Raw genomic sequence first — 144179 nt, forward strand, 5'->3', positions numbered from 1 at the left:
GTAAAAAAAAAAAGTTATGAACATTCAAATGAGCGAGTTGATGCCATGCCCTCACAAATTTTCATACAAGTTGCAATGGATATACAAAATCCAGATTTTTTTTTCTTTAATACAATACGTACAGGTAAAACTTTCCATATTCCCACCCCAATAAACTACAAATTGTATACCCGGTATCATATTTAATACATGTACAATGTACTCCTTTTTCTTTTCTTTTTTGTAATTTGGGTAGTTCTTATACTTCTACAGCTGAAATTTCAGATTTTTGTCATTTCTGTATTTGAAATGAATAAGCAATAATTGTGAAGCATGGCATCAACTTGCTGAATGAATATTCATGACTGAGCAAGAACCATTTTCAAAAATAAAAAATCAAACTGTCACAACTTCTTTGTTCATGTGCGATTTTGATCCTTGTTGCACTGTTCGCAGGCAATTTTTTCTAATTGATAAAATTTGGGGTGGATTCTTCACGATCAAATGAATGATCATAACGTCGCGTGCTAATCCGAGTGAAGTTCTAACCAACATGGCCTATTAACAGGGAACAAGCTTGCCATTTTAAAGTGCCTCGTCACTGCATATCTCCTACACGTACTTCAAGAAGATTACATGTAGCTGGAAATGTCGCATCAAAATCTGCACAAAATAAGACACAGTTCAGTGTATATTACAACTGCTAAATAAAGAGTCCATAAGAACTTAACTGTGATGCAAATTGACTACTTGCATTTGGACAAATTAAGAATTCTAAAACATGCATTTACAGTAGTTAACAAGAATACCAAAGGTCTTCAGTAAAGAGACAATTTTGAGCTTTACCTCATGAATGGTCAAAACATTAATAAGAGTATGGGAACAAATATATGAATTCATGTACAGTGTACTGCCTTTCAAGGTTGACAGGGTGAAATTTATTGTATCGAGCATGTTTCCACAATGATGTATAGTCGCACAAGTTGAGAGAATTGTCATTGATATGCACCAGATGAGAACCAACACTTGAATAGAAAGAATTAGAATCGAGTATGGTCACAACAAAAATTTGTGCTTACCTATACACGAAACACGAATTCAGCAGTAAAAATTGCATGTGCTCGAACAGCAACACCAGTAACGGTATCCTTTGTTGCCAGACATACTCGCGCAATTTCACCTTGGGCTAGGTACAATGTATATGCACACTGTTACACTGTGCGTGAACTTGGCCCTGGAACCTGGCCTTGATATACAGTGACTGTATATCGAGGAGAGATATGACTGCAGGGCTGTCAAAAATCTCTACAGAGGCTTATATCAACCAGGCTTATATCAACCAAGCTTGAAGTATCGGAATGAACACTGAACTGATTTTTGCTATTTTCACAACTCCTTGGGAAGGCTTGGCTTTTTTTATGCCCTAATATACGTTTTCTTTGGATCTCAAACTCTATGGTTAACATGAATGAAAATTCAATTGTGGCTTTGATAAGTGAAAGGAATGCACTTCAGGAAGGGTCACTCAATTACATGTGAGCAGAAGATGGAAGCCAATTTATCTGACCAAGCATAATTGTTAGAAATTCTGCCTCAATCTCCACCCCTTCCCCCCCCCCCCCCTCTCCAAATTGATTGTGTGTGTGTGTGTGGGGGGGGGGGGGGGGGTGAAAGCATAGGGAAGGGATTTTGAGGAGTGCAAGCAATACAAGGGTTGTAGATTAGGTTTACATGCAACTAAGCGTGGAAGATTGTCATTCAAGATGTATCAGAGACTTCCAAGTTGGTTTATTCCATTACCGCCAAATCAGAGTTGACTTGCCAGGGTTAATATAATCATTCAGCTTTCGGCATATATACACATGGGATACTTCTAGCTGCACACAATACTTTGTGATGAATCTTGTGTATTAGAGATTGGGGGGGGGGGGGCTTCAAACACATGCAGGCAGCACAAATTGAGAACATTTTAATAAAATGTCTTTGTTCTGTTTCACCTTTCAAAATGTGCAGCACATTCCTACCATGTCAAGAGACTGCATTACCAACAGCTCCAGAACCAGAACATCATACAAACTGTCACTTCTACAGAAAATCATATGGTCTTCATACATTGTATTCAGAGAAACCTGTAGCAAGAGAAATTAATGGAACACTTTACATATAACCTGACATTCCATGTACAATTCTAATACATATGCATTCCAGCATAAAATGATAGACAAAAAAGTTACCTCCAACAGATCATTTTGCTCTTGGATTCTGCTGATGGCACAACTAGTTACCAGGTACGTACAGGAAGATAAGGGGCTAGCCTTCATAACTATACTTTATAAAATATAAAATGAAATCAAAAGTCCTCCAGCTAACATTTTACACTTAAATCCTCTTTAACATTAACATGATGTAAAACTGGGAAAAATAAATCTACAGTATGTTTCCACCCAGTTATATTGTATCATCACAGGTTGTTTGCACGTCGAGGTGGGGCAGCTTTGTTCACACATGTTTATGTAAGAGAGGGTTTTCATTCAAAATGAGGTTGACAATTGCTCTTTACATGAACCTCCCACCTCTACTTCAGCATTGTAACCATTGATGTAATGGCATAATATTTCAAATGAACCTGAAAATAAAAGCAATCATGGAGGTACATGCTCTATTACAAAAATTGCTCATGGGTGAACATTTTTTTTTTTACATCTTTAAAATAATAATTAAGCTGTTACTGTATATAATTTGACTCTTCCTAGTCAAAATGGCCTATGATACAAAATTGTGGCAAAAACTAACCAGGTCCTTGAGACTGGTGCAATTTACAAAGCTACAACGAAAAGGGAGTACATTGTATATAAAGCCATACAATTAAAACACGTAAGTTTTGCATATGTTCTGCTGTATTTTATGCCCTTATCATAAAGGGAAAGCCTGTAGGACCATTTCCAAACATGCTGTTGCAGTGGAAATCTCTGAACACATACTCTTTCATAATTAAGCTTATGAGACAAATCTGTGTTTATTATTTTAGCTATCTTCCTCCACCAGTGACAGGGTGAATTCTCACCAACACAAAGTAAGCAACTTGGCACTAGTGTAAATTGTGTAAATGCAAAATGAAACAAAAACATCCACATACATCATCACTGCATATCCTCTACTACAGTATTTACATTATCATTTTGGAAAAGGATCAAGTTCCAATTATGACACCATCTAAGGAATCTTCACAACTAAGTCCACAGACTGCCTCTTGTTTCATTGACATCAGGGCGCGTTGTCTCAGCAGACGCTCTTTCTCCTCACCATCACTCTCTGAGTCCTGCAAGTCACAAAATGAAAAAAAAAAAAAAAAAAACATTTAAAGTAGTACTGTGGACCAACAGTTTTCCTTCATTATATTGAAATTTTGTTATAACCAAACAAACAATAAAAAACAGGGCGGATAATGTTGCAGCCTGAATTTTTACTTTGTTGTTACCCGGAATTTAATTATAACGGGTTTTGTATATTGGGAGTGCATCGGACACACAGCATTAACTTGTGAGCATGCGATATAAATCATGTAGATTTTATCACTGTCTAGACTTTTTCTACTTTTATCAAGATATCTTTTAATGACATACACAAAACATATTGTATATCCCCCCCCCCCCCAAAAAAAAGGGAAAATACCGCATAACTAAAATGACTTAAAAACTGAAAAACGAAGAATGTTTACGTGCATTTGAATTTTGCAAATTTTGCGAGCGCCAAGATTTGCAAAATTAAAATGCATGCGAATTTCTTGTCTACACTATATGCATTGAACGCCAATGGCAATTCTAAAAAAATTTCATGCCACGAAAAAGGCTGTCGGCTCCAATTTGCGAAAATTTCATGCTGCGAATATATCCTGTTTTACAGTATGTATTTCACTGCATTTAAATCGAAAAGCCATATTTAAACAGACATTATATAGATGTCGAGTTTTCTTGGGCGATGAAAGTACAGGAAAAAGCAAGAGGCATCATCTTGACAAGACATAAACCAATCCATAGAGACCTATCCATTCACTTCTCTTTGAAAAAAAAAAAGCGTTCAAGAAAAACTAAAACAACTATAAAAAAAAATCCCATAGTTTTATGATCACAAATTTTAGAATAATGGAATTGCTCTTTCAGAAAATCTGAAAACTCAAGATTGGCTAGGTTGACCCATTTCACCCACTTAGAATCCTCATATTAAATCAGGGGTTTGTCTGTTGGTTTTGTGAGGCACGGTCACATACACAGTATATCCTTTCATACTTTCCCGCATGAAGATTTTGATCTCATTCACAGGAATGGTGCCCTATAATTTCAAGGAGGATGCGTACACTGTATTTCTTACACACACTTGTCTTCACAACTTCATATCTACATGCTGGCCTTCACAAAACATACCAATTTGCAGTTACAGTAAAACACAAGGTATTCTTATCAATGTTCACACTGAATTTCATGGAATTTGAGATTGCTCACAACAGAGGTAGGGCGTCTGGTAGATCTTTGCAACTGGAGAAATACACGTCATTTCACACAAAAACATACATATTCATTATGTCCAAGTTAACATAATACATGTGCAAAATTTCTCACCATAATCATAAATAACGGAGAAGTTATGAGCAAATAAAAACAGGGTATTTTTCATCCTCGCACTGTTAAAACCTTGGCGAAAAAGTGGGTCGCGAGCGTAATGAAAAGTCACTGTCAAGCGCACTCCAGTGGGCGGTGCTATTCACTGCGTTTATCACATTCAAAGTGCGCGTGTTTCTAAGGCTAAACGCGCATCCTTGTCAGCTAGCACACACCTACTCAACTAGCTAGCTGCAATGCGAGGCCCGCTTCGATCCCGCGGCACGCACTTGCACTCGCACTGGTTTTCTCTGTGATATCATATCTGCATGCCAGCAATACATGCACGGTACTGCGCTAACTACCGTACTGCACTTACGGTTAAATACTAGCAGCTGGGCAAATACAACACGGAAAGTGAGCAACTGAGGTCGTATACGGAAAAATTTGTTGGTTTGGAGGAATTTTTACTCATTTTTGACATTCACGGTTCTCTTCCATGAGAGAGGATTCTGTGAAGCTAAACGTAATGTGTAGTCACTGCGGAACATATTCCCAGTCACAGACCGATTTACGGTCACTTACCACACGGGTTTACGAGAACGATGACCCAGTACGCAGTACGTATAGATGTCGGTCTATCCAGCGTGGCGGAGTAAAAACGCACGCAGTAGTGGTGCATGTGCATCGCTAGCTTTTGGTCTACAGATTGCATGGAGACGCGCACATGTACTCACATTACGTACCGGCAGTGCGCTATAATGTGCGAGGCTGAACATCGTACCTATGCATGCAAAACTGACTCGACTGTTCTGGAGCTTTGCGTAAGTGCGCGCCGTAACCATGAATCATGGCGTGTAACTACGTGTCTAAGACTTGTAGGCCCTGCCTCGCTTAGTTCGCTGATGCCGTGACTATGCTGACTGGGTATCTTAATCGCTATTTCGCGGGTTGATCCCGTTGAATAAGCAAAAAACCAATGCTATTTTGGGATTCAGCACCATTGAATCCTTCTACTCCAGCCTGGCGAGTTTCACAGTCGACGGAACAGCCAAGTTATAGCCATGTTTAGGCTTAACTCTGAATTTAGGTAGCAATACGTCTTGATATCTGAACTCGACATAGGACGAGAAGAATGAGACCACCACAAGCTTTCATATGATACCAAATATATGGGGATTTGTTCCTCCGATGAACCCGCGAAAATGCCTGAAAGGTGATTTTAAGCCAAAATTGTGGGTCCACTTTTCAACCAAACGCACGCCCTACGTTTGCCCATTGCCCAACACACACTGAACGCATCTGGCAGTCGTAAGTTTATTTGAAAATGCTAACACTTTTGCAACCAAAATGTGACTTCCGTGATATCATATGTATCGAAAATAATATGATAGATTTCTCTTATTGTAAACAAATGTTTTGAAGTAGTTTTATGCTCTGTAAATGCATAGAGACCTAGGTCAAAGATGACTTGTGAACTCGCGACTTGTGCGTGAATTTTGAAGGGGATGACAAAGCGCATTGCGCTACCAATGCCCTAACAGAGGTCCACGAACGATGAAAAAAAAAAAATATATATATATTGTAAGAGGTGGTCTTGCCTGAAAATGCACTCTTTTCTGGGAGCTTTCTTACCTGGGTGTCCTCCTTTTTCTGCTTCTTGTGCTTCTTGTGTTTTTTGTGTTTCTTATGCTTCTTGTGTTTTTTCTTCTCCTTCTTTTCTTTCTTCTTCACTGTCTTTTCCTCTTCATTCTCTGACCCCTGGAATAGCAAGCACAATATCCACAATCATCAATCAATGCACAGGGCATAACATAAAGAGTACTCTAAATGAAATCTATACAACAGCAGAGATGAGAAAAGACATGATAAACTGCAACTGAGAACAATTACATACACCATCCATAAAAACTCAACATAGCATGGTTCAAATACTGACAGCAGCAATACTACAACACCTAGTTTTCTTTGGCTATGTACAGAGACCAAGTATGGAATGCATGATTCTGAGTGTGTGTGAGTGTGTTCACTCCAAGAGATTGTGCAATGAATCTCCCATGCAATACACTGAACTTCATCAAATCATTAAAAAGCATGTTGCTCATTCATGTACTACAGGATGGACTGCCCACATTTGATTGACAGTAGTTTCAATGAGAAGTCTAATAGTTTTCTTGCTTGAAATTTTGTCATACTGCAATGCAACCACCCTAGAACATTCACATGATTGATGTCATTGCATCAGATTCTGGAATGTTTCAGACATAAAGCAGAAGTATCACAGGCACAACCACTCAAACACATGGAATGATAGTGTGAAGAAGATCCTGCATAATCGCACATTTTTGCAACCTCTGTACACAAACGTATCCGGGCAATTACCCCCCGGCTAAATACTGGTTAGTGGTAAGGTTAGAGTAAAGATTAGGGCTAGGATTAGGTTCAGGATTAGTATTAGGGCCAGGGGAAGGGTCTGGGGTAACTGCCCAGGGGGTAATAGCCCTAGACCCAATACATGTATTAATCTTGCTGTGCATATTCCTGAATTTTGTGTGTTTGTGTGTGAAATATCTCAGTACAAAAACACCCCCTCCCCCATTTGCAACTCCATTTTTACAGACACAGTAGCAGGCAGCTTTGTCAAACATATAACTAGCAGATCCAAATGTGCGATATCATTGTACTAAATATGACGTTCAACCCAAGCAAGAGCATGGGAAAAAGGGGTAAAAGAATGGGTCAGAGAACAAGACACTTGCCTCAGATGAAACTTCAGCAGAAGTGCCCTTCTTGCTCTTCTTCACCTTTGGACTTGATTCCTTGTCCTTCCTATCATCATCACTCTCGTCGTCATCCTCCTCATCCCTTCTCTTCTTCTTCTTCTTCTTTTCTGTGGGCCTCTCCTGTTCTCTGTGCTGTGTAGGAGAGCTGTCCGGAGAGGGCTCCCTCTTCCTAGGAGAAGCAGGGGATCCAGACGACTCTCTGGCAGTCGCTTTCATCGGCCGCATCCTTTTCTCGGGAGATGCATCAGGAGACTCCTCGCGTGACAGGCCCCGCCTCCGTTTTTTCAAGCTGTCTTGGAGGACTTGGACTCTCTGCCTCACTTTCGTCTTCACTCTGCTCCTGGACTCTAGACTCCTTAACTCTAGGGCTTGCTTGGCTTGGACTCTGACGCAAGGAGCTCCTGTCTTTTTTAGGTTGAGGCTCCCTCTCGGGACTACTTTCAGCTGAACTTTCATCAGAACTTGGAGGCTGACGTGCTTTTGTCTTCTGTTGGCGTCTATCATCATCGCCCTTTGTAGGAGTTTTTGGTCTGGGAGGAGTGTGCTTGCGCTTGTCATATTTCCCATCTTCTGGAGTTTCACTGCGGCGATATTTGGAGTCTTTCTTTCTTGCATCAGGTGATGTACGCCTGTGTTTCTCTGGACTTGGACTAGGTTTCCTCTTTTCAAGGGCTGAACGTCTTCTAAAGGCAGGACTTGGACTAATTCTCGTCCGCTCAGCAACTGGACTGCGCCTCTTTCGCTCAGGAGTTACACTACGTCGTCTGCGATCTGGGCTTGGGCTTCGACGTCTGCGTTCTTGACTTCGGGTTCTACGTCTACGCCCTGGACTTGGGCTACGACGTCTACGATCTGGGCTTGGGCTTCGGCGTCTACGTCCTGGGCTTGGGCTACGACGTCTGCGTTCTGGGCTTGGGCTTCTGCGTCTACGCTCTGGAGATGGACTACGACGTCTGCGTTCTGGTGTTAAGCTTCTTCGGCGTCTCTCTAGACTACGACGCCGCCGTTCTGGGGTTGGGCTGCGACGGCGTCTTTCCGGGGTAGGACTGCGCCGACGTCGTTCTATAGAGGGGCTTCGTCTTCTCCTAGGGCTAGGGCTACTTCTCCTTCGTCTAGGAGGTGAGCGTCGAGGAGATCTCCTGGGGGACCTGCGACGTCGTGGAGGGCTACGTCTTCTTGAGGGAGAGTATCGTCGTGGTGATGGAGATCGCCTACGCCTTATATCGACAAAACAAAGAAAGAGACATCATAACAAATTCACATATGTACCATCATTGACAAAAAAACACATTTACTGTAAATATCACTAATTCCTCAACATGACATTTCCCAGCATCTAACCAAGTAAAAGAAGTCCAAGTTTAACAGGACCAAGAAATACAGAATTGGACAAATGAAGAGAAATATAGGATACAAGAAAGCTCCAGGACACAGTAAACTTTTGCAAGATTAGTCAATACAATGTGCTGCTTTTTAGATATGTGCAGACTTCTGAATAGTCTATCATTCAATTCACAAATGCATCATGAGGTCACAATGAATGAAAAATAAGAGTTATTTCAATCAGCAGACCTCCTTCCTAATTGGTTTATAAGAACAAGAGAAAGTAGTTTCAATACACAGGTCTTATGTGCAAATAGCACATGTAAAGGCAAAAATGGGACAGAAATTACTTATAGACCAAAATATAGAAATTAAACAAGAAAAGAAGAATGAAATTTCATCCTTTTAACTCTAAAATTATCTAGATAGTAATATATATCACCTTCCAATATCCCTGTTGCTAGTGAGGGTGGGAAAGAGAATTATGCTGAACACAAATGGTACATCTGCTATGAGAAAAGTTTGTGTTTGCTGATTTGTTGCTGCTGCTACTGCACACCTACCTCGCCCGACCAGGTGGGGTTCTGCTCCTTCTACGCCTGCGGTCATCTGGTGAGCGGGAGCGAGTTCTAGACCTGGAATCACGCCGCTTTTTGTCTTTGGCCTTCTCCTCCTCCGACTCGGAATCAGATGAGTTTGAAAGAGATCTGCGGCGATACTGACGCTTTGGAAATCGACTCTGCTTGCGAGGCGATGGCCCACCCTTGGGCTCATTTTTTTCATCTTCACTTTCTCCTGAGCTCTTGTCAGCTGCTTTCTCCTGGAAAAACAAACAAACAGAAAAGACTATTAATAAAGCCACTTTACTGTGAAGGTGCACTCGACCGCCCAGATCTAAGGGGGCCAAATAAGCCCTCCCCCCCCCCCCCCCCCCCACCTCAGTCTATACAATTTCAAAGTAGCCCAGGCTATGTAGGGCTAAGCAAACTTTAGTATGCTACATATTAACAGTGTCTGAACCTCAGCCATTGATGTGAAATTTCTATTCAGCATTATCAACCCTGTGTTCTCTAAATGTTTCCATGGTATTTGGCTCAGGACTCAATGACTTGTGGCACACTAGATTCAAAATTCTCTCTGGATTGAGCAGTGGTCTATGACAGGACTAACTCAGTAATATATTGATAACTTTCTTAATTATTTCCTTAGAAGAGAAAAAAAATAGAATAGTGATTATAATTTCATAAATGCTGAACCCAAATAACATCCCAGTCAGACAAGCAACCCTACACAAAATGTTTTGAGGACTGATTTTTACCACTTTCTCCTCTGGCTCCTCCTTCTTGGAGGCTTCCTTAGCCTTGAAGTGAGTAGGTGGAGGAGATGCAGAGTCCTCTCTGGTTGCTATGGAGTCATCCACCTTGCTCTCCACTTTCTCCTCCTCCTCCTTCAGCTTGCTTTTATCTCTCTGTGGAGATGGTGATCTATGATATAGTGTAGTAAAAATGAATGTCTATTTAGTATTAAAATCTGTTTTACAATCTGGCCAATGTTTTCATACAATTTCTGAAAATTGTCTGACACATACCCAGAACAACATATACCATCACATAACATTAAATATCTACTCCTTCATTTCCAACAGGGAAACTGAATGAAAATAACTTTTTTGATGCATGCATGCCTGGATGTTGATCAAACATGGGTATTTTCACCCTCTAGAAATCATATGTGAATACATCTTTATCCAAGTTTCATGCTAGTCGCGTCATTCTTTTTAAGTCCACATGCAAACATTAATCATATATTTCAAATTACATTCTGTCAGCTGGGATCTCAAGGTGTCTTTCAATAATGTCTTATGTTTTACATTTACGAAAAGCAGGTGTGGCCTAGCTTGACTTTTTAGTGGGTATATACAACATAATTCATTATGTATCATTTCAAGAGTTTTGTGTGTTGATCGACAGACTACGGCGTTTGCAACACAAACGTTGCATGAGGGACATTTGCAATAAGTGGTTGTAATGGAGACTCAATTTGTTTCTGAACTCTCAGTATTACTAAACATGCTTAGAAAACAATGCTCTCCTGAAACCTAATTTCCAAGAAGTTCTTTAGTAAGTATGAAAACTTTGGTAGATTCACGCAAACTGACCTGGAGGAGTCACTGGAGGCAGAGGGAGTCCTCCTCTTGGATTTGTCAGGAGATGGGGATGGTTTTCTTTTCGAGCCAAGCCTGGACTTCCGAGGAGGGGAACGAGACCTGGAGCCACTGGACGAGCTCCCTGACGGAGAAGATGACCTTCTCTTAACATCTCTGAAAAGCATTAAAAAAACACACACAAAATAATTCAACTGTCAAGAATTCAAGGCACTGAAAAAGGGTCAACAAACTGTTGCTATAAAGTGGAATGGGTAACAAAAAAGGCCTGGAGAGTGGATGGTTTTTTGAGAGGGGTTCGGATAACGAAAAAAGTCAACAAACCCTCAAAAATGGAAGTTTGAAAACAAGAGACTCTCTGTAAAGAGTAAAAGTTTATAGAATTGCTCTACAGAACATAAAAAAAAAGAAAACAGGCAAAGCTACTAAAGAGAAGACTGAGCATATCTGCTTTGAGGAAAGTTTAAAAAGTGGGTTTGTAACTTGCACATGTACATGTAGATTCAACAGATGGCATTACAGTGGGGTAAATATTGATGGCAGCAGCAGCTCAGAATGCCTAATTAATGCTCCCTCATAATAAAAGGGACTATTGCACATAAATTTTAAGCCTTTCTTTTTCTACTGACCTTTTAGGTGATCTGCGAGGTGACCTTCTTGGTGACCTACTCCTAACAGGTGACCTCCTTGACCTTCTAGCAGGCGACCTGTGCCGACGATCAGGTGACCGCCTTGGAGATCTGTGGCAAGAAAGGGAATCCAAGCACAAGGTCAATTTATGTATCAGGAGCAATCCAACATATATCAGTGACCACAGACTTTTTCTTAAACACCATGGTATGAATACACGAAGGTGGTACAAGCTTTGTCCATGGTTTAAACCATGGACAAATGTATGGAGCGCCAAGTAACGCATGGCCTACTTCGTTATGAAATCAGTCATTTCGTCAACGAAATGATCTGACGAAATGACTGATTTTGTGACGAAATGACTGATTTTGTAACGAAATAGGCCAAGCGAAACTTGGCGCCCAATACAAAACTACGGTCTTTGTAATGTTCCTTCAGTGTCAACCGATCACTGTTCAATACTGGTGAACATTTTAAATCTGAAAGGGAATCCATGAATTAACAGCATCCGGAGGTCTCTAGTTTGAATCCCGATGGAATCCCATTTTCTTTAATCAATTTTCCACAAATAAATTATTTTCACTTCTGCTCAGTTTCCCTTTGTTTGCGTTTATTACATGAGAAAATTAAACAACTCTCCATCAAGTTCTACTCATTTGAATCAGGGATACCATGTAGCATGTATTTCTCAAAATCACAAAGAACATATATACATGTATATACCGAAGTGGTGAAATAGGATTGGAATGTTGGTCTTCCATAAAATATTTCAAACAAAAGCACACAAAATCCAGCCACATATGCAAATATGATTTTAGACCATTTTGAAGGACGCTGATGGCTCACCTACGGCGTGGACTCCTACGACGTGGGCTTGGGGACCTACGGCGGGGGGATCGGCGTCGTGACCTGTTAAGAGAATACAAAGCTTACCTTAATAATGTAAAATCTCTTTGTATCAAGTTTGCAATCACATGCAGCTGTAAATGATGACACTTGCTGTAATGTCTTTGACATACCAATGACATCCCTAAAAATTAAAGCTATTGAATGTCTTTCAACATTGAGACAGGGAAATGCACGATAATCCTTGAAGAAATGTCCAGCTCACATCATACTCATCATACAACATAACATTACATCATAATCCCTTTAAAACTACTTTCTAATTCAGCAGATCAAAGTATTGATTTATCAGATGATTTATATCATGCTCTCCCACTGCACTCAAGCCAACAAGAGTACGAACCTTGATCTAGAGCGCCTCCTCTCCCTGCGCCGCTCTCTGTCCCTAGACCTGGACCGTGAGCGTGATCTTTTGTCACGGCGTCGTGGCGACGACCGCTGGCGTGACCTTGACCTGCTCCTTGACCTCCGCCTGCGATCTGAACTTCGCTTCCTTCTGTCTGGAGAAGGGGATCGTCGCTTCCTCCTCCTCTCCTCGTCACTAGCATCTTTGCTCTCCTCCTTGGGTCTGACAACACAGTAAGACACAGTGTGCTTATCACAGGTTGATTCACTACTGTACATACTGTCAAAGCTAGTACTGTATAGGCTGTTATTTTTGCATACAGATATTTTTGCAAATGAGGAGCTCACAGACATTTTCGTGAAATGTTGTTTTCGCAAATCGACACTGGCACTATCGTAATTGCACTATTACCCTAGCGCATTGCAACACTTTTGTGTGTTGTTAAATTCACAATGAAACTGTGATTTGTGAAAATAAGAGCTTCAGTATTCTCACAAACAGATACTTTCACCAATGGGGAAGTCACAGACATATTTGCGAGATGTTTTTTCTCAATTTGACACCAAGGTTATCATAAGTTAGTTAACTCTGCCACTTTATACGATCAAGATCAGCTGGCAATACTTAACAGAACTCAGTTATTACTGGAGCAAATATTGTGTGTATATGCAGTATGTAAGCTTCTCACATCATATACATCTACTTGCATATTTCTGAATGTAGTAATTTACCATCTGCTGTACTGCACTGAGTTGTTGCAGCTATTAACTGACAATACTGTGAAGACCGAATTTAATGATTCAAGCATGTGAACTCAATGAATATTCCAATCAACATATCAAAACAAGGCAATTTTGGTAAACTTATGAATTTCCTCTCATTCCTTCATGTGCACTTTTGAACATGGAACTTAAACAAGCAATTGGATTCAAGTAGCATGTGATTGCCAAGTTTGATGCTACACTACAGCTATAATAAGTACCTTGTCTTCCAAGAGCAAATACCGACAAGTACACATTCACAATTTAGACTTAATTATTGGTATTCGCTGACATTGCTATCAAACGTTAACTGTTTGGATAGGTGTCAAGTAAATATTGTCACATGACCATGCACCCTGATTGAGTAGAAATACCCTGTAGAATCAAAAGTGGTATTTCTTGATGGGTGGCAACTATAGACAAGTTGGTGAATATTTGGATTTTGCCACATGAATTCATGTATGGCATGCCGGTGAATGTAAACCATCAGTTACTTTAAGCATTAATAAAATTTTCATGCAAACAAAAATAAGCCATTATGAATTGAAGCAATTTCTGTTGTTATTGTTGAAATGTTTACTTTTTCCTGGCTGGCCCTGAAAAGGGATAGCAGCCACTTCACGCAATAAAACAGCAAAAGCAGGATACAAATTTTGTTGCCACTGGTTGCGTTCTACAGGTTACTGTCATGTGAAACAGAAAACCAAACAGCAACAAATTGAGCCATGTTCTTCATGATAACTTGCCTAATCTAAATTACTTCCACTTTAATGGACATAGAAGAGAGTGGCATACCTCTGCTTTACGGAAGGCTTGACAACGCCAACTGGTGGTGGGGAAGGTGATGATCCTTTGTCCTTGGGCTTGGGAGGAGGTGAATCAGACTCAGATCGAGATCGAGATCGCGATCGCGATCGAGATTTAGACCTAGACCTGGATCTGGATTTAGATCTAGATCTAGATCTAGATCTAGATGCAGACTTGGATCTGGAAGGCGACTTCTTCTCCACTTTGATCTCCTCAGCAACAGGAGGGGAAGAGGCGGGGAGAGGTGGCAGCGGTATTTTAGACGTGGCATCCTCTTTTTCCTCCTTGACTGGCTCGACCTTTTCAGGGCGTGGTTCCCAATCCCACTTGGCCGATCTTGGTGCAGGTCTAAGGGAAGTGAAATTGGCATTGTCTCTTAATGTTGGTCATTTAATGAGTCCAAGCTTTTAAAGCAACATCTACACTTTGGTCCAATTTGTAAATACATGACCAGATCTACCATGTCCTCCTTTGGCTATCTAGCACATGCTCATATGTTTTTAGAGATCATTACAATTCCTGCCCACTTTCAGGTTCAGGCAACTATATCAAAATTTCATTTCCTATGCAGTTGACTAAATTTCTTTCTGTGGTGTATTCTTATTTCAAATCATTCACTTTTTACCTACAATAAGTTAAATCTGCAGGTTACATGGCTTTTCAGTGACAGACAAAACCAATTTCCACCTATAGATGCAAAGCTGGCTCTAAACAACATATAACATGACAGTCCTAACCATAAACGAATTTCTCTGTGGAATGCACCTCGGTTGCATTCATTACCATTCCAGCGCACCTGAATATTGTATAAGGATACCTTGTACCTATGCTTACCTCACGTTGACAATCATTTGTTTGAGTGTTCATGTGTAAGGTTGTTTCACTTTTTTGGCAGTCAAACTATCAAACAAGGCACAGAGGCAAGTGAGAGTTCGGAATTTTCAGATTTGAGAAGGTAAACCCTGTCACTACAAGGACATATAAAAAAAAAAAAAGCTAAAGAGTGTTATCTCATCAGCTTCCTGCTAGCTGCAAGGCTCCTCATGCAGAGCAGGTGCTTCGGTACACGTATGCAAAACCTAAAATATGCGCAGCTTCAACTCTCAAGTTTATTGACCCCATGTGCCAAAACAATAATAATAATAATAATAATAAGTAAATACAAAATCTCCTTCAAAAATTCCTGGATCACTACCAAAATTTAATCATCAGTTCCTTCTGTCATTATTGACTTTTCCTTTAAAGTTTCATCCAAATGCGTTCACAACTTTTTTGAGTTATTTTGCACACAGACAAACGAATGCCGACAAAAACACAACCTCCTTCCTTGGCGGAGGTAATAAGAATGTCTTCTATTTTTCAGTGCCTCATATGCAACCAGCTTGCCCAGACATTTCACTTGCTGTATGATTCAAATTGGCTATAATCAAAAGTAAACCTGAACAACTGAAAAGTAGACATTTCATCAGAATGGGACATAACAAGAAAACAGTGAAGGAATTCAAATGGTTTCACAAGACTCTGGTAGAAGCGACCACATATAAATGGGCGATACCATTACCTCACACATCATTCTCTGACATTAAAGGACAAGTTCACCTTCATAAACATAAGTATTGAGAAATTAATGTACATATATCTCCACTGAAATTGCACTTCAAAAGAGGTGCAACTGTGAACTTGCAGACAAACAAAGGAGCCAGAATCAAAAGGAAGAACTATTCTCAGTGGTAATACCAAAGTGATGTGGTCTGATTGTATTAATTGGCGACTGCGGTTACGATGGCAAGGGCTAGCAACAGGTGCTGCTTCAAAAGAAACTGGATAAACATGCAACGGGGGCCACCTCTTCCTATTCCATGTCCCTATCCAGGTGAATCTGCATGGAAACAGTTTGACACAAAATGACAACAACGAAAGGAAAGAGAGGAAAGTCAACTTACATGGCTTCCTCAGCTGTCCTCTTGTCCCCTCCACCATTGACATCCTCTGCTGCAGGTCTCGTCTCCTCTCTTTCTCTCTCTCTGTCTCCATCACCTTCCTGCTCATCTTTCAGTAGTCGTAGCTCTGTCTGGATACGTTCCTGCTCTTGCTGTAAAAGGAAACAGAACACAACTTTGTTAAATCTCTCAATAGTACCCTGGTGTATCAACTGTGATACAAGTACATCAATCTGAGTATATCATTTGGATGAGGAGCAAAATTGCAAGAAAAGTGTCAATCATAATAAAAGAAATCTTATTAAAGTCAAGACTGATTTCATATCACATGTTGCAAGCTAGAATGATGCGCTTCTTGCGCAGTCAACTGGAATACCTCTGCTTCTTACGCTGTTACTATATCTACAAATATAAGTAGTAATGATAAATACTAAATTATCTCTAGTGCCATTTTGTTTCACCAAGGCTGCAGGCCACGGTGAAATAAAACAACACGAGTGATAATTTAGTACTTGGAGATCATAGTCTAGTACTGGTGCTTCAATAGAACATGCACTAGTTGTTAAGGTAAATCGACCCTCACTATGAGAGTAGCATGGAGAGCAATGTTATACTTTCTGGCCACCTGCTGCCTATGCCCAAACATGGGATATCCACATTAGAAAACTAGAAGTGAGGCTGAAGTGGAGTCTAGGAAACCCTGTGTACCTGTCTCTTCTTGATCTCTTCCTTCTTCTGCTCCAAGAAGGCAGAGGGGATTCCAGCGATGTTCTCCTGTGCACTGGTGAGGTGCTCCCACAGCTCTGTCATGAAGGCCAGGGCATTCTTAGCATTCAGGAATCCTGTCAGGTTGATTTGCATGTCCTTTGGATCTGGGTGCTGCAAGATGAGAGAAGTGCATAACCTATTGGCACACAAATCATCCATCAGAAACATCTTTCTACACTGCTTTTGACTATAATAGCATAGTTCTTTGTTAACGTCTTTCTGACTTATCTCAGTATAGATGTATTTGTCTTCAGATAAATTCCCTACTTTCCACTAAAGCACAATACATTCTATAAAGCATACACTTCAAAATAGATTTAAAGGCAATTTCTTTTTCAGTTTTCTTTGGACCCCTGAACTTACCTTTTCCAAGAGATATCATAAACACCTGTATATCAAGCCAAGTGGTTCCACTCACATGACTGTGAATACCAAACAACTTGTCTTGAGGATAGATAAACCCGAGGTAGTTACTGAAGAAAATTCAACAATCAACTTGTCTAATTGATTTTATTTTAATGAGCAACATGAGTGCATGTATTCATTATTTGCTTGTAATATCTACCACACCTTTTGAAAAGCAGATCATTTCTTTTTGGGAGTGTTGTGTCTCTAATGTGTACATTAAAACATTGACTGAATTTGTGATCAATTTTTGCCACAACTAACAATTCAGTCACATTACAAGAAACTGTCACATTCTTCATAGAATGGAGTGTCAGTGTTTGGTTATCAGTCTTGGGCTTCTGCCTGGATTCATTACAAAATTTGAAAAAAGAAGAAGGAAATAACAAACATTGTTTCCATACTCAAATCCTAAAAGTGAACTGCTTTTGTAGACTAAACCTTCCTTTCCTATTTTCTAGCTCATCACTTACCTTGCTCTAGTTCCAATTCCCTAATCTAGGAATGGGAGATTCCAGACCTTTCTTTGTCTCTTTGTAGACTTATAATTACACTTCACACACAAATAGGACATTTATACTGTCAGTGCGATTTGTCAAGTTTAAAATATCATCTTGGGTAGGCATTGTATAAACAAAGGTTCAGATATTTCTCAGTGTGACTGCTTTGGTCTTGTGTAGAGATAAAGGAAAGTCTGGAATTCCCTGTAAAATTAATGGAGCAAACTTCTGTGATATCTTTCTACTGAAATATGCCTACATTAGCCACTTAGCATGGCAAACTATCAATACATAGCTAATCAACTGAAATGGCAACAGTCCACATGTTTTAAATTTTTTAATGCTTTATACACTGTAGATCCCTGATTCATAACTCATACATGTACATACTAGTATGCTTAAACAACTGTGAGAGAAGTACAGCTGTATGTTCCCTTGGCTAGCACATTGTGTTCTTCAAATGATATCACATTTTCTAATTGGTGATAATTTATATTGTATGGGCTAGTCAAATGCCAGTCAGTGATCGGACAATCATGGTAACTTGATAGGGGACTAGCTGTAATGTTTTTCCTCAGACAAAACATTTTCAGGTAATAAAGAGGCAAGTAAAGTAAGCAGCACATAATAACATTGGGGCACCTTATTTACATTGTAGGTATGCACTGCATAAATGTCTGATGCACACACCAGTAGATACTTTAAGTTGAGCTGTGGGCACACTTGGTAATGTTACAAAAGTAGCTACCTTTAAAAAAAAAAAAACTCAAACTTCATGGTATATGTTGCTCTCTATGTACTGTGAATAATCTATACATCATATAACAGATGAGGATTTTGGTTATCAGGAGGATACAGAATGTTCTAACTCAAGGGTATGAAATGCTATTTCAGCCAAGGGTACACATCACCCGATTTCATCTTGGAATGTGCTATATCAATAACCTTTCAAACCCTTCAAACAGATAATTCTACATGTCATCAAAAAATGCTTCTATGACAATTGCTGTATGTTCTCATAGCCAACACCACATTTTTTTTTAATGGCTTGTACCTTGTATTCTGATGTCTCATAACTTCTACTATCACAAGTGATATCATGATATCAGGCCTTTATCACAAAAATCAATAAGGCTGAGTGACTCTGGAGTTTGGATTATTTGTTCAAATATGACTGTCTCGCATTAACTCATTAAGTAATATTACTCTTCTTTTTGCGCATATTTATATTCTTAAGGAATACAACATTAAATGGAAATTACTATTTTTGTAACCCCCCTTTTGGAATGCAAATAGAAAACATATTTTCTTTAGATGTGCCTTGCTGTTTAGCACCCCCCCCCCCCCCAATACCCACCAAAAAAAAAAAAAAAAAAAGTTTAGTTTTACCCAAAGATGAGTGTAACTTTAAAGACTAGACATTTCCCTGTGTTACTGATTGGAATCAGCATCTTCATAAATTTCATTTGGACATGCAATGGGCAGAAGTTAACAGTGACAGTGAAATAATTTTCAGAGAATGTGGCTATTCAATACATACTTAACATACTTATTCAATGCCTTTTGTTTTTAAAGTGTTCTGTTCTTGACTGCACAGCAAAACAAATGTATCAAACTACTGTACCTTGACCTGGACCAATTTCACTGAATATCAACATGTATAAGACACAACCATGTATCAAACATGCATAGACTTCGGCATGTTGAAGTCACCATTAGCACAGTTTTCTCACACTAAAATTATTTACACACATAATAGACAAGACTAGGGTAGTCAAGTCAATATAAATTTACCACATCAAATTTTAGTCTGCTTCTTACTCATCATTAGTCCTGTAGAAGACTGTTGACTCAGATGTATTACTGTGTAGTGGTGGTGACTTCAGCATACCATTTTCACTGTCAATACATACATGAATTACACCAGATAAGTATTTAGGACAAACCAAAGCATTGGCCAGAGGCAATGCTGAATATATTCCTGTACCGTTTGAGAGAGAAATCCATGTCGCACGCATCTGATGTCTTTCTTTTACACTTTCTGTCGTTGCTAGGAAACCGCTATGAGAGAGGCGAATCCCTAGCAGCCCGAAATATAAGGGGGCGCTTGCACGGCATCGTGGGGGGTGTGTGAGCGCATATTATATCAAACAATCTGAACGTGAAAGATGAAAGTCAGCAATCAGCTTACCACAGAATGAACAGATTTAAACTACAAAAGCTGGTATACATATAGAGTAGCATGTTTTCAAATCATTACTACATCTATTTTACCCTCACTATACCATAATTTATGCAGCAGTGTGGTCCTTGATGACAGAAATAAATGTGTTCCAACTTTAAAATTCACAGAGAAACTTACAAATCATCTATCATAACAGGAATGTGGGTAATATGACTGGGATCTCTATGAGATGCATTTGACCAGCTGAGAAAGTATGAAAATATTTGTGAAAAGGATTTCATCATCAATGGCTTGCATTCCATTACTAGAAAGCAATTTAGTGCTGCTGAAAAATCTGAAATGAAACAATTCATTAATCACACAAATCCTAATAACCTGAGTTTACATGAGCAAGTAATCCATCTATGTTTGTTCAAATTAAAGTGGTTTTGTTACCAAATCTAATTTCCTTTGCCAAAGCTCAATTAAAAGAATAAATTTGCTCATGTGAAAGTGTGCAGTACAGTGATAAGACAAGAACCTCTGTTTCAAAACATGCTCAGACCTCCATACTCACCTGCATTGTAGCAAAACCCAAGCCAGGTAAACCCCTTTCAGACTAACTTTGCCAACTAGTTACCCATGGACACCTGGTAATTGAAACTAGAGAATTCAGAGTATTACCAGTCATAAATTTCTCAATCTTTGCCTTTCAAAACAAATGACAGCAAGGTTTCATTGGTGTTTAACAGTATTTTACTGTAAGAGCTTTCCAAACTAAGTATCATATCAAATCAATTTTAACAATCAGGATTTACTTCGGTGGAAGGAAGGAAAAGAAACATCTTCCGTCGGCGTTTACACAAGAGTGAAGTGAAAAGACTTTTAAGACCAAAAACCTTCAGTGGGTGTACTTAGTAAAAATGGTCTCATCTGAAAGGAGTACCTTTGTCACACACACAGCACATATTGACCACACACACATGCAATCATCTTAACACTGACAATTGCTGAAATATATCAAGCTGAATGACATGCAGTCCCACTAATCTTACCTTGTGTTGCAACATATTTTCATGCCGTGTCTTTGTCTGGGTCAAAAAAAGCTTTGGTCAAAGAAAATTACGACAACTGTATACTTTCAGAGCATACACCAGTAGTCTTACCTGTTTTTCACACTTGAAAAAGGCAGTATTCTTCTGTAAATATTGTAATTTATACATTATATTATAATCTATATCATTGAAAGGACTGGCCTCGACTAGCCTGCACGCTATTGCCAGTTTTTTTTTTTTTTGCTAAACTATATCTTAACTATTAATTGTTGTGACTTTGTTGACGATGTTTGTTTGTTTGGTAAATAAATCTCATTTCAAATTTCAAATCAAATTTCAAAGTATCCTATCCCTCTGTAGCCTTTTGCCAAGGCCCTTTTGCTGTATGGTGGTGAGGGAATGGGGGCAAACGAAGCGAGCCCAGCTGGGTGCGAAAACGGTAGGGCATTTTGAGATCTGGTTCACATCCATATGTTAGCCCCTAGAATTATAAATTTTTGCTCCCTGATTTTGGGATTAAAAATCTACCAATCTGCCTGTCTGTCTGCACTTACCCGATTTGCATGAGGTGAATGCATGCCACTGACCTCTAAGGATGGTCAGTGATGCATGCAAATGGGCCAGAATACCAAGATTGAGGATATCAGCAGCACGCCTTTCCATTGGTCGACCAGAAGTAGAACCCATCAATATGATTATTCAGAAGGGTTCATGTGGTCATGAATAGTAATGTGCGAAGCAGATCTCAAAAGGCCATCGCACTGTCATGCTCAGCTGGGCTCACTTCACTGGACCGTTACAGCCATCATACAGCGAGAGTGCCTTGTCAAAAGGCCAGTCCCTCAACTGTTTTAATAGCAAATAGGGTATTTTGGTGTTTGGGATTAAAGGATTAATTACTGGCTACATTTACCTACCAGTACTTCATCCTTTTCCATTGATTGCATTTGTACAATTCACAACTGTCAATGAACTTTATGCTTTGACATGTGAGAACATGTTCAGTTCACACAATATCAAGTCTGTGTTACCAGGGCCCTGTTTTATGAAGAGTTAGAATTGATTATAAAGTTGATTTCTATGATAAGTCTATGGCAGCCTGTGTGTTAAGGAAATTTGAAATTGATTTTATCCTTTGATAAAACAGGGCCCTGATTTGAGCACGGTTTCATCCTATCATATCCAATCAAGTCTGACTGAATATGAGTTGTACTAGCATTGCACACCCAATGTGTTGACCACATAAGACTTTGTAACACTACAGAGAAAAAAAAAACCCAGTTGATATCAAACAAGACAAGAGTTTCTTGTTGAACAGCAATTGAACAGATTTGGGGCTAAAGGCTATACACCTATCTTACCTGCTTTATGTCCTTGTCGTTCCAATGACTTACCTGTGAGGACAAGAGAGTGGTGAGACATTCCAACACTGGGTGGCACATCATTTCTTTAGAGAAATTCATGCACTACACGGTAATCTTACCTCTCACCTCTTTTCACTGCGCCCATTGATCACTGACAGCTTTTTGGCCGACTCAGACAGAATGATGCCTCTTGGATAACTGATGGCCCGCCAAAGTCATAGGGTGAAAGAGCTTGAAAACCATTTTATCTTTTAATCCATCATTATCAGTATTTTTTAATAATCATAGCAGTATTTTACATCTGCTCACGTAGGCCAACTCCTTGTTGAGGGTTTTAATGAGGTTTATTGATTTCGGCAGTTGCCATAAATCTTGTTGTTGTTGTTATTATTGTTGTTTATCTGAATAGTGTATTAAGTGTCATGAATGAATCTTGCAAGAATAAGTGAAATGCACATTGGATCAACAAAGCTTTTCACCTTTACTTTATTTTCTCCAGGAGTAAAAAGTGTTTTGTGATTATAAAACCCATCTATGCACTGACGCTACATGCAGTAGACTTGAAGTGTTTGATCAAACAAGATTCGTGTTAGCAAAGACATGGAATATCACTGGTGATGAAATGGTATTCAAATCACATCTTTCAGCTCAGTGGGTTGATTTTAACAACTAAATCTAAGAGTATACTATGACATGAGAGTTGGCATGAAAGCATGCCTTAATCAAACACTGCAGAGAGGTGAAAACACACACAATACCTAACCACATACTCATTTCGCAGTCACATCTACCACTCACTCAATTCAGAAGATCACATGAATGTTCTTGTAAACACCTTAATACCTGTCATTTCTTGTCCTTTCAACAACAAAAAAACACACAATTTCACCCCAAAAAAATGAGGCCAGAGGTTCTTATCAAACATCACTGTACTTCAGACATAGAAAACAAAGCAACGAACACAAAATTGTGAAATGTCTGTTAATGACTAGATGGAAATGCAAGGAAAGGTATACGGACCTCCTCTTCCAACTGGTTAAAGATGAATTCTATGAGGACATCATCTTCCACTCCAAGCATATCTGTGACCTTGTTGGTGATCCATGGCTTCAGTGTGTCCAAGTTCACCTTACTCATGCTGACCTACAGAGTAACAAACATACACACTGTAAAGCATCCATTTCAGACAAATACGCAACTTGTACACAAAAGGAAGCATTGCCCTCCAGAAAGAACAGAACATTACTAAATTTCAGTTTCTTCTCAATTCCTTTAAGCAGAAGTATTTCCTAATGATGTGATACAAAATGGAAACATTTTACAAATCATTTTTCGTCTAGCTCTCGTACTATGAAAGATTAAATAATGTTGCTTCAATAATTCTGTCAACACAAAAATCCTTTAAAAGAAAAAACAAATTGCAGAATGCCATCTCAGTTTGACACAGCACCCCATTTGACAAGCATATAAACTAGAATTCAGGAACTACATGTACATATACATTGTACATGTACACGTAGTATGTCACTTTCGATTCAACTTTACAATGTATGTCACTTTCGATTCAACTCTATCTTATAAATAAATCATGTACCTTGGAACACCGACTTGCAATGTACGTAATTTATCACACTGAAATCGATAACACGATGTGAAATGCACATTTTACATCTCATGTCCAGCACACATACCTTTTTCTCAAGAATTGGATTGAACTTGAGTGATTTAAGGAGTTTCTTCTTCTTGTTGGTGAACCGATTATCCTGGTCGGCACTTGTGCCCTGAAGCAGGAAATAAAGACAATGTTCTGATTTTATACATCTCAACTGCACCGACTCCTTGTACGCTTCAAAGTGAACATATTTTCCCCTAAACAGAAACCTCTTTTAAAGATAATAAAAAGTTTTGGTACCTCAAAAGCTTCCCTGAATTTCCTTGTCTTGGTTTGTGTTTCGGGTTAAAGTACGTTGTCTGTGAGAATTACTCGCCCCAAAGTGCTCTCATGTCTTAGTAATCATGCAATAATGGTTTCGTACCAGAGCCGACGCTGACCAGCGTCGATAAATATTGTACGAAACCACTGACTGCGACCAGCAGCGTGCAGCCCATTGTACGCATAGCTAACTGCGACCAGCAGCCCCATACGCAGAGCGCCCCCATCCCCCTTAACCAAATTCCTGTATTCACCCCTGCAATTAAAAAGGCATTTACTCGCAATTGATACAGCGGCAGGATTGATTTCCCCCCATCTTAGCAGGCATCTTTCGTCCTTCCTTTCTCCCATATTTTTCCTTCGTTCTTTTTCTTTCTCTCTTTTATTCTCAGAAAGACTTCCTAATGAACGTCCCTCGACTAATTAATCAAACTAGAGGGTCTACAACCCTAAATAACCTAACCCTATTTAACGTTATACCTATGGCTATAGGCCCTAAATTCAATTAATGCTGGCTAACGTGTTAGATAACTTGCCACGCACACCGCGGTGTGGGGCCGGGCCAATTTCATGATTTTGCAATTAACAAATAACTGCGAACCTATGTATCCTAATGTATCTTCAATCTTAATGTATTCTAATGTATCCAAGATGACCATGATGACTGTGGAGAAAAATATAGAATTCTAATGGCTAAATTTTCAAAACGTGTAATCCACAGACAGCGCCGCCTGCAAAATACACGTGCTCAAGGATCAGATGCAGACCCAATACTAAGTATACGCATGCCTTTAGCATGCACGCAGCTATATGCACAATACGCTGGGACGCGGACCGTACAGAATATTGTACTTGTACGATGTACAACGAACGCCGTATTGGTTAGTATTGGTTGGAATTAGCGTGCTTTTATTTCCGTGTTATCATTCTTATCTTACAAAGCACACCTCGATAAAAAATATTAAAATGCAAAGCACAGGTATAAGATGAAAGGTAACAAAAACAACTGGGATCCATCTCATGCACATAAATGTGAAATCTTACGCGGAAAAATCCAGCGTCTGTCATGATTCCGTCCTTTCAACGCTTCCTTGACGTGACGTACTGAATGCGTCTGGCGCGCGTGACGTGCGTGTGTAACGTGTACGTACGTGTGTGTGTCGTATGGCGTGGCGAGCGTGTGACGCGCGCGCAATGTGATAACGATGATGGATAATAATTGCGATCGCCTGATGTGCGCTTCCTCCTGGTGGTCGCGAATGTAAATGACTCGGTACATACATTACTCAGGTCCCCAGCACTGTATCCCAAAAGAGGGCGTAAGATACGAAAGGTTGAGATAATATCCCAAAGAGTTTTTTGTTGGTTTTTTTTTTTCCTTTTAAAGGGACTGTACAGTACTGGTTGAGGTAGGGATTCATGTTTTGAACATTCCTAAGTGAGATAATGAAAAGCCTCTTATGAAATATGAAAGAGCATGTAATTTCAAGAAGGATTCAACGTTTATTTGATGAAAATTGGTTTTCAAATGGCTGAGATATCAAAAAAAGTGCTAATAATAAAAGGCGACATGCCCCAACTTTATTAGTATCTCTTTGTTTCACGTTGTTTTTGGATATCTCAGCCATTTTAAAACCGATTTTCATCTCATAAACTTTTGATACCCCTTAGAACTGCATGCTCTTTGACATCTCATAGAGTGGTTTCTGAATATCTCGCAAAACGTTAAAAGCTAAATCTGATCACCTCGACCAGAACTGTATACACACCCTTTAATCATCCTCGAATGGAACTGTGAGAGGATAAGCTGCTTTACTATTTGAAATGACCCAAGAGCGTTCTGATATAAGCTGTCTCTGTCATTCTAAAACGTTGTACATAGTTCAATAACAACTTTACTATGATCAACATTCACCACTTCAAAAATGCAACTGCAGCTGTTCGCTTGTCTTTCAGAGCAAGTGTGAGCGCGCCGGAACACTTCAGGGCCCTGTTGCATAAAACCCTTACCGCTGGACTTACCGCTCCTTTCTAGCGGTAAGTCTTCAAATTAGCGGTAAATTTTAGAATCCTTGATGCTGATTGGCTGTGATGCCTAATTTTGACGGTAGTTACCATTGAAATTCAACGGTAAGTTTTATGCAACGGGGCCCCTGGTTTTGGGGGTTTGTTTGTTGGTTGTTTGTTTTTTTGTTTTTTTGTTTTTTTTTTTTGGGGGGGGGGCAAAATCTCGACGGGGGCACATTTTATGTGACGATGTGAGATCCTCGGCGAGGGAGCGAAGCGACCAAGCGGCGGGGGGAGGGTGTGGAAGGGGGCATACACCCTTCCCCCGCGGTAGGGAGCTTTTGTGAAATTGAGAGTACAAAAGTCGCGTTTGTAAACCATTTAAAAACAAATTTCTAGGGAATTAAACAATAGTGAAAAATAATCAATGCGAAGGACTATGATTGTTACATACGGGGGGGGGGGGGGCGGGTACATAATGTGTGATGGTGTGAGATCCTCGGCGAGGGAGCGAAGCAACCGAGCGGGGGGGGGGGGGGGTGTGCGAGGGGGGATACCCCCCTCCGACGATAGGGACTTTTTGTAAAAACAGAATACAAGAGTCTCGTTTGTAGAGCATTTAAAAGCAAATTTCGCGTTTGTAGACCATTTAAAAGCAAATTTCTAAAGAATTAAACGTAGTGAAAAATAATCAGTGCGAAGGACTATGATTATTACATAGGGGGGGGGTACATAATGTGTGATGGTGTGAGATCCTCGGTGAGGGAGCGAAGCAACCGAGCGGGGGGAGGGTGTGGGAGTGGGTATCCCCCCGTCCCACGATAGGGACTTTTTGTAAAAACAGAGCATTTAAAAGCAAATTTCTAGGGAATTAACATTTTGAAGAAAAAAAATCAGTTGAAGGGCCATGATCATAATATACGGGGGTACATTATGTGACGGTGTGAGATCTTCGGCGAGGGTGTGGGAGGGGGGATACCCCCCTCCCACGGTAGGGACTTTTTACAAAAAAGAAAGTACAAAAGTCGCGTTTATAGGGCATTTTAAATTAAATTTCTAAGGAATTAAACATAGTAAAAGAAATCACTGCGAAGGACTATGATCATAACTTATGAAAATGTTTCATTTTACTATAAGTAGGCCTACGGGCAGAGCGAGCGAGCCACTTTCACTTTGCCATTCGTCTGTAATGCGTGATCGCATCGTTCGAGCAATATCGTTCGGTTACGGGTCGGAGAAGTAGACCGACCGCCATGTTGTTTTAGAACCAGGCTTTGCTTGCGGGGGTTGCGAGTTTGGCGGCCTAGCTGCGACTCCATGTATTGTGTGTGTAGGTCAGGAGCCTTTCGGGTGATTTAAGCAACGATTAACTGAAGGTTTAATAACTGCGTGTTATTAGCATTATGTATTCGTTGGCTGTTTTTGCTCCTTTTGGAAAGGAAAGTCTCCCATAACTTGCATGTTCAAGGCATGCATTGGTATAGTACATTTTTCTTCCACGGCTACCGGAGTATATTCCCTCCATGTTTTAAACTCGTGTGACATGCACAAGGTATAATGTATTCACATGAGTCCCTCTTTTGGAGGGGGTTGTGATATTTCTTTTGATACCGCTATGTACTACATAATGAATCTTACCATAAACCTGGATAATTAGATTTTAAAAATTTATTTTATATAATGGATTAAGAGAGGAGGGTGGGTTGGCTGTCGATATCTTCGAAAGAAATGTGTAGTTTGATATTTTTTGTCACTCTACTATCATTAGTGAAGTGCTCTAAGGTAGAGCTAGTGATGTACATGCTTATTTTTTCGTTTGTCTCTGCATTGATGTTTAAATGTTTCATCCTTGTATTCATTGGCAACGCCAAATGTGCACATTTGCCCTTAAGGAAGGTCACATGTTTACAATTTTTAATTGAACGTACCGAAGTGTCACCCGCACAGGTTGAACCTATGCATCCCTATGTTCTCATATTTACCTATGGAAAATTGTTTCATACATTATCCCACCTAGTGTCACATTCCATTCGCATTTGCAGTGCCCCAGTACTTCTTAATTGTTCACTTGTTATTCGCATTTCCGAATTCCATGCATTCACGCTGGTGTATTTTTCCTCCTTCTTGCATAAACATGTTTTTCCAATGTCGGCATCAACTGTCCAGGTGCATGTATGTCTCAAAGACAAACATGTTTACGTGTCTTCTACCATTTTGTGTCCAGGTCAACGGCAATATGGCTTGCCCAACATTGCTGTACATTCTGTTACATTTCCCAACGAAAATAGGATGAATTGCTTTGAGTTTTATCACAATGAATATGAGTAATGCTTTTGTAGATGTTCGGTCATTGGAAGGTGAAAGTTCTGTAATCATTACAAATAATGAGAACGGTGATAATTCTGACTTAAAATTTTTTTCAACCACAGAAACCGATGAATTAAAACTTGATTTTGATCCTAATGATATTCCACCTCACATGTTTTCTACAAGTTACTGCTTAGAAAAAGATGTCATTACATTATCCAATTCGGACCCAAATCAAATCTTTTTTTCTCATTTTAATATTAGGAGTTTAAACCAACATTTTGATCAACTTCGCTTATTCATTGATGAATTACGATTCACATTTGGTGTCATCGGCCTCAGTGAAACATGGTTACAGGAGGTGTCTCCTTCTTCATTGTTTCATATTGATAGATTCAAACTGATTACAAATAATAGACCGTGCAAGAAAGGAGGTGGAGTTGGTTTTTATGTAACAGAAAATTTAAACCATCGGTTATTAGAAGAGTTCAGTTTTATGACAGAATTTTTTGAAAGTATTTTCATTGAGATAAAAGTACCAAATAAAGGAAATGTAATTGTTGGAGAAATTTATAGGCCACCAAACTCTAATTTTACTGAATTCGGTGAATTAATCCACGGTATTTTGTCGAATAACTATTTCAAGAATAAATTATGTTTTCTTATGGGTGATTTTAATTTAAATCTTTTAAATTATGATAATCATAATTGCCAAGAGTTTCTTAATCAACTGTTGTCTAAGTCTTTTATTCCTCTCATAAGGAGACCTACAAGAATCACCGACCTCTCTTCTACTTTAATAGATAATATATTTGTTAACAAGTCATTTTCTGATATTTCATCTGGTATTGTTGTTACGGATATCTCTGATCATTTTCCTGTGTATGCACTTATTGGTAGTATCCACCCTCTTGCTGACAGTGTGCAAAAAAAATCCGGTTTTCGTGTTATGTCAGACTCGAACCTGAATAGTTTTAGAGAAAGGTTGAAACTCGTTGATTGGTCGATTGTATATAATCAAAATGACGTAAATCTATCTTTTGATATTTTTATAGATATTTTGATAACTCAGCTTAATATTGCTATCCCTTGTCGTAAATTCTCTAACTCAAATCATAAAAAAGTACCCCGGCAGCCATGGGTTACAAAATCACTTTTAAAATCAATCAATAAGAAAAATAAACTTTATCATAAATATCGCAAAGTACCCACAGTTACAAACAAGTCCAGATATACTCAGTATCGTAATATCCTCACTTCTGCATTACGGTCAGCCAAACGGATGTATTTTATGAATCAATTCGACAAATGTAAATTTGATATGAAGGGTACGTGGAGGGTGATAAACCGAGCGTTGAAACGTAATACTGATAATAACGTGCCTAGTTATATTCAAGAGGATGATGTTCGTATTGATGACCCCATAGATATAGCTGAAGTTTTTAATGATTTTTTTGTAAACATTGGGCCAAATCTGGCTGATAGAATTCCTGAAGCACAGCGAGAATTTCACTCTTTCCTGGGTAGTAGGAATATGGAATCTTTATTTTTTGTCCCAATTGTCGAAGATGAAATAATAAAGATTGTTGATAAGTTAAATAATAAAAAAAGTTCGGGATATGATGGAATCACAAACTTCTTGGTAAAAAATGTGATTCATGAAATAATCTCGCCTCTTACTTATATTTTCAATCAATCTTTGTCTACTGGTAAAGTTCCTCAAAAAATGAAAGTAGCCAGAGTTGTTCCCATTTTTAAAAAAGGGCGAAAAGACCGTGTCAATAATTATCGCCCCATTTCTCTTTTAACTTCTTTTTCAAAGATACTCGAAAGACTTGTGTATAAACGCACCCTTAATTTTTTTCTTCAGGCAAAAATATTTACTGAATCTCAATTTGGATTTCGGAAAAAACATAGTACAACTCACGCATTACTCAAGTTTATTGATAAGATAGCTCATGCTATAGATGATGTTTCTCACACTGTCGGTGTTTTCCTTGACTTCTCCAAGGCATTTGATACAATAGACCATGACATTTTACTTTATAAGTTAAATCATTACGGAATTCGGGGAAGGGCGCTAGAATGGTTCACTGATTATTTAACGAATAGAAAACAATTTGTAAGTATTCACGGTCACGATTCCCAACCAAAACTGATTTCTTGTGGTGTTCCACAGGGTTCCTTGTTAGGCCCACTTCTTTTTATTTTATATATTAATGATATCCAGAACTCCTCTAAGATTCTCTCCTTCGTTTGCTTTGCAGATGATACAAATTTGTTCTTCTCTCATCAAAATCCTGATGCGCTTATAAACATAATAAATAAAGAACTTGTTTCTGTCCAATCTTGGATTTTTGCGAACAAATTATCCTTAAACATTGATAAAACTCAGTATATGTTATTCAGTAATTCGCTACCTGTGTTACCTCTCTCTGTCAAGATAAACAACATTGATCTGTCACAGGTCAACAATACAAAATTTTTGGGTCTTCATATCGATAGTGATTTATCTTGGAGAACCCATGTTAATTATGTAAGCAGAATTATTGCTAGAAATACCGGGGTTCTTAACAAACTTAGCTATTATTTTCCAAGTAATATTCTACAGAGCATATATTCAACTTTGATATCTCCCTATCTCAACTATGGGATTCTGGCGTGGGGAAATGCTTCTAAAAACCTTATCGATTCGTTATTTCTTGTACAAAAACGAGCTGTTAGAATTGTTAACCACACTGGATATTTATCCCACACGAACGAACTTTTTGTAAGTAATAAAATTTTGAAAATTCCCGAGTTATTTTATTACAACGTCGGCCTGTTTATGTTTCAATTTTCAACTGGCCAATTACCAGACGTATTTTCCCAAATGTTTACAAGAAATTATACAGTTCATGATTATCCAACTCGTCAACGTTACGCATATCACCTTCCACGTACCCGAACAATTTTCGCGAAAAAAACCATTATGTTCGCTGGGCCCAAATATTGGAACGAACTCCCTATGGAACTTGTAAGTTGTACCACTGTAACCTCATTCAAACGAAAACTGAAGCAATATCTTCTTAGCAGCTACATTGTACGGCATGCATAGTGTATAGTTCTTGTTGCTCTTTACTGTTACCCCTTGTCTATCCCACCTTAGTCCGGCGGGATCCTAACCATGAACACTATTTTTGAACAGTCTGCCTATTGCGCTGTTCATGCACCTATTGTTCCACTCGGTTATCGAAACTCTCGCGCGTGACAGCTGTCGGTTACTATGGTCACACGGAATGCTTGGTTTTAGGACCCATGCTGGAATGTTACTCCTGAGCTTTCGGTATTGTTTACATTCACGACAAATCTCATTATCCCACCTTCTACTTATGTATTTATGACATACAGTTACGCCATTTTCTATACTCTGCAACACACCCCTTGAATCTCTGCAGTTGTTGTTCACTGCTGCAACATGTGACCTTTCAGCTTTCTGTTTTTCTGTATTTTTATTTAGTGATATATATTTAATTGGATTTTTTGTTTTGTTTGTTTTAATCGGTTTCCCCAGATATAGTTGGTCTTAAAAAACATCCGTACTTTAAACTTCCCCTAATCTGATTACTCACGGGACCTGCGGCTGTACAAGCTAATGCTTTTACGCAGGCCCCATCATATTTTTTTTCGCATTATGACCACAGTGTAATTCGCATGCATACAGACCTCGTGTTTATACCAAATCAAACTTCTGTACATTCTGATGAAGTCTCATCTGAATTATGTTTTGTATAATTTTCGTATTTATATACTTTATTGTGATATATGTGAGAAATATGAAAATAAATTGAAATGAAAATTGAAATATATAGGCCTACTGCTAGAAAGCAAAGAAGAAAATGAAAAATGTAAGGTTTTAAACTAAAGGTAGATGTTTCAGCGGGCACACTCGAGGACGCGAGGCTACCATCTGTACACTTAATTTACTCATAAGTTAATGTTGGTGTATATATATAATAATATCAATGTAATGATAATAATCAATACAATATTGTTATTGAATATTGTTAGTGCATCATAATTTTGCATTTTCAGTTATGAAATTGATAAATTTAGACAAGAAAATGCGTTTATTGCTCATTTTGGTCTTTAAATAATTCATTAATTATTTGTTACAGGGGGCACTTGGGGGGGGGGGGCAAAAACACGTTTTGCCCCTCCCCCTCCCCCGCTTCCGGCGCCCTTGTTTCAGAGGGTTACAGTTCGTTATTCCGAAGGTTCTTTACTCCGAAGGTTCGTAATTCCGAATCTTCGTTTTTCCGAAGATTCGTTATTCCGAAGGTTCGTTAATCCGAAAATGTGATAAGGTTTGTTATTCCGAAGGTTCAGTTATCCGAAAATGATATAAGGTTCGTTATTCCGAAGGTTCATTAATCCGAAATCGAAACAAAGCTCGTTATTCCTATCAAGGTTCGTTACGGACCCTACAGTTTCATTTCGGATCAACGAACCTTCGGCATAACGAATCCTATTTCATTTTCGGATTAACGAACATTCGGCATAACGAACCCAAATAGGCCTCATTTTCGGATAAACGAGCCTTCGGAATAGCGAACCCTATTTCATTTTCGGATTAACGAACCTTCGGAATAACGAACCTTCGGAATAACGCCACATATTGTCGGATTAACGAACCTCTAGGTATAGGGAATTTGTGTGTTTCGGATTAACGAACCTTCGGAATAACGAACAGCACCCATTTCAGAGCTACGAAGCTACGCTGTTAAAGAAGGAAAGGTTCATCTCCCGACGTCTTCAGTTTTGTGTGTGTGTGCGTGTGTGCGTGTGTGTGTGTGTGTGTGTGTGTGTTTGGCTACTTTGAGCTCCCTTATATATGTGTAGGTATAAAGTATGTGTGTGTATGTATAGTGTATGTAGTGTGTGTGTATGTAGGTATACGCATGTATGTTTACCCAGTTTTTTTATGGAGCGTAATCATTTAAGTTCTGAATGTGTGCGTGTGTTGTTGAGAGTGTGTGTGTGTGTGAATGAGAGTGTACGTGTGTCTGTTAATAGGATGTGTGTATGGAAACATTTTTCCTGCTTGATTTCTGCCTTAAAATGAATTGAATGATTATTCTTGTTTTCATGGAATATGTTTCGTACATGCATGAACATTTATGACAAATGTTATGTACATAATGTATGATATGTATTTTTTTAAACTGTTATATTTTCAAAGGAAATGGAATTGATAAAAAGATCACATTGTATAGTGCTTACAAACTGGAGAAATTCACAACTTAAGTCAGATTTCCAAACTTTTTTTTGAAGGGTTTATATATATATATATATATATATATATATATATATATATATATATTATGTGTGTGTGTATGTATGGGGATGGGACTGATGTGGATGTGGTGTGAAAGAGGGTGGGGAGGGGTTTTGGAGATGAGAGGGACGGTTTTTTTTGGGGGGGGGAGGTAAGGTTTGGGCGGTTGAGGGGTTGGGTATGATGGGAAGGTGGGAACGAGGGTGTGTTTGTTTTGTTGTTGTTGTTGTTGTTGTTGTTGTTTGTTGCTGTTGTTCTTTTAATATAATTGAGATTTCGTTTTTTGTTTTTCTTTCTTTTTTTAGTGCTTGGCTAATTTGCCTATGATTGCACATGTACTTTTTTTTTTAGTTAAAAAGAAATTGATCGGATAATTCATCTTATTTTTTTTCCTGCTTGATTTCTGCCTTAAAATGAATTGAATGATTATTCTTGTTTTCATGGAATATGTTTCGTACATGCATGAACATTTATGACAAATGTTATGTACATATGATATGTATTTTTTTGAAACTGTTATATTTTCAAAGGAAATGGAATTGATAAAAAGATCACATTGTATAGTGCTTACAAACTGGAGAAATTCACAACTTAAGTCAGATTTCCAAACTTTTTTTTGAAGGGTTTATATATATATATATATATATATATATATATATATACATACATATATATATATATATATATATATATATATATATATATAAACCCTTCAAAAAAAAGTTTGGAAATCTGACTTAAGTTGTGAATTTCTCCAGTTTGTAAGCACTATACAATACATGTTTGATATCAATGAAAAGAGCATTGAATTCTCTTTCAAATGATATCCTACTCATGATTATGCTATATCAAGTAAAGAACTGTACTCTAAAGTGTCTGATAAGGTCTGCATTGAAAAGTTGCAAAACGAACAAGAACTGTCCTTATGAATGAGAATGGTCGTGAAGAGTACATAAAGAACGTGTTATGTCTTTTGTTCTCAACTGGTCAGCCATGAAGGCAAATTTCAATAGACATCTTAACTTCACATTCAAGTTTTCAGTGGTGGCATGCCAGGCAATTTTGATAGCTCATCAAGTTTTATGGTTGTACATCATGCCACTTGTAAGCAATGTTCAAACACCCCGCGCCATAGGGCAAATTTAAGCTGAGATGCTTCAAAAAGATAACAACGCAAAACCACATAGAGCGAGACATGTGCGCAACTTTCTCGAGAGAGAGGGAGAGAGGACATCATAAGAAATGGACTGGCCTGCGACCTCAACCCCATAGCACATTTTTAGGATTAACTTTGTCGAGATGTGGGGAAAATGGTCACAAATGCAACGACATATAGGCAGGACTCCGTCAGATACTGGTTGACGCCAATCAACAGCATGAGGACACGGTGCCAGGGGGTGGTGCAAGCACTTGGCTCGTCCACCAGATGCTGAGCCCCGATAATGTTCATTGACAATATAAAGACAAAGTAAACATAAAGTAAACACAAAATAAGGACAAAATGAAGACAAAATGAAGATGAAATTCCAATAAAATCAAGACCATGCCATTTCACCTCTTTATGTCTTTGTTGTGGTTAATGTGGCGAAGTTCTGTGAGATGAAATGGTTTGAGTCATGATCGTGTGTGTGTGTGTGTGTGTGTGTGTGTGTACTCTCTAAAAAAAATCGAGTGAAAATTTTCACTCTAAAAAGAGTGAATACAAAAAAGAGTGAATTTCGAGTGAAATTGGAGTGAATTTTGAGTGAAAATGCTCATTTTCACTCATTTTGGAGTGACGTCAGGGATCACTCGAAGTGAGTGAAATTGGAGTGAATTTTGAGTGAAAATGCTCATTTTCACTCATTTTGGAGTGACGTCAGGGATCACTCCAAAATCTTCGAGTGATCCCTGACGTCACTCCAAAATGAGTGAAAATGAGCATTTTCACTCAAAATTCACTCCAATTTCACTCGAAATTCACTCTTTTTTGTATTCACTCTTTTTAGAGTGAAAATTTTCACTCGATTTTTTTAGAGAGTATATGTGTGTGTATGTGTGTGTGTGTGTGTGCGTGTGTGTGTGTGTGTGTGTGTTTGTTAATCTGTTTGGTTGAACGCATACACGTTTCACTCCATAAAAATGCTGATGTTACAGTAAATGAACACCACAGAAAAAATGGGGAACTCACTCATCACGAGGAAAAGGCATTACGGACGTCAAAAATTGGGCCATTTCGGTTTGCAGGACATCTTACAGAGTGCATTGTAGCTGGATTGGGCCAGGTCGGGTGGTGGGGTGATCTACATCTGTATTCATATGTACAGGGTATGTGTGTGGGGTGTAAGTGTATATGTGTTGGGATGAGGATGTGTGAGGTGCAGTGACTGGTGTGTGTGTGTGTGGGGGGGGGGGGGGTTGTAGTTTGTGTGGAAGTTCAAGTTATGTTTGGGTAAGGTGGATCTTCTCGCCCCCTGGTTTGGCATGTTCCAGTCTCTGCAGTGCACACACTTTTTTTTTTCAGTTGGAAGGGAGGATGAAACTCTTAATTGGTCGCTCATTAGTTTGTTTACTTGTTTGTTTGTTTTATTCTCCCTCCCCATCTCGGAACATCGCTCTTGAACAAGATCTGATTTGTTTATGGTAGCTTAGTGTTCTACCTTTTTTTTTTGTTCTTTTTTACAATTCCTCTACATTGTTCAGTGATTATGTTATTCTAATCAAATTGATTGTTGTAAATATTGTGATTCTGTATAATTCTTCAATAACACATAAATAAATAAAAAATTGGGCCATTTTGCAGCTTTTCAATTCTGACGTTACCTCATATTTGTAAGCACTGCACCTCCATGTATATACGATAATCATAAAAAGTATGGTATCATTGCAAAGAGAATTAAACAATCTTTCTGTGGTACTAAGCACAAATGAATCATATCTAAGGAAAGATTAGAAATGATTGATCAAACTCAGATTTCCAAACTTTTTTTGAAGGGTTTATATATTATGACGTCAAGTCCGTAAACGACTGCACAGGAAAAAAAAATAGTCATTTGAAATCACTAAACTTTGAAAGACTAAAGCCACCCGTAGATCTGAAAAAAAGAAAAAAAAATGGAATGCATGTCCTACTGTACATTTTGATTACGTATTACTAAGTATCCATGCTCACCGGTGTCTATATGCTGTGTTATGTAAGAATAGGCCTATATAACCTATTAATTGTATTTCTTTTTGACATCACTGTTTAGTGCCAATAACTGCCTATAAAGTGACTCTTTTACCAACGTAGAGGCCTACTGGTTACGCCAGGCGGAAGTGTCGAAAGTAAAGGAATGCTAAACTAACTGATGATGACCGAACTTGAGGAGTCGATCACTATATAGGCCTATTTACAGGACGTTTCAGGAAAGCATGACATTTCAAGTTAAGTATCATTAGCAGGTTATAATCGATTGTCTATATTCCTGACAAAAACAGTCCATCCATAACTCCTCAAAGCTTAGCTTTTTAGTGGCACACTCTTTTTCCATCGTTATGATTCTTCTTCTTCTTCTTCTTCTTCTTCTTCTTCTTTTTTTTTTTTTTTTTGGTATGCCACGACAAAGTGTGCGTTGTTCCTTTTGTTGTTGTTGTTATACCATTAACTAGTGCATATTTTGGTGTTCAATAAATTGTCCTTCCCGGGTGTCCTTCCCAGCTGGAGGAAAGTCAAATTGACCTGCATATTATGTAGGCCTACACCGATTTGTATCATTTTTTTTAATGGAAATAAATAAACTATGAATTGAATTGAATTGAATGGAATGATGATGGTCTTGTTCACCGATACATAATGGTAATATCTTCAATTGTGAAGGCATTGATCTCCCAAAGGACACTGCTCAATCCTCCTATATAGCGTTTGTGCACTCGAGATCAAGCAACTGGGTTGATCAATAAAGGATGTATCGCATTTTGCAATATTCAAAGTCCAGACCAGTATATAGCGAATCCAGGCAGAGGCGCAGCCTTGAACGCGCCCCTCCCCCTCCCTTTTCTGAAATGTACATTCATGGCATCATTCCTTTTTTTACTGGTCAAATCGCCTTTTATAGCGCGAGTTTTCACAAATTTCCTTTGTGTTTACTGTCAGATATTTCGTTATCATTAATAGCAAACCACATTTTATTGTGAATTCAATTCAAACTTTATTTTTTATTTTTTCAAATAGAATACACAAAGAAGTATATGAAATTCGACTTGCATTTTATTGAATGATGCACATCAGGAAGCAAAGAATAACTGCATGTTCATGTATATTATTGATTGTGATCAGTAACAAAGAAGAGGCATAAAGGCCTACACTCTAAGAAAAAAAGGTTCTCAAATGGTTCTCGTCGGCCCCAAAATGGTTCTCATCATCAGATGGTTCTCGCAAAATGGTTCCGATGAGCACCTATAAATGGTTCCCAATCGAAATGGTTCCGTTCGTCACCATTTGCTAGTATGCGACCCAGTCCCCGAGTGTTATTTGTGGTACTCCTGCAGGTCAAACAATATCTTTAGGTCCACTTTCATTTTTCCCCTTGCTGTATATTCGAATGTCAGATGTAAGAATCACCAAAACTGTGGTATTGGTACAAAAATATTGTATGTGTTTCTACTGCTGTGATAATAAAAAGTACATATTGTTTTGTATCGTAGACTAATGACTTCTCTTGGCTGCGTGCCAACTGACAGCTGCCACCATCCAATTTTAGCGCTCGATCAGATATGCGTACGCGTAAACGTACACATACTAGTACTGCACTGTAGGACTACTAGTAGCCCTGTGCTGCATGCCAGGCCTGCGCCTATGCAAACCTACCACCACATAGCGGCAGAGTGCCAATGCAATACCTACCATACATGCAGCGGCAGACGGCTGAGTGTAGACACTAATTACACAAACACATCACACAACGAACGGCACCCGGTAACGTTAGACATTACTTTTGACAAAGTGGACTGGAAACGTGTCACTGTCAATTAATTCCATTTTCGCCATGGCAGTCATCACAATTTAGGAGAAGAGGTAAGATTTTTAGTTTTAATGTGGTTTTATCTCATTTTTAGATGACTGACATTCGTTCGACGTTGGTACAAAATCAAGTTAGAATGTTACGTGTTTCGTAAATCAGTCAGTGATTAACCTTTAGTTAACAGTTAACGGTTAGCTAGATCCTAATGTTAGATCTAATTTGATCGAAGCTGCTATCCTGTGTAATGTTTACCAGGTACAGTAGATCCAGATCTATCAATAACATGTTAGGCTGAGCTGACACTTTACAATTAGAAATTTGGCATAGCAATGGCTCATGGGCTAGCCCGAACAGACGCCGTGCGGGGCCGGAGCATGGCTGTCGCGTTTTTACAGCGACTGGGCCGGGCTAAGTTACTTAGCTAGGTATGCATGTACTAACGTATAGACATTTCTATAAAAATAGAGTCTACTAACTCTGAAACATAGCCCAAACGCCGAACGCAAAGATAACTGTGTACAAGGAGCGCCCCGGGGTAAGGTCTATACCGTCTACGTCGATGCAATAAGGAAATTTGTTCTAATGTTAGAAGCTTATAAGTTACAATGTATAACTGTCAGTGTTCAGTAGAGCCAATAGAGGTCTGTCTACAGCAGGGCAGCCCAGTAGGCCTAACTGTTAGGTCAAAATCTCTTCAGTATGTTTTCAGGCTTGTTCTTTATAGTGAGGAGTCACGCCGTGTAATGCCGTGTTCTGTTTATCGAATTATAGCAATGACATTGTTTTATTAACGCGGTGTAGGTCTATTGTATCTTTCAATTCATATATCAGGGAAGTGGACACACCAACATGCACAGAAACCAGGGAACAAGTAACTCTGGCTGGGACGATGAAGCAGTACGTACGTGTTTGGGTCGCTGGTGCGGTAAGGGAAAAAGACTCTACATTGATCAGAGAGACAGCCCGTGACAGACCGTTGACAACATCGGCCAGAACTGTAGGCTTAACACTAGCCAAGAATGAGCTGGGCGGCCAAAAGAATTCATCGATCAGAATAAGAGCCCGGGATAGCCCATTTGCAGCATCAGCCAGAACCCTGGGCTAGTCGAAAATGAGCTGTGTGGCTAAGACGATACATCGACCAGAATGACAGCCTGTATAGCCCGTTGACAGCATCAAACAGAACCGATGGGCTAGTCAAGAATGAGCTGGGTGACCAAAAGAATACATCGATCAGAATGACAGTTTTAGCCCGATAGCCCGTTGACAGCATCGACCAGAAACCTATGCTGGCCAAGAATGAGCTGAGTCAAAGAAAACACACTGATGCTGCCAGAGAAAACCTTTGAGAAATATGTAGATAGGGTAGGTAAGTTCGTTTGCATTGACTTATAGTGTATTTTATAGCTGCTCTTTCAGAATCTGCCGTCAACCAAATATTCATGTCAGGCGACTTTTTGTTGGTTTGTGTGATGGAGGGTCACATGTTTTGTTATGATCCCAATACAGTATTTGCAACTTACAATGTACCAGTGATAATGTTTCACTATAATTTGCATTTAACAGCTTTGAATCAACTGTATTGGGGGGGGGGGGGGGGGGGGGTAGACTTAATGAGATCAGACCAGATGCCAATCTCAGGTGGAGTCATTCATAGTTCTAAACTTTAAAAGCACAAAAGGAAAATGCTCTTTATAATTTTCCAGTCATTGTGTGGTCGATTTCTGCACACTTTTAAAGTTTGCACCTAGACTGGTAAAACTTATTGCATTTATACCCACGCAGGAATTACGTATTGTGTAGAGAATTGAAGATTATGTAATTTATTTCAAAGCACTGACGCACCTCTTGTCACCAGTTTATATTGCTTTTGCAGAAATACTTGTACATGTGTGGTGTTTAAAAGACTGTTGGCAAATTTGGTGAACAAAATGACAAATGCTAACAACATATTATTGTCATAGGCAGGTTATAGGACAGCAAATTCAAACCTCAGCTTTAGGCCTGCATATAGTTTACTCTAATGAATTTGTTGCTCTGCTTTTAAAAAAAGTGTAAATGAAGAGTTTCTTCGCAAAAACCGATAAGTCCATATTTGCCAAATGGAGATATTTGCGATTAAAGGTCAAGAAAAATACAGAGAACAATAAGAAAATTTTTGCTTCTTTTGACCATAACTTCAAAAATGTACCTTTATATGTAGTAACCAATATATAATTTAAAAGGTATTATTTTGTACTTTATGACAGAGACCGTACTTCAAAATCTTCAAAAATGGACATCGGTTTTTGCTATCAAACTCTCCAAATTTTCATCGATTCCCAATGTTATATATTTTAGATCATGGTTGAGGAATTTTGTTCATTCATGCTTGTGAAACTGTGTGGGTGTGGTATCCTAGCTCTTTTCCCCTTGGGATTCTTATTATCCTTCTCATTATAAAACAATGTGTTCTTTTCTTTTCTTTTCTTTTCTTTTTTGTGTGTGTTTTCGTAGGGCATGCTGTAAATTGTCAGAAGTCATGATTAATAACCTGAATTGATACTCTTCTTGTATTTGCAGTTGTATAGATGTGTCTATGGTGCTTTCAAATTGCAGAACAACAACAACAAAAAGGTCACTCGTATACAAAGATAAGTTAATTCAAGTACTCGACGTTATGAAAGTGAAGTGAAGTGAAGAAGTGTAAAGCTTATCCTATCCGAAGTATCATACAGTACCAGCAATATAATGTATGTTTTCTGTGACTATACCAAAGGTCCTGTTTAATGGAATTGTTTTCCTGCCCTTTGTAGTTGCTTTAAGGACAAATATGCGTTAAAAGGAAAAAGAAAAAAAACACCGAACAAACTAGCAAATATGTGGAAAAAGTTCCTCATACTACTTAAGCAGGTAATGTACTTGCCTTCTGCCTATCTTATGACTTACACAATTACTGTATCTCATCCATGCAGGAATTTTTTCACAGAGAATTAGAAATTTTGTTATGTATTTCAAAAGCCTGATGCACCTCTTGCTATTTCATATCATCTGTACAGAGATGTGTGATGGTGTTTCAAGAACTGCTCGGTACACAAATGACAAATATTGTGGAAAAAAATTAGTGAACAAATGAAAATATTTTGTTAAGAATATTTGACAGATTATAACATGACAAATACAAACCTCACCTTTAGATTGTAAAAGTGAAGGTGAATAAATACATTTCTGCGAATTTGTGAAAGAGCAAATTTCTATGGTTTTCAGTTATTGAGTAATGTTTCATGAAAAAATATTGGTGAATGTCATGTACATGTATTCATGCTTGTAAAACTGTGTGTGCATGGGTGTGTTATCCTTGCTCTTTTTTTTCCAGTGTCAATGATAATGTATAATATGCTGATGTATTGCTAATACATATGTATACTGTACATGTTTTGAACGTATGTTTGACTGATGAGATGAAATTCAGATGAATTCATTTCATTTCAAATGAGTCTGTGATGCACATTTTCAATGCTGATGGGTAATGTACCTTTAAGAATGGTGCCAGTGAAGCACCTTACCAGCACTGCATGTGAAACACACCAAAAATACACAGACATCAATTCACATACTACATTCTAAGAAAAAAAAAAAGGTTCTTTTGAGCACCATTAAATGGTTCTCAGCACTGTCACAATAGCGACACCTTTTTTGGAGCCTGTGAGAACCTTTTTTAAATGGTGCCTGTCAGCACCTTTTAACAATGGTGCCTATTAGAACCTTTTCCTATGAAATGGTTCTCATGAGCACCTTTTGAAAAGAGTCAAAAAGGTGCCCATCTTTAGTCAAAAAGGTGCCCATGGGCACCTTTTAAATGGTACTCACGAGCACCATTTCATCGGGAAAAGGTTCTAATGGGCACCTTTTACAAAAGGTGCCGACAAGCACCATTTAGAAAAGGTTCTCACGAGCACCTAAAAGGGTGTCGCTATTGTGACAGTGCTGAGAACCATTTAATGGTGCTCAAAAGAACCTTTTTTTCTTAGAGTGTATAGTATACAGACATTTATGCGAAAAAATGGAGGTGCCCACTCAAAAAACACACACAATTAAAAAAAAACTATGCTTGTGCTATACCTTATACAGAGGGAATGGGAAAAGAGAGGTAAAGAGCTTATCATGCGTTAAAATGAGGAAAGAGGGAACAAAATAGAAAGAAACAGGAAGCAGGGGAAAGGGGAACAGAAAATATTATAGGGATGAAAGAGATGAGACAGTTCATGATGAAAACAAAAAAAAAAAGCCGAAAAAACTTAAATCAATGCATAGGACTTTACATCAATGGACAAAGCCCACAGAGACGATTAGCCATATACGCTTGCAGGACAGTAGAAAACAAATACAAAAGTCGCACAAGGAACTGCTGATAGCGCCCCTCTCCTTATAGGATCCGACTATAACTTTCAGAGTTTGATCATGATGATGCGCGAATTTAGACTGTTATAGGGAAATGTACATTGTGTATAATCTGCAATGCGTCATAAGCTAAAAAGAGTTTAAATGCATGTTTATGGAGGTCAGGGGTTTTCCTCTCTTCTCTGTCTCCCTCTCTCTCTATCTCTCTCTCTGCTTGTTTCTTAAGCTGTAGGCCTATTTCTCTAGTCTCCCTTCATCATTAGTGTATTTCCCCATCGTGGCCTTATTTTTTGACATGACATCGTACTTATATCACATTACGTAATCCATCATTATCCTACATCACACCTAATTGTAAGATCCAATATTATAATTTGCTCTTTAAACAGGTATAGAAAACAGCAACTCTCGGATTCGTATAGTGGAGGTCCGGCCTACTTTCATGGATATTGTCTTCTGTGGCCCAATTCACAAAATATTTTCATGTTATATGGTCGATAGTTTTTAAATTTTGGATTATTTAGACTGATGTCAAGAATGGAAATTACTTTCGAGTGTGAAACTATCATGATCAGTTGGTTCGCGATTCATTAATGGCGGTGTTCTTGCAAAAGTCAGAAAGGCCGACTTCATGATAGGCCTACTGATTGGCCCTGGTATATGAGCATTGATAATGATAATGATATTAATAATGATAATAATGATAATATTCATTATCATTATTATTATGAGACAAATTTGTATAGTGGAGATATAGCTACTATATAATACTCTACTGCGATGTGATGTGACAGAGCTCCTAACATTGTTACTGATTAGACACACAAAAAATAAGTAACAAATTAATCAAAGGCTTCTGAAAAAAGGGTAAGTCTCTAACAAAGATTTGAAGACAGCAAGTGATGGGGCCCTCCTCATTTTCTCAGGTACATAATTTATTCCAAAGTTTTGGAGCAGCACAATATTGAAGGCATAATCCCCCAAAGTTACTTTTGTTTTTAAGTGAGGTTGCTTTAGAAGCAACTTATCCTGTGTACTTCGTGTTTATGCGAATACTGACATGATTTTATTGATATTAATTCTGATATATAACCATGGGCATGGCGCTTGGCCATTCATAACTTTGTAAGTAAGTAACAAAATCTTAAATGCAATTCTCTGTCTTAACATGGCAATCAATGTAACTTCATCAAAACGGGTGTAATATACGTGAAAATTTTGACGAACTGGGCACAAGTCTTGCACATGCATTCTAAACACGCTTTGCTAAAGCTTGGTTATCTGTGAATCTGGCAAGCCAAACAATAACCCATTACAATGGGCTATCCAGCCATCTTCTCAGATGGAAAACGAACGAACGAACGAACGAACGAACGAACGAACAAACAAACAAACAAACAAACAAACAATAATCAAGCCTACTGCTAATGAATACGTAAACGTATCTATCTAATGAATACGTAAACGTATCTATCTTCTCATCATTAAGCATTAACTTATGTTTGGACATCCAAGAACGGGCATAACATACAAGATTCTGAATTGGAAATATAAATACTGTCAATGCGATGTTTAACCACCAGGACTGAATGAAAAACTAATGTACAACTGTGTATCATTAGCATAACAACAATGACAGGAATATTTGGGAAACAACTTTGGATACTATTGACCAGATTATACTTGTATAAAGACTAGTGTAAAAAGGAGGGGGCCAAGGCGTGACCCCTGAGGCATCCCGTATGGGACATCAAAATTCTTTGACATTACATCCTCTATTATTTGCTGTCTGTTTTTTGCTGTCTGTTAAAGATATAGCTAAGACTCAATCCATGCAAGGACAGACTCACTCATGCCAAAAGATGAATGTAATATATTCAACAATAAATATGTGATCGGTAGTGTCGAATGCGGCACTTATACAGATCGAGCAATAATAAAAATGTTACTTTTTTGTTATCCATTGCCAATAAAATATCCGTTTCCGTGCTATGAAACTGCCTGTATGCCGACTGCACACATGGAAACAATTCCTACCCTCTATAGGTTGTTAAAATCTGCTAAGTGGCAACCCCTTCAACCAGTTTTGATACATAATTGTTAATGCATGGTCTCAGATTGTCATAACTCAGTTCCATACCATGTTTGTTTGTTTTTTCAGAAGTGGCCTTCTACTAGTGCCACGTTTGCTACCTCATACAGAATACAAAATGTCGCTGTTCATTTTTTTTTTGGGGGGGGGGAGGGGATCTTTTCTTTAGTCTCTTTCTTCTGTTTGATATAGAGCATGATCACATCATTGAGTACGGTCTAATCTGTTAGTTGTGATAGTATCACACAAGTGATGTTCGTCATGCATGGAGTTGATTTTGGGGCTACATTAAACCAAAATTGATACATACAGACATAGATACCCCATTATGCATAATACCACATATAAGTAATACTTATAGTATGCATAATGGGGTATAGTCTTTTAACTTGAAAGCATAAATTAATAATTGTCCACTGATCGTGAAGCCAAGATGAAGCGGAGTATATATTCTTTTTAAAAAGTCGAATACTGTATGCAGTGTAGCAGGTGCTACCAGCGTTCATACCACTAGCTATAGGGAGGTGGAAGGCTCACCTCCCACCTCTCTGGTTTATACATTATGTACAATGATATTCTTTAGCGTAAGATAGAATTAGCTTAATAAATGATCAACTTCGGCCAATATGGATGACACGTTTCATGTTACGATGTTTCATGTTACGATGTGTCTTTTAAATAAGTCTTTTTCTATATCAAACGCACATGTACACAATACACACACATATGCCCCGCTCTAGCATGAAAACAAAGCCGAACGCTTTACTCTCTCCATGTATACACCTTACTCGGGTTCCCTGCAGCGCAGTTGGATATAGCCTATACATGTACTTTTGTCGTCGGCGGCATCTCGAATCGAGCATCATGACCCATCTTTTTTTTTCTTTCTTTCTTTTTCTGATTAAGTCTGCCTCCTTCAATAGACTGAAGGTTCTTGCAGACTGTGATGGTGCTATTTACATTATAATACAATTTATTTACAGATATTTACAAGCACATAGAAAATTTGACAAAAATAACTAGCCACTGTGATCAACCGTTAGACGGTTTCGAAATGATCCCACAGATGGCGCTGAAACAATTTCTGACGACAGGGAATTCCAGTTCCTTACAGTTCTTGGGAAGAACGAATGGCGATGCGATTCAGTTCTCGAATATGGTACCTGATAGTAGTGTGGTTGCGAGGCTCTCGTTAACTGAGTAGCCTGTTTGATAATATAGTCCTGTGCTGAAAGAGGAGTAAGATTATTGTGTATTTTGTACATCATAATTAGCCTGTCATTTTCTCTGCGCTGTTCCAGAGTGGTCCAATCAAGTTCTTGTAGCATTTTGGTGACACTCGAGGTGTTATGTTAGCGATTTAAAGTGAATCGCGCAGCTCTTCTCTGGACCATTTCCACTTGGTGGATTAGGTTCTTGGTAGATGGGTCCCAAACTGTGGAAGCATACTCAACAATGATATTGGTCGAACCAACGTTTTGTAAGCTGTGGCTTTAACATCAGAAGATTTTATGCGAAGATTGCGTTTTAGAAATGCAAGCACGTTATTGGCTTTATTGACAGTATTGTTGATGTGTTGGGTCCACTTCAAATCAGAAGTGATGGTTACACCCAAGTACTTCACGGATTCAACAGATTCAAGAGGGGCGTTATTTATAGCTGTACACGTGTTGCACCTTTCTTCTTTTCCTGGATATTGTCAAAACCTTACACTTATCTGTGTTCAAATCCATCATCCATTTTTTTTTTCGCCCAGTCACCAGTTTTGTTTAGGTCCTCTTGAAGATTTTGCGTAGTATGATGTTGATTGTCGATGGTCATGTAGGAAATTGCATCATCGGCAAAAAGACGAACCTTTGACGCGAGACCATCAGGCAAGTCATTGATGTAAAGCAGAAAGAGGCAAGGCCCAAGAACCGACCATTGAGGCACTCCAGATCCTACCGCTACTAGAGAAGATTTAAAGGGATAGTACAGTATTGGTGGGGATGAGAATTGGGCTTTTCACTTTTTGCAAGATACCAAGAAAACACTTATTATATAGTACAGAGCATACCAGTTTAAGAGGAATTCAAAATTTATTTGATGAAAATCGGGTTTGGAATAACTGAAACATCCAAAAACAAAGTAAAACAAAGCGATCGCAATAGTGTGGGTCCCACACTTTATTAGAATCACTCTTTTTTGGATATCTCAGCCATTACAAAACCAATTGTCATCAAATAAACGTTGAATTCCTCATAGAATTACATGCTCTTTCATATTTCATTAGAGGTTTCTCATTATCTCACCAAAAAATGTTAGAAACCTGAAATTATGTCTCAACCAGAACTGTATGATCCCTTTAATACCAATACGATTACCATCCAAAGCGACCCTCTGACTTCTTCCATTGAGAAAACATTGAATCCATTTCAGATTTTTTCCCCTGATACCGTAGTAGTCCAGTTTACGTAAAAGCTGCTCATGTCCAACCTTGTCAAAAGCTTTTGAGAAATGCCCTTGTCAAAAGCTTTTGAGAAATCCATCATGCATCACTATCTTCATTCCATTTCAACCGGATGTTAAACCAACCCTAATATGAGCTTATGGGAACCTGTTTAACCTTTGACACACAAATTGGTGCCCAAATTAGGAGATACTCGTTACTAGGTAGTTTGTCGTGGCAGAATAATTAGGTGATACGCTATCAGCGTATCACCTATTGTGATTGTCAAAATCTCTCTTTATTTCTTTTTAGGTGATACGCTATCAGCGTATCACCTATTGTGATTGTCAAAATCTCTCTTTATTTCTTTTTATTCTTCTTTCTTTCTGGACAATTTTGTGTCATCAATATCTCAAGAATGACATTACGGAATAACATGACATTTTCAGGGAACATGTCTCATGACAATATCTAGCCACAATAAGGTTTTCATGACAGTAACATATCTATGACGTCGTCTAGGCGCCATTTTGTGATTTTTGGACCATGTTACATGATCGATCATAACTTCATAACTAAAGGTCATTTCTGTATCATTTTTTGTGGACATAAAGTTCAGGTCACGTTCTATCTTACTTCTTTTGATGCTAATTACCTAGGACATCATTAAGTGCGCGTAAGCGCGCGTCAAAATTTTAAAAGGCTCAAAACAACTTTCCAATGGGAAATCTCGAAGTTTCAGACAATTTTATGCGTTTCAAACAATTTTGCGCGTGCGCGTCCGTCCGCGCATTTTCGCGCGCACAGCGCGTCAGCAACATGAAAATACACTTTTTTTGACAGATTTGGATTCCTGATACTTTGAGCAACAATATCCATTGATTTCTAATCGATTCCTACAAATAACAAAGCAATGCACTTGCGTCAAAGTTCAAATTTCGCGTGCGCGTCTATGTGCAAATATAGTGAAAAAACATGTCTTTGTTTATTTCGCCATAGCTCTTTAAAACGTCAGGTGACCCTATGTTTTTATTGCATATTACAAAAGCATATAAATTGGACATGACGTTTCAAGTATCATTATTTCCATAATTACATTATGACGTCATCATATCGTCATCTGAAATCAAAAAAGTGGAATTAATTTTTTTGAGGTACTGTTTCTGACATTCATTTGCTCGTATCTCTGTTGTTTAAGCTCAATATTATCCCAAATTCAGATATGTTGTACTTTGAACATTTGCCTTTCAAGTCCATGTCATGGTTTTGAAATTTGATGACGTCATCATGCTTTAAATTGTGTTTAAAGGTAAAGACGCAAAATCGGACAAGTTTACGTGTTATGTCTATGGGAGGTGATTTTTTTAGAAACCATGCATTGACTTGACAACGTTTAAGCACCTTTATCTCAGCTGATTTTGCTTCATTTCCTCTGAAACTTATTTATGTTGTAGCTGTGACAATAAGCTGCAGTAATCATGCATTTTATTCTTTGAAATCTCCTCATGAGGTTGACAATTTTGCAATTTAAAACTGAAAATGAGAATGGAATGCGGACCAAACGATTCCTGATTCATCTTTCACGTACATAAGCTTACGTTCCTCTAATTTTCTCGTCGAGACGTATGGTCGAGTGGTTAGAGGCGTCGTCTTAGAAACGTGAGGTTGCACACGTACGGGTTCGATCCTCACAAGAGCACGAAAGAAAATAATATATTTTTTTTACTTTTTTTCTTCAATAGAGTACTACACCTTCGTCCATGTAGAAATCACGTTTGCATGTAAACACACCTATACGCACACACTCACACAGTATACCTTTGTTTTGCGTTGGAGACTGCATTACTTCGACTGCTGCAAAATTATAGTTTTGCAGGTTGGGCTTTTCAAACTGATATAGTATACTGTCACAACATGAAATTTGTTCATATTAATTCAGTAACACAATGTAGTCGTGGTTACTTTGTGCTGATTTATACATGTAACAAGCTATACATTGTAAAAAAGGTATTCAGTCTTCTGTATTGATGATTATTTGTCAATTAGTGGTTTTTGTGGAGTTTCAGATAGTGATAAAAAGTATGGATGATAAGTGCAGCGATAATTCCTATAGTTAGTTCAAAGCTGTGTTACAGATGTTTGATACATACATTTAGCATTGTGTGTGTGTATATACGTGTGTATACAGGTTGGCCATATGACACATGCTAGACAATTACTCTTAATTGATTAGCAAACGTGATCAGCTATGGAACTGAATATGGTACTAATGTATGATGTTAATGATTCTGATTAAACTGTGACGAGTTTAAAGGGATAGCGTAACTGTGTGTAAAAATAAGGCAATTATAAGGATATTTTAGGGCAATTTGATAACCATGCCTATAATAATTTCATACAGGTACTAATGCCTGCCTCATATTCAAATGATAGATCGTCATGTCAATAGCAAACTGACAACGTACGATGAATGTGTTATATATTGAACAACTGTCTTTCAAGTCCATAACGTTCCCCATATTTTCCCGTCGAGACGTATGGCCGAGTGGTTAAAGGCGACGTCTCAGAGACGTGAGGTTGCGGGTTCGAACCCCACAAGATCACGAAACAAAATAATTAGCTACTTTACTGTTTTTTTTTCTTCAATTTTGTATTACATATTCGTCCATGTAGAAATCACGTTCGTATATAAACGCACCTATACACACACACAGACACACACACACGCCATATCCCTCTTTTTTGTGTGTTGGAGACCACATTGCTTCGACTGCAGCAACATTTTGCAGGTTGACTTTGTCAAACCGATCATAGTATGTAATGACGACGACTGAGGTGTTGTACTTTGAACAATTGTCTTTCAAGACCATGTCATCGTTTTGTAATTTGATGACGTCATTACACTGAAAATTGTGATTAAAGGCAAGGTATCAAAACCAGCCGATTATAGGTTTTATGTCTGCGGGACGTATTTTTCCCAAGTTGCCAGAAATGGCATAGCGACCTCAGTCGTTACAAGGCCGCTTTTCCGTCTAGCAATGCAATAGATGTTCACACGGCCACGTTAGTTGAGTGGGCATTGACTTTCCCCCCGTTATATCTATACATTGTTGTTGTTTTTTTGTCTTACCATTTCCGTGGATGACCCGTGGTCGAGTGGTTACAGATACGGTTTCGCATGCACGCTCAATATAACTTCAAGGTGCCTATATCACATTCTTTTCTTTGTCGATCACAGATGACTGTCATCTGATGACCACAAGCGTATCACCTAACTCGTCCTCAATGTGACGAGTTTTCATGTCTCGTTGAATATCGTTTTCACTCCACCGTCACTTCCACTTGAACATTTTCACCTGGAGTGAAGACTAATGAAAAACAATAGCCAGGGATTTCCCCTGTATGTGTGTACTGAAGTGCCGTGTGCTTTGACCTCACACGCGGACTAGCCACAGAAAGAGCGCATGCATGCGTGCCCTTCTACAGGATCGAGATCGTACACTACAAGCCTAGCATTGCCCGTACGAGTATCAAAGATCACTGTGTGCTGTGCTTTCCTTTGGTGCACGGAGAGATCGGAGGTTCAATTCCAACATTACTAGCACGTCAAGTAAGGTGAGTTGTGAAATTACTCAGTACCATGCACTCGAAAAGAGCTCACTCTAGCTTAGCTGAAAGCCACAATTTCCAGTATGCAGGACCAAAGGCAAAGGCGATAATCTTGAAAACTTAGCAAGCACCCCCGCCCCGCTGATGATGAGCTGCCTGTCACGTTTGAAAGTAGGCCTACATATGATATTTTGATCATGGTAACCAGTGCAGTGGCAGTGTAGTGCATGCACGAAAACAGGAAGTCACCATAATGAATGGGGGCACACACTGACTAGCGTTAGCGCAGGCTATCTGATATGACGTAGTGTCTACTTATACAATGTATTTCATTTAACTTTCTTGCAATCATCATACCATTCATGGTATTTCAGTTAGCACAGATAATTTCTGATCTCATGGCCTATTGACCGATTCGGGTTCGTTGAGGGCAGCAGACATTTCATGGCACTGGGCGCAGCCATAGTGGGTGTCTCAGCCGACCCCCCCCCCTGCTCTCCCCCACCCTGGGGAACATGTTTATCACGCACTTGTAACAAAGGTTCGCGCACTAAGCAGCAAGCATTCGCGCACTCAGTACGAGACGCCCTTTGGCTAAAGCAGTTTTTCATTCTGCGCGCGTGCTAATGTAGGGAGAGTGGTATGGGGAGTGGGAAGGGGGGGGGGGGGGGGGGTCGGCTGAGACACCCACTATGGCTGCGCCCAGTGCCAAAAATACACATAGCGCGTCACAAAATCGGTCAATAGACTAGTGTGGAACAGTCCATTTTAATTTTTTTTTTCACTGTGAGTAGTGACCCCCCCCCCATTCATCGACAATAAATAAATAAATAAATAAATAAATTATAGAAAAAAATAGTACGATGTAATTTACCCTACTGGTGTACTGAAGTAGTAACTGCGACCAGCAGCCCATTAAGCTATGCGTATGGGCTGGTCGCAGTAACTGAAGTAGATGCCTATTGCAAGGGTTTAATACTAGAAAAGAAACAACGGTCAACAGACTTACATGTATAATCATTAAAAGAGTCCAAGTTCTCCAACAAATCAATTATTTTCAATGCTAAAAGTAACATTTGCATATCGTCTGTTGAGAATGAGAAGGGCGTTAAGTTGTCTTGAACACTATGGGTTTTGTGGCAACTTAACGCCCTTATCATTCTCAACAGACTATATGAAGCCCTTTTAGTTTCAAATAACCTGATGGAAAAAAAAAACCAAAAACATTGTTTGTGGCCTGGAGCATTGTTATTCAGCTATTGATAGTGCCCCAAAGACAGGGCTGCCAACTCTCAACGCAATTCAACCAATTTTGACTGTCTCACTCTGATAAACGAAATCTCATGCTAAACCCCCAAAATGGAATGTAACATGACTACAAAAATAAATATATCTCTAAATTCTCTGATATTCCGAATATCGATATGCCCAAGCCCAAAATTTCAAGATTTTCCCGCGCAGGTGTAAAGCTTAACCAATAATAATTGTTTTCGGTTCGCTCGCAAAGACAAGCTATTGGATTACGATTGGTTTCTACCTATACCACGTGAGCGTAGCTTGTACTTTTGGCAAATTACAGTAGGGGTCCTACATGTATGCATGGCTATGACGTATGCTTTACATCGCTTTACATACACTGACTGTGTACGTAGTACCATGGACTAGGCCTAGGTCCATGGTAGTACGTACGTACGTACGGCCACACAGCAGGCTGCCAGACGCTAGCCAGGAGGTCGCTTGACTCCCTCACAGTGTCTCATGCCAAACTCAAGGTTGGTAGCCCTGCAAAGAGCGTGCTGTTTCCATTCTGAATTGAGCACTGAAAAACAGAAACCTTTCTTGTATTTTCTTTTGTAGAAGATGGCTGACACCTGTTCATGTGGTTGCCTTGTTGCATCTCTTATACTGATACTGGTCCTGATTACGACAGTCAGTGGAGGAGATACAGTCGATGCAGGGAAAGTAGACCCTCAAAGGGGTAAATCAGCCAGGTGGCCCGGTCACCTGGAACCTCTCGGGTCGAAAGCTATCAAGAGATCCATTCCAATACTTGAGGGTATGTAAGGCTCATTCTATCTTGGATAACTGTGTTGAGTGAGTTGTTAAATCCTTGGAGCTGAGCTAGGAGTTTTTCAGTCCAATCATTAACCAATTGTACCCTCAACAAAAGCATTTTTAAAGTATAAGATGCCAAAAAAAAAAGAAGAAGAGAGCAATGAACAATCAAATATAACTGACTGAAGACAAGAAAAGGGACTGAGAAAAATTTACGACATTCGAATTTTACAAACTCCTGTGAGATGTAAGAGTAACACCATGCTGCTTTAAGGCTGGTGAGGGATATGATACTCACTGTTAGCGATGTCACAGTATATTTTCAGCAGCTTATGGCAGATGACTTCTTGACATGAAAAAATTTATGAAACTTTAATAGATATAAAATGTTTTTATTCAGTTTTGGAAAGCAGTGTATAACCTTTGAATAGAAAGTATCATAAGATGTATTCTTCCATCAGGACTATCATCAGTATCTTTATTCAAACCATCCCTAATGCTGACGTGATAACATATGGCACACCTTGGTATACCTGGTAGCTTATAATAACATGCAGTGGCACTATTTGTATCAAGTCATAGATGTTAGTACTTGAATGAAATAATGCATTACCATAATATCACAATTCTTTATTTCTCAACAACTCGTAATGTAGGTTGTGATAATTTTTGTATCTACTACTATAACATTTTAAAATGTCCTATGTCTTGACTGTGTCATATAATGATGAGGAAAAGAATGTCATGCTGTGGTTGAGAGCATGTAAGTAATTCATTCTGACAAGAGACTGAAAATGTGCAAAATTCAGTGAGTAGAGTATTGTGACAAATACCTGAATGGAAACATTTAAAAATACTTGGTTTCTGTCCCTCACAGAGTTCCCATCACCAAAGACCTTCTTCCTGGACCATGTCTTGGGTTCACTACCGGTCCTCTTTAGAGGAGGAGGAAGACTGTCTCCAGCATTTAAGCTGTGGACAGACCAATATCTCAGGCTGAGGCCAGAGTCTCAAACCACCATGGTGGATGTTGAGGTCCGAAAGAAGGAAAATCGAAAGTTGCCCACGATGAGGGTCCTTTTCTCTGAGTTTTTAGAAAGATATAAGACGCATGATGAATACATGGTGGATGGTGTTCCAAAATTTCTGAGGTAAGTCGAGAATAAAAATTTTGTATTAGTCAGTCATGCACACTTTGTAGAATAACATATCTGTGGCAACAGTTTTGTTTGTAATTTGTTCAGGCTGATGTGGTCCCTCTGAATGCGTATCTAAGCAGTTTTGTTGTAGTATTTTTGCTTGAATAATAGTTCATGTCATTTGGAGCAAAAACAAGTGTATGAAAACTGAATCAATTTTTCATGTTTCAGGGATGATGTGGTTGTGCCCCCACCCTTGGTTTGTGATGATATTCTTGAGAGGATTGTGGATGCGGTGAGTTTATCAAGATTTGTGTGTATTTTTTGTTTAATGTCCATGTAATCTGTAAAGTTTTACTAATCCAAACCAGTATCACTGCGAACAAAGACTCAACTACAGCCGGGCTAACAAATAAGCAACCAGAAAGAAATCCAGGTTGTAAAAAATTATTATTTTTTTGTAATTTATGTTTCATATGATAATGATACAAAATGTGGTCATTGTATAATAGCTGGTTTTTATAGCAATTTTAATCAGTAAAACCCCCAAATAATCATGCTTTTATGAAATTTGCCTGTAAGCACAGTTTGCGTTGAAATTGTACACAAATTCATGTTTTTGAGCAATTTTTGGTCTGACATGCACGTACATATTTATGCGCAACTTCCAAACCCCGCGCCCGGGCGTCGCAAATTTGGTGTCAAAAGATGCGGGGGACTCAAAAGAAAAAAGTCATGAAACGTCGCGGCGATAACTTTTCGCATTAGCGATACATCGCGCGAAACGTCGAGGGGGGGGGGGGCCTCGTATGGTTAAAGGGAACCCAAACCCAAAGAGCAATATGGATTGAGTGAAAGCAGTAACATTAGTAGAACACATCAGTGAAAATTTGAGGAAAATCAGACAATTGATGCAAAAGTTATGAATTTTTAAAGTTTTGGTATTGGAACCGCTGGATGAGGAGACTACTTGAGGTTATGATGCATGTGTGGACAACAATATAAAGAAACTATAGAGAAAATTCCACAAAAATTCACTTTCTAGCATTATGAAAGAGCACTTTGACTAACCACTTACAGAAAGCAGGGGGGATAATTGCTACCCTTAACATACAAAATGTCAGTATCAAGTTGATGGAATTTGTAATTGTCATGAAAAATGAATTTTGTGAAATTTCCTGTATATTTTCTTTGTAATGTTGTTCACACATACGTCATAATCTCTAGTAACTTTCGCATCGATTGTCCGATTTTCCTCAAACTTTCAATGATATGTTCTACTAATGTTGCTGCTTTCACTTAATCCACATTTGGGTTTCCTTTAACCACTGGGCCATGACACCTCCATGATATAAATCAATATATTTTATAGATGTATCTTTAAACTTACAAATCATATCAGTGCAAAGGTTTGAAATACAGTATACAACTGTAATATGAAAGCAGATGTACCAGGTACATACAAGATGAAAGTCACATATAAGGGTGCCACACTTAGGCCTGTCTGGAAAAGTTTACCCAAGTTAATGCAAACACAGAATCTACATGACACCATATGATTGCCTACAATTTCTGGTATTGTGACATGTTTCACTTTCTATTTTGACAGGTCATGTGGTTCAGCAGTGGAGGAACTAAGTCTGTACTGCACAATGATGACACAGATAATATCAACTGCCTCTTCAGTGGACAGAAAGAAATTCTTTTTATCAACTACACCCAGTATAGACATAAGGTATGCATCAGTACAGCCAGGTAGGTAGTATAGTACCTCTATGGCACAGTCAGATGATATGCTCGTTATATTGATCTTATAGTGTATGAGCATACTAGTATATTTCCTCTCTTCAGCAACATACAAAGAATACCTTAAATTGAATGCACCATGCCCAAGGCTAGAATCAAGAGAATGAAATCCAACAGGCTAGGCATGGTGACTGTCTCATACCATTTTCATTTCAGTCATTTCTTTAGCTTCCACTCACCAGTATTGAATGTGGATAAAGCATTAGCCAAGCCTTTAAATCAATTCATGCTGACATATTTAATACTGCCTGATACTAAAATCTGAAGTATTTTCTTTAGTGAGTATACTTAAGTGAATCTGATTTTGCCTAAATTCAGGTGCTCGTACGAACTTGTATCATGTTCAGTTATTATACATTGATACCCTAAATGTTTATTTGCCAGTCATTTCCTGATTTTGTATGTTTGGTTTTATGTTTGTTTGTTTGTTTGTTTTATGATTAGGTAAATCTTGACCATCCTGAAGGGAGCTATTCCAGTATCAATGTAGAAGAAGTTGACATGGAGAAATATCCTGGAATGAGGGATATTGAATTTTACTATGCCAAAATGTTTCCCGGTGACTGTGTCTACATTCCATACAAATGGTGAGCAAATGCTTGGATGTGTAGTGGTGATATACCATAGTGGTAAAGGTATTTGGTGCATTTGTCAGAGAACCTTCAGTACAGGTGTTATAGACTAATGCATTCATTTGTTCAAAACTATCCCTCAAATAGATTAGCCAGCATAGTAAGATGATGTAGATAAATCTGAACATAATATGGAACATTCAGTGGCTGCTTTCATCCTCATAAAAATCTGTATAATGTAAAACAAGGAATGTTCGCGTGTATTTTAATTTCATGAATTTCGCGAATGCCAAGATTTGCGAAATTAAAATGCACGCGAAAGTTCTTGTCTACAATATGTGCATTGAATGCCAGTGGCAGTTTGCGAAAATTTTATTCCACAAAAAAGGCCTTCGGCTCCAATTCGTGAAAAATTCGTGCTACGAATATATCATGTTTTACAGTAATACTTTCAATTGTAGATTTTAAAGTGGCTGTTTTGAAAATTGTTTTTAAGCACAGAGAAACATGACTGAATATTGGTTAAACTTTGACCTCATATCCAGGATACACCAAGTGAACTCCATTGGGCGAAACCTTGCTGTGAACCTGTGGTGGGAGCACTCTTGTGAAAACATCCCCAGTCCAGAGATTTGTGGTGACATGGGAAGACATCTTACACTGGCAGACATCTCCTTAGTGGCCGAGAAACCACTTCCTTTCCATGAAGACTTCGAAGAAGATGAGCCTAATCCATAGTATGTAAAAATATGAGTATAGACCTGGGGAGTAGGTATGTGGTGCTGTATGCAAAGGGCCCATACTGTTTCCGATAGATGTGTTTCCAATATTCCCAATAAAAAGTACATTTGCTGTCATGATAAGTATTATTCACCTCAAGTATTGTTTTGGATTGCCGGCTTGTAATTTTGATACACACGCTCCGCTGACTATGCAATTCCACATGCATACAGTTGGTTGTTTCAGCATTAATCGACAATCATCTATGAGTTCTTTTATACCTCTAGACTGTGTACTGTGCGATGGAGTGATCAAAGAAAGAAAGTTGAAGGAGTAGTCTCCTTGAGCTTTTGCCATTTTGCTGCTCAAATTTGACACTTGCCTCTCTGACAAGAGGGTCATCTGGAGAAAAGTGTGTAGACAGGAATCAGGCTTTCAGCACTGGGCTGCTTCCAGCAGCAAAGACAGTGTGACTTCTCCTGTCTGACAAGTCTTGAGTTTAGTATTAGTGCTGCATTCTTCGCAGTGACATACTTAATACCTGTATTGACATGATTTAGTTTTACTTGTCTATTTGATATTGTGCTATTCTTTTTTTATTTCTTTTCCCTTTAGCCAAAAGCTTTTGGACATCATGGCATTGGATGAAACAGTGTCATTTGAAGATTTTAAGCACATCTTGCAATATGTGAGTAAAGCCAATGGCAGTCCCTTACCTTCTTTTTCTAGCTTTAAGACATGACATAGTATTGTATGATATGTGCTTGGAAGTGCATACTTTGTCCTTCTTTAAAGTCTAAAGTTGCAAGAGTATTATGTATGTATTGTATGTGCTTGCAATCAGTCACAACACTTCGTGATCAAGATTTGGCTCACTCACACCACTATCGCTTCTAGTCTTTACACAGCAATCTGCTGGATTCACAATAACCTTCCTTTCTGTACTTGATCAGCATGAATCATTATGTATCTTTTTGTTACATAGCTAAAATGGCTCTTCCTTCTGCAAGCAAGTGAACAAAGTGGACACAGAGATATGCATAAATAGGACTCAAGTACCGGTATAGGATCCCACATAAGTGTAGTCTGTTTGAGGCTAAAATGGATGTCTGTCAGCACCCATTTCATTGGCACTAGTTGTAAACCCACCCAATGGGTCAGAATCCCTAGTACCGGTATATTGTACAGAAATAATATCAACTCATTTTATGTGGGGTTGGCATTGTAAATATTGATCATTGTGTAGTTGCATATTGCTGTATGTACATATCATATTTGAACGCTCAACTGTTCAACTACGAACTATGTGTGTCATGTACATGTATAATATCCCACAGTTCATGGAGACTTGATGTAGGCGCACCATATACTGTAAAACATGATATATTCGCGGCATGAAATTTTCGCGAATTGGAGCTGACAGCCTTTTTCGTGGCATGAAATTTTCGCGGATTGCCACTGGCGTTCAATGCATGTAGTGTAGACAAAAACTTTCGCGTGCATTTTAATTTCGCGAATTTTGGCGCTCGTGAAATTCACGAAATTAAAATGCACGCGAAAATTCCTCGTTTTACAGTACTCGCTCTTTACTAGATCATTGAATCTTAGAGTATAAGCAAATTAAAGGTCAAATGAAAAAAAAACTGATTGTCTTTATGGCTGAAGATGTGTCATATATTTTAATTTTCGAAATTAAAATAAATGCAACAATTTGTTACTTTAACAGAGGGGAATTGCTTTACCTACCCGCCTGACCTCTTTATAAGGAGAGTTCAGTGTGATTACTTGGGTTTAAACTGGGAAAAGTAGTACAATATGTCCAGTAACTGTTCCAATCAGGCTACATACATGTATATTCATTTGTATATTCTGTTGATTATCATATCTAATGAATTTTTCATAACACATAGTGTTATATATCATTTTGTAGTTTAATTCCTCTTTTTTCAGAGAACTCCAGAACTCAGTGATCTGGATTGGAACGAGGAGTGCGATCATCTTGCCCGTGAGGTACAAATATTATTAATCATTGTATTCTCTCTTTCATGAAAATGAGGTCCATAGTTGCTTGCTTGTTTTTTTTTATTTCCAGATTTAACATGATTTTGAAACACAGCTTCAAATTGAATCAATAGCCTTCAATAATTACCCAGTACAATTCAATGCCTTCCAGTGCTTATTAATTGATATCAGAATGTGTTTGCCCTGTATGCATGAATGATAGCTCACACTTAAATGTTGACATGTGTGTTACATAGTAGTGATTTTTCTCTATTGCAGGTGTATGATGAGCTGGATGTTGATGAAAATGGTGTAATCTCTAGAGCAGAAACAAGGAATGCTATAGACCACCAGGTGGGTCATTAGATGGAAGGCAGGTACCACTGTTGACTTCATGTACTAAACCAAAGTGTAATCCCTGGGGATGTTAGACCCGTACAGAAAGCCTTCTAAGTATCTGCAAGATATGTTACCAACTTCATGTGCAAATAAGCAACTTGCTAGATTTAAATAAAATCATTGTCCTTCAATGTTTTTAATGTCCCTCATTTTTTTGAAATAAATTTTTGAATGACTAGCAATCTTGTAGAAATGGTACATTATCAGACCACGCGCACCCATGATCCCTTGCAAATGAAAAATGGCTACCTTTAACTTGTTCATATGTGGGGATAAAGCTGTTTTGTTATCATGCAGTATAGTCGATTTCACTTCACATTGGCAACGATAGAGTCAGTCTGACAAAGTGATGGTGACTTGAGCGAGTGTTGCAGTTTGTACAAAAATAAGGTAGGCCTGTGAAATGTAGGCATTTGAAAGAAGTCCAAAGTTGATGTCCCTTAAAGTAAAGGTCATAATGATTTTCATCACCGTTGTTGTCAATATCATTGCTAATGTCATTGCAATTGGCATAGAGTGCGTATAATGGCTTGTGGTTAATTCGTTAAAGTTTTTTTTAATGCTTTTGTGGCAGGATTCAACATTTCATTTCCGGCTAGAAGGCAAGCTGTTGATGATGACAGACATTGGCCATGAGCAGGCAGCCCAGAAGAGATTGGTCAGTATTGTGTTACGCCCTGTCTCTTTAGTCTTGTCATACAACAGTCACTCACAGGAAAAACAAACAACAAACACAATTACAACAGTAATCAAAAGAAGAATATTTTTCTATTTCGATAATCTGTTATGTGATTAGATAATCTGTTATGTGAAAGTGAAGTAAATGTAAGCTAACTTTTAGGTATTTGTAAAATTAAAACCATTCCACCATGACATGACTGCACCCAAACTCCTCCTGGATCATACAGGAATATTACTAGTTGGGATTTACCACTCTCTTAACCCTAAAAAGACTAGGCTATTTTGATGCCTCGTAGGACTGGGGGGGTCATTGGGGCCCCCCCCCCCCAGATCTTGGCCGTTGACCGCGCGATCGCAAGGGAAATTGGCACGCGTGTCACCCACAAAGTAATCTACAAAACTGAATAGGTAATTATTTCACAAATATTCAAATTTATTTTATCAATTAATTATGCTAATTTATGCATAAATTTTAAAAATTGGCCGTAAATCTGTAATTAAAGGTCCAAAACTGCTAATTTTTGGCTTAGGTACTCTGTGTAGGATTCTTATTGAATGTACATAAAAAAACGGCATTATCAAAAATTTTTTTCTTATGTATTTTTTTGTTTTTAAGATTTCTTATGGATTTCATTGTTTTCTCGACTTTATGTTTTTCATTGTTTTTTTCGGTGAAACTTGTCCGCGGAGATTGTTCCGAACAACAAAATATGTTATTAATTGATTTTAATCAATAAAACCCCAAAATAGTCATGCTTTTATGAAATTTGCCTACAAGCACAGTTTACATTGAAATTGTACACGAATTCACGGTTTTTAGCAATTTTTGGTCTGACATGCACGTACATACATATATTTATGCGCAACTTTGGAACCACGCGCCCGGGCATTGCAAATTTGTTGTCAAAAGATGTGGGAGACTTGAAAGAAAAAAGTCATGAAACGTTGGGGCCATAGCTTTTCGCGTTAGCGATATATTGCGCGGAACGTCGAGGGGGGGGGGGCCCTCAGAGGCCCCCCCCTGGCCTAGTTAGGGTTAACAAGCAGGGAGAGGTAAATAGTAAACCTGTATTACAGTTTCCAGCTTATTATAAAGTCTGTACAGTAGATAAGCATTCTGCTTGCAGTATCAAAATTTCCCACATGTGAATTTCTAATTTTATGTATATTCTGTTGAAGATAGATTTGGGTAGATAAAGGAGAGGCAGGACTTTGTGTCATTATTCTCAAGAAGGGTCTTGAAGCCCGTATCTGACTACACTGTGTGATTATTCTTACTCGAATAAACCCTCTGTTGTATGTGCACTTTGATTTTAGCTTTGAAGGAATTGCAAATATTTTCAATGAACAAACCAAAATCTTTTTTATTTGCATGGGTGAATAACTTATTAAAGTCCAGACTTTTGAAAAATACAGTATGTGATTACAGTTTCTTTGTGACCCCCAGCTGATTTGAAACACAACTGACAAATGTGGCAGTCAAACAGATGATTTGATGGAAATTTCTTTTTCCCATAATGTACTGCATAAGTTGGCCAGGTTTGGTTTACACTATAGATTGTGCTGTATTTCGAGTTCAATGAAGTAGCTGTCTAGACAATACAGTGCACTCCCGTTATAATGAACACAGTTAAAACAAACTTCCGGTGACAACAAAGTAAAAATTTAGGCTGCAACATTACCTGCTCTATGTTTTTTATCGTATATAGAATGAAATTTGTATATAACGAAAGAAAACTGCCAGTCCCAAAGACTTTGTTGTAAAGGGAGTCCACTGTACATTTTAAATAGTCCAAAAATACAGTGAAATAAGTGAGAGACCAATTAGCCCCTTTTTCATGGAATAAACACAGCAGCATGCAAGCAATTTGTAACACAAGTTATAATGCTCATCACACGGACTGTTGTTGGCTTCTTGTTGACAGAGGGAATATGAAATAGAGAAAAAGAAGAAGGCCACGAAGGAGAAGGATCCCAGCATCCTAATCCAGGAGGTAGAGCCATTGGACCTTGAGGAATTAGAGAAGCTACTCAATGAGAGGAAGAAGATGGGAGAGGAGGAGGAGGCAGAGGTTACTCTACAGGAAGTCCAGCCTAAACAACATGGAGACCCTTCACTTGATCTCAAGGTGGAGCTCTAACACATGTTCAGATAGAGTTCAGAATTAGTCTAGATCTAGATTTACACACTAAAAGATGACATTATTACCCCTCGCTTGTTTTCACGGAATACAGGAAACATGTACGGTCTGGTGTCATATTCCATTTGACCTTCCTTTGAACCAGAAAGTCCAGCCTAAACAGCATGGACACCTTTCTCTTGATCTCAAGGTGGAGCTCTAACAAATGTTCAGATAGAGTTCAGAATTAAATCTAAATCTAGATCTACACACTAAGAGATGAAATTATTACTGCCTACTTGTTTTCACCGAATACAGGAAACATCTACGGTCTGGTATCATATTCCATTTGATCTCCGGCCTTGTGGAACATGGCATAAGACCATTGATATATATATTGTATGTCTATTTCTTGAACAAACAGGGGGTAACTAATAGTATCATGGCTAGACTAGGGCAAGACTCTACCACTCTACAATAAAGTTGAGCTGTGACATGTAATATGCCTAGCGGTGTCGCAGTGCTGTTGACATGATGCCAGTAAGCTTTATTTTATAATTGGGATTTCCCCAGATGGTAATAATGATACACTATTAAAGTGAAAGAGTTGAATTAATTTGATTAGTGTATCTTTTTCTGTGTCAAATTTAGTTGCCATTGCACAATACTTGATAGAATGATAGTAATATGATTTTACACAAATCATGATACATATATGAATATGCATAAATAATATGCATGTATCAATGGTCCTTACATTTCCATTATGTGTTTACATGCATGACACACAGAGCATTGGTACTTCACAAGATTGAAATAAAAACTTTCTCCTTTTTCTTAAAGGTGGAGTTTTGTTTTGAATATTAATTGATGCAAGGTTTAACATCACCAGAAAAAAACAAAAAACAACGACAACTTGCAGATATGGTGGCAGGAATGTGAATTTCTTATTGATTTGTGAGGTTATCAGTGTAACTGTTTAAAACTTTGATATAGGACTCTCAAGTCAAAGTGGTATCTCTAGGAAATGCATACATGATGATGTCTCTCCTTTTACTTCATTCCAGGTCTTCCATTTGCACTTCAGCAGTTTTAAATATGGCTTGGTGTAGGGTTGTTTAGACACACCTGTGGGAATATGATGTCATAGATGTAAACATTTGTGCTTAGTTGATACTTCATCTCATTGATGATATCGTAGGTTAGTTTCTCTTCTTTTCATATTCAAATTATGAACAATAGATGGAACAATGGACAGCAAACATCCAAACAATTGTAATGATGAAATTATGAATTGAAATGAGAAATTTTGCCTGTAGGGGCTTCATATCAACATGATCTGATCACCTATCAGGCATATGCTTTTTTTAATGATTTAGCCCCAAATTCATATAATTAAATCCAATTTCAAGTGGGGGTTGTTGAAATCCTGTAACAGACACAAAGTCCACTGTTCAAATGTATTGCGTCCACTTTTTCCATTCTATGTCTTTCATTCATGTACATGTATATGCAATATATGTATTATATGGTTGGTTCCAGAATCTTGCAAGTGCTAAAATTACATGTTTTTATTGGACAAAATTTGTATGTTAGTGTATGTTGTTTTCTTTCATTTGGGTGCAAAAACCTTTAATAGTAGCTGATGTTAGTTACGTTGTAGTACAGAATGTGAATGGGCAGTGAGTATCTCATCCATTCTGTCCCTTCACTAATGAAATTATGATGTTATTCAAATAGTGGGCAACAAATCCGTATGTATGTGTATGCCTTTACTTGCTTGAACGTGTAGTACTGATTTCTCTCAGTGTACAGTGTTTCCTCTTTCATCTCAACAACTCAATGAAATCTAAGTGATGAAATCATTTTTGTTTGTTTGTTTACTCAGCCAGATAGAAGCAATAGTTCTAATCTAATCTAAGCCCGATGATACCGAACAAATCTGTGATGAGCAAGACCTATTTGCAAAGGGCTCGTTGGGATGACAAATATGACCCAAAGTTTATTTGTGGTTGGAACAGGGTGGGCAGTCTGGTGTAATCCTGGAGACTGCACAAAATAAGGCTTGTGACATGTTCACAGTGCAGCCAGACCGTGTTTTCATGGCTTCCAGATTGTAGGGGTATATAGAGCATGTTAGGTACACTGTAGATTGGCAATTAAAAAAGTCAAGATATCAGTGCAAAAGAACATACCAACTGTCAATAGGTAGAATATGTCAGTGTTAATAATTGAAACGTCATACCACCCATTTTGATTGGTGACCACTGAACTTAATTAGACCCTTGAATATGTCAGTGTTAATAATTGAAGCATCATACCACCCATTTTGATTGATGACCACTGAACTTGATTAGACCCTTGACACTTCAGTTGTAGAGCAAAAATGTGTACTAGGTTTTATACAAGACCTATCTCAACAAAAGGTAGATGATACCAAACATTAATTTCTTGATTGTAGTAGCATTGTGAGATATATCAGAAAGCTCTTTTATTCAGATGCGAGTTTCTTCACTTTGTCTCCCTCTACAAATTAAATTTGTTATTAAGATCACAAGCTCTTTTATTATAAGTAATTTGTTGAATAGTAATTCCAAAAACTACCTTCGAACAAGTCAGTAAGGGAAAATTGGGTCTTTTGCCATTAAAATCCTTTTGTGGCATTGAAATTTCATTTGTGTTTATAAAATAAGCTCCCATAATGACCAACTTGTGCTATAGGCTTTTGTCAAATTAGTCTGTAACATGACCAAAAAAAAAAAGCAAATCTTACAATAATGTGATCTCATTGCATCAATGCTTGTATAAAAGGGTTTGTATGTGTTCTATTCAATGTGGCTTTGTGCTTGTATTCAGCATTTAAACATGAAATGTTCTTGCAAATAAACTGTTTCAGGGATATACATTGAAAACTGACATTTCTTGTGTGTGTAAATTGTCTTGTTCCGCTCTCATCATAAGTGCAGAACGAATGTATAATACACAGTAGTTTGGCATTCAAGCAATTCTGATACCACATACACTTCACATATGTATTTTCCTGTAACTATCTCCTTCTCTTACATTCTCTTTCTCTCCAGACAAAATGTATATAGAATACATGTATATACGTTTCAATTATTTTGCACATCCAAAATAAGAACCCCCCAAAAAAAATGTTTAGTAATAATCACTGTAACTCAATGTTTGTTTCTTGTTTTTGTGAGCACACAGTGAAAATCAATCAATCAATCAATCAATCAATCAATCAATCAATCAATCAATCAATCAATCAATCAATCAATCAATCAATCAATCACTCTCTTTCCCCTTACCTTTCACCCACAGCTCTCTGTTTTTCCTCTTTACGCTCATATTTTTCCATGTCTCCACTTCTCTTGAATTCAAGGTACCACAAGGCAAAAAAAAAAAAGGCAGTCACTAAACAATTGCAAATCCATGTCATTAGACTCCAATAGCTGTATGATGTGACTGCTAATATCAATGAGTGAATCAGCTGCAAAGCTCACCGTGGCCAAACCATAATGTAATGAGCAGACAAGACACATTTTTTCAGTTACAACATGGATGACTTGACCTATGTCTTATATCCCACAAACTTTTATTCATTTGCAATAATTATCTTGATAAAAAGTTTTGGAGCATATATCACAGGCATACAGGTAACATGTATTGGCATGATATACCAATGTCATGCTTATATTTGTGTGACATTTATATCATGTTTGTATACTTTATTTGATATAGATCTGATGTAACTGCAGTCAAATCAATTTCACACAATATGGATATGGTAAGCTTACCTAGATACATTGTACTCTTTCTTACATCAGGAATATTCTGTCAACTTATGTGAAATTGATTCAAGTGATTATGAAAAAGGCAATTACACACATACGCATATCCAGAGAAACCAAGAAGAAGTTAATAACAGGCAGTAAGAAGTCACATTCACTGTACAAGTGATCTACAATGATGGTGAAGTGTGGAGTATCACCTTACTGTGAAACCAATCATTTTGAGGTGTCACTCATCATGTCAATGGGATGCATGATAAAAGAAGCATGCTGGTGAAGGGACACTACTGCTCTCAAGTGTTTGCTAATCACACTTTGGATTTGGAAGCTTAGTGACTTTAGAGCTATCAATGTATGCTTTATTTCCTATGATCTTGTTCTTTTCTTTGATAAAAAAACAACAAAAATAAAACATTGTCCCCCATATCATTTAATTAAGTGAATTGAATTACAATTTGCATGACTATTTGGTACCTTTATAAATGTTAAAGTTTTTCCTTATCAGCATTCAAAGCTAATAGCTGTATCAGGGTGGTTCATTACAATTCTTGACATGGGTTGCATCTTGGCACAAGTACTTATGATGAAAAGGTCTTGTTTTTGATGCCACACATGTACACTTTTAATATGTTTCCTATCAAAGGGCTGTTAAAAAGGCACTAAATTTACACTAATATCACAAAAATTTAGTGTAATATTTCATGAAGGGCAGTTACGGTCTAGACAGAAAGGGAGAGACCTTGGTGACATGTGTCAAAAGTTGATTTGATTTGCACTGATCAGATTGTAAGAATGAGAAGAGTTTTTCAGAAGAAAGCTACTGATGCTAGTGAAGCAACCAGTCTATGTAAAGATAATGTGCATCACAACTGGCTGTCAGCCAATCATATCTAAATACTCTTGGCTTGTGCCTCATCGTGTGGATGAAACAGTTCAAACACCCAACACACTCTATCCTCTGAGATTACTGGATAGCAATGTGACTTTCGTCATAACATAGCAAACATCTCAATCTTACGTTGCTTAGCATTACCGGATATATGATAGTGGCTTCTCTGACAATAACCCACAGCTATCAGATGGATAACAACAGCTGGGTATCCATTCATAAGGAAGCTTTATCCATACATACCATTTACAACCAGTTGATGTTTGGTCATGCAAGGAAATATGAACTAGTCTGAGGGATGTTATTTGTACTGTACAATTACTCTTCAGATGCTGTTTTGTCTGCTAATTGCAGTGTACTGTGTCAACGTGCTACTACCCAAAAATAATCACTAATGATATACTGTCTTCATTACGATCGTGTACAACACATAGAAAATTGGCAGTTAAAGGTAATCACAAAAGATGAAACTACTCATGACTACAATAGGTATGTGTGCTGGTGTCTTTTCTACACCAATTGATGCAGATGTCTTGAATTAAAGTGAACAGAGATTAGCTAATCCTTATCCCTCTTGTGTCCTAATGGCTATCCTGTTGGACTTCTGGCACATTGCTACATGTGAGTGATGGGCTTGTGAATCTACAACTAGGTAAAGTTTGGGCGGATAATTGAAGCCTAGTGAAAAAGCTTTGGTGTTGAAAGGACAACCTATGACAATCTTGAAGAGGGAGCAACCTCCAGACATAGTGGATGTAATGGTGGTCATCGGTCATTGGTGAACACCATACACTACTGAGTTGTCAACAAAATGTTGCAATTGACTGACACAACTTTTTACAGCAACTACGGTTGCAGTACAATAGATTTAAATGGCACCACTTCTGCAATATGCTTGACATTTGATGTAAATGTATAAAAGTGAAAAAGTGAAAACTGCCTCAAGGTGCATGACAGAAAGATCCAGCATCTTGTGATAACAAGTAAATTACAATGAGTCAAACGGTACTAAACATGGGGCAAGTATACATATCTTTCCATTTAGTAGGTTGAAATCTATAAATGCATAATTCATATCACTGTGCATACACTGTCTTTCTAGCATTATCTGGCTGGAAATCACACACTAATTACAAAGTAATGGTAGGCTTGCCATACATAATACACAGTCACGAAAGAGGAAGTTACCTCCAGAGATAGTTCGTTCATTAAAAGCAATAAAATAAAACCAGTGTCTTGGTTGAAATTTATGCAAATCAGAGAAGTAAGAAGTTTACTAGTAATTGAATGGCACTCCAAGAACATCATTCTTGGCTGCCTTATGGATACCATGCTACATGATGACCTACAGCTATCAAATTAGATGTGTAACCTTTTTTACTATTCTATTCGTAGTTTTCTGATTCCATGCCAACTTCACTTATATACTGATTTGAGATGACTATTTTTACTCCAACAATACACTCTCTTTCAGCTTTAATCTCCTTTGACAACTTTCCAACATACATGTAGTGTGCGCTCACACTGGACAACGGTCCTAATTAATAGTGTTCCACCATATACACTGTACCTATCTAATATCCGATGTCTTATAATTTTAAGTTCATCCAGTTTTCCCCCTAGGTTTTGTATGCAAAATATTCTAATTGCCTTCCTAATTACAGGTCTGTATATAGCAGCTTCAATCTTTGAATTTAAGAGGAGTTGATTAAGTGTTAGCATGGAAAAAAAAAAAAAAAAAAAAACCTTACTGTATTTAATACATGGGTAATATACAAAATTGTGGATCGAAGTAAATGCAGTTTTTACGCCCACAATACTTCAAAATTGCACATTTGCTTTCAATTTATCATCTGTGATCTGTTACTGAACACATTAGGATATTCATACTGGCAATTCAACACAGTGATTTCATACTGACAAAATACATTGTACCTGCACCAATTGTCTTTGACTTCAAATGTTTGAATTCCTACACTGGCCCCCGTCCAAACTTGTCATAAATACACATTAAAATATATCAATTTCTTGAGTGGTAAGTGACTGGTTGGACAATGACGGCTTGTTTTCTTGATGGCATACAACAATACTCATGTTCTCTTGCACATTTTTAGTGTGAGATGGAGTTTTACCTGCTAAACAGTCTAGACAGAGAACCAGTATGTGTTGTCCTGAAGAAATGTAAGAAATCACTGGACTGTTTGTACCAGAGAAGAAAGTTTTCCTTGGTACAAGTTGTTGCTACAATGTTGTTAAAGGTGTATGCCAATGGCTGGGGGCATTTGTTAAATCTTTCTAAGGTTCATCACTTCAAAGATTCCCAGTCGAATCTCACATCTGTAGAATTTCCTACAATTTTATTCAATCATACTTACATATTGGAGATTTTTCTTCATAACTCTGTCTGTACAAAAATAATAAGTCCATACATTAGCATTGTACAATCTGTCATTCTCCAGTAATATAAATATACAATCTGTGGTTTTCCATGCAAAAATGAGAGTTATGTACTTTTTCATAACTTCTCTTTGATATACAGGCAAGTTGATCAGTAACAATGATACAATATATACTTTGTATAAAAGGTATTTACAAATTTTCACTTCATAGAAAGCGTTGACATGTTGCATAGTAAAGGGCAATGCATGGTACAAGTGAAATTGACTTTTCGAGACTATTGCAATAAATCTTTCCTATGATTCGGTAGAATCTCACAGTGAAGTAACTACTATCAACAAAATGTTTGCGTAGTGCATCACCAAAGAATGCATGTGTGTGCATGTGTATGTGAATTTTCTTTATACAAATCTTCATGTTCATTCATACAAGCCATTTCAATATAGTTAGTGTGTGTCGAGTACACATGACTACACCATTGCTTTGGAATTGTGAAGAATAATAAAGCCTTGTGTCTTTGATGGGTTTCTACACACACACGCTTTCTTGTTCTAAAGACATCACTTTTTATTGAGCACAAAGAATCATGTTACGAGAATAGACAAGGACCCTGCTGATGGTCTCTATATATTAATATAAGACTCTGCAATATGACTAGCCAATAGCCAATTGGAACACACAATGTAATTATTGTCACAAGCTTACAGCACAACTACATTCTTAATGATCTGAAGTCACTTGTGCTACCTCATTTTACACATCAGCAACAGTGGGTTCATGTTATAACTTGGGAAATTTTCTACAATATCAAAATCAAATTATGGATGATACTTTTCTGTCATACATAAATCACAAATTAATCTGTCCAAATATCGGGACAGTAATCTATGATGTACATATGAACAGTAAGCATCAATGAATTACAGAAAATGTGCAACCAATATGTTCCATCATTTTGTGAAAATACTGAATTTTCTTCTCTTTGATCTAGAATGCAGGGTTTGTTCACATTACAAACATCTGCTGGTAGTAAAGCTATTTTCACAATATTCTATAAAGAGCATGTTGTATACAATGTCTTCTGTATCATACAAATGTGCATTCTTACTGTACATTTACAATTGTAAAAAAGCATGCTGTTGGGGTGGGGAGTTATGACTGCAGTTTTCTCACGTCTACTTTGCTGAAAAGACAAACATCTGGATCACTGGAACTTCAAATGAACCAGTCTGGAATTATAAACATGGGCTTTCATGATTCCATTTGAAAAATTCACATGAATGTTGACTTTTCCATTCATGAAATTCTTCCGTCGAGATGTTTTCATTGCAACTGATTGACAAACTGCCCTACATCAACGTAAATTATTACTTATTTTGTCAATCAGTTGCAAAGTTGACTTTGATTGGAAAATGTGATGCTCATACAGCTTGCATCAATGTGCAATTTGTATAATAAGTGTTCTTGCATACTAAAAGGTCAAACACTGCATCCAGGCAAGCAATTTGAAAGAGACAGCTTACTTTGATGAACTATGCTATCACTGAAAGTATGATGGCTGCTCTCTGTGAATAGGTCTTTAATCACCTCATTGTTTTCTAATGGCATGTCTACTTGCCTACATTCAATAACTTTTTCATTACTTGCTTCTCAGACAGAGATGATTATCTATCTATGCATTTTTTCCCCTCAGGTCAACTGCATACATTTTTATTCTTTTTGAAATGTACAGTTGAAGCTCATTTTCACCTGCAATTTCATACACTGACACTATGGTTTATGCAAATGCTGCTATCATCCACACATCAATGGCATTTAGATTGTAGTTGTGATTTAACCAAATGCAAATAAGGTGCTCAATCTTAAATGTAGGGACCATACACAAACTACCAACAGTAAGCCCTGTTGACAAGCAGAGTATCAGCACTGTACACAGTCTGTGGAGTTTGACATTCTTCATTCTTTAAAGGGACCATTAGTTTTCTGAAACACTGGTACATGAAAGGTACATCACACACACTAGACACACTGCAAAGGGTGAGAAAGAGAGCAGCAGTGACAGTTGGCACAAATCTACTGGATAGCTTAGCACCAAACTCTTTGAGACAAGGCTTCACAGCAGCTCCCTACAAGTCACTTACTGTACTGCAGGCACAATGTATGGAAGGTAACGGCTGCAGCATTTCAATACTCATGGCCTGTACAGAGGAAATCAAAAGGGAATTTGAATCGATTTACAATTTTCTGGAATCTACTGAGCACTAACACTACCAACCTAACTTTTTGCCCCATTGTTAATTGAATTACACATTGAACAAGAATTTATCACGTGAAAACATAGTCCAGCATTTAACCAAACTGACTTGCAGCTGTGATGTGTCACACAAGTTTCATCAGTGAGAGGCAGAAAACTGTCCCAACCCACACAATGGGGTGTCTATCCTGGAGATTAAGGACTGAAGACCCTTAAAGGCTTGTTTCTGATGCCTCACTTTCTGATCTCATTGACGCTGGCCTGACCAGCCCAGAGTCTAGCTCTCCTGGCAGTGTCTCTCCACTTTTCTCATCTTCTGATTTGACGATGGCAGAGTCTCCATCCTCACTGGCCGCCTCTAGGTTCAGCTTTGAGGAGTCTCCTGGCATGGCAAGAGCTGATTCAGCATTGGTTGTAGTCACAGTGCCATCTGACTGCCTGTCACCAATGGCTGGCACTGTGTCACTCAGCGGAGTCTGCACATCACAGCCTGATGTCGTACCATCACTGACTGGCGTTGTGTCTTCACAGAGGGCAGCAGATTCTTGTGCTGAGGTTGTAGTCGATGTTGTATTGATGGATGACATGGAAGATGATGGGTGGAGCTCCTGACTGCTACTGAGCAGAAGAAGTTAAAACAGATGACATTATGCAATGGTTGTCCTTTAAAAAAATATGGCATCCTCAATGTTTCGGAAGTAAGACCAATTATGATAGCAAATTTCTGTTAGACAGCTTAGCAGATCTAAATGTATCATTTCATGGTTAATACTACGAGTTATGAATAAAGTCACATTGGTTCATTACAGAAAGCCTTACCGCCACAGACAAAAAGTGTTCTTCAAGTACTTCAGTGTCATGGAAGCACAGAATCAGTGACTCGACAGAGAATATAATATATATTAATTTAATAAATCTCATACACTCGATTTGAGTCACAACACAATGGTGACAAATGACACACCAAGGAAATGAGTGAAGCACAAGCTACAGAACTGTCAGAGAATTCAATAACTTTACCAAATAACTTGTCAAATAACTTCTTCATATATGACAAGTGATGTATTTGCTTATGTCATTTCACTCACATACTAAACACTCAGGTGCTGCTGTATCACTGCCCTTTAAACCGTTTGTTTTACTTTCTCTGTGTTACACACACTTGAGATTCAAGTGTAGTTGGTAACATTAGTATGCATTAAAGAGACAGGAGGCCAGTTGTATTAAATGTATCAGCTCTGTCCAAAAGACATGCCATGATCAGGTTCTCCACCAGCTTAATTGCCCTCACCTCTCTGGGTCGGAGTCACTGCTGATGTGGTCCTTGGTAGTACCATTAATGGACCTCAGGAGGTCTTCATTCTGCTCCTTCCATTCCTGTAGAACCTCGGAGGTTACCATTGTGGCACCCTTCAAGAGTCTCTCCACACTGTCCAGCTCAGCTTGCTTTGCCTGCCAAGGAGAACACACCTTTTCTTTTCATTTTTAGCTCTTTACTATGGACAGAGTCAAAATCAGGCCAATACTAACAATCAGCAGAATGACAATGATGCGATGAAAATATATTTAGGTCTCAGTATCACATTCTCAGAATACTCAACTATGTGATTCTTCAGTCTACTTTTCACTTTTGTCACAACTCATAAATGCATTTGCATTAATGAAGTATAAATAGGTATATCAATACCTATTTATATAAATTTCTGTAGTTAGAGCCTGTATTCTGTAAAACATCCAGGACTAATTCTTATAATCATTTATCTCCTCCTCCTCAGATCCATTTTCTACCCTTTCCTTTTTCACACACCTTCAGTGACATCTTCTTTATCATTCATTTCACTTCCTACTGACCAGGACTCCTTGGCTTGCCATTCATTTGAATTTGTGACTGAAAATGTACAACGCATTGGTGTTCATTCTACTTGGGAATAATAATAATGTGTGGTGGGGAATATTGAAGGAATTGGACTTTGAACAGATATCTCAAATCAAACATTGCTCCATAGCATAATTATTAGGAGAATAGAGACATGTCGTAACTTAATTGGTACTCTGTTTAATAAATGCTTTAAAATTATGTTTTCTTAGTGACCATATTATCTTGTTTAAGAGAAAACCTATCTGTTCCTTAAAGGTACAAGATTAAATCAATTCATCTGGACTTACTGTTTTAATTCCGAGAACGATTTCATGTCCGATCCTGGACGCTTCATCAGCTCGTCTTATTTGATGGCAGGAAGGCGTCGCTGCCAATCAGGGCAGACGCACTACCGACATTATTATTAATTAAAACAGTAAGTCCAGATGAATTGATTTAATTTTGTACCTTTATTGAATGTTACATGGATGAATCAGAACTTACACCATTTGACTATCTGTTCCTTATTATACTGTTGTTATGATAACAGATTGATAATCACTTTCATTCCTTTCTACTGTCACTTGACTTTGGAACTATGATTTGTAGACTGAATGCATTTGATAAACCATTGAACTATTGCTGCTACTGTTGCCAAGTAAACAGGCACACCTTAATCATCATCTGTATATTGAATACAATGTGTGTGCATGCATATTTGTGCCTGTGTCAAAAAAAAAAAAGAAAAGGAAAAAAAAGGCATGATCAAAGGCAAACAGCACCTGCTCACCTTAAGTTTTCGAAGCAGCATGTTCTTCTCGTAACTCTTCTCCTCTTTTGGAGACATCTTTTTGGTGATCTTGATGCTTGGTCTCTCCTTCCTCTTGGCCCTAAAACTGGTCCCTCGGTTGAGAACATCTACCGTCACATTGTTGATTTTCTTCCACTCTTTCACAAGGTCGTCAGTATTTGTTTCTGTCGAGTAAAGTAGAGATGTAACTTTAATTGAAATGCATAGAGACAGAGTAGCCAATTTGGAATATACTCTAGACTTGTTCACAAAGGGCTGACTACTTTTAGAATGATGTGTATGTAATGCTTTTGAAGGCACATAATATACAATGTACTGACAGCCCATTAAGGTCCACTGTGACATAGACTTCTATTCATAGCTGGTCCTGAATAACATCATATTGGTCAAAATCTTACATATCATTTTACACCCTTGCTTATAATTTCAGTGCTCCAGCTATGAAGTGAAAGAAATGCATTGAATATAAACCACAGATTTGGGCATTGAAGCAACATCCATATGGCAATACTTCCACAAGTGACAGAATTGGGTGAATTTGTCCTATTTAAACTTTAAAAAAATATATAAATATTCATATTATGCAGAGTGGTTAAATGTGCTTCTTTACATCCGTACAATTTTGATATATTACATCATGCTCCATTGATCATAACCTCTGACACAATTGCACCTCTTTTATCACCAAAAGAATGGAAAACATCATACAGGTGCAATGTATTGTGTTCATATTATGAACGACTGTATCAGTGAGCACTCCAGTGATGATTCCTTTTATCTACAAGATGAACTTGGTAACTCATTCCCTCTTTAAATAATAATTTGGATGACTGAGATATAATTCTAGTCACGTAATTATCTCATGGATACCCTTTCACCAATAGTTTAGTGTATTATACAAAACTCACAACACACAACCATACTACAGCTACAATGTATGACACAAAAGTTTGAAATGGTGCGTTAGACATGAAATCCAACACCAAATGCTTATCAAAACACATGAGTAACAGCTTCAAAGAAAATGAAATTGATTGGCAAATAGTTCTAAGCATACTCAAGAGGTGACTTCAAGAGATTGAAGTGTTAATTTCCACCAATAATCTTCATCTTGCATACCATACATTTACAATGAAATTACAAATTGATATTCTATATAAGACAGAGATCCCAGGCCTGACATACCAGCACAAACTTTGCATTGTCAATATTACATAATGCTTGAGAATAATGATACTGACATATAGAAGGGAAATACCAAGCAATGAAAAGAAAGAAGTATTTAAAGAGAAGGTTTATGTATAGAGGCAGGGATACAAACAGAATAGAGAAAAATGCAGAGGGACAGACAGTGACAATTTCAATGTGGACCAGCACTGGCTTCATGGTCAGCTGAATCACCATCATCCAGTGGTCACTGCCTACCTCAGCGTCCATTGGTCACTGCCTACCTCAGCTTTAAATGCTATAGAATCAAGAAATACTCCAACCACACAGTGTGAGATCTTAGTACACCACATCTCGGCAGAGAATACCACTCTTCTTGACTGCAGTGGTACGGTAATATCCTTTACCACAGGTCAACATGAATTTGGGAGGTCTACACGATTTTACTCTATTTTCATATTAGTCAGCTACATGAGAATAGTATTTTTTTTTTCTGTTATACTTCTCCAAACCAGCATGTAGACAAATGCCTGGCATTTGCTGAATATGGCAATAATAAACTTAAAAGACAGTATGTGTGCTCTATATAGTGTAACAGGCTTCATAAACATGTTTGTCAAAGATATTGCTGGTTTCTGACTACATTCCCATATGATATCATCACGAAACCATCACTGGTGTGTGGAAGAGGACAGCAGATGGGAAAGGAGACTTGGGAAGAAATTCTGAAAGGCTTACCTGGATTTGAGACACAGTCAGTCATTGTTTACCACTCTAACTAAAACAAGGGATGTTATTTCCATAATGTCTCATCACAGTTTGGAAGACATTGACAAACACAACAGAATGAGGATTGATCAACTGTATTTGAGACCATAGTAAACCAAAATCTCTGCATAGGAGTCATGCATGGAATGATGCAAGGATTAAAAACATAATATAAACCAACATATGAATATAAAATAAATGCACAATATCCCTTACAAATGCATTCATTCTTTTCAAAATGCATGCAACACTTAAAAAAGGGAACTTTTTTGCCAAAACATACAGTTTTAATGTATGTATCCATTTGCCATTTTTTTATTTTTTTTTTAATCTTCTTTTTTGTTTTTAGGAGAGTGAAATTAATTCGGGCAATTTGAAGGATGAAAATGACTGCAATCAAAAAAAGAAAAAGACAACACTTCACAATGTGTCACAGAATGTGCATATTGTCCATACGACCTGCTGGTCAGTATTATACAGGATTTGCAGAACACAATTTAGAGCTTTTGAGTGTGACTGCCATGCCATGGTGAGCAAAAGGTCCACTGAACAAACTGACTTGCAGTAGCCTTCTGAATGTGTCATGAAAGATAACACTCAGCTGAGTGCTCTAGCTGAAAGCACAAGATTAACAACTTTATACAGGGCACTATTTCTCGATGACCAAACGGCACTACAGTGTATATTCATTTTTCCTTTCTCTGAATGATAAAATGACAAACAAAAAGAGTGATGGGCCAAGGAATACTTCGGCTTTGCATTATATGCAGATGAAGCAAGCTATGATATATATTTGAATGAATAAATCTATCTGTATGATTATATATCAAAACATTAAAACAAATCTTTTGTTTTTTTCCTGTCTATGCTAATAATGATCAGGGGAAAATCATACAAGCATGTTGCTTTGATGCCAAGGTTACCAAAACCTTGTGCTTTAATAGAGGTAAACAGCATTTATCAAAGATTTTTCCTAACCCATGCAAAAATTCCATCAATAACAGCATCACATGCAAGCAATGCATGACTGAAATTTTGAACATGCAGGTCCATCTACATGCATTCTGAAACTACATGACAAGAGTAATATGGCTTCACACGGAAAACCAAATTTTGGCTCTACATGCCATGCAGATGGGTAGCATATGGCTATACATTTAGTATATCAATGAAAAACAATTTTCCATTGCAAGTGAATACATGAAACCATGAATTCTATGGATGACAAGATAAACATTTTGCATGTGCCGATACTCAGAAAATGGTAATAAGTGTATAGGTAAAGCTTCAGCTCTCCATCAAGTTTCTTCTGTAAACAACTTCCAAGAACCAAAACAAACTGCTTTACACTTCAGTTCAAATTACAAGCGAGCAATGCTTCCCTTAATACGGATGTCTATAGTCCGATGACTTCCCATTTGGCTTTCAAATAAAAGGCTCTACTTCGCGGCATGGAAAATATGTTCCAGAGGCAGGACATGAAAGTTGTGAAACAGGGTAGAATGAGCCCTCTTCTCAGTATGACCCTACAATACATGCTACAAAACCTCATTACCTGGGTCACAGGACCATTACTTCACCCTTTTTCTTTTTTGCTTAAATTTGTGACTAAGAATCTACGTCTACTGTCGACGTCATAAAGAAATATGTTCTTTAACAAATCAAAAAAAAAAAAAACTTTATTGATACTTGAAACTCAATAGAATTACATTTATGGCATTACAATTGTATGATGGAAAAAAAGATACCCATTGACTCTCACAAAGTGTGACATTCCATCATACACAGTGCCTTTCTATGTATGTGTCCTTATTCTTCTCAAAATTTGATTCATCTGTTGCTTTTGTTTTACTACTCTCAGAGAATACAGAGCCCTCTGGCGTATGATACATTTTCTTCTAAGATACTACAGCTTTCACGCTTGATAAATGCTGAAAGGAAGATACTCTTTTTGTGAAGCAGTTGTCTAAAAGCAAGCTGAAATATTACTTTTTGCAGCATTATATAACAATAAAGAAGCTTTTTATCTACAATATGTAGCTGCCACTGAAAGCCAGTGCACATGAATTGAGCTGAGTATTGAGCTGCAACCACCTCTGCAATCCTGCAACTACATTCAGGATGATATAGCATCATGGTGAAAACAGGAATATTGGGATTGATTTGTGGTATATGTAATGCATGAACATAAAGCTTGTTACAATAGAACCAAAGTGAGCTAGGTGTGTGGCTGCCAGGTACCTTTGTATGGAGACATATTTACTGGCATCTTTTGGCATATCAAGTTGCACGTAAATGTATAATGCAAGTCTTTTCCAAATGCTACTATTTTTTTCTTTTTGATTCCTTATTGTTGAAGTTACCCAGACTAAAACTAATTTTTGCATGTTTGATGTCATTCAGCAAATGAATTTGGATATCAAGATCTTGTGTGAAGGTGAATGTTTCAAAAAGCTGAAGGTTCACCAATCATTTTTCTCGAGATTCTGCAATGTGTGATGCACGCTTGTAATCATGGGGGTGTGCTCAAGCGCGCTAAAGCGAACCAAAGCGAACTGAACGAAAGTGTACCATATTGAACTGTGTCAGATTTGGAGCATTTGAGCTCTCTGTTGAGAAAGTGTACCTCATGAGTTATTTTTAAAGGGGGTCACACATTTTGTAGCAAGAGGGTCATTCACCTGACATGCTTGAACTACTTACAGATGTCCCGTACAAAGAGAATGAACTCTTTGCATTATTGCGTATGCGCATAATACACACATTCTTCACATGTGAACTTTTGGTACCCTTTTGGAGCACAGTACATTGGGAAGTGGTCTACTTTTGACTCGGTTCATTACCGTACAGTACACTCTAGGAGTGTTTGAACGCTCCTCTGATGCAGGTATGGTATGCTACAGTTCACTTTAGGAGAGCGCTTAAACGCACCCAAGATAGTGTGATCATCCAGGCTAGCAGCAAATGCATTAGATGTTGCAATAATGACTTTTTTGTATTTTTGTTGGACAGAGACCTGTGTTGGGCACACCATCAGAAGTCAATTTTACATTCTAGACCACAAAGGTCGTGCAAACTGCAAGCTCTACTGATATTACTCTTTGGACAAAACAGATATAAAATGGTTTGCTCATTGTATACATGTACAGTGTATGATCACTTTTTGTGTGTGTGTGCATGTACTGTCATCGGCATTATTTACAGAATAATTGCACAGCCCTTGTCTACTGAGTATCCAGTTATTCCAAGCCAAAATGATATGTATTGTTTGCGCAGTTTGACAAATATCCTTAGTTTGAAGACACAGAGAGATGGGCCAAGAACATGGACACTTAATACCATTAATGAATATCAGAGGAATAGTAATTCATGAAAGCTTAAATGCCTCAGAGAACATTACCAAAACTTTACAGGATTTTCATGCAAAATTAATCTTGCTGTTTTTGTTGTTCATATCAAGAATTAATTTCTACTGCAAAGCACTGTTCATAAATGTTCAGAGCACATTTTGTCCTGAATTTTAGTCATATCATGCAGTACTAGTAATGCAGTCATTTCAGCAGCTAGCTGAAACCAGACATTAGGAAAGGCAATGAGAATCCATGGAGGCATGACAAGTGTTAGGCTGAGTACAGGTATGCAGGGATGAATCAAGTATGGCAGTTTCTCTAGCTACTGGAGAGATAATGAATACTATGAGGTCCCACACTGAAGGCTGACTGTGACATAAATATAATGCTTCTTTACAAAGCCCACACTTCATTGACTATTTTCTGTCAAATGAATTTGTGAAGATTTCTGAATCAACTTGATAGCATACAAAACATTTTCCAAAGTGCGCATAATTTTTGCTGCTTTCATGATCCACTTGTATAGATAGAATTTCAAACACTGTAGATCACATATATGTATCTCTTACAAAAACACCAGAGATTCACTAAATGCAAAAACAATTAGAAACTAGTCTTTGAACTTCCTGATGTCAATGGCTGAAAATATGTTGGGCTGTTTCATGAAGAAAGCCAACCTTCATACAGCCAAAATGAATGAGTATGAATGAATTTGTCTGCAAACTGTCCAGATCTATATCTATGTACTATAAGCCAGCCTTCAGTCTAACATGTAGATCAATCATCATTCTTACCGGTCTTGTCATGTCTCTTCTCACTTTCCTCATCCGCCTCTTCCCCCTCCTGCTCCCACGACCCGTCTACTGAGGAGAAGGGGACTTCCCCACCCTTCTCCCAGTCCTTCAGCTCATACATCTGTTGTTGCTTTTTGCGGTTCATGCGCTCCTTGAAGTGAATAATGACCCCTGGAGAGCAGCCCTGCCCTCGCCGTGCAACATCAGGGCTGCCAGCAGGACTGGACTCCCTAGAGGAGTCTGGGGTAACAAAGTAATAGGCCCTACGCCTGACTGAGGCCTTTGCTGCTTCACCTTCAATGTTGGCCAGGGCTTCTGCGGCTTCACTGCGTGTGGTACTGGGAGTGTGTGTGGGCGTCTGACCTGCTGCCCCCTGGGAGATGGAGTCCGTATCACTGATAGAGGAACCTCCATCGTTAATGACGTCGATGCTTCCCTTGCGACTCTCGTCATCGGTGCTTTCACTGGCATAACCATCGGCTTCTTCTGCAGGCAGAAAAACAAAATTGCATAGAAATCAAAACTTGTGTTTGGTATGGCAGGTTAACGACGATAGTGACTGCTTTATGCTTCTATGTAGTACTGAGAGTATGCAACCATTCATCCTCTCACTAGTTGTGGTATTGGACTGTCCATCATGAGTTATCACACAATGCCCCTGTACAACTTGATTCTGTCACATAGCCCTTTACTATCTAGGTGGGGTGAGAGACCATCCTCAGCTGGGAGGAAAGTACACTTACATATAATGTACTTCTCAAAGGGATGATTCACGTGCTACACATAATATGTGACCGTGCACCACAAAACAAACAAAAAGTCGCACCCTTAGATTTTAAGTGAGGACTCAAAAAAGGTGAAATGGTTCAACCTAGTCAATCTTGAGTTTTTCAAATTTTCTGAAAGAGCCATCCTTCTTCTACATTATTCTTCAGTTTGGTATCAAAACATGAATGGGAAAGTGTGTTTTCAGCAATTTTTCTACAATCCTTTTTGGGGAAGAGTAGAATGATCAGGTTTGTCTTAGAGGCTGCTTTTCATATCTTGAAATCCTTTCCACACTCTTCACTTTCAAGTCTAATAACTTTTGAAAGGATGACGCTACTGCTTTGAAAGTTAGTATAAATCATGGGCAGAATGTGCGAATAGAACATGCTCAATTTCAGCTTAATCTGATAATCCCTTCATTGTTGTTGCTCCAGTGGCTTACATCCTGTGTTTTGTCCCTTTCATGGCACAGCTAGCATGGCTTGATAAAGATTAAGCGCTTGGATGAATAGACTGTGTACTTCAGAGCCACTTTTCTCAGTTCACACTTTTCCAGAGTGTTTGCTTTCTTTCCAGTATTTAAGTAGGTTAGGGGAGTCTATTTGAATTGAGTTATACATCATTTTAAAGCTTAGAGTCTGCTCTTCCAGAATCTGCCCTTAACTGAAAAATCCATGCCTGGTGACTTTTTGTTGGTTTTATGGTGCAGGGTCACATATGATGTTACAGAAATTGAGATGACCTTTAACTAATTAATCATTCAAAGATATGTTCCCATAATCCTGTTTAGCCAAAAAATAAAGATCTGTGGTCTTTCAAGACAAAGCTGAGGTATTAGCTGTCAAATTTTATCACCTATGTGCCTAATTTCTGATGATGTCCTCTAAAACAGAATAACCATGAAAAATTGTACAGCATCTCAATGACTCTCAGAGCTCAGTAGTTGCCTATAATGGCAGTTACACCGTCACTATGCAATTGCAACTACACACAAGCTGCAGTCACAACAGCAAAACTTCATGAAGTTCAAGCTCTCAAATTTTTGCCAGTGTGATTGCAAACTTTGCAAAAAACTTCCTGTGAAACTTTTCACAAAATTTCCAACTCAACTAAGGAAATATGCAGAACCCCTACAAATCTTCTAAGAATTTGCGCAACTGAAACCTCATGAAATTTGTCACGTGACCAGCCAACAGACTGTTGCCATAGTGCCTCCAAAGTACACACTTGGAGGGACGTACATGTCAAATCAATAGCCGTCAGATGGCGCACACTTTCTTCTTTGTTGCAACTGCGCACCAGCGATCCAAACTTTGAGAACTGAAACTTCGAGAAGTTTGGCTGCTAGTGTAAACAGGCAAGAAAGCTTTGCAAGGAGTTCTCGAAGATAAACTTTGAGAACTTTTGCCAATGTGACTGCGGCTACAGTCAGGTTCTATGGCGGAAAGCAGAGATGTGTCTACACTTGCCTAATGCTGACAATACGCATACCATGTATGGACAAGAAGTAACATGCATTCTGTACTCCTGTACAGAAACTTCAGTGATACCACACAGCAGGACCACACACGCACACACATCAATCTCGTCAGGGCTGACTGTAAAATGACAGCATACTGGAATGCTCATATTACTTGTCATCTACACACGTTGTACCAATGCCAGGTTGAGAGATGAATAATTGTCTGATAATCCCTTGAGTCTTCAGTAACTGAACAGAAAAGTGGTGGTAGTAATTAATGATGATGTATACACTACCAGCTTAGAATGCAGGCATTGACAAAGAAACAAATAAAAAAAGGATAAACTCTGAGCAAAAAAAAGACTTACTGACTACAGTATGGTCGTGGTGCTTTCGCCTATGGAAGAGAGAGAAACTGATTCGCAAACGACTACTCATTCTGACCAGTCAAAACAGCAGTACTGACTCCAGTGATATTCAAACTAGAATATATTCTCCTATGTCATGAAGGCCAGCATTCACACTTCCCCTATCCATACTCTTTACCTACCAGCATTCCAAATAGGTGAAGTGAATACGCACCAGGAACTAGTGGGTGTATGGAGTCAAATCCCTCCCTCCCTTCAAAGAGATGGCCCTAGTTGGCACATACATGTATTTGTGGTGCCTGCAAATATGATTCAGCCATTAGCTAATCAATCATTTATCTAAAACTTATGTGGAATAATCTACAATGTGTACTGTTTGAAAATTAATCAAAAGTATTCAGACCAACCAGCATTGACAATAGAGGTTCCTCTTTCTTTTCATCTTTACTTCCCTTTTCTCTCTTGTTTGTTTTGTCAAGCCATTTTTATTACTTGGTAGTTAATTCATTTTTGTGCCACACATATTTATCTATGCAGCAGCAATTCCATTGAACATTCAACGCTTCCCCCATTCCCTATCATTTCTGTTCTTTGTTCTTGCACTGAATACACTTCCATGAGGTTTAAACGAAAAGAAATTGGATTCAATTTATTTCAATTTCATTCCATCTGCCATATAACATGATAACTTAGCTACTTAATGTCATTTACCGTGGTATTCTATTTGAGGTGAAAGTGTTCACATATACTGTACATGTAAGAAAAATAAGTAATTAAGGCAACAGCAATTGACTTGACAAGTTAAAGATCAATACAGGTCAGGTTTGCTCTTTATTTTTATTTACTTATTTTTTGGAGAGGGTCTCTTCTGAAATGAATCATTTATTTCAATTCTGCCTCATTACCTACTGTTACAGCACTGATTATTACTGGTATAGGATGAATATCCATTATATCACAAGCCACTGCTATTAATGCTGCATTTCACTGCAAGGAAGGCTACCTCATATGTGTACTGAGTGAAAAAAATGCAGTTGCCATTGTTTGTACATGCTCCCCCTTTGAAAGCGCTAAGCTGTCCTACATACTTGTATACATGGCATATCACATTACACTCATTTAAATTCAGCTGGCACTAAACATCCTTAGTTTGGCCAGCACCAGTGACACAAATTTGATATTATATCTGACCTTACTACAGTTTGTGTGGTTCCAGTATCGAGTTTCAACGAGCCACTAGCACAAAAACAAGTCATGTCATCATAAACATGCCATCTGAGGTGCTGAGTAGTGACTCTGACACATCATGACACATATCACACTGAAAGCTGTCACCAAACATAAACTGGATATGTTTCTTGGTAAGTTTGTGGTTTCACTGCGTCTTTCCGGATGAGTGAGGAAATATTACTACAGTTTTCCACTGAAAATGGAGCCAGATCAAGATGGTTGTAATGAAATGATCTATGAGTCTAAATTCAAGTGCAGTCTCAAGCATAAACCAGAAGATATCAAAGTGGCATTTCTTCCACAATGGAATGAAAGGAGATACCCTATGACAAGCATTAAAGTAACATGCAGAAAAAAAAATGATGATTTCCAAACCAAATTCCATCAAAATGCGGAGTGTGCAACAGTTAACATATTACCATTCTTGTCCTCTACTGTACAAACAAATGCAAGAATTGGTAATTTTCTTTGTTTGTTCAGAAAAAAAAAAATCTCAAGCAAAATTCTTTATTTGGCTTGAACAGGTGCTTCATTAACTTCACAAAAATTAAAAACTCAGGATCCATCTACACAAAATTGATTTGAGTCCTGTAAAGAACACCATTCCCACAAGAGTTTTGTAGAGTTCTTGCCTAACTCTGCTTGTGAGTACCAAACAGCCACAGTATAATCATATCAGTCATGTCAAAAGGTCATCATCACTGGAAATCATAAATATATGATCTCACGTAAGTCACTTTTTCCAAATTAGCACCTCATAATTGCTTTAATTAGAATATGTATGAATTCCTTAATTTTAGTTTATACCATTTCCTCAGTGATAAGCTAGACAAGAAGTAGACAGAGGTTAATACAAGCAATGGACTTAATGTCATTCATTATCTCATTGACTGCTGTTGAAACTGATCTGCTCAGATTTATGGGAGCAGATCATGAGGTTGAGATGGAACAGGTTTCTGTGTTACGGCCATCCCATTCCCGAAGTCTGTTGGATAAAGTATGGGATCAGACATGTACACAGTGCTCTATTCTCTGCCTGTCCTGTCTAGTGCAGATGCAATATTTGATGGCAATCTTCACCTTTATATCAGTACAGTCAATTACTGTCAGCTCACAGAACAGACCAACTGAATTTAGTCAAGCACTCTGTTTCCTTCCTACCACTGTGTTAGTCAAGGGAAGTTTGGATATCTGCTTCTCCGACAGATTGATCCTTTTCATCTGTTATTGACATTTCTGAAGAGTAGATACACACTCTATATTCCTGCGCAGTTTCTAGACACATGTGAGCATGTGAAAATGAAAAGGGAATTAAAAATTATGAAAATTCTTCTCTCCCAGCTACTTAATCTGACCTGAGTACATACCACAGGACACAAAAGATAAAAAAATTTTATCCAACATACAAAAATGTCCATATGAATATAATGTTGCAGTCAGAGTTTAAACATTCAAAACAGTCTTTTATCCTGAACAACAGCTGCAGGATAAAACATGAAGGACATGGCTGACTTAAAAAATACACAAACTTTCAATGATGGTGGAATCAAGAGACAGATGACAACATAAGAAAGAGGAACTTTGTCTTACTGAGAGCATCAGAGCCCAATCTCCTGATGACTGCATCTGTGATGAGGGTGGACTGCCTGACGCTAACATCATTGCGGAGCATGATGGTTGCTAACTGCAGCTTCTCCATCCAGTGACGCATGTTCCTCTCATCACTGCCAGCCAGAAAGATGTCCTTAGTTCCTTCATGGGTCACCTTGAAGGCACTGTAGTGGGCAATCAGAGAAGAGAGCGAACACCATACCCTGTTATATCACAACAAGCATTTAAATTTACTTTCACATTTCCATGGCTTTTTTTTTATTATCCTCTCTTCCAGACACCTCCTTTATGTCTTTCTTTTCCTCTAACAGCCTTTAATAATGTATCGTTTTCATCTATCTATAGTTTCACTATTATACAACTTTGCAAATCCTGGTTGCAATTCTTACCACTGTCATAATTTCTTTCACTATCACAAGGATTGTTATTACAGTCACAACCACTTAACTGAGACAACTCAAGAGTATGATCTTTACCTCATTAAAAGAGATCAGAAATTGATGAACTTAAATACAACATGAAGTTCAATACATTCGTTCACAAACCACGTGCTAACTTTGAAATACTTGACTCTCATTAACAAGTTCAGACAGCAGACGCAGGTGTGCATCCATCAATGATTTGTTGTTTATTTCGGTAGCAGATGTTGCAATGATAGACAAGAATTGACCTTCAAAATCGGAGTAACTTATATACAGCCAGTACTTGTACAATATAAGCACTGCACTAGCTTTTTTGAGAACAAGCTGTTACGTGCGCAGCTGAAGGAGGGGCTAGTCTGGAATCAGGGTGCCAGTGGATTATAATGTGATGCATTCCGTGGTGACACATCCTAAACTTCAGTTGAGTACCTGTATTCCTTCATCCATTTGTTTTTTATGACTGGTAAAGGCTGTTTGTTTGTTTGTTTTACCTTTGGCTAAATTTTGTCATACAATTTCTTCCTTCAGTAAGCTGAATTTTGTTCACAGTTTCTATTCATACAAATGTCTGGTGAAAGTTTGCCCAGTTAAACCAATGCCTCAGTCACATTAAGCAGTAAAACCAATGTGCCTTACAGTGACATTTCATTGGTGCTTCAAAGCAGCGTTCCTGTTTATTCAAGTTACAATTAAATGGTGGCAACTGTAATATGATCAGCAATGACATCAAAATGATCATAGTAAAATTTATTGCTGTTTTATAATTCTCGTATCATCCTGATGATCACTGTCATCACTACTATCACAATGTTCATTATATGACTATTACTAACATCATACAATGAATCACAGACCCCCAGTCACTGTGTGGCACTCTTATTCTGCCAGTCATTTCCACTCTAAATACACTGTACTAACTGTACTTGCTTGTGGCTTCGTTACACAGGAAACCAATCCAGGTGGATCATATGTTTTTACAACCCTGCCACACATGAACAGTGAATCCGCTTCCTGATTGCTGTCAGACTTCCTGTGGCCATGCACTTGTTAAAGTGGATTTCATAAACTAACTTGCAGGTATAGCCCAACTGAATAGGGATACATTTACACCGATAACATTCCAATTATCTTTTAAAGGTAGCAATACTGCACGAAAGCAACACTAGATTATGAAGACACTTCACCTGTTTCTTACAAGGACGTAGTATACCAGGTTCCCGCACCGTCAACTCACGTAAGGGAACCTGGAGTACCAGGTTCCCAAAATATAGACAAGAGTGTCTGCACTCGTGGCCTAAATTCATATATTGTACATGTACTATGCTGATCCAATGAATTACTTTGAGCAAGTGATTAGTGTTCTTCTATCAATATTTGTTCTTTTTCTGTATGAAAATCATGTAAATTCTTGTCTAATTTACCCTATCAAACTTTCAAAATGTTTTGCTATAGAACTCGCATGAGGACGTACGTAGCAATGAGGGCTGAACTCACTAGATTTTAATTTTGGCTGACCTCACTCAGGTGCCCTTATAGTGTATAACAAACAAGTTTGGAGCCCAGCACACACTGTTCATATCTCACGTCTGATCGATACTTCGCATTGTTCAATGGCACATGCAGTTGGCAGTGGAAAGGGGATAAATGTAACACTTGACTGCTTTCTCACAGGCAGATTACCAATCTGTCCATTCTTTGTCAACTGCAACAACAACAAAAAAATAATAATAAATCTTGTCTGGGGGCACTGAAGGTTCTCAACAATTGTAGAAGGAATGGGTTATTGGAATGCAATTACCATATGAATTCAGGAAAACATGAAACTACCTTCAGCAATAAAAAACTGAGGGAAAGTTCTTGATCACCTTACACTTTCATAATCATGAGTCAGCCTGATCTAAATTGGGCAAATGTTATTCCAGAGATCAAAGTTATTTATCTCATGAAAGTTGAGCTCTTAAGATAGCATAAAATAAATCTATTCAAAAAAAAATGGCTAAGATTTTAACACACAAAATACATATTTTTTAAAATGCTTCAAAATTATAAGATTGAATTAATAAATCTTCAGGGCAAAAGTAAAAGAATCAAAGTCGTTAAATGATTGAATAGCATAGCTTTTTTATTTGACAAGGATTTTTCAAACACCCTGTAATTATGTAAAATACTGCTACATGTATTTGTCATTTTTTTTAAAGGTTCCACTCAGTGGCTGTTAAGGTATGAGGCCTTGGTTTGTTTCTCCTTATTTCTATCATCTTTCACCTGCAGAAGGTCATTGACCTCAAATAGAATGGACTTTGAAATTGTCAGTAGTTATGAAATTTTCTCTGCATTGATAATTCATTGCCGTTGACAAATCTAGGAGAGTCCATCAGCAGATGTATACATGTTTTGAGGCACAGACACGAATATACTATTCTTTTCAGAAGATTTTCTTAGCATTCTTTGCATAAAAACAATAAATGATATGACATACAATAAATTGACTGATGTGCCATGATTTTTCACAAAATATTCCAAGCTACAAACCTCTTCACAGCTATTTTCTTGGGCTTTATACATCCTTTTAAAATAATCATTTGCCAATGAAATGAAAGGAAAGCTAACTTGTTAAAACCAAATAGACCACCAGAGGCAAAGGAGATTTGATTGCTGCTTGTGGTGGAAATTGAACTGAGTAGATGGAGAGAAGGGAGTTTTGCGGACTTACTGGGACTTGTTGCACTCAGGTGCAGCTTTAATCTGGAAACCTGGAAGACAGATGACTCCTTTGGCTTTCTCTGCCTACATCAAAAATGAAATAGAAACAGCACATTGGGTCATTAACAGCACTAATTATCTCCATGGACAATTAGAATGTAACTTGAAAGTGCTGATCCCCAAGTGAGAGACCACAATTACAGCACAAACATGTTTTGCCTAATTCATACAGCCATAAGTCGTAAGCCATAAGTATTAGTATAGATATCTGATTACAAATCAGCAGTATGAATGGGGTACAGACAAGATTTCTGCCTATATAAGGACGGCACATTGTATCCTGACTACTGTAGTCCTGTATTGACAAAAAATAGTTCAGTTTCTCCAACATCAGCTCAGCTCATGGAGATGAGCCACTTGTGCAATAACAGGTTGCATGTCTTCACTATGAGCGCTATGTAGCGCTTAGTATAGGGGAGTGTGGCTTGATGAAGGAACAGGAAGGAAAGTAACAATGATTTGTGTCCAAAATTATGTTTTAAAGGTCTACCTATACACACACATGCACATACATTCACACACATACACACAAGGAAAACAGATCATCATTCAGCAGAGTTGTGATTGGTGCCTCAAAACCATGATATGATTGAATTATGCTATAAGATGTGTAACTTTTGATTGGAGTTCAGGTACATAAAGACATAAACAGCATGATTGGAGCAAAATGGGATTGGATTTAGGATTGTAAATTTGTTTGGTCCCACATGTATTAATGACACAACTCCACCTACCTTTTGATCCTTGAAGTAATAGAGGACAAATTCCTTGAGGACAAACCACATCTTGGTCCACTTGTGTCTCATGGCCTTATCAGTCTTCTTGAAGAGGAAGCCCTGGCACTCCCCTGGACCAATGTCCACACAGGACACTCCACGATGGACCTTCATCTTAGCCTTCTTGTGCCGCCTTATAACCTGAGTGTCCGAGTGAGAGAAAGGCAGTTGACTAATGTTGCATTTATTCTCAACTTCATTTTCCCTGTACAAATTTATCACAAGATCAGACATTTGAAGCTAATGAATATATGCTCCATACTCATTTTCTTCAGCGTGTTCTTTTGAATCACAAAAAGTTCAGCTGTACATGTTTACTGGTATAAAAGCACAGTGAGGATGCAGAACATTTTTCGGGGTGGGGGTGGGGGTATCAAGGTCATTAATTTTTGTTTTTCCTTGATATTTTATTGATTTCATTCAAATCATTCCGAAATCAACCCATTCTGGGTGTAACATGAACATAAATGGTACAAATGCAATTCAAAACACAAACAAATCCATTTGTCAATTTATACTGCAAATCATCTCTCTTCACCATAAACTCCATTATAAATCAACCCTACTGACAATTTTTTCACAAGAACATATTGACATTTACCAAAAATATCCTTTGAATATACTGAATCATGTAACTCACACTTGCAAGGACATATACCAAAAAAGACACACAAAAAAAATGTTATACAAATCTAGAATGAAATCATTCATTAAAAACCAAACCTTCCCCTACCAACCAAACAAAACTACATCTCTATATTATTATCAAAGTCTACCAATATCTTTCATACAATTTATAACTATCCTTCTTCAACTCAAATCCCCATCCCCACCAACCCCCAATTCACCCCACCCACAACCACAGCCACCAACCCACATACACACCAAACACAACACATATACACACCTACACTCCCCCCCCCCCCACACACACACCCGAAACGATACCACCTTCCTTCCTAATGAAACGACTTCCAAATGTTGGAATAATAATGATAATAATGATAATAATAATAATAATAATAATAATAATAATAATAACAATAATAATAATACCTCCCACACACACACCCACACACACACACACACACACACACACACATAAACCCGCTTAGACGGGTGGGTGTTGTGATTTTTTTTTTCATGTTTTTTTTTTTCTTCTTCTTCTTCTTTTTTTTTTTTTTTTTTTTTGGGGGGGGGGGGGGAGGGAAAGAGCCAAGTATGTGGGATGGGGCTGCAGCCCCCAGCCTCGCCCCCCCCTCCCCCACGGTTCTGCGGCCCTTCTCTCAGATACATGTACTAACACACAAACATCAATACTCAAGCCATAGCATTCTCTGCTTACCCCTACTTGTGACCTTAAAACAACCAGCTTACATGTCAAGGAATAAACACGTATTGTACATCTCAATTTCATGCTAATGAGATGCAATAAATATTGAGAGCAGTAAATCCATGGGTCTTGCTCACTTTCTACAAGCCTAACTACAGTACACTCCCGTTTTAATGAACATGGTTATAATCAATTCCGCTTATAACAAAGTAAAAAATTCAGATCGCAGCATTATCCGCTCTGTGTTTTTTTATTGTTTATAATTGTTCGGTTGTAAAGAAATTTTGATACAACAAAAGAAAACTGCCGGTCCCGAGGACTTTGTTATAACGGCAGTCCACTGTTAAGTGGAACCAAATTTTGCCCAGCCTCTTGCACCTAGAGGGCAGCCTAGTATCAGAGCGTACCTGATTGTGATTGTTACGAGATTTTTTATAATCAATTATCGTTGATTTACAATTTAGGTCCACAGCAATATCCACCAATTTTCAGCATTAGAGTGAATCGCATGCAGCATGTTGGAAAATATGATTGCAAGGACACAATCAATCATCACATAATGTTCTACCTAACCACTACTGAATGGTATGGCAATTCAGAAATAAAACGGTATGCATACAATTGAGATTATTTTATACTTTTTATCTCAGAATACTCCAAAACAAAACATATTATCGTGGGCAAATAGCATTAGTAAAACAAGTTTTTTTGTAGACCCTTTCAATGTATTCTAAGCAAATTCCAGATGGTGGAAAATGAACTTTGAGCCCTTCTGAGAACCATGTTTTGGCTGTAAGTCATAGTACGATTGGTTTTAGAAAATATATTAATGTGGGTCTATCTGTATAGTATGCAAAGTTTTAGATATCATATCAATGCGGGTCTATCTGTATAATACGCAAAGCTTTTGGGTCTATCTGTGTAGTACGCAAAGTTTTAGATATTGTATCAATGCGGATCTATCTGTATAATACGCAAAGTTTTAGATAATATATCAATGAGGACCTATCTGTAATGTGCCATCAACTGACCAGACTACACTGTGTTCTATCCTATGTACATATTTGATAAGGAAGTTACATTGTGTATACCTGGTATATCCTCGAAGAAGGGAGATATAGACACACTAACAAAGAGAAAGTACAATGTTTAGTAGAATTGTCTCACAGCACTTTCCTATAGAGAGTGTTGAGTAAACACTGAATAACAAACACTCACCCCATCCGTGGAGTCAAGGCTTGTTGTTGTTGAGATGCTGGAGACATTGGATGGATGTTTTGTAAGCGTCACAATGGGTGTTGGTCTGTCCAAATCAGACATAATTATAGACATGATACGATGGTCTCTGATAGCAAACGGTCTTGAATGCATCCATTCCACACACAAAGCAACCTGTTCTCACACACTTTACTCTTTGATACTTGCCTGCTAAATAAAATATAACCAACAATTAATCACTATTTGTGTCACTTTGGTTTCGGATCCTATGGCATTACCTCATAAACCATCATTCCACCATCCATCCGCAATACCTGTTGATATTGATTGCTTCGACACTAACATATACTTTGATGAAAACTCAAATAAAAAAGAAAAATTTATTGCTTTGGCTATTAATTCTCATTTAAAGGGCAGCAGTGAGTTCTGGATTTGAAAGGGTGAAAAATGTTTCATGAAGGTTGATATCACAACTCATATGTACAGGGTTCCATGGCTTTCAGTTGACAGTCACAACTTTGCATTTGTTAAACAAAGTGCATCTGTAGTCTTTGGGTTTGGAAGACATTTTACAAAGAGGGCTACTACTCAGATGACTCAAAAAATTAGAAATGAAGACAAACATTGATGAAATGCATCATTGTCATGTAAGTTTTTGCAATTTCATGAAGTAACCACTGCCCTTGGTTTCACTTGACACACAATGTAATCTATACATGTCAGCATGATGCTAGTGGTGCCTTAGACGGCGTGAAAGACTATTAGTAAATAATATACTGATTTGGGAACAATCCATGATCTGCCTTGGTTAGCATCATATCACTAGAATATCTATCTTCTTCAACAAATTCTCAGCAACCCAAACGATCAGTAATGATCATATTGTCTAAAAGAAATGTGGACATACTGAGAGATGCATGACTGGGATAAGCAAATGAGTCCACTGTTCATTGTTTTCAGAACAATGTAAGCCTTGTATTTACAATGTACAGACATGGAGGGCATTAATCCAGTCTCTTCACTAAGCACTTTACACTCTATCACACAGTGAACTATGCATATCAAGGAAATCTCAAATGAAAACAAATGAGAAATGGGGAAATGATAGTCTTACTTGTCCACTTCATCAAGACTGATGTGCACAAAGCCATCTGCATCGTCAGTGGAGATATCTTCCACCACATCCAAGAGGTAGCCCAGCTCCTTGGGAATCTGGTTGCCTTCATTGTTATTTTTGTTCCCTGCATCCTCACAACCATCTTGCACTGCAGTCTCAGCTTCAGCAGCTTCACTCCTTGACTCTTCCTCTTTCAAGGCAGACACCAGAGGCCCATCGACCACGTCTTCTTGGTTACCATGGTGATTATCCTCATGTGTCCTCTTCTCTGCATCCTCCACCTTTGACTCTGTATCCATGTTGAAACTGACTTTGCTCTTAGTTGTCCCTTTTCTAATGATTGATGGGGGCGGTCCATCTGAGGCACCTTGGACACCCCCTACACTGTCTTCTTCTGTCCTTGAAGCAGGTGACGATTCCTCCAATCCAGGAGTGACTGGTATTGGCTCTGTGTCCCAGATATTGCCATTGATTGTCTTAGAGGTTGGAAACTTCATGTTGGCTGGAAGAGGCTTGATTTTCTGTGGTGCTCCATTCTTCATTCCAAGTGATTTGTCTAGCTCTGATGAAAGATCAACATGGCAGGTTTGAAGAGAGTCAAATTTTGCTCGAGTGCTTGTTGCGAAAAGGGAATACTAAATCATAGATATGCTCTGTAACTGGATAAGGAAGGAGAAAATGTGAGGCTTAGTCTCTTCTGTAAACAGAACTAGATATCATCTGCTCAGTTTCCATTAATCAGGTTTATTGAACACTACTTCCTGGTCAGCACCAAGGCCTTGTAACATATATTGTGTATTCCATGAATAAATTCATGTTCCCAAGAATTTATATGAAGCAAAGAAGATATTCACCAAAATTTTAAAGTAAGTTTACACACCTACAAGTTTTAGATTTAAACTTTTTGATTCCTGGCTATGTTGTCACATTGCCCTTTCACTAACATCTGCAAATACAATTATTCCTCTCACAGTTCCAGTTTGCTATACAAAAAGTTTGCCCCAAACATCTGATCGAATGCATTCATACCCATCAAGTATTGGGATTGAATATTTCTGATACACTAGTTACTGATTGAGGTTTTTGTATGCTGTATGAAAATGATATCGTATAAAAAAACAACAAACAAAACAAAACCAATAAATCACAACTAGAGAAAAGTTTCCTGTTCAGACTTCCTGATCAACCGCACTAAAGCCAGATGCTTCCAATAAGAAGAAAAAAAACCAAACAAACTTACAAACTGAACCTCTCTTTTTCATACTCACATGTCTAGTGGCTCACGAAATGGACGCATAAAGGGATGGTATAGTTTTGGTTGAAACCTAACCTAACTAAATTTTTTGATGAGATAATGAAAAGCCACTTATGAAATGTGAAAGAGTATGTAATTCAAAGAAAATTTAATGCTTATTTGATGAAAATTGGTTTTGAAATGGCTGAGAAACCCAAAACAGAGCAATTCTAATAAAAGGTGGGACCCACCTTTTATTATGCTCACTTTGTTTTACTTCTTTTCTTTTTTCTTTTTCTTTTTTGATGTCTCAGCCATTCCAAAACCGATTTCCATCAAATAAACTTTGAATTCCTGTTAGGTTGGTATACTCTATACTATTTTACAAGTGGTTTCTTGGTACCTCGCAAAAACCTAAAAGCCCAATCCTCATCTCTACCAATACTATACCATCCCTTTAACAAAGAAGGGACAGAGTAGAAAAGCCAGTTATTTGAGAGTAATCAATCTTGAATAATTTTCTTCATGAAGGTAGTTTGAATCTAAACCATGGCTTATGCACATTTCTTCTGCATAGATATGATTGGCATATTGTGTATGCCAACAGACGATGTCCAGTAACAAGCGCGAGTTCATGTCAAAGGTACACCGATTTCACGCTTATTTTAGATCATGGTCTAAGTTTAAACCACCTTCATGAATTCAGACCTATATGTCTATTTCGTTCATATCACCTCCTATCACAGTCACAATTATTGTTTGTAATCCCACTCCATGATGCAGTAACAATAAATGCATTCTACAAATTATTTGATGGTATCATCAAATTCCTTCATGGCTTGGCATATATTCATCCTGTGAAAAAAAAAAACAACAACAACAACAACAACAACAAAAACAAAAACAAAAACAAAAAACACCAACCTTTACTGATTTCATCTAGGCTGGATGGCAGGGAGCGAGGGCGCCCTTGCCTTGAGAGTCCTCTTCTTCTTGAAAGTGCCATACCAGGCACCATAGTAGGGCGTCTGCCCTGTGGAAATCCCCTTGGTGTGGGGAAGTGGATGTCAATCAGAGGCGAGTCCAGTGGAGACTCCGGTAGCTCTGAGGGTGTGTCTGGGGGTCTGGGAGACAAACAGCAAACACCGTGATAACATATGAATACAAGTGGATAAGAACACTGCTGCTAGTGTGTGTGTCACTACAAATCTAATATGAGAATGAGCAAACAAATCCCAACGACACTAACATAAACTACACAATATGCCTCTCAAATCTTTTTTTAAATGTAATATAAGACTTAATCTTTGAAAGTACATTTAAATTGTAATACTTTCATGCGCTTGCTGTGAGAAGCAAAAAAAAAAAAAAATGATTGAGCAGAAAAGCAAGTATTCAGCACTGGCTGCAGCAAGTTAAGACTACAAAAAGCTACACAAAACATGCAGCCGCTAACAAGGGGGGAAAAAAGGCTCATGAAAAGTTTGCATTTACATGAGGTGCAGAGAAAAGGTGTACAAATCTCTTCCAGCAACCACTTTTCCTTGACTGCACCTTTTTCTTTTCCCCCAGACACCCTCAACTATTGATGAATTCTTTTACAATGCCATTATAGTTAGACTGGTTTACTTATAATTTTGACAATGTTTTGTAAATGCTTTTAAAACATTTGCACCAATAAAAGGACTACCATTCACAAAGACCCTGCACACCTACACATGGAAATAGCCCTCTCAATGACTCTTACTGCCTACCACAAGAAAACTGATTAGCACAGTGCACTTTTTAGGGACCGTTTTCTCATGTAGCATGACTAATACCAGTACCATTCATGTCATGTGAGCAACCAAGCAAATAAGTCCAATTGCAGATGAAGAAATTTGGGAGTAAACACCATAGTAGCAAGTCTAATTTTTTGAGAATTGGGACTTCTCGCCTGCGGTTACATTTGCCATAATTGAGTACAGTAATGAATGGAAAAATGTTTTTTTGCACATCACATTCCTGTGGGGATCACAGTTGATATTTTCATTTGTTGTTAAATTCGTGAATGCAACCAGACTCATGAAATTCATGAAAATTAAGATCTAAAGAAAATGAATGATGTACATAGTAGTACACACAAATTTGACTTAACCTGCAGTCTGGATTGATCTGTGCATTAAAGATTACTCAGAATCTTGCATCATGAACAGTCCATGTGGTATATTACTTTGTTTCTTATCACAGTCAAAGAGTGGAATTCTCTTTGTGGGTGGGTGTGACTAAACTCACCTTTCTCCTTCCTCCTCCCCTTCCTGCTTCTCTGACTCTCTGTTTGGTAGATACAAGTCGTCCCGGACGGCCACTCGCATTCGCCGCTTGTCACCTGATGGGCGTCGGTATGGCAACGAACTGAGGCCAATGTGGGGGTGGAGGAATGGGTTCTGTTTGGGCCTCTGGATCTGACCGGGCTGGCTGAGGTGCTTGGGGCGTTTCTTCAGGGTGAGTGTGATGTCACAATGGTTGGACCTCAGGGCATCGATTAGGTGATTGTGTTGCCAGCCAACCTGAGAAGTTCATGTAAATTATAGTATGTCACTCCAACAAGGTCACACTGTAGCTATGGTTAATGACAGAGAGCTGGAAACTTGAAATGACTTGTTTTAAACTAGCTCATACTGGAATGACTACTGCTAGCACAAGAGCAAACTTTAAAGGTCCCGTGACACACAAACTTTGGCCTAAATAATATGTTTATATGGATTATCTAATGCCGATTACCATGAATTGAGCCATGAAAGTGACCTTGATAGCTGAGGAATGCTGCAACTATCAGCTCGAATTTATTCCCTTGACACCACACTCGCCCCGCCCCCTGAAAACAGCGAAAGTTTTGGGAGTGCGATAATCCGAAGTCACGTGACCACGTGACGTCAGCAAAGGAAGGCAGCGCTGCTATGCTTGCTCGGGCGCTCCTCCGCGAGCTCCCCCTCCCGCATCACCGCATATTGTTCTACACAATCGATTCGTCCTCCGCTATTGTTATCGCCGAAAAGTTTCGGAAGTTCGAAGTTTTCTTTTCTGTCAATTAAAATGCCTACTCGCTGTATCGTTGCTGGATGCAGCAATACCTCAAAGGATGGAGTGAGCCTTCACTTTTTCCCCCGAGATCCCAAATTGCGCAAAATTTGGACTCAAAGGGTACGAATCACTCGAGGAAATTGGAATGGGCCTTCGGAATCAAGTGCCGTGTGTGGGGCACATTTCACTGAAGACGACTACGAGGACACGGGGCTGTATTCGCAGTTCAATATCAAGAAAGCCAAACGACTGAAGGCGAATGCAGTGCCAACAATTAAAAGTCATCCGTCAGCCTCTTCCACAAAGTCGAAGAGAACAAGCACTGCCACCAGATCCGTCTTGGAGAAAAAGAGAAAGATGGAAGTAAGTACAACATACTTTACGTAATCTACGCCCACGGTAGTCTCATAAACTTTCTGGGCACGCAGCAGCGATTCGTTATTGTCTGCGCCCAGATCCAGGCCCATTCCAGGGCCAGGGAGGAGGTGTCCTCCCTGCTGCTGGTGCGACGGTACGGTGTTGTGAGTGTGACGCTGTCGGAGTGATGTGTGCGAAAGTACGTGATGAGAAACCCATCCACAACCTTTGACAACCGAGTACTAACAGGCCCCGTTTTGTCAGAAGATAAAATCAATTATAATTTTCCGTAATAGACTTATGATAGAAATCAACTACATAATCAATTATGATCTCTCCATGAAATGGGGCTCTCTATCTTTGTAGATTACCGACTAACGTTTACACCATAGGCCTAAAGTAATTTACATTGTATTTTGTAGTTGTGACGATTGACTTGTGTGGTATAAAAAAACTAGAAGGTTCAATACCTAGGTACCGTAGGTCGTAGGAAGCGCTAAATGAACTCTAACAGAATCTTTGGTAAGACACTAAGACTTCTGATTGTATGATGATCAAGAGCCCAGTGAATACTAAAGTCAAAGAGGAGAGGATGGAATCCACTGGCAATAGGCCCTATATAACATAGACCTAATATTCTAACAACCGTTAGTTAGACACATCCGTCTGTCTGGATGAGTCCTTCATTTTCTTGGATGTTGTTGCTCTCTTCCTCCGTGAAGCCAGATGCAGTCTCCGCCGAACATTTCCCCGACGACCAGATACAGACCAATCTTTTTGGTCAATAGGCCCTAGTAAATAGTAGTAGAGTCTAAACGGTTTAGCTGGAGCTATAGTATCATGGCATGGCTGAGCCAAACATGTGGGTTCAAAAATAGACTCTAGATGATAGCAAAATTAGCATTTATTTCTAGGTGATCTAACCATTAGTCATTACCTCTCAATCTTTGAGTTACCGTATGTAATATAGACTAGTCTATCTACTTTGTAATTGTAGCGGCAAGCCCTTTATTTTGCATTTGTAACGTGAAGTACCCAAATGCAGCTAAGGATATTTAGCTAAGGAAAGGTGTATTATTATTCATTAATGCATACAAAAGAGCAGTTTGCGCTGTATAAAATGTAAATAGGTGGGCTGCTGCTCTACTTGAATCGAAATGTTATGCACCTTTTTTTTCTCTCAGTAATGTTACCGGCTGTAGTAAAAAAAAAAAAAGAATGAAGCAATATTAATAACATGCACTTAGTAACATCTAGACGTCTAATTACATTACACTGCAAACTACTCTTCTGTATGCGTGAATACCCCTTTTCTTCAACTAAATATCTCTTTAGCTGCATTCGGGCATGTGGGTATGTAGTTAGTAGAGCTTCCTTCCTACAGACTAGTACAGTAGATTCCACTCTGTATGCCTACCTGATACAACTGTCAAGTCGCTTTAAAAGCTATAAGCACTAATGAGAAAAAAGTTGTCATTTGTTGAATCTTTCTGCAGCAGAACAGGCTATCAATGGCATACTACAGAGCACTAAATATCTGTGAAGTGTGATACAGTATAGCACATTAGGAAATTTGTACTAAGATAAATACAACATTCTATTTTGTGTGACGGGGTACACATTGTACATAATGAACATGATGTTTATAGAATATTGAAGTACCTTACACTACTACTACTACAAGTAGCATATATCAGCTCAGCTGCATACTAGATGCATGATCAGATACCTGCACTCACTGTCCAGGAGTGTAAATCGCTAATGTCAATAAACTTGACCAGCCCTTGAATAAGCCTCTCCACCCATTACATCTTCTTACCCAAGCAGCTGGTGGATTAACTGTTTATCTTCATAGAGCCTAGCAGAAGCCAGTATGAATTGAAATAAACAAAGGGGGTAGATTCTGGCTGTTTATAATTGCCCAGGAACCAGTTGTTTGCCATGAATAATCTCTTGCTGAATCGGGGCAGAGCCTTATCCAAGATATGTATGAGCAGCATTAACACACATTATGAACAGTCAAGATACACCAGTGTAAACAAGTTCAAATATTATTATGACCAAGGGAAATTCAAAGTAATGATATACATGTATTGTAATACCAAGAAGATACAATACGATGAACACTTTGTCTGTAGGCTCATATTGCTGTATTCGGTTTTTTTATGTTTACATCACAGGAATATTCTGAGAAATCATTCAAGCATTTTTTTTCTTGAAGTTATGAACACTTATCTAACATTTACTGAGTGTTAGAGTGAAAAAAAAATTCCCCAGAGAATCCTTTGCAGTTTCTATGGTTTTTGTTTGAACACAAATTTGAAAGAAAATATGCCTTTGAAAAAAAAAATGATTCAATAAATATTAGGGTTCCTGAAATAAACATCTTTATTTGTAACTTATTTGGAACTACATTTCAATATGAGAGAGATAAAATTTTCTCATGCACGACTGATTAGTTACCAATATAACTACACTTTGTACTAACTTATTATCACGTAAGGTACCTGTACTTCCAAAAAATGACATACCTTTTCGCACTGCACCGTAACAATCATGTATGTAATATACATAATTATGTACTCGTTTGTGTGTTTATTTATTAAGACACTTGAAGAGCTGCTGGCAGAGCCAGCATCTTCGCTTGAAGCATCTGCTACTGAAGTCAATCCTGGTGAGCCACAATCAAGTCAGCAGGGACAGATGCATAAACAGGTGTGTATGATGGTATTGATGATTGTTATTTTAATGTTTGTTTAAAAAATGGTAGCATGTTGCTGATATTAAATAGGAGTGATGAAATTAGCAGTATACCCTCACCCATGACTCGTCGTAGTGTTTATGGTGTATATAATGTAGAAAACACTCTTGAGGTCTTGCCGTCAGTTGATGAAGCGGTAGGGTGGTTATTTGGTAGCAAAACTTGCGGCTCCAGCTACTCTCTCTCTTTTTTTTTTCTCTCTTTTTTTTTTTTTGAGCAATTCAACCCAAATTTGTCATGTGTGTCATGATCAAAGGAAGATAAGCAAGACAGCTTTTTCATTAGTATCATTGCCATGGCAATAGCAAATTTCTTTAAAATTGCACAGAATATTGTGGTTTGAACATCTCAGCAATTCAGTGGAAATTCAGCAAATGATCAATGTAATGTATAGACTCTAGTTGTGCACAACATCTTTTTAGAAATCATTTGTCATAGCAAAACACATCTCTCATCAATGTTGAACAATGCATTGCCAAGGTAGCAATAAAAAAGCTGACAAAAATATTTAGGATTCTGCTTACCCTGTCAGTCTTTGAGCATTTGTTTTTTGGTTTTTTTTTTTTCATTTTTGTAAGTGTAACAGCAATTTCTCTGTTTTACCGCAGTATTTAGAAGCAAGTTTGATCCCAGCCGCTTCGGCGTGCTGTGTGTTATCTTTAGTAGTGTTTGTGTTGTTGTCGGGGAGGTTGTTGATACTTTGTGATTTGTTTTCCTTGGTATTTATTTCGAGTGATAATGGGGATCGTGTTTCTAAATGTTAATAGGAAACGACAAAATGATGACAGCTTGCTGTGAATGATAAGTGTACTTGTCCATTGTTTTATTTCAATTCCCCCTCTTCTACTCTTCTTTTTCCTCCCAAGTAGAATGATAAAAAAAAGAGAATACATACACCTCACATAAAAAAAAAAACCACGTGCTAGCAACCTAAATGTTCATTAGTTACCAACCAACAGAGAAAAAGGGGAAAACCACGAACGACAGTAAATAGAAGCAAGAGATCGTGCTGTCTCTTCAGATAGAAGAAACCTGACACCTCCACCCCACGTGTACCCCTCCCTTTATGGAAATTTCCACTGCAGGTGCCAGACTCCAGGTGCCAGACGAAAGAATGTGCGCACTTGAATTCTGTTGATAAACAGCATGTAAATAACCCGGAATGCATATCGATTGAAGAACTAGATCGGTAGTTGAGTTGAAAGAATTATTGCAAAGATTTCAAGATTCTATAGCATTTGTTTTAGCCCATGGTAGAAACATTGAGCAGTCGATTATAGTGTACTTGTTGGAATATTCTACGGTATATAGTACTGATGTTCTCTGAAAAATAAAAGGGGATTGATTGATCACTCGATTAAAAATTCGATTGCAGAAATGAATGAAAGGTCTCGTAGTCGTATGCGTAGACAAAGTCACGACAATTACAAGTAGGTACTATGTGATGCAGCCACTACCCGGTTAGACAGCAAAATCATGACAAATTTCACGTTCATCAAAACTACTTATTACTTTCAAAACTTTTGGCTATCAACATCCGTTCGTGGGTGTTTCTGTTTTATGTTTGTCTGTTGTGGGTTTTTTTTTTTCTCGTAAAAGACTTTTTTTTGTCGTATCGAACGTAAACTGTTCACCATAAATCAAGTCATTACGCTCAGCTAGCTAATACGCACGGCACATTCGATCGTAGATCCATCGAACTTGAGGCAGCGCGCGCAAGGTTGGGGCTAGTGGGATATCGCATGCACGTGGCGTATTCCTATGAACTTGAAGTGAAACAGTATTTCGCACATCGGCACATCTACACACAGCGCTACTAGTATTTGCACAGCATTTTAGCGATCAGCATTATGGCAGACTTTCCGATTCGAGTCAGGGTAAAAGAAATTGGAGTACTTAGGAAAATTCTTTGATGATGTTTAAAATCCAATAAAATGAAAAAGAATGAAATTGTGAAAACAACGCATGACCATGTTTTATACTAAACAATGATTGGAAACACCCGACAGAATTCTGCATTAATTCGCTCACAGAGAAGATGAAAGTGTGAATCCCCCTCCCCTGCTAGGAAGTGGACGTATCCAGCAAATGTTTGGAGACCGTACATTATACATACACTAACTTTAAATACAGTAGTACATATTCATTGCTGAACTACAATGCGTAGTTTTGAATCTTCAGCGTGCTGTTGACGTACCAGCTCGGTAAATCGGCATGTGTCGTAATGTTACGTCTCATGCGTTGACGAGTTTATTTGAAAATAGCAAGGAGAGGGAAATTGAAAAAAAAATACGAATTGTAAATTCTGATGGGGGAAAGATACGAATTTTGGAGCTGCTGGGTACTGATTTGTGCTTCCAATGCCATGGTTGGTAGCTCTGCTGACTGCTATCATGTGCAAACTTGTTGTTGAAATATGTGTTGTCATGGTAACAGTGTGTGTGGAATGAATGTCATAAAAATCACAAGTCGATAAAATGTGACATACATTGTATGTGACTAACAATTCTTAGATGAGCAAAACACATCTTGATACAATGTTGAACAATGCATTGCCATGATAACAACATTTTTTATCTCAATAAAAAGCAAACAAAATTACTGCTGCATTGAGCCAATTCCCTCAGTTTTAAGTTAGGATCTTAACATTGAGTAATAGTTGTAGTTGTATTTATTATTACTGATTTCATACATATAGCCAAATATTACCATTTTTTGTTTCTTCTGAAGCATTTTACAATGAATTGATGGACAAACTTGAATTTCAAAGTATAAAGAGGATTTTTTACACAATGTATAAAGTTGCTCTTGAAAAGTTTTGAGATGTGTATGTGTTTTCAATGCAAAAATAAATCTCAGACATCTATTCAATAATTTTTGATAACTAAGTTCATATGGATTTCTTTTTTTTCGTATGAATTTCTTCTTTTTTTTACAAAGGTTTGTCATATAGGAGAGTAAGAATTCGGAATAGTTTCAATGAGAAAGAGGTGTTTGGTGATAATGATTTTTAAGGAGTAGTGATTTTATGAATAAGGAGGTTAGGGTGTTTGAGACCTGTGAGGAGTGAACATCGCATTGTATATCCACTTTTTTTTTTTCATTTGTTCCCCTTTCCTTTTTATTTTTTTGGTATTAACCTAGTAATTGCATAGGAAGTAAGTTTTATGTATGTATATGATGGCAGAATTGTACAATTGCATTTTATTGCATGCATATGTTCACAGACTGTCAAAAACCAGTCTGTGGCATGGTTTAGCCCAGTTCGATGACAAAACAGAATGAAATCAATGAAAAAAAAAATGTCATGATCATAAGCATTACAACCATTCTTTATACCACTACTATTGATGTAAGGGCCCCCAAGACTGAGCATTCCTTAGTTTGGATAGGATGGAAATTACATTAAATGTAGGTTTGATGGGTGCTGTTCGTTATTCCGAAGGTTCGATGTTCCGATGGTTCAATATACCGGAGGTTCGATATTCCGAAGGTTCAATATACCGAAGGTTCATTAATCCGAAACACACAAATTTTCTATAGCTAGAGGTTCGTTTATCCGAAAATGAAAAAGGGTTCGTTAATCTGAACATTTGTGGCGGTATTCTGAAGGTTCGTTATTCCGAAGATTTGTTAATCCGAAAATGAAATTCAGAAAAACGAACCTTCGGAATAACAAATCTTCAGACTGAAGAGCCTTCGGAATAACGAACCTTCGGAATAACGGGCTGTAACCGGTGTGATAACTTAAGCTAGCATTCATCTGTTTTCATGAAAGCTGATAATCATGTCTTTTTATTCTTATTTAGACCCATGATGATCCATCACAGTCATTGCAAGAAATGGAGGAATCTGATGAAGCTGAGGATGAGCCACAGTCCAGTCTGCTTGGACAGTTGCCACCACATGTATGAATGATATTTTTTCTCTCTTTCTTTTTGTTTTCCTTTTCCCCTCTACTTTTTCCTTGTAGTGCACTTTTTGCATAAAGTGATAGAAATAAACATTGTAAATGATCTTGCAATGTTGTGCGATCAAGTGAACATTCATGAGAATATCAATGAAATTTTTCATGAGTCTGTAGATTTTCCAGTGCTTTGCATTTGTAAAATAGGGCCCTTCAGGCCCCCAAATTACTGTCTATATATATCTTTGTATGGACTTAGTTGTTTGGTAATAATGTCATTTCAACATAATGAAAGAAAACTGTCAGTCCCAAGGACATCATTTTTTTTTAGTCTCCTGTATTCTCAACTTGTAAAGTGGAAGATGTAAAGGACATATGAGATACTTTATCAATGTTGCACTTCTCAACTTTTTTTTCAACAGAGTATTTTCGAGGCCCAGTTATCAAAAAGAATTTTTTTAGATGTCATTTTTGGCTGACATTAAACTCACATGAGAGATCTTCCATGGCCCTCTTTTGGAGAAGCAGGGATGACAAATTCACATTAACGGTGCATATTTCAAAATGGAAAATTGATTGTAAGACGGATGTTTTGTTTTTAATACCTTTTCTGTGAGGTAATTATAATGTCTACATTCACTTTTTATTCATGAGGAAGTGTCTGTGTTTCCCCACCAACCTACCCAGCGGTCCATTCGCACGCAAACAGCAAGAATTGGCAAGAGAGCAACCAGAGTAAAATGTAGGTACAAGTTCCTGGTTTAGCTGACATGTCATCTCCTTGCTCATCTGGTTTGCATGCCTGTTCCTGTTAGTCATATAATGTAATATATTAGTACTGTAAAAATGAATATTTTTCGCTCAACAAATTTTTTTGTACTTGGCCGGGGAAGAAGAGTTTCGCATGTTTGTAATTCCGCGGAATCAAGACATGACTCACAGGAACATATGGCAAGCAAAAATATTTGTGTGCTTTTATTTTCGTGCTAGTTTCTGGTTGCGCGAAATGTGCAAAATTTCAAGTTCGCAAAAATTTCTACTGTTACAGTAATACAGCTGTACTTATTTTCTACTGGTGTTATTAAGACTGTTGAAAAGACGTGGATATAGGAACGGCAATACGGTGCAATTAACTCAGCCAAAGCATATAAACGAAAACCTCACAATTGCATAAAGTAAACAGCTTGTGTATGCAAAACCGCTGGGAAAGTGTTGCTGACAATTGCAATATCTTGCCTCATAAGCCATCAAATGATAAAATCTATACAGCAAATTGTAGTGAGAACCTATTCTCTGACAATATTAGCTTGGATTTTATTGTGGATAAGCCTATGAAAATGAAGTTAAAGATTAGTCTCTGGAAAAAAAAATGGTCTCTAAAAAAATGTGAATTTGTCACATTTTTCTCTATTGCCCAAAAAATGAAACTTTGGTATATGACTTGTGGTAGTACAATATGTCCATACTGTGTTCAAAACTGAACCCTGCCGATGTGCGTCGAACCTGACACCGCTGCATTGCTAAGCTTGTGCTGACCAATAGAGAACGCATGTGCAGGAGGATGATCTAGTTGTGTATGTCCAGTATTTTTCCTAAATTTGGCTGTCTGTTCGCTCTGCTAACTACTTATTGCCCAAATACAAAACTTTGCAGGTAGTGAGTGTGGTGTATACAGACTAGCAATATGTTTATGAATATGCTGGTGCAGACTTGTGTCGGGAAATAATTTTAACCCTTTCCCACAGTTGACTCAAACAGAAAAATACACTTTTCAAAAGAATCTACATCAGTGTTATTTTCACCAAAAAAAAAAAATCCTATGAAGGATAACATTTCCATAACAGATATATGTGTGAAGTTTCAAGAAATTTGGTGGTAAAAATAAGGGAGATATGAGGAGTTAAACTTTCGAGAGATTTTTTTTTTTTGTCCTGGCTCCGCACAGTGTTTCGATGACTGTTACAGATTCAAAAGCTTGTGCCCCCTTTCTCGAAGTTAATTGCACTGTATCGCTGGGCCAGGTTAATGGCTAGTGACTCTAGGTACTGTCTGTCAGTTAGTTTACAAATCCAATGTATAACTAAGAAGAACTTCCTGCTTCTGTTGTGAAAATGCAAATTTTACTTGGTAGATTGCAAACAGTTTAACACTCCAAGTGAAACAATCTATGTTTAATTTACAGGTGTGGGGACAACTGTCAAGACCAAGGACAGTTGGATGCAAACCGAGGAGGGATTACTGGATCTCAAACGGCCTGATGCAGTGTCAAAGGGGATAATGTGCAATCTGTATGACAAGGATTCCAGCAGTGACAGCAAGAGGTCCTCGTCATCAAGCTCCAGCAACTCCCCAGCTGTGCGTCAGCACGATTCCGACTATGCTCCAGACTCGTCAGGGTCAAGCTCCGAAGAAGAAAGTTCACCACAGAAAACTCGCAAACACACTCCAAGAAGGTAAACCATAAATATGGCATCCATAAATACTTTTTTTTTGGTAATAAATTTCTAATTTTGCATGTGTCCTTCATGCTTAAGTTATTTCTTTTTTTAATTTTGTGAAATTCTCAAATTCAGACATGAATTCAAATATACGCTTTCTCTATGTTTAGATAACAATCACCAACTACTGTATTGCAGAAGATGTGTATGTAACATGTGCATTTTAGGGTCTACTGCCAAATTGACAAGCTTTGCAAACTACCCAGAGCAGATGAGAAGGAAATATTAAAGCACCACCCATCTCAAGATACTCCTACTTAAAGTAGTTCAATACAGTCCTGTAACCTGCTAACAATTGGAACTGGAAGCATGAGAGGTTTTTGTAGTTATGTTTGGGTGAAGCAAGTACAGTGTATGGTTCCATGTTATTTTTCTAATCTATGTAGTGGGCATATATGCATGGAATCTAAACTGAAGGAAGTTTAAATATCGTTGTCATGTATGGTTGTGATTACAACTTATATACTGGTTGTAAGTCTGTACCAGTACCTTATCTAAAAATAACTACAAATGCAGATAGTTATTGATTGTACTTTCTGCTTTGCATGAAGTTCCATTAAGACTATGTAAAGTCTGTTTATTTGTAAGAAAACACTAATGTTCATTATTCTTCTTTTTTTTTTCTTTTACAGGATTGCACAGAGTCCCCTAGATGACAGCAGTGCCCCTCCGCACCTGGAACCAAAATACATTGTATTTGAGTCCAAGTTGTTTGAGTTACTGAAAAGTTGCCCATCGTGTGGATCAAAAAACGTGTCCGTCCAAAAATCTGTGAAAGGGACCTTCCTCAAAGTGAGGTTGGAATGCTGGTCTTGTAACAAAATGATGAGAACCTGGGAGAGCCAGCCATTCATTCAGAGTCGTCCTGCTGGCAACGTTTTGCTTTCGGCAGCTATACTCTTCGCTGGAGGGAGCTCGACCGAAACCCTGCAGATCCTCAATAGCATCAAGGTGCAGACGATGGGGGCAAGGACATTTTACCGGCATCAGGACGAATTTCTGCACCCCATCATAGAACGGCGATGGAGACTCCATCAGGAAGCGTTGCTCTCCAAGCTGGTGGAAGTTGGCACCCCTCTCATATTAGGTGGTGATGGACGGGCGGATAGCCCAGGCCATTCGGCAAAGTATGGCCTGTACAGCGGCTTAGAGCTCACCATAAGCCAAATCGTGGACATTCAACTTGTTCAGGTGTGTGTTTAACTGATAAATTGGATAAGTTGAGATAATGATATTATAATAAAAATCAAAATGTCTGTTTAGAGTAGAATATATTTCATGAAGTTGGGAAATGGCATGTACATAATGAAAAAAAGGATACCGGTTGATATTGCTGTAATGATTTTTAAGGCATTTACATTGTATGTGTGAGTGTATGTATGTATGTCTGTGTGTGTGCAAACATTTCATTCAGTATGCAAAAGGGAGGAAAAATATCCATATTAACACAGTATGGCTGTCATACTGAAATGATAATCATTTTAAACAAATTGCTGATGCACTGTTAGCCAGGGTAATTATGTCACTTTCATCAAAATAAGATGAAAAGAAAATGTTTCACATGTAGAATGTGTAACATTATGTGGAAGTTACTGCATATTATTCAGAAATGAGAAACTTGAGCAATACGATACTCATGCATCTTATTTGATAGATTATTCCTGATACTATTCATTCTCACCCCAGAGCAACGAGGTGAAGAGTAGTTACCATATGGAGCTGGAAGGTTACCAACGCATGCACAGCTACCTAACAAGCAAGGGCCTCACCATTGGGAAGCTGGTGACAGATCGCCATCGCCAACTAGCCAAGCACGTGCGGGAGGCAACACCAGAAATCTGCCACATGTATGATGTTTGGCATGTGGCAAAAGGTAAGAAAATATTTCATGTAGATCTAGGAGTAATATAATGAATTTCTTCAAGTTCAGGTTCAAGTTGTTTTATTTAATCTCCAATGATGTGTTTGGGTCTACAAGTAATGTCACGAAATCAGAACAACAATGTAATGAACAAAATAACATGTAATAAAGACACAGGTAATTGTGAACAGAGATACAAATGAATGCTATGTCATTTGTGGTAAACTCACACAAAATTGTTGGAAATAAGAGGAGATTGCTAAAAAGCAGAGCTTGTAGTATGCAGTCCCCTCATAGAGAAAAAAAGTCAGATTGCAGAAGAAAAACAGCAATTTGCCAATCTTCTCATTCTTACTTTGGTGATAAATCATTGTGCAGGCATTAAAAAGATGTTATTGTGGTTCATTTGACTGGTGCACTTACGAATGTACATACACCTGGTGAAACTTAGAATTGTCACATACAAACAAATTTGCTGCAACATTTATTATTTGGAATTATTATCTAGGGGGTCACTTGCTCTGGAAAGACTGTTTATGCAAATACATTTGGGGGAAAACAAAAAAAAAAGAAAAAAACTCATCATGGTCAAATATGAAATGAAACATACAAAATTTACACTGTACTTTTTGCTCAGACATTAAATGTGAGATGTGTTCTTGTCAAGGTCATACTATTGAAATATTTATTTCAGACATTTTTGTTGAGTATTTCCTAGCCAGTATCAGGGATTTTGTGTAATCTCTCTTCATGTTTGTTCTTTCACCTTATTTTCCATTATCCAATGCAGGTGTGCAGAAAAAGGTACACGCTCTTGCCAAAAGGAAGGAAGGCGAAGTCGTTGCACAGTGGGTGCAAAGCATCACCAATCACGTGTATTGGGTGGCTGCATCCACAAAAGATGAAGAGGAGGACCTGCGCGTCGCGAAGTGGTCCTCATTAAGGAACCACATCCGAGGGATCCACCATGGCCATAGCGACATCTTTCCGAGCTGCCTGCATGAGGACTATGGGGATCGTCGAAAGAAATGGCTGAGACCGGGTAATTTGAAACGGCCTTATCCGTATTTGTGTTTCCTTCAAATGCTTTAATGAGGTGAATGTAATAGTTTTAGTGTGGTCCTTTCCTCTGACATTTGAACATGGAAGTACATGAGAAAGTATTTACCACTTCATTCTTAACCCTATTCTAACAGGCTATTTGAGACCAAGATCACATGGGGGTGGGGGTATTTTAATGTTCTTTCAACCTTACGTATTGGATTGGTTTTTGGCCATAATTTGTTGCAAGCACTTCTTGAAGCCTATCTACATTAGAATTATTGAAGTTCAATTACTGAGAGTTGAAATAATCTACTTTATATTAAACAAGAAAACACAAGTGTGATACATGTTTCTGGTAAGATTTTGACTAACATTAGACTGAACTCACTCCTTTTTTGTTCACAGGCACAGCTGCCTGTGAGAAGCTGGATGACATCCTTACCAGCCCAATGCTGGTCAAGGATATCAGAAAGCTTTCAAGCGGAGAGCAGACGTCATCTTTGGAGTCTTTCCATGCCACACTGAACCATTTCGCCCCAAAGCTGAAGGCATACTCCTACTATGGCATGATCAGCAGGTATGGATCATGTCTCGAAGTTCTTGTTAGATGGAAAGTAAGACTTTCACATCATGTGTAATGCTAATAAGCAAACAACTAATTTGAAATCAATCCTGTCTTTATGTGATATAAAAGCATAGTGGTTTTTAAGGCATTTTCCTTCTTTCTTGTCTCCAGTTTCCGTGAAGTTCTTGTGACAACACTGAAGGAAGTATCAGTATCAGTGATTTTACGCAAGACAAGAAAAATAGCGTAAAGTTTCATCCTGCATTTTGAATAAGAGTAAGAGACTGTGAATACCATGAATTTGAATGCTCATTACAGAAAAATTTGTAAATTAGGGACAGCAGTTTTCATTTTCCTTAAAAGAAAAAGGTTGTGGAGGCAAAATGTATAAGTGCATATCACATATTTTCATATTAACAGGATCCAGCTTGCAGCAATGCATTTTAATGAGAACAGCAAGAAGCAGCAAGCAACAACAAGCACCGGCAAGAAGCGGTTCAAGCTGAGTAAACCAAAATACAAGCCTGGCAGAGCATCTGTCAAACCAGTCAAAGAGAGCAGCTCTTTCTGTAAGTATCTGAAACACTAGTGGTGTACAATATCTCCATTCTATCCATTCTATCCTGAGAGATGTTTTACTGAGCAGAAATGGCATATGCTATTGCTCTCATCAATGGTAATACAAATTTGTGTTTACATACATGTAATTTTTCCATTGTGATAAAAAGTTCACACTTTCAAACAACGAAATAACCAGACCTTGCTGTTAGTAAAATTATTAGGGTTATTAAAGTATACCAAAGTATTGAACATTACCCAACAGCATTTTCTTATAACAGGCAAATGAATGATTATGTGGAGTTTTAGCTTGCAATTAGATATCAAATGAAAAATGAAATGTTCTGGGAAATTAATGGTGTGTACTCCTCTGTTATTTCTTACATCTCTAGCCTATGTAGATGACCTCTTGGCAGATGTTGCAATGGGCAACAGGTTGTCCTGGCAGGGAATGAGGAGAAAAGCTGCCCCCCCACCCCTCTCCAGCAAGCACACCTACGAATCCAAAGATGAACTTATCAAGCAGCACTACAGCAGGTTCAAACAAGTTCCAGAGTAGAGAAGGAAGCGCAATAGCCATGTCTGAAATAGCGTATTTTGTTGACATCATAACACTAGAAAAGCATTGGGAGAGCACCCATCTTTGCCAAGCCAACAACTCTTTTTCATACATGCATGATATTTCCTAGTAGGCCATGTTAGGCCATCAGTTTCCAGTTGTATGGTGCATTGCCAGAGCAGAACACATGATATAGTGCGCGTATGTCAACCTCCAGTATGTGCAGCTAGAACTCTTGCAGAGATGCAAAATCCTTCAAAAATCCATAAAAATTTCCTGATGCCAAAATTTAATGAGCTCTTCCTCATTTTATCAATGACTTTTGCTGCAAGTTTTATTCAAATCTGTAGTTGTATTATGTTGCAAACAGACATACCAATGCCAGTGATCACCTAACCACCTCTTCCCATGGCAAAGGTAATAAGCTGTAGTACATGTGACTATTTTGTTGTTGCTTTTCTCAGCTGCTTTCCAATCAAAACTATTAAAAAGTGTTGCCCGAGACTTTCAGCTCCCATATGATCGACTGTATCTTTAATCTTTTGGCAATTACACGTGTCTGCAATCACATGTTGTAATCACATTCCCTACTCTTGCAAGGTATATTGAACTGTTACTGGAGAGTTGAAAGAGTATGACACTGATGGGGAAGTTTGCAGTGATATTTGTGCACCAAAATGTATTTATACCAACATAGTTTTTATACCCCACATACATGAAGGGTATCAGGGGTAATAGGAATGAGTGTGTGGTTGGTCCGTTGGGCGGTCCATTGCAAATCTTGTGTTGCAAATACCTACAGTTTTGAAGCAGTTTACACATGAAGATGAAGCTAAAGGCACATGATGACATTAAGGTGTAGATAGGCAAGACATGTTTTTCTTTTGTGTGTATGTGTTTTGGAGAGAAGAAACCATTGCCAACAAGGCATTGTTGTGATAACCATGGTAACTGCAGATTTTCTCAGAGAATCTTGTGGAGTGAATTACTTCCACAATGTTGAAGCAAATGAGATTGAAATTGGTGGATATTATATGGCATTGAAGTACAGATGTGGATGACATGTTTTTAGTGTTTGCTGGACAAAGCATTGCCAAGTTAACCAAAATTATACCAAAACCTTGCACAGCAAACTACTTCCCCAGTTTTGTATTTGAAATTTAGTACAGATGTGAATGCATAGATGTAGTTATGCAAGACACGCTCTGTGTTTCCTGAATAGTACCCAACAAGGTATTGCCATGTTAACTGCGAATTATCTCAAAAAGTTTGTGGAGTGAAGTACTTCCGTAATTTCGATGAACTTGAGATCAAATATGGTGGACACTATAGCATTGAGGTGTAGATGTAGAAGACCCGATTTTTGTGTTTGCCAGACAAAGCTTTCTCATGGTAACTGCAACTTTACCATAACCTTGTGGAGCATACTGTTTCCACAGTATATCAGCATTTTTTCCCCCAAATTTGGCGTGTCTAATGATTTAAGGTGTAGTTATGCAAGACACACTTTGTGTTTGTACCCGACAAAGCATTGCCATGGTAACTGCATACAGCTGTATTTTTTTTTTTAATTCCAGTGGAATTTCAAGCTATTATGATCAAATTTAGTATGTATGATCTATAGGTGTAGATTTGCAAGAACCATTGTGTTGGTATCAGGGGGAAAAAAAATTGCCATGGTAACTTCATATTCTTGTATCAGACTGAAGCATTACGTTTCAATTTGGTTTGTACCCACATGCATCAAGATCTATAGGTATATTTGTGCTTTAATGCTCTTTGTGTTTGTACCAGGCATATCTTGGCTCAATTCTTTTTCACAGGAGTCCGAGCTGCTGGGATGGGGATATTAATCACCTGCAGTGATGGTTCTAGTTTCCTTTGCATCATGTAGTAATGATATCATTGTGATGTTTTCAATCTTGTACAAGCTCAGAAAGGTCCCAATTGACATATCCTTGGATAAGGCTCTGGGCAGTTTCCATGGCCATGAATGACTGTGATATAGAACTTTGGTACTCAATAGAACTTGTTAATTTTTTTTTTTTTTTAAACATGTTGGAAGCAAGAAAGCAACAAAGTAAGACAAAGACCTGAAAAGACAAAGAAAAGAAAGCAAGAATTCAACTAACTTTTAATGTGTTGTGTGGTTTGTGTGATTTTCCTGTAATACTCACTTCATTATATAAAATTTGGAATATACGTGTATATATATATATATATATATATATATATATATTCATAAATATATAAAATATATGTATATATGTATGTATATACATATATTGTGCTGCCAACACTGGGTGAGACTACAACAGTAATTTGATAACATTCACTCTCCTCTTCCACTCGACAATGATAATTTCGACTCAAATTATGCAGTCATAATCAAGAGTTAAAGTAGTTTGTATAACAAATGCATGATAAGCCTTCCCGCAATTTTATTTACTCCATGAAGATCTTAATAAAATGTGTCACAAATTAAGTTATAATTTATGACTCCCCAAGCACATGTCAACATAAGGCCAGGGACTATTGTAATGATTATCCCATTGCATCAACGCACGCTTTCCTCACATAAATTCTAGGCTCATTTGCTTAACATTTGTCAACAACAAGAATGACAATTCAATATCGTTGTGAGTTTTTATTTTTAACAAACTTACTGTTCAACATACATGTATACATACAGTGAATGTCATTTTCCACAAAAAAAAAAATCCTCTTTCAAAACATGAAAATTAGCGTAGCTGTATTCCACTCTGAAATCATTTCTTTTTCATTGTTACTGCATGCACACATCTGTGTACTGGAATTCTTGACTGTATGCATTCAGTACACACCACTTTGTTGATCTGAAGATATACACACATGAACATGTATACATGTACAGCAGTCCAGATCTGCAGATGCATAAATTTCTGTTTCTTGCAAATGGCTTACATCATATACAAATGTGACAATCTTGATTGGCAGTGATTTTCATATAGTCATACCACTGATAGTTTCATGGCTGGCCTGCAGTACGGAAGCTGGCACTGTTAGTACAACAATACATGTACAATGAACTTGAATTATCTGGGCGCACCCTGCTTTCATTTCTGGGAAATGAAATCCAGCTGTTGATGAAGCTTTCATTTTTTTTTCTAACAGTTACATGAAAATTCATTTGTCCACAAACAAAATATACAGTAACTCCTGAGCATGCCTTCATGTACATGTACATGAAATTTGGTTTGAACTTGTGTTTGGTTTTGTAATGATTTACATATGCTGAAAAGTGTATTAAGCTTGTATTATTTGTAAGGCTCTTGATATTTCCCAATACCTGTATTACATACGTTGTACCACAGTATTGAGGATTGATAAAATTGTAGATGAAGACACTGTAAAAGCTACTTTCTAGATTACCACCAACCTCGCAGACATTTGTACAGTTGCGCTCCTTATCTTACAAATACATTACTGAATACACATAGGATAGAAGAAATACAAGAATATGAGGTCATGATACATGTCATTGAGTTGTCATCCCTGAGGTCTGCACATCACTTTTTGATACACTATATGTTGAACTCCTTGCTCCAAAGAGCCCTCAGCTCACATTCATGTACCATTATTCATTTTACCAAGCGCTAAACACCTTATAACTGGACATATATATATATATTTTTTTTTAAACGGCAAGACGGCCTGCATTAAAGAATCTTTCACTGAGTAACTCCTAGGAGAAGCTGAACAGGAACTGGCAAAAGAAGAATACTCATATCTCCTGGAAGCCACGGTACTCCTTTGAAGGGAAGGCCTCCCGGATCTGGACAACGGCACAGGATGGCAGTGGCACACGAATGTCCTTCCCCAGGTACCCCCAGATCCATCGCACCATCTGCCTGTATGCAACGTGACGATTTCTTCTGTATATTCAAGTATAACAAAAGAAAAGAGAAAAATATTGACCGCAATATTAACCGGAAATACATTTGTATTTCTGTCCAGTCATCATGCATGAAAGTACTCAATATCTGATGCATGTCATAGAAAGAAAACAAAATGTCATGTTCTGTACAATGTACTTCCATGATTGACTTCAGAAATCTCAACAGCAGTAGTACAGATTGAAAAGTTCCTACTGTAAAATGTACTTAGTCTCAAATCTAACCAATATTCACCTAATTTCACTCTCACGAAACATGCAAGTTCTACAGTCATGAAAAGCAAAAATTCCTTGTCAAAATGAAATTGGAAAAAAAAAAAATAAAACTCCTGCAACACATGCAATATAATGGTAAATGATGGACTGCATCCCCCCAAAATATACAGTGTATATATGTATGAAAGCCTAAAATTATGCAATGTATATCAGCCATGTATGAAGGAAGACAGGTCCATTGTGATCAACATTGAAACTGAACACAAAAAGCTATAATTTCATCTACAATGAGACCAGAAATCACAGACTTTCAGGAGTATGTACTTTGAGGCAACACTATGGAAGGTATAATGTTACAATTACAGTATGACATTATATAAATATTGGTGTGAATCACTCGGGAATGTACAATGTACCTATGTACAAATGTATATCGATGAGGTGCATAATACTGAAAAGTCATCTGGTGTACTTGCTGTGCCAACAAAAACTCATTGTCTAGACAAAGACAATATTGACACTTCAGTGTACTGGATTATTATTGCCGCTTCATAAATCACTGCCCTAAGACTGAATGAGCAGGGGGTTCTGTTGCTCTGTTTTATCATGAAACTATAAACTGTTTGGAATCTGAAATGAACTAATCACAAAACAAATTCAGGTATAATCACCTGCAAGGGCATGCTATTGGCTCCAATCTACCCAAAAGTCTTTCTGAAATAGTTGTACATTTTGTGCACGGATTAAAGGAATCCTTTATGTGTGAAGATGTATGCACAAATACAATTGTTGTTGTTGACAATTACAGAAAAAATAAAGTCTTATGAGGGCCTATTGAGAGACACTGCATGCAAATTTTTGATACTGAAATCAATGTACTGTACATGTATACCATACCAAGATCACACTTACTGGTTTATACTTGCATCCACTCTCTCCTGGTCTCCATACTGCTGCCTGTATTGGTGGTATGCCGTTTTGAGAACCCATCGATTCAGGCAGACAGGGCTGAATCCAGGATGCGCTGTGATGCAGTCCAGTGGATCTGTTTCTTCACCGTCCAGTTCATTAGTTACGTCGTCCATTGTTTCTACGACACGTGCTACCTCTTTACAGCATACGCTCTCCCGGAGGGTCGGCATTGCCTGGCACTGCCCACTGCATGAACACCTGTAAAAATAAAACGTATAAAAAGCACATGAAAACCTTGTGCCATGTCATGAAGAAGTGTGTTCTTCACGAATACAGCTGCACACACATTAGCCTCCTCTAGCTGTCATGTAATCTACCTTTCACGAGTCAATCTTACGTAACAGTACTTGACATCCACAGTGTAGGCCTGTATAGTCTATGATAGGCTACACAGGTGTTGTTGTTTTTTTTAATTCCCCCGACACTTCTTGCATGCTACATTATTCATCATAATCTACAATGAGAAACATGTTTATCACAATGTATAACTTACATTTTGATACACTTCTGTCACTGCTTTCTTCCTATAGTCTAGATGCAATAAATGTGTAAGTACAATTCGTCGGGTGCCAGTGCATTGGCCGCTAACGCAATATAAATTGTATTGCGTTAGCGGCCAATGCACGGGCACCCGACGAATTGTATCTGGCCTAAACATACATGTTGTATAACCATGTATCATTGTCATGTTGACTCCAGTAAGCTACTCGCATAAAACAGTGTATTGTCGCTATTGACACTCATGTGGCATGCTGCTTATCATCTAGAAATTGAAATACCTGTACGGTGTAGTACATCGATATTGTAGATAATATTAATAACCTTGATTTGAGCTGGATAGAAAAAGGATGAGCATGCCATTACAGTTTCACGTCAATACGATGTCATGTCAGACATGTATATTGATACTATTACAGTGTAGGCGCCCTACTCGCGTCGTAATTAATGTTTACTATCTAAAGTTGTAGTACCCGTAGGCCTATCTAAATGGCAAATAGCAAGTCATTCATTAACTTGAATGAATATCAATATCACTATCATCAGTATCACACTAACACACAAATAACTGTTAGAGTTCTCGGATCTTGTACTTGGACAAGAAGTATCTAGACCTCCCAAACATCTCCTGTGGAGTTATCTAGATTCTTTCTAGACTAGTATGATTAATGTGATTATGAATACTGAGTACGGTACTGCTAGATCTGTGAAGCAGTTTCAACAAGCCTTAAAAAGTTTCTGATTACTGGGAAGTACAAATTCACAATAAGAATGAGCGATACGATAGTCCAGCCAGCGTCGTCAGCGCCACACAGCACAGCAAACGCCATTGTCATTGTCATTGTCATCTACATACAGTACAGTGTTATGTACACAATGCATTCGGGTTCAGGTGGCCCGAGGCCGATAAAAGTGGCCGGTGCAGTAATTGCAGGTGTCCGAACAGTGCATGCATACATTGTCAGTGCACAAAGCAAACGCCACGCACAATGTAAGCGCGACGGAGGAGCTCGGGACAGCGAGCGGCGTAGCGTAAACGGCAGTGTACGAACGCTTCGCTAATGCACTGCACTGTATGGACGACAAGATAGCCATGATTATATGATTCTAAGCACCATGATCGTTATAAAAAATATATATATCATAGGTCATTGAAATTATCACCTACCAGTGACAATTGCCCAGACGGCTTTCAGCGTCTACTCCATGAATTCCGTCCCCCTCTTCAGCTTCTTCGGCGTCGCTTGAGCTTGCTTCGGGCTCAAACCTGTAAGGCTGAATGCCGTCATTTTCGGCACTGTCATCAACATCTCCGTCAGATTCTGGAGAGCTTGAGCTGAATCTAGAATCCTCCGAATCTGACTCAATTGGCGATGTCATTCTCCTTGTGATTGCTGGTCGAAAGCAACAATTATTTAACAATTAATCGGCAGCTATCAGTCAAATATCCCGCTAAAACGCTTGTGTACTCACGCCTTGTCGTATACGCTATAGTGCGATTGGAGCACCCAGAGCGAGACTGCCTTCCTTTGCTGACGTAAATTACGTCACGTTGATTGACAGCTCGATTCCAGAGATTCGGGGCATTTTGAAGGGGGCGTGTCCTGTCAAGTTCATTATCCAGCGGCAGCCGTAAATCGAAAGCGTTTGACGAAAAATAATCACTGGATTCATGTTCTACAGGAAATACCACATATAGATTGGAATTTCCACAGATTTAGGTCTGTGGGCTGTCTCAGGACCTTTAAAAAGAAAGGTCACATATTAATTCACTGAAGATAACATGGGTAGCGGTAGTAGAAAGAATATCACAGTGAAAAACAGGCACAACAAATGATCCCAAATATCACATGCTGGTTCCTGAAAGAAAGATTACAAATATTATGAAGCAATCATAGGATTTGTCCACTTTGCAACACACACAATATAAACAGCTTAAACCTTAATACACTGTATGAAAGTAGATCTTGTGTTGTTGTTGATTAGCTAGTGTTGTGATTGACACACCAAATAAATTCTTCCTTTTGACCTTAGTACACAACAAAATGGCTCTCCAGTGCCATTGACAGTTTGCTTTTATACAAACATTGTAACAACAAAGGAACCAATGGTTGTCACAATGGTTACAAACTTACCACTGTCTGGTAATCAACCTGCAGAATCTCATCCCCAATGTGAACTTTATCAGTAGCACCAGCAGCACTCTATGATCCAAAAAGAACAAATGCAATTTTCAATATCAGTTGGGTGTCAGTAATTGCCCTCTTACCATGCATTAAGTAAAATAAATCAGAATGTTGCACAAATGGAAAAAATGAAATCTTCAAAGAGAGTGTGATATGTTCATAAGACACAATATAGGGTCTACATAGTATTCAACCCTTACTTGACATATAGATGCACTGGTGATACTTTTACCACACTCTGTTCAACAAAGGCTTACCTGCATTTTTAAAAGTTTAATACAGAATACAACTTAACCCTAAAAAGACTGGGGGGGGGGGGGGCCTAAAAGGCCCCCCCTCGACATTTCGCGCGATTACTCGGCAACACGCAATGCTCTCGCCGCGATGCTCTATGACTTTTTTCTTTCGAGTTTCCCGCACATTTTGACACCAAATTTGTGATGCCCGGGGGTACGGTTCTGAAGTTACATAACTTTTTGTACATGCACGTGAGACCGAAAATGGCTCAAAAATGTGATTTTGTGTACAAAGTCAATACAAATTGAGTTTTATCACATGGTTCATATAAATATGCTTATTTTTACTCTCAATGGCTAAAATCAATTTGTTTTAGTAGTATTATGCTTCAAAAAGGGTCTGCCACAAATTTTGCTGAAAAAAACAACAAAAACAAAAGGTCGAAAAAACAAAGAAATACATAAGAAATTCATAAAACAATAAAATAAATAAGAAATTAATTTTGATACCGAATTTTTTTTGAAGTACATTTGCTAAGAATGCTACAAAGAATATCTACACCAAAAATGAGCACTTTTGGAGCTTTATTTACTGATTAAGATAAAAAAGTCTGATTTCTTGCATAAATTAGCATAATTAATCAAAATAAAATAAAAGAAGACTATTTTGGAAAATTTAAATATACGATCTTGTAGATTACATCGCACACTACCATTGTGCGATCCACGGCCGAGATCTTAAGGGGGGGCCCTTTAGGCCCCCCCCCAGTCTTTCGAGCTACCAAAATAGCCCAGTCTTTTTAGGGTTAAGATGTTCCTGGCACTAAGACTGCACAAACTGACTGGAGGAGCATGTGAAGAAAGATTACAGATGTATGTAACAGGCAACTGTGTAACTCTTAGTAATAAATTTACTACAAATGCAGCAGCAACCAAACTAATATTTTACCTATTAACCATATTGTTATGATGACATCTGACTTCGCTGCTCGAGCTAGTTTTCTTACATACATTGTAGATAGAGTGAGGCAGGGCATGGTACTCCACAACTCCTCTACCCAAAGCTATTGACATTTGGTTTTGCTGCTGCTGCCTCTAAAATGACGGATGTGAGGTGGGGGAGAGGGGGGAATATCAATTTAAAAAAAAAATCAAAACAAACACAACCTAGTAATGATTCTAGACTGTAAACCTTTCCCTATTGCAAACTTTGATCTGTTTATCACCATGCAGATGGAAACTCAATGTAAAGTCGATCTGTACACTCTAACACATACATGTTGTAGGTTCAATTATATGCCAACTTTTTGTGAGAGAAACCAAATGAACTGACCTTCACACCAAGGTGGTTGCAAAGGCAAGTTTGTTTGTAATTTGATCTTTTGCTCAAGTCACATGAGTAGTGTGTTTGTAATAAACAGACTGCAGACTGGTGTGTGTATGCAGGTCATCTGTATCTACAGGCTTTGTAAAATGTAACACACTTGCTAAGAAAATTGTTACTTTGTGCTTCAAGTGCAAGTCCCCACCATATCCAAATTGATTTTAATGAAAAGAGTAAATTCAGACAAGTGGAATGGTAGCAGTTTTGTCAAACTCAGATCTCAAGTAAGAAAGGTTAAGTCTCCAACATTTTTGCAAGTTAGTAATATAAGTTGTTACTATATAGTATGGTACTCAAAAATTAAAAGAAAAATTGATGTCATAATCTCACAAGTCTCCCATTTAACTGTATACAAATCTTTACTGAATTTCCTTTTGTCTTGAAATCAATAAGTAGTAAATGTTCTTGAAATTGAGAATTATCCCGAGTAGGAAGTATCCTTTGCATCAAATTGTTGTAGTCATGAAACAACAATGATGCTTTCAAAAGAAAAGTGTTGGTAGTTCCCAAACTATGGCCCAAAACGTCAGGTCCAAATGTTTTGTGTACAAACCATAGATGGGAGAGTTGTGAGGTGACATCTCTTCAATCTATATGTATTCAGGGTACACATGTGGCACATTTCACAACTTTCTTTAATATTTTATGTTTGATTTTGATGAAACTTCTATCATTTTGTTCGTGTAATTTTGCTCTGCTATGAAAAGTCAATAAAGGAAGTATGAAATATGTATTGCCTTTTGTTATTTACACTTGGGGGGGGGGGGGATAGGAGGGGATTCACAGATTATATAGCGTGTGATGCAACGTGAGGATTATTTCTATGATGTAGGCCTATAGTACTCTTTGTTTATTTCTGTCTGCCTTGGACACTATTTTCAGGTGCTAGAGACATAAATAAAGCTTGGTTTGACTTGATGAACTCTTCTCTAAGATGAGTCAGTGTCAGCCATTCAACTTGTTCCCGATACCATGGAAACCTGTGTGGCAACCTCACAAATGGGTTTGTTGTTGTCCTTTGCAAAGTGATCCTCATTTATACTCCTGTTTGGTTTATTGCCAATATGACTGCCTTGCAACTTAATAGTTTCTTGGTACAGAATCAAGCTGTGGTATTTTTCACAATCAGCCCTTATATCTACTGGCCAAAATTCTGCAGAGTTTGCCTGAAAAGTAATTAGAGATCCTGTTGATAAATTCTTCCAAATACATGGAACCCAGAGAAGGTGAGAAATTAGGAAGTGAGTTTATCTGAAATTATCCAAAGTTGTATAATAGAATCTGACTGATAAATATTTCAACAAAGTCTTACACAAGGCACATCCAATATTTTGTATGCATCAATTAACTTAATGCATGTTTCCTTGGGAATATATTTGGGAAAAGATTGAAACGACACCTTAGATAAATTCCTAAAAGATATGTTTAGGAAAAATCTGAGCACAAAAATCTGAATTTGCACAAAGTGTACATCCAAATATGTACATACAGTACAGCTGCATGCACTCTTGACTATTCAAAAATTTGCACGAAGTCACAATTAAATCAATTTCACATTTACTTCCTTGGAAAGATAACTGGACGGATTACTAGGTAATTAGAAAACTTTCCATTTCAGAGCAGACATAAAAAAAAATCTTCAACGAGAAGCAAATTGCTGACAACCTTAATTGCAAAGCAGAATAAGGATGCAATTTCCTCGAGACACCATTATGATGATCATCTCACATTAAATGATCACTTACATATTTCTTTATCATTTAGAAATAGTTTAAAAAACATCAGGGATGATAGTTATTTTTACTTAAGAAAGTAAAACACCATAGCGACAGTGAGAAGTCTTACCGTGGGTTTGACACACGTGATCAGATGTGTGCCGTCGATGGCTGAAGTTCTGATCTCCAAACCAAGTTCCTCGTCGGTACGTTTCTTCTTGATGGAGACAAAGTCAATGGTGGATGTCTGTATGATGAGAGGATCAGAGCCTTTCTTGACAAGGTCATCACTCAGCTGGCCTAGCTCTTGGCTCTGCAGATAGTAGGGGGAAAATATCAGTGTCACAGTAACAACTACATCTTGCAGGACATTACAGAGATTCAAACAGGGGGAGGCAAAGTAAACGACATCTTCTTGCAATTCAAGCTGTCCATGCACGAGTTAAAGACAAAAAGAAATCATGAATCTATTTAGTGGTAGAAGGCTCAACAGTGCACCACGTAATCTTTCTTGGGTATGTATGTGGCCCTGGAAAGGGTCTACCCACATACATATCTTACAAAGAATAAATGGTGCACTGTTAGCCTTCAATCACTAAACATCCTACTGTAACAGAAACCTTAAAAGATTTTAAGAATTAGATCTATTACAAGAAAATCAGGGTAGTCCTATCCTTCCTATCAGCATGCAGCATTGGATAAGATTGGACAAACATTTTAGAGGCATGAGCATCTCCTACAGAAATATATTTGAGTGATTCAAACATGAAAAAAGTGGTGAGGTTCCTGTCAGATTATACTCTTCTCTAATTATCTTTTTTTTTCCATCTGAACTTCTTGACTTATTCCACCAGTATTTCTCAGAATTATCTGAAAGAAAATAGGATATTGCTAGAAACTGTCAAATTCTGTAGCATCAAGTACATCAACAAATTACTAGAAGTGTAAAAGTATGAGATCCATCGATATCATGTAAAACTTGAACAAATAAAGCAATGCCCCAGAAATCACAGATGGCAAACCACTTGAAACTTTGAGGCACATCATACACCCATCAATGGGTTCTCAAGGCAGCTGAATACAAATATTGATTACATGACTGTGAGTAGGAACTTGCTTTAGCAATCCCTCTAAGGGGGAGTCCCTCTATACATAGGGAACAATGTCAACTCAAGTGAGAAGTCTGAGACAGGGAATATTGATCAAAGTTTGGTCCATTTCTACACAAGATCAAAACAACCTGTTTTCATTTAAGATCAGGAATACAGACACATTACTACTAGTGTGTATTCATACTTGTCTTCATGCAAAAACACAGAAATTCAGTATAAAAAACAGTAACATAACAAACAGATATACTCCTTGAAATTTCAATTTTTCCACAAAAAAAGTTATAAATGGTATATTCCATTCCATTCCATTCCATTTAAAAAAACAAACGAACATCTTAAAGCTGCTTTGAAAATACCAATGACACTGCGTATACATGTATGTTTGCACATGTAAAAAGCATTGCACTGGAATATAGGTGTACCAAAACACCACTGAACATTGTAACATACTCTACTATAACTTACATCCGACAACAGTACATAGTCCATGCAACTCTGGTCCATTAGACTGCCAGCCTGTATACACTATACAGTGAATCCTGTCCAAAGCACAGCTACTGACCTACTTCAGCAGTAGATTACAACAAACTCCAGCCAAGTCTGAGGAACCCACTACCAACCTGAAGAACAAACTCTGATGAGAGGCCCCATACCACTGCTAAACTAGGAAGTGATCACACACTAAGTATTTTTTTTTTCCTTCATGCCAGGCTTATTTTACACCTGACGAGTTCAATCCCACAGAGTCCACACACTGATTCAGTTCACCATCATTTCCTTTTGTTCAGAAGCTCGTCAGTAGCATTCTTTCTTTCTCTCTCTCTCTCTCTCTCTCTCTCTCTCTCTCATTCAGTTGGGGGGGGGGGGGGGGGGGGGGGGGGGTCCACAGGCATTGTGGTTGAAAAGGCTGTTTTCCTTCTATTGTTAGACAACCTAAAAGTAGTTGGCATTACTGGCTTTCTGCTGCCAGGACTGAGTACGTGCCATGGTTGAAAGACTTTGGTGAAAAGAGTGGAGGAACTGGCCGTATGTCTCATCCTTCCCAGGCCATTGCTAACATTCGCCACTTCCTCCTACCAGCTAGGAAATGGGAGGAATGGGATATTTACCTGAAGTTGATGACATTTTAACTGTTAGTCATAAATCAAAACCTAGACAAACGAGATAAGGAATCAAGGTGAAATGAAACACTGGTAACCTACAACAACGGAAGAGAACTATACAGAGAAGACTTAGGTCAACCTAGATGTCATCTACTGGAGATGTCATCTTCTGGTTTTAATAATTGATCTACATAGTGTTGGAAGACTGTGTTTATATTTCTAGCAAACACATCTGTCATAATAACCATTGTGATCATAACTATACCTTCTGCTAAGAATTTGAGACTTTTTGCATATCAAGGATATTGTTATCCACTCTGTTTCTACTGAAATTGTCCTTCAAATTACCTCACCTCGACCACCTTAAAAGGTGGACGACAAATCACCTGGCATTGCCTCATATCACCCTAGGGGGGCATTTCATGAAGCATTTTTTCCAACAAAGTAGTGGACCAATTTGCTCTCAACCAATCAGATGCAAGGATTTCAGCAGCTTGTAACAGTTTGTCAGAAAAATATCTGACCAAACTGCTTCATGAAATGCCCCCCAGATGTGTTTCTTTTGGGGAAATATTTGAGGTGTTACTCACATTACCTCAAATTGTTATTGTTCAGTAGGAATACATTCAATAATTTCATGTAAAATATAGCAGTTTTGTTACATTAGGTCATGATAAACAGTTTGCTGATATGAGTGGTTAATCAAAAGAACCATACTGCCTACAGGTATGGGTATCAAAGAATACTTGGTATTGGCAATACTGGGTAAAGTACTCTTCAACAGTAAGAGACTTTTGTGTCACTCATATAATCATACATCCAGTTTCAAGCTTCCTTCTCTGTATCAACAATATCTGATACATTTATCATGTTTTCTCTGGTTCAAATGCAAATAAAACATCACAACTTGCCATCTGGTGGTATCCAAAAATATTGTTAAGAAAATAAAGGTGCCTATTTCTTGTCTTTACATATTTGTCATGACTGGAAAAAAATGAGATGTTCCTATTTTTGGCTGTATCACAGTTGCTATTTTCTCCAATGAAACTTGATAAATGAATCTTCTCTTCTTCTTTCATTTAAGCATGATCTTGTGAAACTATCTCATATAGAACCTTTTTTAAAAAAAATAGAATCGACAGTTTGACTACGTAAGATCACTTCAGAGAAATGCATGGATTAATTTCAGAGCAAAGTTTGTTTGCTCATCACAGATATCAGTGAGAATGCCAGCAGCAAATAGGGTTTTTTAATCAACAGGCAACTAAAAATTATCTTGACAAACAATCTGTGACATGATTCACAAAATGAGATTAATTAAACAACACAGATTACAGCACAATCATCCCTACGCAGAGTGCAGAAGGGAGTGGAGGTGTAGGTAGCGGCAATCCCGGAATTCTGCCAAGTTTCAATTAATGGCTTCCAGGCAGTGTATCAGCGGCAGAGATTCATGACATCAGCATTCAGCTTGGCAGGTAGCATCAGAGTAATGCATAATTACTGTGATTGCAATCTATGTGCACAAAGATTGGCTGCTAGATAGCCTTACATAGAGGTTACTACAGGCAGCTGTCCTTGTTTATACTTTGTCTTAATTGAGATAAAAGATATTGTAGACAGAATAAGTGGCAGATAATATTGCACATATACCCAAAGTATATTTTCCGCAGTAACTCATACCATCTGCCTCCATACCAGAGAGCACAAACATACCTTGTGTCCATCTGAAATGACAGAAAATGAAGCTTAAAAAAAGGGCTGTAAATTCTAAGGTGACAATGTCAAGCACTGTAAACTATGTTACACACCTATTTTCCACACCATTAATATGCATGCATACTTATACAGTATATATGCAATACTCTGGCATATGTTTGTATGTATGTCTAGAGATGTATGTTAATATTTGCTTCTTTCTTCTTGAAGGAGAATGTCAGGTAGATGTATACTTAAACCCTCCTCCAGCATGTACTTACAATTTCTAAGAGTTTCCCCTCTAGCTCTGGCAAAGATCCAGTCTGCTGCACACAGTGAGTGAGTTCCAGAGCTGATTTCAGGATATCTTCCCTGAACACATTGAAGAAGTGCTCTCCAGTCACAAATGGCGGTCTGGTTAATAGAAAATGAATATTCATGACAATGATGAGAACCTGTGCCTACTGTTCTACAGACTACACACATGGATATTTAGAATAGCAGTCAGTGATTATAATAGTTTCATGGTGTCAGAAATGATGTCAATATCAATCACAAAATACAATAGTGGTCATTAATATGGGCTAAAAATGAAATGAAATACAACAATATTAAAAGAAAGCTGCTTCAGGACAAATTTATGAGGCACCTCTCATGTCATGATAAAAAAGTACAGTTTATGCAGCATAACTAATGAGCTGGTTTCAACAGTGATGGAACGTTCCAATGTATTTTTACTTGTCTAGGAATTTCTGGTAATGTTCAAACTTTGATGGTAGTTGCCCGATATGATTTAACACTACAGAATTTGGTAGCTGTCCAAACAATGGCCAGGATTGATCTCCTATGGCACAATGACCGGTTCTGTGATCATGGAGGTATACATTATATAGACCATGATTAAAGCAATTAATTATCAATCAGAGAAAATGTACTGAGAATGTATTTTAGAGTCAAAATGTTAGCCTCTACCATAAGCCCACAACTTGGACAAATAACCCAATATGACCCTACTATGATCAAAGTTGGTTTGTCAAAAATACAAACACCATATTTTTTTTTCTTCATGAATATATTCTCAAGGCATGTTGACTAGTACCCATGATCTTTATACATACACACATGTATGACATTTGAATACAGACAACAAGAGATCTTAAGGTATCGCAATACAACCTCTGGTCTCTTTTCTTTTTTATTTTGAAAAGCTATCCTTTGTAGGTATTGCATAGGTAACGAATGTTCTATCCATAAACAAATAATAAAACCACAGGCTTAGATCAATGTCACAATCAAAATATACATCTAATAGTTGCATTTCAGAGCACTTAAAGAGACAAAGATTTGTGACCAGTAATGTGAAGATTTTAAGGTATAAAACTTTAAAGGTAATTGCCCCTACTTGCAAATCACCTTCCTATTCTTGTCACCATTCTAACACAGAGAATGTTCTCTCTCCATACACAAAGTCCCTTTAAAGGACAAGTTCACCTTCATAAACATAAGGATTGAGAGAATGTAGCAATATTAGTAGAACACATCATTGAAAGTTTGAGGAAAATCAGACAATCCGTTCAAAAGTTATGAATTTTTGAAGTTTTTTTGAAGTACCCGCTGGATGAGAAGACTACTGCAGTGTATGAATAACTTAGATGTCACATGCGTACAACAATATAAGGAAAATATAAAGAGAATTTGACAAAATTCCATCGTTTGAAAAAAGTACACATTCCCCCGACTCGTTACCGATAAATGTTATGGGTAATATTATTCCCCCTGCCTTTAGAAAGAGGCAAGTCAATTGCTCTTTTATTATGCGAAAAAAGTGAAAATATGTTGAATTTTCTTTTATATTTCCTTTATACTGTTGTACGCATATGACTCACAAGCTGTAGTAGTCTCCTCATCCAGCGGTTCCAACACAAAAATTTTAAAAATTCATAACTTTTGCATCGATTGTCCAATTTTCCTCAAACTTTCACTGATGTGTTCTACTAATATTGTTGCATTTTCTCAATCCTTATGTTTATGAAGGTGAACTTGTCCTTTAATCTCTCAGACATCAGAATTTCAAAGGTAATGATATGTCTTTATTAAATTATTATTATTTGAGCACTCATTGACACAGAGTCCAGAACATCACATATGACTTAAGACATAAGTTTATCACAAAGCAAAGACATGCACACTGAATTTGTATTCTCAGCATTCTATTCACAACCACAGCTTATCCTAGCCTGTTTGAATTATAACTATTAAAGAAAACTGTGGATGAAAGAAAATGTGCAGCTATGTATCTCATTCTTTCTCTTCATTATTTAATCTTTGAGTAAATAATCACAATATGAAACTCTAGAAAGTCTTTATAGACATGAATGCTATAAAAATCATCATAAAGTATTGTTTGGCTCTGGCACATAATGATAATAGCTGTTCTTTGAAGCACATGTAGGCATCCGTTCTTATAAATGCAAACATCTGGAATGATTACGTCAATAACTCATGGTTCAAACTCAAAGCTCTCTGCAGAATATATAAAGTGTCACAAATGCCCATGGGTTTTAAGTTTAATATCTTATACACACCCACAAGACTCATATATCTGCTCAATTTTACAGGAAATTTTAATAGCGCTGACCCTAATCTAAATCTGTCAAGCAAGTAGAATGAACTTGAGCTGTTCTTAGTCTTAGAATCCACTAACTTGGCTGAGAGCATAATGTGCCATGGTAGCATTCAGCAAACAAATCTATTTGGCACTAGATTGGGTTTACGTACTTGATATTGTTGTGTGTGATCAGGAAAGCTTGGCACACACACACACACACACACACACACACACACACACTTAGAGACTATGTCATGACACTTAATGCACAGCAAGCCTGATTGGCATTTGAACATCCATGATTTACCTACACTACCGGAAGCTGCATAATTATGGAATGGCAGAGGTGGTATAACATGCCCAACAACAATACATTAGTTGTACACAATATTCTCTACACGTCAATATAGACTAGAGACTAGTACTCACCATGTAGTCAGTGATAGGTTTTGTTAAAGGAAACCAAAACCCAAAGAGCAATATGGATTCACTGAGTGAAAGTAGCAACATTAGTAGAACACATCAGTGAAAGTTTGAGGAAAATTGGACATCCGATGCAAAAGTTATGAATTTTTAAAGTTGTGATGCTGGAACCACTGGATCAGGAGACTACTAGAGTTCATGATGTCATGTGTGCAAAACAATATAAAGAAATATCACTTTAGAGAATTACACACACACACACACACACACACACACACACACACACACACACACAAATCATTTTTCATGAAAATTACACATTCCATCAACTTGATACTGACATATGTTAAGGGTAGTAATAATTCCCCTTGCTTTCTGAAAGTAGTTAGTCACGAGCTCTTTCATTATGCTAGAAAAGTGAAAGCATGTTGAATTTTCTTTATATTTTCTTTATATTGTTGTCCACACATGATGTCATGAACTCCAGTAGTCTCCTGATCCAGTAGTTCCAACACCAAAACTTTTAGAAATGAATAACTTTTGCATCGATTGTCCCTTTTCCTTAAACTTTCACTGATGTGTTCTACTAATGTTGACTGCTTTCACTCAAGCCACATTGCTCATTGGGTTTTGGTTTCCTTTAATGCTTACTGCCATGCACCTGCAGATCCTGCTTCTTGTTATTTTTTAAAACTAGTTTTCCACCATGTAACACTTCCTGTAATGATAGAGTTATATTGAGTACTTGGGCATGTCTGATAAAAGCTAGCTACAGTTGTAAATGCTCATCTGTGTATGGCCCCATCTTTACAATGACTATACCACTGACAAATCATGCAAAATATTTGATCGATTTCCTATTGAGCTGATCCTTTATTGCAGCCCTACTAACATGTTTTACATACCTATAACTACAGGGATGCCAGTGGCAAATTGCGCTTGGGCCGGAATTTTTTTTTGTGAACGAAATTGATGTGCGCAAAGCGCACATCACGAGCGCGAAGCGCGAAGTCCCCGCGGCCGGGGTCCAGGGCCCGCTCAAGGGCCCTGGAAGCTCTGATGGGGTTCTTAGATGCTCTCTGGTGTAATCTGAGCATTTCTGAGGGCTCTTCTTCCCTCAAATCTAATCCAGAGAAATGAATTTGTAGCAAAAATAAAGAAGTCCAAGTGCCGTAAACTCCGTAGTTTTGCTTCGTTCAGCTGACTCGATCGACTCACCATACTCTCTCAGCGCTGTAGCTATAGCGAGAGCGCAGCATGATCCATGCACCGCACATATAGTACATCGCCTAGAAACACCACACGTTGTTCGATCGCGATCGCACGTGCTGGTATAACGCTTTCCAGACAATAATGTGGTCGTATTCTAGAAAAAAAAAAGGAATTTGTAGCAAAAATAAAGAAGTCCTAGTGCCGTAAAATCCGTAGTTTTGCTTCGTTCAGCTGACTCAATCAACTCACCACACCGTCTCAGCGCTGTAGCTATAGCGAGAGCGCAGTATAATCATGCACCGCTACCGACCGCACATAGTACATGGCATAGAAACACCACACACTGTTCGATCGCTATCATCGCACGTGTTGCATGTCCCAGCTAGCAGCAGCAACATCGCGCTAGTTTTGCAGGACAGTCGTTTTGTGATATTCTCACGCCCAAGTATATGCGAAACATACTACGGAAATCGTGAAAGTGAATGTCCCGTAAGTTTAGATGATCATATTTTTTTCGTTTTTCTTTCTTTCTTTCTTTCTTTCTTTCTCGTGTTTTCCGGCTTTCCCACACAGACGGAAATAATATCACGAAGCCGGAAACTGGACACCAAAACATGAAAAAGCCGGAATTCCGGCTATTGCCGGAAAACTGGCATCCCTGTAACTAATAATGATTTCCCTATTTCATGGCTCAACCTACATGCCACTTTTACTTTCCTGATTCATGGGTTAACATGTCTTTGAAGGCTAAGAAGAGAGTGAACGTAAAGATGAATGAGTGTGAAACCTCACCTATCTAGCCACGATATGACTGTCTTTGCTGCCGTCACAATTTCAGCGACAAGAACCAGGATGGATGCGGGAAGACTCTGCACCTGGCTGGTGTCATTTTTGCCCCCATAGGAGCCATTGCGACTACGACTCTGAAGGAACTTGACAAGGCAGTTGGTCCTGGTGTTGAGGTTGAGGGTAACAGACTGTAGGTCCTCCACACTCTGGCGATAATGCTGCAGAGAGACCAGTGAATGCATGTTTAACTAGCAGCCATTTGATAGCCCCCTAATGTGGTAGGGAACAGGAATGGTCAGATGCATGACTATGAAACCTGCAGTACCCTTCATCAACACAGCCCTATGAGAAATGCACTTGTTTATTCACAAATACTGAATATAAATGCACATCACTTAGATGACTTTTGTATCATAAACCAGGAGTCAGACATGTCATATATCCAGTCCTTGTGTCATTACCACGCCTGGGAGGCATAAGTTAAATGCCAACCAAAAGTGAAACCAATACTCTAATCATACTCAATTCCACAATAGTTTGAAAACTTTTCATTTACTTATTCTGTACAATTTATCAATGCCTGAGCTCTCACAACTACCATTACTGCAGCTGATGTTATTACTTCTGAGATAAGTTTCTGGGTCTCCCCAAAGCATTTATACATCTGTAGAAACCAGTACATGCCACTGACATGGCTGACAAAGGAATGTGACTTTAAACCATTATTCCTTTCATTCATCTTTCAGACTTAGGCTTGAGTAAAAATTCTATCTGGACAGAATACAGAGAATATGTTTACCATTAAGATAATGCTGTCTGCTAAAGGTTGGCTATTGTAACATTTCTGATTTATTGTCCTTTCTTTGGTAAGCTCCACAACCTTGAATTACACATGAAGCAGGACATATATATATATATATATATATATATATGCAGTTCAATCTATGCCATTGATTATGAAAACATTTGCTTGTTGAGCAGGATCTACTTTGCAGTCACTGCAACTCACTGGAGGTGCTTGTGTCACTTACATTTCCTCCCCAAAAGATAAAATTTCCATCGCTCCCTACCTATGTTTTTAAGTATAAAAGTGGCAAATCAAAAGAGGGATAGTTTGTGCACTATGCTGATGTTGCTGCACAATATTGCTTGTTGTCAGTGCCATTATATTAGTTTGTGCCTTAAATATGACTCACATGCTAAGGTGTGATCTGAAGTCATTTATGTTCAATGGATATTGTCAGATACAGTATTGTGTAAACAATATACCTTGTTGCTTTATTCTCAGGAAGGGATAGATGAAACATTGTTGCACTGCAACTTCCTTAACCCCTTGAGGACGGACTGATTTTGCTACAACACACATTTTCCACAGACCCCTGCCCGAGTATACTCGGGACTCGTCCTCGACGGGTTAACACCAAGGGTACTCAAACCTATTAAGTCTGTCTTCACACGTTGGATTTAGCCTGATGAATTGATTGGAGAATCATGCAATAAAAAAATGAAATGAGTATGAATCATCCAGCCAAAATGATCACACGGCTTGATAGGCTTTGTTGCTCATTACAATAGAACAACTATTACCGTAAAGTCCCGTGTATAAGACGCACCCGTGTATAAGACGCACCCCTACTTTCGGACCCAAAATAAAAAAATTAAAAAAAAACACGAAAATTTCCACGCAAATATTGTGTGTGTCATACATATTATTTCAGCTCAAAATTTCCCTAGAATGCAGCATGTATTTGCTCTATTTTTTGTTTCCTTTTATACTTTCTTTTAACGGTATTCATCGGACATCGGCAAAATATGGAAGACGCAAAATGTGAGACTTGTCTCGGTACTCACTTGCTATTGTTTTGCCTTTCAATCGTGGTAGCATATACATGTATCATCAAAGATCGTACTCATGAGTGTACAGTACGATCTTTGCTATCATACATAGGGTGTCTCGCATATTGACGCATGTCAGACTGGAAGGTTCATTACGAAAAATAAGAAAAACAGTAACAAGTGTAGCAGAGGGATCGTACACCGAGACGTATGGTGCGTACGGTAATTACACTCACTGTTGTTTTGCCTGGAGGGATTACCAGTAACGTGTGTCTCTTGTACTGTATCGATCATGCTTGTATGTATGTACAGTGCTAGCCTTTTGCAAAAGGCAGCTCGCTATACCGGTAATTTCAGCACACGCACACAGAGAGCAATGGACTTGCACACTCAGCGTGCAACGGGCAAGCGCGCTCCGATCCGATCGTTGTGTGCACGTGCATTGCGAGAGCCTCTCTTCAGCTGCTGCCTTAGCAAAAGGCTTGCTAGCTGTGCAGTACCTAGCTAGCTAGCTAGCTATACTATCCTCGATCCTGGCCTCGATCGTGAATTATGAAGAGCATGCAAACGAACGCGCCATGCATACACCATTTGAACATGCTTCACACATCGTTCACATTACGGTGACACAGTGTCGATCCTATTCCGTATTTTACGGCTTTTGTCTATGGCCAGATTGATATTAGTACATCGATAAGTTTCACGGTATCGGTAATTTAGTAATGATACCTGTACATCGCGTATTTCAGCTACTAGGTTGGCTGTTGGTAGCTTGGTAGACTGATATACATCGGTACCCAGTAGGTTTACATCGCATCACGTAATACAGCTGCATGTTGTCTATGGCCAGATTGATACATCGGTCATCGTAACTACGTCTACGGTACACAAGACCGATGTATCGTTTATCCCGTTTTTACAGCTGTTGTGTGTGTCCAGATTGAAAGATCGCTCATATATCCGTAAGTTTTAGTGATTGCTTACCCTCCGAATGTCGATGGGCATACATGGCCCCAAGTTGACCTTGTAAAATTGGGTGTACGTGACAGATTTTTTTTCGTGATTCGACTGTACCCGTGTATAAGACGCACCTCCGATTTTTCATGTTTTTCGACGAAAAAAAGGTGCGTCGTATACACGGGACTTTACAGTAGTAGTACACCAAGACCCCGTGTACACCAACCAAAAGGCCAGCCTTTCGGTTGATGTAAACGCACAAAAGTCGAAATGCGGTACCAAATGGGGTACCAAATTGCGGTACCAAATGGCGGCCCAAGACTACCTAGAGGAAGTAGTCTCGGGCCGGTCTCGGGCCGGCCTCGGGCCGGCCTTTCGTTGGTGTAAACGCAAGCGGACCCTAATGCGCGTCCTGCCCTCTCAGCTAGCTGTAGAAATCTTGCTGACATCACGCACCGGCTTGGTTTCATCAAAGATCGTACACTTTTATATGTGCTCTTTGGTTTCATTTTGCGTTCACTTCCATTGTGTCATTTTGTGCAGCTGGGACCGGTGACCTGCATACATAGAAAACCGGCTGCTGTCTCAGTTTTTTTTCAAAGATTATTTCCTTCTTGACAGGTCAGAATAGATCTTTATATATGTACATCTGATTTGTTTACCCTTATTTTTACGATTAAAATTCTGTAATCAAACGTCGGAGTAAATTAACAGAATACAGTAACCCTTTCGTTTCCAACAGTCCCAGTCCATTAGAGCGCTACAAACGAAGAAAAGGATACATGCAGGAGGGGATTTCTCTCAGAGACCGCTGCTCGACAAGGCAGTGTAAACGCATGAAAATGCGAGTCCGAGGACCTTCAAGCGGGCCGGCCCGTCACTGTAAACGGGGTCCAAGTTTGGCACTGTTCTGATAGTTAACATCTCTCACAGATACAGTAGCCTTGTTCATTGACATTTTACCTGCAGCACTATGCATACTGTTGCTGAGAGAAATATTATGTCAATAAATTGAGCATTGACACATGTGATACAAATACAAACAATACATTTTTAGTGTTCATGTCATGTGGTCTTTTGCTCATCACTTAAAAAAACAAACAATAATTCAATAAATTAATAAATAATGACAATGTGCATCATGTGCTTTTCAAGGGCGACTTCTGCATACTACATGTTTAAGTCTTTAACCTACAGCCTTTGTGGTTAGTCCTCTATACAATGGTACAACAAATGTGTTTATACAATTAAATGATTATTAAAACATTTCTAAGGTATGCGGCGGATGAGGTACACTGGATGGCAATAGAGTGCCTTTGTAAAGGGACACTGGTTGGTAATATGCAACACTGCCCTCTACTGATGACAGCATGTAATTTGTTCACTGACAATGATGCATGATCACATAGACAGAGACACGTCCACACACACAGGATATCAGAATAATGTGACATGGTGTTTATTTCCTCTCTATGGGAATAGAGCAAGACCAGGGTACATGCGTGATCATCAACTAGATTCCTGTAAAGACGCCTGACACATACACTCTGAATTTGTACCAAGGACATCTCATAATAAAACAATTTATCGATACTTTGAGCCAAATACATTGAAACATAACTCTCCTTGAAGTTCTGTCCATTCATAAATGTATCATTTTTCACTCTTATTTCACGGACAATGCACCTTTGTATGCATAATAACTAGATTTGATTTGGGTAAGAGAAAGCAAAAAGTTCTGAGTCATCTCATTGAGCAACTAAAACTGTAAACAACTATTCCATTGACAGGAAATGAAGCGATAAAGCATGTTAGCTTCTGGCTTCCTATTAGTTAATTGGCAGCACACCTGGTCTTGTTAGCCAATTAAAGGGATAGAGTCATCTATAAAGGAGCATAAGGTAAGGTGAACATATCATCAAGCATTAAGAGTTGTGATACCTCACCTTTCCATTCATACTGCAATTAGAGATGCTATGCTGTAGCATTTAAGAAAAAAAGTGTGCATTTTGCAACCATTTGTTTGGAGTCACTTTTACTGAAAATTTCCTCTGTTGTTACTGCTTTTGAAACAAAGGTGGCATGGTATGATGCTCAGATAAATGATAAAATGCCCATATGATTATGAGAATCTCCTACTAGATCTGTCTTTCTGGATAGATAAGTAAGTAGATATAGAAATATATAAAGAGATCAATATATATAGATGTACAGACAGAGATACACGTACGTCACAAATAGTTACTTTGAGTGGTATTATCTTTGACTAGTGAATTAAGAAAAAAAAAGCTATAAAAGCACTCGGAGAGCACAGACCTTCACCAAGCAGCTCATTTCCACCCTTATATATTATGCTGAAAATGGCCCTATTTTCAAAAGATAACAAATCCTTTCTAGTGTCTACCTAAGGTTCCTGCTACGCCTCGAGTGCGCGTATACGCACCTCACATACAACTTGTACACATAGGTTGAATTCCCCAGTGGTTTCTTGGCCCTATTTGCCGATGATAAAAAATTCTTCAAAGAATTCTTAAAATTCTTGGATCCAGATAGTGATGCAGATCACTACCAAAATGTAATCATTTGTTCCAAGTGCCATGATCAATTTTTTCCTATAAATTTCATCCAAATCCGTTCACAACTTTTAAAGTTATTTTGCAAACAGACAGACAGACAGACAGGCAGATAGATGAACAGAGAAACCAATGCTGGCAGAAATCATAGCTTTAGGTTAATTTGTTTTGTTTGGTGGTTTTGTTTTGTTTTGCTCTGCTTTTTCCTTGCGTGACTACCAATATATTGCTCATGAAGATTCACAGAACAGTATTTTGCTGCAAGAGTCTTGGGGATTCAACAATACTTTGGGTCTTTCTGAATGTAAAATAAATTGCCCTACCATGCCTTCATCAAAGTTACAGGTCTCTGAAATTCCCAGGGTACTTGGAATGGGTCAGTGTTATTCAAGCAAAGTGAAGTTACTCCTAAATGCAGGACAGCATAGTGTCTAGGGCTTGTGGCACTATTACTTTCCTTTGCAAACCTTACCCTCATAACTCCCCCTGTAGCATTGTTGTCAGTGTAGCACTTATAATAGTTCAGCTAAGTTTGAGTTTATCTCACCACCAAGCTTGACATCTAAGAGAAGAGTTCCTTGAATTTCTGTATCATAAGAGCCTTCAGAGTGACTCTACAAAGGATACTCAATGACTTGGCTGCTCACATAAAAAACTGCACCATAATCACGGCTAATATTTCTTGACATTTACTTGCTTGTCACCTAACCTTCAAGTAGCCTTATCTTTTGTTAATCTCAGGTATATGACACATGGCTGTGTCATTCATACAGATTGTCTAAAATGTCTGCCTCATAAACACTTTTGTCAATTGTCATTTTGCTTTCAATAAGTGTGATTTAAAATTTTTGCTGCATTATCATTATCATTATAATTATTATTACACACACTGCTATAAAGATGTACCAGTGTAATTGAATTATAACTTGTAAATAAGGGTTGTGAACTTCTGAGTTCTGACAGAAGAGTACAATGATCAATCGAATAATTATGCAAAGCTCACAGTGGCAAAATTTAGTTCCTGACACACCCAATGTGCTGCTATATCAAAATTAAAACATCATTTCAAAATATGAACAAGATTTTCTCCAAGGCATGATTGAATATTTCTAAAACAGAAATTTGATTGAAATTTGACTATGGGTAAAATGCTTTATTGGACCACCACTTTGCTTCAAAGCCCTTTCTATAGTGAAATGCCACTTTTTCCCCAGATACGACAAGCAGTCATTGCTCAATTCCCAAACAGTGAATGCTTGCTGAAAATCTCATCAAAAGAGACCATAGACATCCATTTTATGCATCACATGACTCCACTTCAGACAGAGAGGCATATGGCATCTACAAACAATCACATAGCTCTTAAAGTCTCACATTAAGGCTAGGATGTCCTGTACCGGACATAGGGGGTTATTGCATTTCCCTCAACGATTGGGGCATTTCCTGGACAAGTTAGGCCCACTTGAGCCTCCTGCCTGACCATGACATAGCGGAACTTGCTTTCTTTGTGCAATACTAGAGCAGTTAGGATGGAGAAAAGAAGGCAGGGGTGGAGATAATGGTAGAATTTGAGATGGAGAAGAAGAATGAGAAGCAGAGACAGGGACAGACTGAAACAGAGAGAGAAACAGACAGACTGACTGACAGAGACCAAGACAGAAACAAAGAGATAGAGAGAGAGATAGAGAGACATAGAGACATGGAGAGACAGAGAAAGAAAGGGAGAGAAAGGCAGAGAGAGAGGGAATAGAAACAGAAACAAGCATCACAGAAGCTGTGTTGGAAGGTCTTGCTGAATTCTACTGGCATACATTGACGAAGCACATTTAAACATGAAAGACAATTTGAGCTTGTTGGAAAGTGCACTCTCAATAGATCTATGCACACAATTTACACAACTAGTTATGAAGGGCTTATGTAAATCACTTGCTCGGACAACGCAATAAATTACTAGTAATGATGAACATTGCAACATGAGAGGTGCGCTGTACGTGAACTATTCTTAAAAACCCATAATATTGGATATTATTCTCTCATATAGAAAGCCAATGCGGTACCTCAGATCGGTTTTTTAAAAGAAACTCAGAAAAAGAAGCAAACAGTTGTTTTGATTATCTTGAAAGCAAAACAACATCATAATGGATATTTTACTTGAATACAAAGAATGAGAAAATGATGACTCCTAGATATGAAACCACTTAATCAAAACTCCTAACTTGTTTTGATTACACAACAAAACACCAAACCTTTCACTTCATATTCGTGGAAATGCACTTTCCTTGAGAGGATGTGTAAGAATATCAAATCCATCATAAACCATGAGCAGAGGTTATGACTGTTGTTGTTTTTCCAAGAAAACAAACATTTGTGAAATATCAAACAGAAAAAAAAAAGGTGAAAATAATTCACAATATTGCCACCATGACAGCTCTTTTCGTTTGCCATTGTGTATACTGAGTACCTTTTCCAACTTTGTCTGTGTAACTTTCAGAGTAAAATTATCTTCGCCTTTGGGTTAATTCATTCTGACAGGATGGATACCTACAACACTCACTATCAGTCTCAACCCAAAGTTCAGTTATACCATGTCACAGTGAGGTTACCAAAGGCATTTTGCTGGAACTGGATATCTGTCAGCTGTTATTCCTTCATCACTACTGGTAACTTGTAATGATCCCTATACATGGAAAAAGAAAACCCTCCCTATGTTCCCTTTTTACTTACAATTCCAAGTGATCTACAGATATCAATCAGTGCTAATCTCTCCTTCTTGTTATCCTACCTTCCTATTTTACACCCCTCATCCATCTCTTCCACATTTAGGTGTTACCCCTAGCGCCCAATCATAGCCCACTGTCTACCCTACTCCAAAGCCAAGCCATCCCACTCCACAGCCCAGTCATCCCTCTCCCCCTTCATCCCACAGTCCAGGGCCCACTTCTCACCAGGTTACAAAGCAGGTTGATGGCATCCAGCATGATTTCCTGATGACCCACTTTCTCTATGTCCAGTTCCTCTAGGTCCTGAGCAGTCATCAACAAGAGCCGGTCTCCAGTCACCTTTCTGGTCAGCACAGTTTTAATGTATGGATGGAGAACGGAGTCCAGACCTGCACATAATGACATCAAATATAACACCACATTTATCATATGAATTTGACTTTCTCAGATACACAAAGATTTCACTTGCCATATGATACACTGTTTAACCAGAAAATGGGATTTTGAAGATTTTTAAACATTTTCGTAGAACAATACAATCCAGTCAAGCCTATACAGAAGCTTGTACATGTTAGGGCAAACTTCATAACTGGAGTTATTACCTCATTTGGTCATCTGGGTAACAAATGCTGGGATGCTGATAATGGTATCCTTTGTGGCCAAACTCTCATTAGTCTGTGATTACACACCCAGGCAGTGAAGGAGATCAATGATTAAAGGGAGTATGTCCTACTGCCCCTGACTCGTGGCCTAAATGATCCTGTGAAATGAATCACCGGCCTTGGGCCCACACCTCATTGGTCATAATGCCACCCTGCCATTTAGCATTATATATGTTTTCTTGACGTTGGGTCTGCCACAATGCACACCTCTCTCTATTCCATCACAACGCATGGATCCGCTTGCTAATTGCATTCAATATCATGGCATCATAATCACTGCCGAGCATCTAACTTGCTATTTGAGGGACACATGTGAGTCATAACATGTTATTCTATGAATGTTTCACACCAACAAAGCTAGAATGATTTTAGTCATGTCTGACAGATTGAAGATCTGCATTTAATAAGCTATATTGCCTCTTCTAATCATCTTCCCTAGAGGATCAATGTACTACATGTGATGAATTCATATCAAAGGAGAGCTATACTACAGAAAACCAAGTTACTCTTGGTGACAGGGCATTTTTGTACGCTGCACCAAAATTATGGAATAATCTCCCTTTGTTTGTAAGACAAGCAGTTACAATTAATGAGTTTAAGACCAGGTTAAAAAGTCATCTCTTGAAGTAGTGTATTTTCTGTTTGAATTTCTTGTATGCATGTCATTTTGTAATGCGCAGTAGAGTATATCATTATAGTAGCTGCGCAATATAAATGTCCTTTTATTATTATTATTATTATTATAAACAATGGCACAGTGCACAAAGCTGAATTTGAAATGACAAGACAACCATATTATAATCAGAAACATACTGAATCAATAAGTAATTAAATCTGTTATTATCCCATTCTGGCAAAGAGATGAATCAATTAGATATAAATGATTAACATACATTCATCATTTTGTCAGGTCTGACTTGGGTGTCTTACTGGTTCTCCTATGAAAGAACATAAAAACATTGTTTGACAATTTTATATTTGCACACAACAAATCAAAAAGAGGAATTTTAATGTGTTGACTGAAATAAATCCAACTGAAATGTTAATGTGATGGACCATCATGGTAGGTCAGTGAGTGAGTGTGCTGGTGAGTCTTCATCAAAATATGTGATTACACTGTTCCTGTGAATGTTGATTCATCATGCCCATCTCTTCCATCATCATGACTTCAATGAAGTAATATCTTTTTGTTTCTGCATGACCACTCAATTGAATCCATCTTGCCCACGTATCATCATAATTTACATGTACCTACCAATTTTCCCATAAGGTTTATGATCATAAATCTATTAAGCTAACCATTTCATACATTTTGACTTCAAAAAATATATTTATTTATCTATCTATCTATCTATCTATCTATCTATCTATCTATCTATCTATCTATCTGTTTATCTAAAATATCTCTTTATCTTATATACATCTATCTGCAATTCCAAACAGCAGTTTAATGACTGACTGATCTATCTTGGTGTCTATACTTTCATCGAAATCTCTCAGAATTCACCTTTACAACGATATGTATCTGTTTGATAATAGTTACATATAAAGTCATCAAACATCACTTGCTCTCCCCTTCCCCTTTCCTACCTCTCAGATTTTAGGCTACCATGACACCCTTCCCTAACCCTTTCATTTACCACATATCTCCGTGATAGTAATGACCTCATGACATCTTCACAACAATGACACAGAAAGTCTTGTCATGGTCTTTATCCCAGGTGTTCACCTCATTTATCGCTTGAGCTTGCATCCTGGGGGCCTGCAGAAGTACTTGGTCCCAATAAACCTTCATCCCCCTCTTTACCTATCACCTCCCCTGACCTTCATGGCAGTAGCCTCACTTACAGGCTCTTTCTCTCTTTCTATCTTAACCCATTTATCTCCTCCCCCTCTCCCCCCCCCCCAAAAAAAAACAAACAAACAAACAAAAACTGCATAGAAAGCAATCACAGAGAGTGGGAGTATAATTAATGGTAAATCTAGACTCTGCATACATTTCCTCTCCATAAAGTATTTCTTTATTCAATACAAGTTCTAGAAGCTCTTTTATATTGCCTAAGGTCCATTGTTGTGATCTTTTTCCTTCCCTTGTGTGATAATGCAGCATAGTGTATTATATGTGATCATGACCTCAGTGTGTAGAGGTACAACTGTATCCAGCAAAACAAAGCCACTGGAACAAAACTGCATTTTGTGCTCATGATTCATCTATATTATACATTCTATACTCTATTCATCTTTTCTGCCATTTAAATGTCCTGAACGTGGCCCTCACCTGGAAAATAGTATATACGTTGTATATGCCATTTAAGGCCTAGTTAAAGGGTTTAGCAGCATATTTGTTGTTGCTCAGTCCTATTCAATTTCATGTCGGTCAATTACAAGTTGGCAAAGCTGCATGAGAGAATGCCAAGACTGTTAAAGAAAAAGAAAAAGCTCAGAAGCTTTGTAGAAGCTGAAAAGTGATTTGTCAACCTATGCCTGAAAAAATTGGACATAATCAGTCGATACACCACATTCTAACAATGCTACAAATTCTAGACCTCTTGCATTATTACTACCAAACCTGTTTTGAGATAATCTGGTTTTGTTTTGCTTTGCATGAAGCTTGCTGTTAATGTGTATTAGCCGCATGGTATGCCCTCCATTTTGAAGTCTTCCTATCAGTGGAATGTTTTCCCTCCTTTAATAATTATGGTAATCCTCCTCGCATACAACAACAGCCAGACAAATGTTACAAGGAG

General features: G+C 38.1%; 4 protein-coding genes across 4 annotated transcripts in view; 2 read left to right on the plus strand and 2 right to left on the minus strand.

Annotated features, from left to right (window-relative positions):
* Positions 1 to 7463: 7463 nt before the first annotated feature.
* LOC139738772 (uncharacterized) lies at positions 7464 to 25516 on the minus strand. Its single transcript, XM_071649413.1, has 13 exons — positions 25468 to 25516; positions 24182 to 24271; positions 23511 to 23633; positions 16943 to 17113; positions 16238 to 16386; positions 14283 to 14642; positions 12724 to 12948; positions 12321 to 12383; positions 11474 to 11584; positions 10839 to 11000; positions 9999 to 10164; positions 9244 to 9500; positions 7464 to 8574 (listed from the first exon to the last, which is right to left on the minus strand). The coding sequence occupies exons 1-13, from the start codon at positions 25489 to 25491 to the stop codon at positions 7602 to 7604; spliced, it is 2874 nt and encodes a 957-aa protein (XP_071505514.1). The 5' UTR covers positions 25492 to 25516; the 3' UTR covers positions 7464 to 7601.
* Positions 25517 to 53405: 27889 nt separating this feature from the next.
* On the plus strand, positions 53406 to 64846 carry LOC139738787 (bifunctional peptidase and arginyl-hydroxylase JMJD5-like). Its single transcript, XM_071649427.1, has 11 exons — positions 53406 to 53601; positions 54478 to 54751; positions 54971 to 55034; positions 56349 to 56474; positions 56990 to 57132; positions 57663 to 57854; positions 58453 to 58525; positions 59788 to 59847; positions 60118 to 60192; positions 60812 to 60895; positions 62844 to 64846. The coding sequence occupies exons 1-11, from the start codon at positions 53406 to 53408 to the stop codon at positions 63057 to 63059; spliced, it is 1503 nt and encodes a 500-aa protein (XP_071505528.1). The 3' UTR covers positions 63060 to 64846.
* A 6752-nt stretch (positions 64847 to 71598) lies between these two features.
* Positions 71599 to 144179, minus strand: part of LOC139738789 (connector enhancer of kinase suppressor of ras 2-like) — a 119250-nt gene continuing 46669 nt past the window's right edge. The window contains exons 2-17 of the mRNA XM_071649428.1: positions 140996 to 141159; positions 132688 to 132902; positions 127934 to 128066; positions 123870 to 124052; positions 120354 to 120422; positions 97700 to 97974; positions 96350 to 96549; positions 94189 to 94753; positions 93075 to 93159; positions 90482 to 90664; positions 89698 to 89771; positions 86542 to 86726; positions 81124 to 81609; positions 75024 to 75208; positions 73667 to 73827; positions 71599 to 72990 (exon numbers count right to left, since the gene is read on the minus strand). Of these exons, the coding sequence (XP_071505529.1) occupies positions 72588 to 72990; positions 73667 to 73827; positions 75024 to 75208; positions 81124 to 81609; positions 86542 to 86726; positions 89698 to 89771; positions 90482 to 90664; positions 93075 to 93159; positions 94189 to 94753; positions 96350 to 96549; positions 97700 to 97974; positions 120354 to 120422; positions 123870 to 124052; positions 127934 to 128066; positions 132688 to 132902; positions 140996 to 141159 (3566 nt within the window). The 3' untranslated portion in view covers positions 71599 to 72587. The remainder of the gene's footprint in view (positions 72991 to 73666; positions 73828 to 75023; positions 75209 to 81123; positions 81610 to 86541; positions 86727 to 89697; positions 89772 to 90481; positions 90665 to 93074; positions 93160 to 94188; positions 94754 to 96349; positions 96550 to 97699; positions 97975 to 120353; positions 120423 to 123869; positions 124053 to 127933; positions 128067 to 132687; positions 132903 to 140995; positions 141160 to 144179) is intronic.
* Positions 105802 to 112771, plus strand: LOC139738771 (uncharacterized). The gene is made up of 8 exons (XM_071649412.1): positions 105802 to 105814; positions 107696 to 107966; positions 108644 to 109202; positions 109698 to 109884; positions 110663 to 110914; positions 111322 to 111493; positions 111902 to 112050; positions 112432 to 112771. Exons 1-8 carry the CDS (start codon positions 105802 to 105804, stop codon positions 112596 to 112598), a joined length of 1770 nt encoding a protein of 589 aa, XP_071505513.1. The 3' UTR covers positions 112599 to 112771.

The sequence above is a fragment of the Diadema antillarum genome, unplaced genomic scaffold, assembly GCF_040938485.1.
Source record: "Diadema antillarum isolate AM-2024a unplaced genomic scaffold, OU_Dant_1.0 seq00000768_RagTag, whole genome shotgun sequence".
Taxonomy (NCBI): Eukaryota; Metazoa; Echinodermata; class Echinoidea; order Diadematoida; family Diadematidae; genus Diadema; species Diadema antillarum.

Excerpts from the sequence above, each read along its gene's own strand:
- LOC139738772 (XM_071649413.1), bottom strand. The coding sequence starts at position 25,491 with ATGACAGACGCTGGATTTTTCCGC. Across the intron at positions 23,634-24,181 it reads ATCCAATTCTTGAGAAAAAG|GTCAGCATGAGTAAGGTGAA; the intron begins GTATGTGTGCTG and ends GTTACTCTGTAG. Across the intron at positions 17,114-23,510 it reads TTAACCAGTTGGAAGAGGAG|CACCCAGATCCAAAGGACAT; the intron begins GTCCGTATACCT and ends CTCATCTTGCAG.
- LOC139738787 (XM_071649427.1), top strand. The coding sequence starts at position 53,406 with ATGGCTGACACCTGTTCATGTGGTTGCCTTGTTGCATCTCTTATACTG. Across the intron at positions 56,475-56,989 it reads ACACCCAGTATAGACATAAG|GTAAATCTTGACCATCCTGA; the intron begins GTATGCATCAGT and ends TTTTATGATTAG. Across the intron at positions 59,848-60,117 it reads GCGATCATCTTGCCCGTGAG|GTGTATGATGAGCTGGATGT; the intron begins GTACAAATATTA and ends TCTCTATTGCAG.
- LOC139738771 (XM_071649412.1), top strand. Across the intron at positions 109,885-110,662 it reads TGTTTGGCATGTGGCAAAAG|GTGTGCAGAAAAAGGTACAC; the intron begins GTAAGAAAATAT and ends TATCCAATGCAG. Across the intron at positions 110,915-111,321 it reads AAAGAAATGGCTGAGACCGG|GCACAGCTGCCTGTGAGAAG; the intron begins GTAATTTGAAAC and ends TTTTGTTCACAG.